General features: G+C 41.3%; 7 protein-coding genes and 2 pseudogenes across 9 annotated transcripts; 6 read left to right on the top strand and 3 right to left on the bottom strand.

Annotated features, from left to right (window-relative positions):
• The first annotated feature begins 27,606 nt into the window (after positions 1–27,606).
• Positions 27,607–30,460, top strand: LOC127775910 (microtubule organizer protein 1). Of its 2 annotated transcripts, XM_052302223.1 has the most exons (9): positions 27,607–27,825; positions 27,915–28,084; positions 28,179–28,241; positions 28,393–28,412; positions 28,521–28,565; positions 29,034–29,101; positions 29,182–29,321; positions 29,553–29,641; positions 29,754–30,460. In XM_052302223.1, the coding sequence occupies exons 1-9, from the start codon at positions 27,729–27,731 to the stop codon at positions 29,875–29,877; spliced, it is 816 nt and encodes a 271-aa protein (XP_052158183.1). In that variant the 5' UTR covers positions 27,607–27,728; the 3' UTR covers positions 29,878–30,460. The 2 variants fall into 2 exon arrangements, with proteins under 2 accessions (XP_052158183.1, XP_052158182.1); XM_052302222.1 differs by having other exon boundaries at positions 29,553–30,459.
• A 615-nt stretch (positions 30,461–31,075) lies between these two features.
• Positions 31,076–39,791, bottom strand: LOC127777132 (uncharacterized). Of its 2 annotated transcripts, none has more exons than XM_052303659.1 (9): positions 39,195–39,791; positions 38,957–39,094; positions 37,941–38,020; positions 37,092–37,501; positions 34,841–35,025; positions 34,301–34,395; positions 33,895–34,028; positions 31,879–32,178; positions 31,076–31,670 (listed from the first exon to the last, which is right to left on the bottom strand). In XM_052303659.1, the coding sequence occupies exons 1-9, from the start codon at positions 39,699–39,701 to the stop codon at positions 31,483–31,485; spliced, it is 2,037 nt and encodes a 678-aa protein (XP_052159619.1). In that variant the 5' UTR covers positions 39,702–39,791; the 3' UTR covers positions 31,076–31,482. The 2 variants fall into 2 exon arrangements, with proteins under 2 accessions (XP_052159619.1, XP_052159620.1); XM_052303660.1 differs by having other exon boundaries at positions 31,083–31,670; positions 34,310–34,395.
• A 5,620-nt stretch (positions 39,792–45,411) lies between these two features.
• Positions 45,412–47,361, top strand: LOC127776017 (anthranilate O-methyltransferase 2-like). Its single transcript, XM_052302340.1, has 4 exons — positions 45,412–45,560; positions 45,707–46,123; positions 46,469–46,738; positions 46,847–47,361. The coding sequence occupies exons 1-4, from the start codon at positions 45,486–45,488 to the stop codon at positions 47,207–47,209; spliced, it is 1,125 nt and encodes a 374-aa protein (XP_052158300.1). The 5' UTR covers positions 45,412–45,485; the 3' UTR covers positions 47,210–47,361.
• A 4,640-nt stretch (positions 47,362–52,001) lies between these two features.
• LOC127776363 (anthranilate O-methyltransferase 3-like) lies at positions 52,002–54,056 on the top strand (annotated as a pseudogene).
• Positions 54,057–59,821: 5,765 nt separating this feature from the next.
• Positions 59,822–79,341, bottom strand: LOC127776362 (anthranilate O-methyltransferase 3-like; annotated as a pseudogene).
• A 17,245-nt stretch (positions 79,342–96,586) lies between these two features.
• LOC127776358 (benzoate O-methyltransferase-like) lies at positions 96,587–100,004 on the top strand. The gene is made up of 4 exons (XM_052302721.1): positions 96,587–96,639; positions 97,486–97,729; positions 99,223–99,489; positions 99,624–100,004. The coding sequence occupies exons 1-4, from the start codon at positions 96,587–96,589 to the stop codon at positions 100,002–100,004; spliced, it is 945 nt and encodes a 314-aa protein (XP_052158681.1).
• Positions 100,005–104,309: 4,305 nt separating this feature from the next.
• On the top strand, positions 104,310–110,902 carry LOC127775542 (anthranilate O-methyltransferase 2-like). Its single transcript, XM_052301798.1, has 4 exons — positions 104,310–104,461; positions 108,649–109,062; positions 109,463–109,729; positions 110,248–110,902. The coding sequence occupies exons 1-4, from the start codon at positions 104,393–104,395 to the stop codon at positions 110,620–110,622; spliced, it is 1,125 nt and encodes a 374-aa protein (XP_052157758.1). The 5' UTR covers positions 104,310–104,392; the 3' UTR covers positions 110,623–110,902.
• A 10,612-nt stretch (positions 110,903–121,514) lies between these two features.
• Positions 121,515–123,992, top strand: LOC127775761 (benzoate O-methyltransferase-like). The gene is made up of 4 exons (XM_052302050.1): positions 121,515–121,693; positions 122,167–122,577; positions 123,108–123,380; positions 123,466–123,992. Exons 1-4 carry the CDS (start codon positions 121,616–121,618, stop codon positions 123,823–123,825), a joined length of 1,122 nt encoding a protein of 373 aa, XP_052158010.1. The 5' UTR covers positions 121,515–121,615; the 3' UTR covers positions 123,826–123,992.
• Positions 123,993–125,887: 1,895 nt separating this feature from the next.
• LOC127776357 (cystathionine gamma-synthase 1, chloroplastic-like) lies at positions 125,888–129,379 on the bottom strand. Its single transcript, XM_052302720.1, has 5 exons — positions 129,359–129,379; positions 128,335–128,394; positions 127,953–128,243; positions 126,513–126,817; positions 125,888–126,099 (listed from the first exon to the last, which is right to left on the bottom strand). The coding sequence occupies exons 1-5, from the start codon at positions 129,377–129,379 to the stop codon at positions 125,976–125,978; spliced, it is 801 nt and encodes a 266-aa protein (XP_052158680.1). The 3' UTR covers positions 125,888–125,975.
• Positions 129,380–144,179: the final 14,800 nt, after the last annotated feature.

Raw genomic sequence — 144,179 nt, 5'->3', positions numbered from 1 at the left:
TAATTGTAGTTATTGAGCATATTGCATATTTTGAGTGAGAAAAACTACACTTAGAGAAAATAACATAGCTGCTTTAATCCCTTTAATCTGAAAGTGTGTTGCCAATTAAACTGCCAGATAATACAGTTTGTATGATGATAACAATGAGTGACAACTTCCCCAAGAAGAAAAAGGATCCAATAGAACAATATTAATCCCACTTTTCAGCATTATTGTGTCTCATAATGACTCATCAGTACAATAATTTTTCATCCAATAACTAGTCAACAAACTGTGGCAACTTAGTTATGAGAGGAAAAAAAATGTTGGCAACACAAAAAGAAATATTGTGACAAAAACTAACAGAATTAAAGAAAATCACCGCCCAGTGGATGAATATCTATCTTAAGAACCTCATCTCCATGCATTGCTGATGTAATGCATGGTGCATCGAGATCCAGGAGCATGTGACTCTAAAATTCCTTGTTAGCTTTATCCACAACCCTAGTAGTAGTAAACCTTGTCTCCAAGCTGTTGCCTGCTTCTGAATTCTTGGTAGTCCATTCCATGTTAAATGAACTATTGTCATGTGATGAGCTTTAATTTTCCTTTCAGACATAAAAAAAATTAAGTCCAGACAGTTATCTGACATGACCAATGGGAGCTCTGTAATTCTAATCCATGTTAGGGCTAATACAAAACTCCAAAATCTCAAATCACTTAAAACAATTCCATTCCAAACGAACTACTGTCAGTTCGGTCATTCAGCCATCTCCATGAGAGATTAAACATGGGATGGATGCATGGTTAGTAGGAGTACATGTGTATTTGACAGATGTGCACATGTAATCCCATGTGACAGTTCTTTATTTTGTTTGTTTATTACTGATGGCGTGTGAAGGATTAATTTGTTGGTAATTGCTTCCACAAGAAAAAAAGAAAAATGAACTGCTCCAACGAAGCACTGAGAACCTACGTGGCTGACACAATGGTTTACATCAGCAGTCTTCTCTTGGTTTTGCAGACAGGGGAATTTTTTTAATTTGGCATGATTATAGTTATTTAAAAATGATATTGCTGTATAGGAGTAATATATATATGGTGTGCTGTCAGTATTCAGGCACAGTGCAATACCAGCTCTCATCATATTTTTTGTTCAATTGAGACATGATCAAAGTGTACACCTGTCAAGGTCTGGATGAACTGGTGAGAAGACATGGTCTCTTTCTCTCTTTTCGTTTGTTAATCATTTTTTCTTTTATTTTGGGCTCAAGAGCCTCATCGTTTGTATGCTAAAATTTAAATTTTAAAACTTAAATTAGAGAAGATTATATTTTTAACTAGTTTTTTAATTAGCTTTTAAGTCACTAAACCCATATACTCCCTCCATCCCAAAAAAGACAAACTCTAGATTTCCGTGTCCAACATTTGACTGTCCGTCTTATATGAATTTTTTTTATAATTAATATTTTCATTGTTGTTAGATGATAAAATATGATTAATACTTTATGCGTGACTTATCTTTTTATTTTTTTTCATAATTTTTTTAAATAAGACGGACGGTCAAACGTTGGACACGGAAATCCAGGGTTTATCTTTTTTTGACGGAGGGAGTACATTAAAAGTTTTAACCACACATTTTTTTTATCTTTTAAACCATTTAGCATATAATCTAACTCTTTGGCCATTTGATGGGGCTGCAAGATCAAGCTCGGTACTTGTATTACTTCTCTGTTTTTTTTTTCTAGTCATCGAATTGGCCAGCTAATAAATACCTGCCTGCACCTGCATGTCGGCAATTCTGTTTTGTGGTGTGGTTCATGCAAAGTTAAGTCACTATTCAAGATATATACTGGAGTACTCGTTATTGTATCATCAGTATAGTTTGTTGAATGCTGTTGAGTGGCAGTTTGTTGTACACTGCAAGGAGTTGCCATTACATGCTTCTCAGTTCTCACTACTCCTTGAATGTTGTACAAATAGTTGAGGAAACTTACAACACTGGTACAATATGCATATATCATATGACGAATTCGATCGTAAGTCCGAAATTAAATCAATCTATATAACAAAGAAAATAAAGTTGATGTGAATATAACTTTTTTTATTCTAGACGTGTATCCATTTTGGACATTGTTCACAGTACTTCAATTATCCCTTTTTCAGATTTTTAATTAAGTATTTGATTAACATTTCATGAATGGAAAATGCTCTTTATTAAGGGGTAAATAGATTTTCTCATATTTGAACCCATACCAACTTTTAGCTAACAAAATAAGAAATATATATATGACACAGCGCACATGACTCTAAAATCTATATAAATAGCTATAGCTAGCAATTTAGAAAGTACAGTAGATGACAGATTAGCTAGCTAGACTAGTGATTGAGAGGAAGGCATGTTAAACTATCACTCATACTAATTAATCAAATAATCATATGAGTTCGAGCAAGAGACTTCACGATGTAGGAGTATTTACTATCGCATAAATCCAGTTTGGGAGAAAACCAAGAAAAAAAGATATGGAAAAAATGCCAACTACTTTGTAGCTAGAGCATCCCTACCAAATAATGATTGATCTAGACATCGCAACACGAGTAGTTTCAATACATTTATCATAATATTCTTTGATGGATGAATTGGTTCACGTCATTGGCACACTAGGGTTAATTACCAATGACACTTTGCTGGTGATGATATTAGCATCCTATAATACCATGAAAAATCAACTAGGTAGCTAGCTTGCTTGATGCCTCGCCATTTTTTCCCCTCCCATGTGTGACCAATAAGAATGGAGGAACCCAGTAGTAATTTGCAAGAAATTTTTTACTTACGGTGTATCATGGCATCAATTATTTATAACACCTTTTAATACCTCGACACTAAGATATATACGTAAGCATACCTCAAATTAACATCCGAATTCAAAAATGTAGGGAGTGTTTGGTTGCCAATTAGTCTTCCACATTTAAATTGAGACAAGCTTGCCAATTAGCCAACTTTGGTTATAGCTACAGTTGTGCAAGATTTCATTCTAATAAATTTGATCCCACCCGTCAGTAACTCAAAAAAGTGTGATAAAATTTTCTTAGCCTTGTTAAGATGTGGCAAAGATTTTCATCACCTAATTTTAGATAAGTATTGCAATTTTTATTGATAAAAAGTGGTAAACTATGGTTGACAGCTAAATTGGCCCGTAGTATAAATCAGACCTTAGCCCAAACTTTTATAACTTAAGTGTGGAATATATTTTTGAAGTAGAACACGTGAATAAGAATAACAGGCAGAGTATTCTGAACTCTTCACATTCTCTTCAGCGAGGATATATAGATGGCCTTTCAATTTGTGGGGAAGGGACAATTGCGTTATGAATGAAGAAATGAAGATGGAACGGAGTCAACCAGAAAATTGGTGCAATATAAACTTCAGAGAGAACGATTCAGCACCTCATCACCTTCTAAACGAAGCCAGGATATATCAACCGTGACAAGCTATGCTTTGTCCACTCTGATTGAGTCCAGTCTTTCCTGAAGTATAGCTATCCGGCCTGGGCTCTTGTTTTCGTAAACATGACATCGTAAAAACGCCAAACCAAATTGCTTCACCACGTTCTCTCACAACGTGATTGCAGGAAAAAGGTTGACTACACTTGGTAGTAACGAACAAGATTGGTGAGGACCTAGAGGCCATGAAAGTAATTTTGATATGCTAGCCATCTCAACTAGCTAGTTGTTCTGATTAGCCTCAACAATTAATAATCAAATACGTATGCATGTAATCCCAAAACCTTAGGTTCCATTCTTCTCACCTAACATTGTTATCGCGGCATGCTTATCAATATCCTAAACAACAATTATTCTTTAAAAAATATTTATTACTCATATCTTTTTTATCAGCTTTTCAATACTTAATTTATTGAGTGTATCTCAACTGGTTAGATTGTTAGTGGTGGAACATTTCCAACCAGGTTTAAGTTCTAAATTTAACATGTGTACTCGTATTTACAATTAATTATTTTTTCAGTGGTGGGGATCTATCTATTGATAGGGCCAATCTTTTGGAGATGTTCATCAATGTATGAGGTGCGTTTATAGAAATGAGTGTGCGCATGTTTATATGAGGTCCTCATACGGATATAGGCTGTATTTGCAATCCCTTGTTACCAACCCCTTTCTTTCATTTTCCGCACGCACGCTTTTCAAACTACTAAACGGTGTGTTTTTTACAAAAAGTTTCTATACGAAAGTTGCTTAAAAAAATCAAATTAATCTATTTTTTTTAAAAAAATTAGCTAATACTTAATAAATCACGCGCTAATGAATCGCTCTGTTTTACGTGCGGTGGGAAAAAGTTTCCATCTGGAGCATGCGAACACAGCCATAGTGTACGTCAATAGGGATGAGTGCATACATGTTTATACGAGTGCCTTCATCTGTACCGTGTTTTTTAAAAAATATTTGATATATTAATTTGTGCATGTAAATAATTGTTATGAACTCAGTTTCGTTTCATTTCTAATCCCTTGAGGTTAGAAAGAACAGGCAGTCCTCGCGAAAGGAAGAAAGAAAGATAGGAAGAACAGCCAGGCCTCAGCCCTGATGCAAAAGCAAAACATGGACGGAGGGACGTTAACCAGTACTGTATAGAGCAACGGTACTGCACGGTAAAGTTTTAAAAAGAAATTCTCCGCTCCAAAGTGCACCGAGCTGTTCACCAACCATCACGCGCCCCCTCAGCCGGCCACCCGCCGTCAACCCCCCATGTGCGCCTGCGCGCTACGCGATCCACACTAAAAACCAGCCAGCTACTACTACTACTACACTATACGGCCCGGAAACGCCCAAAAAACGCCACCCTTTTAGAGCAAGGCTAATAATAAAGCCGATTTATTATCTATAATGTTCTTTATATTCTTCTCTCAGCCTACCCATATAATAATTAGCTCTTTACAATTAATATAGGGCCCACTTGTCTCTCTCACAGAGTTTCTTGGTTTCTGTGTCCAAGCCGGTTGTAATTTTACGGCCCGCTTCTTCTCTCTCTCCTCCACCTCAGCATTTAGCCGGCTTAGAGCAGGTACAATAGCAGGCTATAGGCCAGCTATAAACATATTTTAAAGAGATAAAGAGAGAGAAGAGCAACGAGCTACAGATTTGTAGCCAGCTGCAGCACGGACTCCGAGACGTAATGTAAGTATGACAGGTGGGACCAGATATTAATAGTATAGTAAGCAACTATTGTATGAATTAGCTATTACGTTGGCTATAGATGATTTAGAGCTAATAATGGGCTACACTATTAAGCTTGCTCTTATAGGCTACTATTATACTTGCTCTTACCCCTTCTCCCGCCGCCCCGGGCGGCCCTACGGCCAGCCACGACGTGCCAAATGCCAACCCCTCTCACCGCCGCCCGCGACGCCACATCGCCGCGGCCTCCGTCCGCTTCACGTGATTAAAAAACGCGAAACCAATCAGCTCCCCCCGCCCCCGCCGCCTCCGGTTTTCTACAGACGGGTGCCCGAGTGCCGAGTTTGCCGAGACGTACGTACGCGCAGCCGCCCCGCACCCGCATGATCTCGTCCAAACCCCACACGCGCGCGCGGGGAGCCGGTTGCCCCGGCGCGGCGCGGCGCGGGGCAGAGGTGCGCAGTGTACGCGTGATGTGTGCAGAATCGCGGGGGGATTCGCGTCCCGGTGTAGTACAAGGCTAGTAGTTGTAGTAGAAGTGGTCAAGCGACTGCACATGCACGGGTGTACGTGTACGAGTACTATTACGAGGCTAGTACATTTTTGTTGACGTTTTGTGGAGGGTAGGTGCGCGTAAGAGCAAGTATAATAGTGAGATATAAGCCTACTATAAGCTATATAAGCTTATGTGGAGGAGAGATGTGATAAAAAGTTAAGGGTGTTGGCTCTCATGCAAGAGCTAATTTAACACAAACTCCTAGACAAATACAATTAATGTATAAGTGAGAGATAGAGAGAGGATAAGAAAATTGTAACCAACCTTATAGCTAATCTATTATATATGTTGGTTTTAAGATTGGCTAATAGTAGAAAGTCCGCTCTATTATTATCCTTGCTCTAAGATTAGGACTAGTTCCGGGATGTACTGTACTGACATTTTTGTGCATTACCGGTGCTGCCTGAAACATGACCGGACTACCGGACCGGACGGCCGGACGGGTAACAAAGCCCGTGCTTTGCTTGGCGGAATATTGTTTTTTTTTTAAAAAAAACATGGTGCATACGCATCAACTCATATACACAAACGCACACTCATTCTATAAACGTATCCATGCACATTCTATTCTTATTATAATTAGCACATCCGACTAATATATTTTAAGATTAATAAAGTTATCACAGGTATCTTGGTGTTGATGGGTATATCGTCTGCTATCGAAAGTATAATTAGTCATAAATAAAAATATAATTTTATGAATAAATTTACATTATTTTAAGTCACTGTCTTAATAACAATACAAATAGAGTTCTGCTGTGAAAGTAGCGGAGAAAAGAAAAACCTCGAATCAATTTTAGAATCAAATTATAAAAAAAATCAAAATTAGCTACAGTCGATTAAAAAATAATCAAGGTGAGAAAATTCTCCCGTCTTCCGACGAAAATTAACCGAAAAGGTTTCTCCAAGAACCCAACAAAATCTCTGTACATGTACAATTGCTTAGCACCAGAGAACGTGGCGACAAACTCCAGAGGATCAATCCCCGTACAAGATACTACACACAACAATCTGGAGCTGTGGAATCGACCAACCTACCCTGGCCTGAAAGGGCACGATCATCAGAAGCGACAGATCACCTTTCGGGGGCAGTGAAAAAAAAAAAAGCCGGCGTTCTCGCGGTGCATCCGTGCATTGCAGCTGGACATGACCGATCGATCATGATCACGATGCCTCCCGGCCAGCCAGCCAAGGCCAAGGCCAAGCAAGAAGAAAAGCCTTCTCTGCCGGGTCAGACGCCGGCTGCAGCTGCTGCCCAGATGGCGTACGTGCACGCACCAGTCGCTAACGCCAACCTTGGCGTGCAGATGCAGCGCATGCACGCCTTTTGTCACAGCCTCACAGGCCATGAAAGCATAACACATTGCGCCGTACTGCGTGCGTGCCCATGGCGAGGCTTGACGCTTTTGGTACTACTGGTAGGAGTGTATTGGAGTAGGGGATTTTGGTGGACCTCTCCGTTAATTTATTTGTAAAATTGCTATATGTTGCATGAGGCTTAGGAATTTTTTTTAAAAAAAAACATGATACAAACACGTACACGTACTCTCTGTTCTTAAAATAACTCAAACTCTAAAAATGAGTCAGAGTTATTTTAAAACAGAGGAAGTACATACCACAATCTTACGAGTTTCTTGAAAGAGACTGAGCCAACATTTGAAATTTACGAAGCTATTATATGTGCTTCACTGTTGATAAGTACATCATCAATCATTAAAAAACTAATTAGTTGATCAAGTTCTAGTTGAATGATGGATTTCCAATCCATACTCTAATTATGGTCTAAGCTGTTATTAAGGCCACTTTATTTCAGGACTGTTTTACAGTAGAGTAAAATACACCGGCGGTCCTTAAACTTGTTGAGAGGTTTCACTTAGGTCCACGAACTTGCAAAGCGCACATCGAGGTCCCTAAACTTGGTTTATTATATCATCCCGATCCAAAGCCGCGTTTGACCATGGTCTTGCCTACGTGACACGCCACGTGAACGATGACATGGGATTTTTTTAGTTTTTCTCCCTTCTTCCTTCTTTTTTTCACCACTGCGACAGCCCCTCCCCTCGTGCTGCCTCTCACCACCGAGAAAAAAGAAGGAAGAAAGAGAAAAAAGAAGGAAGAAGTGAGAAAAAAATATAAAAAATTCCATGTCATTGTCCACGTGACGTGCCACGTAGGTAAGACCATAGTCAAACGCGGCTTTGGACCGAGATGATACAATAAACCAAGTTTAGGGATTTCAATGGGTACTTTGCAAATTCGTAGACCAAAGTGAAATCTCTTGACAAGTTTAAGAACCGTTGGTGTATTTTACTCTTTACAGTATATGACTACCTTGTACTACTGATTGGGGACGTCCTAGTTGTGGATGAAATCTGACCATTCCAAGCATATATCAGTATGGCTTATGGGCTAATCAACTTATCAACACTGTCATCTACATATATTAACAATTCTCAGTACTCCATTATTTGACACTGGCAGCTTTTGTTAAAGACCCTGCACTTTATATGGGTAATAAAGCTGAAAAAGGGGTTGGAACAGCTATCGTACCTTCAAGTACCGGATGTTCTCAAGACCAAAGACAATTAGCAAAAGCAGATATCACATGAAAAAGAAAAGAAAATAAAAGAAAAGGTACGGGCTGATGCATGTCCTCTCTCGTGTGTCAGCTCACGCCGGCTATTTATATATCTCACGTTTTATTTTGATTGAGGGCATCCAATATCCGTTCATGTTTGACACAGTTCTTCTTTATTAAAAAAGAAACAACATAGTTTTTCTTCACGAGCTCTGCATGTACTATCAGAATAAGATTGGTTTTGGAGTTGAAGAATCCCAAGAACTTCAGCATCGTTGCTTGCTGACCAAACGACAGTATGATCGCATCTAACACAATCGACCGTGTAACGTACGAGTTGACCATAATAAGTTGAACAATATCTCGTCAACCGTACCAACATGCTTCCGTGATCAAATCATGGGTGCAGCGACCAGCTGACCAGGGAAAATGAATAATAGTATAATACGTACGTCCATGTTCGTCAGCATCCAGCTAGCAAACTGGAGTACTATCACTAAGAGCATCTCTAACAGTCTCTCTATATCTAACTCTCCAAATATTTATTTGGCTAACTCTTCATTTAATTAGCAAGTCAAATTTGTTATTTACTCCAACAGCCTCTTCATTCATCCTCTCTATTCTGAGTGTACGGCAGTGGAACCCGCGTGCCAGCCTCAACTATTTGTTCTTCCAAATTTTCTCCCCCTTTTCCTGAGCAGCTACACGAGCATGGGTGAGAGCATGGTGGTGAGGCGGTCCCCCGTGGCGGCGGCGGTCCCCCAACTCTGCCTCCCCTTCCCCTCTCTTCCTTTCCCCCCTCCGCCCCGGCCCAGATTCCTCCGCCACCACCGCCACCGCCATGGATGACCTCGAGCAGGCCATCCTGCTCGCCTCGGATTCCCACGCCTCCCGCCCGTGCGCGCCGAGGCGCTCGCCTACTGCGCCCACGCCCGCGACGAGACCCCGCCGTCGTCGCTCCTCCACCTCTGCCTCCGCGGCCTCCCCTCCCTTCCTCCGCAACAAGCTCGCCTAGCTCGTCGCCCTCCTAGTGCGCTTCGAGTACCCCCATGTCTACCCTTCCTACTTCCTCAATCTCATCCCACCCTCGCCGCCACAGCCGGGCCCCACTGACATGTTTGCCTGCGTCCTCGTCTCCCTCGACAACGACCTGCTCTCCCAGGACCACCCGCGCAACGCCAAGGAGGCCTCCGATGCCGGGAGGGTCAAGGACGCCATGCGCGCGCAGTGCGTGCCCCAGATCGCCCGCCACTGGCACGAGGCCGCCATGTCCCTCCGCACCGCCGACCCCACCGTCGCTGCTGTCAGCTCGTGGCTGGTAGAGAGAGAGAGGAATGATGGGGCTGGGAGTGGTGGTGGGACCCACCTTTAGCCAGTGGAGGAGGCTGGCTACATTTGGCCAGCCGGTGGAGCAATTTGGCCATCCGGATGGCTTGGCCATCCAGGTGGGGAGTCTGTAGGAGCTCGTTTTTTCTCTGTGTTAGCCAAATTTTAACTTGGAGAGATTCTATTGGAGATGCTCTGATACGCCAATTTATGTCCTCTCATTTCCCTTACTTCGTCCTTTTTCTTTTGGTAAAGTTCACAAAACTGTAGTTGTTTCATCATCAAAACCATGGATTTACAGTAATTGTAGCTGGATATTTGATCTAAATAATAAGCTACAACAATAATACACAGTTTTGTACAAAATAAGCAAGTTTTCCTCAATGTCTATCTAAAAAATGTGGGTCTAGCTTGTAATAAAGTGAGTATTATACGCATATATGAAAGATGGGCCCAACCTACAAAATAGGGCACGCATCATTCTTTTCAGATTATGCACCGAATTATATATTGAAATATATTATTCAATCCATGCTAATACATTTTGTAATTTTTTTCTATTGTATTGTTTAAGAACCACTTATTTTAAGTTATTCGTTAAAGTTTATTTATCAAAATATTTAATTTGTTTATACAATCACGTGGATAATCCGCACAACAGTAGATAATTTGTTTTTATTGTTTTAACAAATTCTCACGGTATTACCACAATATTATAAAATGTCCAGCTAAATTGCATAAAACCGACAATATGGTCAAAATAGTTGCAATTATTGTGATCCCTATTATTTTCTTTGGAATAGGACGATGTCTTTTGGTTTAGGTCTTTTTAGGGCGTATTGTTTCGGAACCTTAAATTGCCATCTTCTGCACATCGATCTATCTGCGTGCACTCAACTCACAATAAAAACGGAAAAAAATGTATGCACACAACCTATGAATCATGTGTCTATGACCTGCCTCAGAACCAATTCAGCTGCATACTTAAGTGTTTTTAGATAGTCTGCTATGGTGCTTGCATCCGTTGATTGGATGCAATCCAACGATCTATATATAGCAGAAGGTATGTGCGGGTGGTTACTTGAAAATGTGGGCCAGGTATTACCTTAAAAGATCAGGTGCAAGGTTAAATAGGTAATTTTGTGTCAAAGATTACAATAGTTTGAAAAACACAAATTAATTACTAACAGATTTATTGTTCTTCCAAACAAGTCGGATTTGGTGCGTATTATTCCTGCGCCTAAGCAACAGATCGATGGCAGCTGACGTTTGACGCCTCAATTAAATTGGTTTCACGTACGGTACTTTATGAGTTAACCAACTATATATCAATACGAATCTAAAACAAAGTAATTTACTTCCACATAGTTACCGATGATGGTGAATGAAAGTTGCATCTTGGATTAAATAAAAAATCTTTGCCTCTCGTGCGTGTAGATTATAAACAGAGAATCATTATGATTTATGAAGAATCAAATTTTAACTAGATGGAAAAAGTAGTTTTAATTAGACTAAGATTTATATATGTATAGACGGTACAACAAATAACATGCATGGATAACGTGAGCCCGTAATTACTGATTAGATCGACGAGCGCAAGAGATTAGAATTACGCGGATTAGTTCGAGGGTAGTTATAAAAAATGGTACACGAGATAAGTTAGAGATGGTGTGGCTATAAAAAATACTAAACTATTCATGCTTATATTAATTTTCTTCTAAATTATCACTAAGAAATGAACGGTGGATCCGTGGATGTGCAATACGTTGGGAGGTACCTGGCATACCTCCCAAGCACTCTGTAAAAGATCTCTTTATTATGATATACTTAATTCCTTCGTTCTCGTTGGTTCTAAAAGATACTCCCTCCGTTTTAAAATTAAAATATTTGACACCATTGATTTTTTAGCACATGTTTGACTGTTCGTCTTATTAAAAAAATTTTGTGAAATATGTAAAACTATATATGTACATGAAAGTATATTTAACAATGAATCAAATGATATGAAAAGAATAAATAATTACTTAAACTTTTTGAATAAGACAAATAGTCAAACACGCACTAAAAAATCAACGGTGTCAAACATTTTGAAACGGAGGAAGTATATAGTAGCTAGCCTAGTACAGAAATAGGTAAAAAAAATCTATCACCACTAGAACTCCCGGATCTCTTAGGAACATTTTTCAGTAGTATTGGCTCAGAAAATTGCTACCTATCGGCTCGGCGACTGTGTGGTGTCTCATGTACTCCTACCTATCATTGCAACTAGAGAATAGAAACACACCCGTTTATGTGCATATTCGGTGACACACCACATGAACCAAATGATTGAGTTGGCCATGCAATATGCATAACCATAAGCGACAATATACATACATGTTAGAGAGGGCTAGTATTCAGCTAGCAACCATCCATGCATTGTTCTATTATTTCACATGATAATCATACACAGTAGTACTAATTAACCCTGTTGATGATGGCCACAGGCTGTGACAGCCTATGTGTAACATGTAGACCCTACAATATATTGACCATCGTCAGATTCTTGGCAGGTGATACATGTAGTCCAGTGTAGCGTAGTAACTCAATTATATATCGACGTATCTTTGCTCTGGGAAATGGAACATATGCATGTGGGTATAGGACCCAAGTCGTTAATTCGGTTGGGAAACAGAGGAGGCAGAGATTGAAACCCAAGCTGTGCTAGGTGCATGTGATGCAACTCACATGGATTTCTATGAGTATGTTCTTGCCCCAATCAAGTGCTCTAGAGTCTAGATTAATTTCTTTAATGTGTGGTACTGAAGCATGATAAGATAAGATGGAGACACGTACATGCATGCATGGAGATGTGTGTGAAAAAAAGAGTACCCAAAAAATGATGATTTCTACCGGTGGTATTATTGGTAGACCCCTTGATGATGGCATCCTCCACTATTATCCGTTGGTAAAGACGTAAAAGTCGGGTGATGACCGTGTGAGCATGTGAATAATCCTACCTTACTTAGCTTCGGAGAAGGAAGCCACCTTAAAAGGGAGAGCCACCTTCTCTTATTGGACTAGTCTTTTAGGGAGATTGGGCCTTTCCCCAAGTAGGTGTGCCTAAGAACTGTTAGGGGGTCCGGGCAACCTTAATTTGTTGGGCCTCGACCAACCCCACCTGGACCAGATTGTTAACATTTGGTATCAGAGCTGGGCCCTTATTAAGGGGGTGGGAATGATGAAGACGCAAAAGTCGGGCGGCGACCGTATGAGCCTCTGAATAGCTTTGTTGGTGTCCTTTAGTTGGGGTCCTTTAGTTGTTACCACAGAAAATTGGGAATGATGAAGACGCAAAAGTCGGGCGGCGACCATGTGAGCCTCTGAATAATCTCAACTTGCTTAGCTTTGTTGGGGTCCTTTTAAGATATGTAACATGGCATTACTCGTCGCTTCATATAAAAATGTTGATTTCTTCGCCTCAAAATATAACAACTTATAGCTATATTTTAAAACGGAGGTAGTAAAAGTTTTTTTTGATGAATCTTCTTTTGCTTGTAAGTTATTTACTATACCATTGTGAACAATAAATGTGCTTGAAATGTTAAGAGTATACGAGAATATATAGTACTCCCTCCGTTTCACGATGTAAGTCATTCTAACATTTCTCACATTCATATTTTTTTGACTGAAATTCTCACATTCATATTGATGGTAATGAATTCATTAAGATCAATATGAATATGGGAAATGCTAGAATGACTTACATTGTGAAACGGAGGAAGTACGTCTTATTTCATTACTCCCTCAATAATTTAAGGAGTAAATTGCACTTACGATGTAACAACTTGGCAGGTGGGTGTAATTTGGTGCAATAACTTGAAAAATGAACGTTCTAGTGCAACAACTTGGTAGGAAGGTGCAATTTAGTATAAGAACTTTATAAGTGATCGTATAAATGCAACAACTTGTAAGGTAGGTAGGATTTTGATACAATAAATTAAGAAGTTATGTGACAACTTAGTTATTTAGAGCATTTTTTATATAAATTCAAATTTTTAAGTACTTATTTTGACAATATACTAGCATGGATCTATATAAATATATTTTTATTTTTATCCTAATAACTAATAACTGAAAGTCAATTAAACTGGATTAAAAATTATTATATTTCAGTTGATAATTGAGAAGGTGAAGAAAACAAAAAATTCTTAAAGGTAATTGGATGTAAATTGTATGTGCAACATAATTCTTAAAGATTAAATTCATATATAAGGTAATATCCGTATAATCAGTGTGTATTGGCATACTGACATCGTGAAAAATCTCATCTAGCATATGCTTAGCTAAATTGATTCAATAAAATACTAAATTATTAAGTTCTTATACTAGAACGCACCCACTTGTCAAGTTATTGCACTCGGACGTTCAATTCTAAAGTTCTTGCACTATATTGCACCCACCTGCTAAGTTGTTGTATCGTGGGTGCAATTTACTCATAATTTAAGCTTTTGGGTAAACTGGTCGCCGTACACCGGCACACGGTAAGAAGAAATTGAGACAATATATACACAAAATTTGACAATTTGACCCTTTGCAAAAACTATTTTTACAAATAAACCGTTGCCAAAAATTATTTCAAATCTGACCCTTTTGCTCAACGCCAAATCATGTGGCGCTGAACTTAGACACCTCAGCGCTAAATAGCATGGCGCTGAATGTACATTGGCACGCTGACTTAGTCTCCCATCCGCCGTGGCACGGCATTCAGCGCCAGCTGACGTGGCGCTGAGGTGTCTAAGTTCAGCGCCACATGATTTGGCGTTGAGCAAAAGGGACAGATTTGAAATAAGTTTTGGCAGCGGTTCATTTGTAAAAATAGTTTTTGCAAAGGGTGTGACAATTTGTGCAATATATATGTAGATCAAGTTATCCAGTTGAGATCTAAGCCATCTGCATTTAATTTCCAAACTAAATTGTACAATTTACAAACCGGTAAAAATAAAGAAAAACGACGGGCCGGCCAGAAGGAAGCTAGCATGCGTCCAAACAAACGAGTCTATGGATGGATAGGCTCGTCCATATATATATGCCCCTGTATCGATCTAACCATATGTACTGGATCCAGTCGTCCAGGTCCTGCAGGTGCCGCATGTGCCGCTGCCTTCTTTCTTTGCCATATGCCACTGCCAGTATGCGACGACGTGACCACCTCGCAATACATGCGTGCATGTGACCGGAATTCCTCTTCCCCTTGGCCGTCTACGCAGCGTACAAAAGCCATCACTTCAGTTTCATCTCCATCTTCGTCGTTGCAAAATCCATGGGCTTATAAGCCTTATATGGATGTTTGTTCTACGGCTTGGATGCAATCCCTTACTTTCTCTGTCTCAGAATGTAAGTATTTTAAAAATAGACACGGGTATTAAAAAATATGATGAAGATAGTTGAAAGAGGGAGGGTAAATTAGTGGAGAAAAGAAAATAGGTAAAGAGAATGGTAGTGATTGTTTGAGAGGAGAGAGTAGGTGGAGAAATCATATCATTTTGGGACAAGTTATTGTGCTAAAAATAACTATATATAGGAACATAGGTAGTATCTTTTAGTCTTCCTTTTTACTATAATTTCTACCCAATCTCATTTTGTTCCATGAAAAAAAAAATAGTGTTCGACCGTTTCAATGAACGCAAAACTGAACTATTGAATCGGATTATTTGCTCCACGCTTTAAAATAATAATTTCTCTAATATATTGAATAGATAATCCGTACCAATAATCCACCAATAGGAACTTATTTTAAACTATTTATCAAGTTTATTTCTTAAGTATTTAAATCACCAATATAATCGAATAGATAATCCGTACCAATAATCCACTCGGTAATCTAAATCAAACAGGCGGGAATGAATGGATTTCAAATAAACTATGATGGGATTAAAATTAATTATGTGAAAATTCTGTAAAGTTCATGCATTCCAGAACATCCCTTACTCCCTATAGGACACATTATTCTTTTATCATTTGATGTTCTAGGGGATTTTACAATTACCAGACGTCATAAAGTGACTCGACCGTTGAAAGAATGATCTAGATTTCCCATATTAAATCACTTGTATCACTAGAGAAGTTTTTTTCAAGCGATGAAATAGTGAAATACAGAGATTTTTACAACCCAAAGTTTTAAGGTGGATCAAAAGGAGCATATATATGGGCCACGTACTTGTAATTGGTAAATGACTGTTCAGGAATAGGTAGGAGGGATCACTGCACATTGAATTGCATGGGATCCACAAAGCTTTCTTGAGTGGGTGAACCGTGTATATGTGGGTAACCAGCCAGGCATGCTAAACTGACGCCTCTTTCTTACATGTTGGTATCAGAAGGGACATCCTTCAGTGTAACAAGGAAAGTGCAATGAATTCATGCCTGCCAGACTGCCAGTCAGCATGGACCATGAAAATTGAACAGTGCCTGGCCTGTGAATGAGAGCGGGTACAATAGGAGTTTTAAGCTGGCGGTAGAATGGCCACGCTAGCAAAAGCAATAAGTGGGCAAAAAGAAAGAAGGAAAGAGAGTGTGAACGAGCGATTATATTACCGCCGGCTGTACGTGAGTTTCGAGACAAGGTAAGCAACTGCTATTGGTCTATACTTACATGTGAATTGTGATAGGTCAGTGAGGTCTACAAACAAACCATAGTAATTGGCCTGTCTAAACTACTGACAAATAACCGAACCATATACTGCAGCCTTCTATTATATAAAGTGTTTTTTTAACTAAGCTTTAGGTAACACGGCCAATTTTACCATGGTCAGCGGACGGTACTATTGGACCTGCTCTGAGGGGAGACACACAAACGAATCTGGAGTCTGGACCTATCATTTGGACTTCTTCTTTCTCCATGTTCTACCTGAACCTGGAGTTCTGGGCTACGTGAGCAAAAACATGATGTGTATCAATTGGACATTTATTGTAGATGTACTACAACACATTGCATTGGACCAAATGGGTAGCTAGTGAGTAGGAGAATGATGGTACATACAAATTTAGTTTTTCAGTTCTGCATCACCTATTCGGTCCAACGTATTATACATAAAAAAATAAATGGCTAATTGATAGTTTCCGACTTTGCGTACAACCTATTATCAAGATATATAGAACTTGAAGTCCTTGTACCTATATATATCTATCAATTGGGAAAAAAATTTCCACAATGTGCTCTTATAGACTATATATACCTGAAACATCAAAACCATTTTTGTAAAAATAGAGCTTGATTTTAAGATACCAAATCTATATTTTCGTCCCATGCATAATGTTCAGCCATGTACAATCCGATATAATAATTAATAAATTACACTCTCTTTATCATGTTTATTGGTTAATCAATCACAACCAAAGTCTAAATTTTAAAACATAATTTTTAGATATGTTTTGGGGTCTTTTCATTAAAGTCTATTTCGTAGCATTGGTTTTTAAACCGATAAAAGTAAAAATATAAAAGTATTACTGATAATTATAAATTATTTTGAGTTGTTGCGCTTATTTTTTTATGGCTTATCATCGGTAGCTTAGACTTGTAATCTTGAATTGCTAGTGGATCGATAAAGTTCGCCATAAACTTCATCTCCAACTTTTACTCGACTTATCTCAAATGCTCATCACCTAGCTTTACACCTTTAGCCCTGATGAAGGATACTTCTTCCGTCCAGAAAAAACAAACTTAGTAAAAATATAATATCTTTGTTTAGACTCGTTGTTCTAGGTGATGTCCTATCCTTATTAAGATTATTTTTTTTAAAGGAGGGAGTAAGGTACTGAGTCTTACCTTACAGGGTTTGCAAAACCGCCGGTAACCGTACGGTTACCGTGGTTACCTGGCTTACCGCGGGGTACGGTAAAAGGAAAACCACGACAACCTCCTTAAATTCAAATAAATTTAAAAAATAATTTAAAATTTGATAAATTTTACATGGTTTTGTACGGGTTGCCACGGTTACCACGTGCTTACTGCAGGAGCACGGTAACCTCGGCCGTGACAGTTTGGGAAACCCTGTTACCTTCCAAAGTTACTGTATTTTCTGTAGCGGATGAATCATCTACCCATAATATCAGTGCCAAAGTTTGGCCAACCAATTAAAGTGGTACTAGCTAGCAGGAGGTGATGGAGAGGTGAGAAAGAAAAGAATCGTCCCACAGGAGCAGTTCTGCTCCAATACACAACAGTAGCTAATCAAAGCAGATCGAGATTCCTGACTTGTGTCATTCTCCCTCATTCTTTCTTTGCAAATACTCCTAACTCCCATCAAGTCCTAAGCGTTCATTTTCACAAGTCCTTTTCCATGGAAATGGGCGTGGCACAATTTAACCCGAGAAAGAGTGAAGATTAAGCCCACGTGATAGAGTTAGACACGTCGGCATACATGTTTCCGATCTGACATGACTGCGTGGTTTAACGACGACGTGGACAACACTGAAGATGATGCCCTGTATCAGGACTGACCGCCGACCATACATACCATCAGCCACCATTCCCCAACCTGTGATAGACACCATTTTCCAATACGAGGTAGCGTTCTTTATACTCCCCTCCATGATTAATTGTTATGTGTATTATTTGGTCAACTTATGTAAAATACAATGTTTTTGCTTGTATTGTTTACATCACTTGTTCTAAACTGCTTTTTGGCTGTGTTTAGTTCACACTGAAGTTTGGAAGTTTGGTTGAAATTGGTGCTATGTGATAAAAAAGTTATGTATGTATGAAATGTTTGATGTGATGTAAAGTTGAAAGTTTGGAAAAAAAAACTTTTGAACTAAACAGGGCCTTTTTCAAGCTGTCTAGTTTTCAGTCACTTGAAAATATTCATAAATTTCAATCGCTTTTGGACGGCTCAATTTGTACTAAGATTCGTGTAGGACATGGACCTTATCCTCCCACCCTTTCCCCCCTCTCTCCCCTCCACGAGTCCATGACGTCAAACCAAATCAGTGTTTGCGTTGCCCCTCCCTGTCCTAGCCTTACCAGCCCTGCCTCCCTTCTCCCATCCCTACCCATTTTATTGTCCACGGTCATTTCTTAATTTAGTGCGCCTTCACTATCATTGTCCCTGGCATCATATATAGAAGACGTCACTGCCAACGAGAACACTATCACAGTGCACTGAGCTGGGGCGTTACCTAGTTGCGCCAGCTCAGATTTTCACCGACGTGGAGCAAGCGCCCGCGCCTTAGCTAGGTTTGTCGTCCCCTACCTGAGCGACGCAAAGCCTCGCCAAAACGAGGGCGCACAGCGAGGAGAAAAGGCGGGTCATGCGCGCTATGGGCGGCGCAGCCTCGTGCTCGCGTGGCCTAGCGCCCAAAATACCCTCACACGGCAGCAAAATTCCTGATTCGCCCTCCCAAAATCCCCTCCCGCCACAACATTCTTTCTCCCACCACAGATCGGATTGATAGAGAAGCAATAAAATCTTGAAGATTGGAAGAGAAGAACAGATCGGATTCAACAAGATGAAAAAGAAAAAGAAAGCAAAATCATCACAGGATTCGCTGCATCGGCGCGTCGGCTCCCACCGTCTTGACGGCGGCAGCGTCGCCGCTGGCGGTGGCATTGAGGACGGCGAACTCGTCGAGGCTGATGAAGCCGTCACCGTCGGTGGCTGTGTGGCCGAGGCTCTCGAGCCGCGAGATCCGGCCGTCGCCGTTGGCGTCGAACTAGACGAGGCTAGCCGCTGCCGACGGAGTCCGCCCCGCTCCGAACTGCCGCCACCTTCTCCATCTCCACCTCCTTCTCGGCCGCGGCCCTTCACTGCCGCCTCGAATCGCTCGCCGCTCCAGGGCCTCACGCGGACAACTGCCGAGGCCGCCAGATCCGCCGCCTTGGCCGGAGAGACGCCGAGCTCCGCCGCCAACACCGCCACGGATAAGTTGCGGCGGCGGTGGATGGAGACGGACGTGGGAGGGGGCCTCAACCGCCGCTGCTCGCGGTCGCCACGGTGGAGGAAGCGTGGCAAGGCGCGAGTGAGGCGGTGCGGTCGACGGGGAGGAGGCGGTGAGGTCAACGGGGAGGAGGCGGCGCGGTCGAGGAAAAGGAGGCGCGGCGCGTGGGAGGGAGAAAAAGAAGGGGCGGTGCGGCTGAGAGAAAGAGAAGGGTCGCGAGAAAGGAAGGGCAGGTGAGGAATTAATTTCCTTTGCCTGCCAGTGCCCCATGTGCTAGGGTACGTCCACTGTGGACTTTGTATCCTTCAACAGTAGCTTCATCTCATTAGGTCACTCAAAAAAAATAACTGCACTGTGGGCTTGAGTGTCTTTGGGTAACTTTTTTGGGCTAAGCCCCAGGCCTTACCATCGTGCAAGTGAGTTGCCACCTATAGAGTCTTCGTCCTACTCCTTCCGTCCTAAAAAAATGAATCTAAGACTGTATGTGACACATTCTAATATAACGAATCTGGACAGAGATATATCCAGATTCGTAGTACTAGGATGTATCATATCCAGTACTAGATTGATTTTTTATGGGACGGGGAGTATGCTTGAAGACAATGCCATGGCCATTTGATCACTAGGCAAGTGACTGATTTTCTTTTTAATTTCAATCACATGAAACCTAGCAATCTCTTTATATAATACTCTCTCCTCAAAAAATGATGTAATATCACCTATTTTGTTGTGACTTATTAACTTTAGTAATAAAAGGGTACCTTAACCATGTCTTCTATTTTTTTATATTTGTATTAAATTTTTAAATAAGATGAATACTCCGATAGTCAAAACCCACCACATCAAGTATCTGTTACTGAAGAAAATTTTTATAGACAACGATGATCAGAGAAAACAGTACATATTCAATTTATCTCTATATCCAACTCGATTGTCCATCGGTTTTTCATCTGCATATATCATCACTTCAAAATGGTACGAACGTGTAGCTGTTTGCACAAACGGATAGGTGTTTAATTTGTAATGGCAACTGCAAGCGTTCGTGCGTGCCATGTGGGCTGCCGCTAGCTACCTGATCCAGCTCGGACGATGGATCAGGCGGCGCCATTTCTGATGCCGTCTTGTAGGGGAGCCATCTTGAGCGAAGCATTTAGATTAGATTACGACACTGTACGCACTACCCCTCCGTTCTAAAATATAATAACTTTTAGCCTGTAGAATTTATCTTAAATATAACTTCTCTACCAACATTTCTTTTTCAACTATTCACCATTTAATTTTTCCACCTATCTTCACTTCTCCAATCACAACACTCACTCATTTAATTTTATCAATTTTCATAATAATCGTGTTTAACTTAAAAAAATATTTATATTCTGGGACGAAGGGAGTAATTAATCTCCAATTCGATCAAGAGACTAATTAAATTAAATTATACATGGAGATCACATGGGCAGCACTGCAATCATGCATACGTTTGCCTCGATCCCATCCACACTCCACAGCATGTGCTGTAGCTGGGCTTTTCTACTACTACTCTCCCCAGTGATGACCATGTCGATGTACATCACTCTCCTCCAGGCAATGCCTTAGGGTTGCAATTAATTAGTTAACCCTAATCATAACACACCGTGTAGCGAGATTGGAGTACAATTGATCATTAGCTAGCCATGAATTGCTGCTCTTGTAATTGCACATGCATGTCCAAGTCGGCCATCTAATAATAATTAAGGAATTTTGAGCTGAACTGGATTGATTTTCATTATTGAACAAGAGAATCCAATGCAAGAAAAAGGACTAGCTAATTAATCTAGACATTATCCACCTTCTTATCCGCGAGATGTATATATGCACTGATCAGTGATCACCAATCCCTTCATATCAGGATTCAGGAGGGCATGTGAGGATGACACCTGAAGTGAAGGGAGCCAAAAAGGATTAACTGCTAATCTGGATGATGGCCCTTGAATAATTATTGCCTTGTCCATGCTGCCATGAATTTTGGTACTAGATAGTTGATGGACCAGTGGTCGTAAGTAGTAGTGACCTTTTTTGGAAGCATGCAATGATTAATTAGTGGCGGTTATGACACTGTAGCGCTGCCCTTAAGTTTTTACTGTAGCCGATGCATGAAGAAGGATTACTGTAGCCAATGATTAATCAGTGATATTAAGACGCTTAAATTAGTTCTTTAATGCTCAATTGGAACACATGATTGCAAAATTAAAAAGAAAACATAGGAATAGAGTATCATATCCATTAAAATCCTTCCATTAAAAAATCCATTAAAATCATATAGGAATTGAAAATACAGAAAAGTTCTAAAATCATATAGGCCGGCTACGTTCTTTCGGGGAGATAGGGAGATTGCTGCTCGTTTTCCGCGCGCACGCTTTTCAAAATACTAAACGGTGTGTTTTTTGCAAAAATTTTCTATAGGAAAGTTGCTTAAAAAAATCATATTAATCCATTCTGAAGTTTAAAATAATTAATACTTAATTAATCATACGCTAATAGCTCACCTCGTTTTACGTATCTTTTCAATCTTCTCTATCTCCTTCTCCTCAAACATAGCCTGTTTTACGATCAGCTCTTTTAGTTGAAGTTATCACTTTTTTGAGACACAATTACAACTTCATTGTTTTGTTCTACAGATTGTCAGTCGTGCTTATATTAAAATTTTGAAATTTTAATTTCATGGTTGGTTTTACTTTTTTCATCATACTCTGTATTTCAGCATTAATTTTTAAGTCTTTCTTAAACATATATGAAAAGCTTTACCTAAAACTTTTTTTAGTTATTAAGTGCTATGGCTTATAATGAACTGTAGGTGAAACAATTTAGACATTTTAATTAATTTAGCTTGTGATGAGTTGATGTGGCAGGGTAAAGATACTGTCAACCTCTGCAGTCAAGAAAGTTTCTTGTACACGCATGCACAAACAGTGTCCATGCCTTTGCTTCAAGTGTACCAGTTGCTGGTCAGACGTACTGATTTTCCGTTCAGTCTTTGTTCGACAGTGTCAATTAACTGTCAACGAGATGTACTAGATTAGTACTACTAATTAATCAGGAGATGATGGGACTGCAATAGGAGGTTAGGTGCATGACTCATATCTAATACATGTACGGCTGAAAAAACACCCGCAAACAAACTTCAAGTACTGTCAGATCAGGCTCCAAAATCTATCTTCTTATTAAGAAAATCTATTATGTTTACTCCTGGTACTATATATATATCATATATCATCATGTAAATGTTTTCTTTCCTACGTATGTACCCTCCATCTAAAAAAAACTACTTTTCGAACAGACTTGAACAGATGTTTATTCAGATTCAGGCCGAGTTTAGTTCCAAAATTTTTCTTCAAACTTCCAACTTTTCTATTACATCAAAACTTTTCTACACACAAACTTTCAACTTTTCTATCACATCGTTTCAATTTCAACCAAACTTTCAATTTTAGCATGAACTAAACACACCCTCATTTATAAGAGTTAGTTTTTTTTTTCTTTTGGAATGGAGAGTAAATGCCAAGCATCTCCTTAAGCCGACCCCGGTTGGGTTCAAATTAGGACAATTAGTCCTAGCTTAGCATTCATTCATGCACGCTCTATTTCTTCGTATTTGGGATAGCTAGCTAGAATGCTCAAATTTATGGATCCAGAAACAAGAAACCTTGCTTTCCATCCATATCCCCTTCGAAAGCGAAAACGGGAGGCGCAAATTGTAAGGCAGCACAATTCTGAGACGCGCGCTAGAAGAGGAGAGGAAATCGATGTATGCATGTAATGTAGTGTAACCTGCAGGCTAAGCAAGACAACGATAGATCATCGGCTCCTACTACTACAGTACTACTTACATGAGCATAATTATACGTACATTGCCAAATACATCGACACATAGTTGTTTAGATTTATAGCTAAAAATACTTATATTTTGAGACGGATGTAGTAACTCGCCGTACGTGCCGGTGCCTGCGAATGGATTGAAGTAATGAATTGAACGACGACTCGGCGCAAGCAACGGAATTAAGCAGCACGAACCGATCGAGATATGCATCATCGCATCACAACACATCGCTCGTACTAGCAATCAACCAAACGCGCGCACGCGATGGATGCAATGCCAATAATCAAATCGGCGCGCGCTTGCGCTTGTGATCTTGTGATGAAAGCGCGATGACGACCACCACCACCTGACAAGGCCGGCAAAGGCAGGGCGTCCATGCATTGAAGATGATTTTTTTTTTTTTTTGCAACTCAAGTGTAATATATGTACATATATGAGAAAATATATATGTAGTGTAAACCTGGAAATTACCGTTTCTTTTAAAAATAGATGTCTAAGATTCGTCCACGTATATCATCATGAGTAAAAATTTTACTTACTCAAGAATAAATCTGCAAGTAAAATGTTTACTCGTGATAATGTGGACTAATCTCATACGTTTATTTTTGATAGGTTTTAAGTTTCCATTACATATGTCGTTTTCACAATATATTTTCCCTATATACTAGGACTAGTATATATATGTTCTAAGCCAATTAATGTTTTATTATTGAAATTCATTCTGGATTTGAAAGAAAAGTAAAACATCATGATTAATTGAGATCTGTGATCGACGTACGCACGAACCTCAAAGCAAATCCAATCGCGCTGTAAATTGACTTTTCTATGAGCTTCGCCGTCGTTCGGGCGACAGAGATTGGGGGAAGTTGCTCGCCGCGCTAGCTAACGCCGGACTGTCCTGTCCTATGCTCCCTGGCTGATTTGCTCTCCATCAGTCTTCATACATTCGGAATGCAGCCATTCTTTGCTGCTAATGTTAGGCTGTGTTTAGTTCAACGTAAAGTTTGGATTTTGGTTGAAATTAGAGATGATGTGACTGAAAAGTTATGTGTATACAGGTTGATGTGATGAAAAAGGACTGAAGTTTGGATCCAAACTTTGGATCTAAACACATCCTTAGAGCAAGTTTAATAATATAGCCAACTACTGACTCTAATTCATCTACAGCTAATCTAATAGCCCATTCATACAATAGTTATATAGTACACTATCAATACTTGGTCCCACTTATCATAAACATACTGCGTCTTGGAGTCCCTGCTACAGCTGGCTATAAATCTGTAGCCCGCTGCTCTTCTCTTTCCTCATTTATTTTCTTAAAATATATTTACAGCTGGCTTATAGCCTGCTATTACCTGCTCTTAGTACATGGCTGACCGATCGGCGACGGCACGAACAGTGTAGATCATCATCATGTGACCCCGTCCTGAATCATCCTACGGACGTAGTAAGCTACATTCAAATGGTAGTACGCTTTCTCTCATATAATTGAGATGTAAATTGTGAGTGTCCTAAGTTTTCCAAAATATATTAACATAATAGAAACTGTTATATTTTGGAACGAAGAAAACATTAAGTTTTTAGAAGCTTATGCTGGTGTTTTTACATTCGGAAGTTTTGACAAATTAACTTTTTTACTAAACTTATTCTAAAAATAAACCGTACCCGACACGTTGTTTCTAACTAGTACCGGTTTGGCAAACATTGTAAATACACTAAAATTACATATGTAATTTAGGGACTTATAATGTAAATATATACCTACTATTTTTTTATGAAAAATATGGCGCCATAAATATAACTACACCCTTATTATCAAAAAAAAAAAATCGGGTGGTTCTTGTCCTGGGCATATATGTATGGCTAGCTCGCTAAATCCAAGGTAGTAGGAGATCATCTGAACAAGGAGGTGACTGATATGTAGAAACAAAAAGGGGAAGATACTGAACACCTTCTTATTGATCATTTCATTTGCCTGCGGTTGCATGTGTCGGCCAACTAACGAAGGCGTGTGTTTGTGTGTGATTAGCGGGTGAGACGTGATTTGATAGGTAAGCAATTGCTTTCTAGTTGTAATCAAGCTCGATCGAGAAGCTGCTGCTGCTGCTGCTGCTGCTGGTGCTGCAGGTTTGGGTCCTGTACTTGCGTTTAGATATATAGTTCTGTTCGGCCCGTGTGAGACCCGCACCGAATTTATATAATTTTCGTGTCTCATATAGACGTGTTGAGGCTAATCATTCCAAGGAAAAATTAAGTAGCTGGTCCCTCGTTTCGATCAAGCCCATATTTTAGGAAAAATTTGGAGCATAAGGCGAAGAGGGATATGTTGATTTGCTTTTGGTCCCGAGGGATGTAGGTTAAAGGCTATGATTGGATAGATTATGAAGAAAAAATTGCTAACATGGATGAATTTGAAAAAGTTATCGAATAAGCAATGCTGATGTAGATATTTTTTTCGAGAAATCACACTTCTGAAAGCATGGCACATATAATCCATACCTCCATTGGAGATTGTTTAGAATGCGCCCTCAATCATGAGACCAAACTTGGCTGGTTCCTTTTCTTTAGCTCTAAACATCTCATCTGCTCAATTGCTCAAATGACCGATTTTCTGACCATCTACTTCAAATGCTGCATAGTCAACAAAATACATGACAAAATGAATTTAAATTCTGGGCCTAATGCTGTTGACCCTATGGCCCAAAAAATGATGGATGCAAGAGACTTGAAAATGAGATGAAGAAAAAGTCCATTTGGCCTCTCTCAACCATAGATTGAGTCTTATTCTCGTCGTTCATCTACAAAGCCGGATATAGAGCTCCCTTCAACTATAACAACCAGGTCAATTTACCCTCCTAAGTGTTTTGGATGACGGTTTTATTCTACGTGGAATGTTAATCCAATCAACAAAATACACTTGCTTATGTGCCAACATGGTAAGAAAAAAAGAAAAGAAAAGAACCCCAACGGGACCATATGTGTTTCCTCCTCTAAACAGAACCTACATGTCATTCTCCTCCCATTGTTTCTCTCTCCTCTCTTTTATCAATCTCACGGCATCAATCGCACCCTACGAGAAAGTTTACTAGCTCCAAATCATCTATAGTCAATTTATACAATAGTTACCTATACACATATACTACACTATTAATACCTGATCCCACCTGTCATATAAACATTGCGTCTTGGAGTTCGTGCTACAGCTGGCTATATTTGTAGCCCACCGCTCTTCTCTCTCCTCTTTTATCTTCTTAAAATATGGTTGTAGCTTGCATATAGTCTGTTATTATACCTGCTCTAATGATTGCAACTATCGAGCTTGAGCTCCTCTATCTGCTCACCCCAGCATGCGTTAGGTTATCATCTTTGCCTTCTGCCGCCATAGCAGTCGCCGCCTCAATTCCCCAAAGCTGCTGCATCATTGACACGAGCTTGCTGTTAATTTGAGCCCCTCTCGGGCTGTTCTACTCCCTTTCGATGGCATCGTGGCTTCTCGCATTCCCTCTTGTGGAGCTGGCACCATAGGTTGTTAGGAAATCCAGCCGCATCACTCCTTCCCTATGCTCCAGTGAGCGGCGATGGGGATGGTCCCCGAGGCAAGGGCTATTACGGAAAGTCGTCGAGGCCTCCGTGGGAAGCCGCTTCCCCCACCGCCTCAAGTGCCACCAACTTCCCATTGCCCAAACCTGAGTCGCGGGATTACCTAGATCTGAGCTTGACCTCCAACACCTTGAGAGGGACATCCCGTACCACCCGGCCTCCCCGACACCACCTCCGTAATCATTTGTCACGACGGACGTGCAGTGACATCACATGGGCACGGAGAAATGGAAGTGAGTAAAGAGGGGAAGAGGTGGAGGAAGAAGTTATAGATTGGGACTTGTCGTTTTTTTTCTAAATATGATGACGCGTCGGATAAATACTGGGTCAACGTGCCACTAGACACCATGTATAACGAAACCACTTTCCAAACCACTCGAGAAGGTAAATTAATCTAGTTTTTATAATTGAGGGGGCTTCTCCAGGTTTACGGTTAAGGGATGAGTTAGATTCGGCCTATAGTTGAGGAGGCTAATTGGACATTTTCTTTAAACCTACTTAGGCTTCTTTTGGTGGGCTGATTTGGCTCATACATGCAGGGCCCCCAACATATATATTTGGGCCCACAGGGCTACGTCAAGCGGGCTGTTCGGCCTCTCACGCAAAAGCACAACGAGCCCCACTCTCTTCCGCTCATCTCGAGGCGGGAATAGGCTCCACCGAACCTTCTAGAAGCTTCGGGAAGGACGTCCCTGCCGCGTCGCTCTCCTCCTCTCCACCCTCTCCCGATGGCTGCGTCGTCGGCGGCGGCCGGGGCGGGCGGCGAGCCCCAGAAGCAGCTCCTCTCCATCATCCGCGACTTCGCCGCCGAGAAGTCCCACGGCGGTAAGCGAAGTCCTTCCACCTCTCGCCGCCGGCTGTCGCCGCCGCAGGGTTTTCGCGTGATCCGCTCGCGGCATCCGGGTTGCTTGCAGAGCGGAGGGTGACGGACCTGAAGCGGCGGCTCGACGACGTGCGCGCCGCCTCCGACGCGGCCGCGGCGGAGCTCGAGGCCGCCAAGCGCGCGCGGGAGGGCGCGGAGCAGGAGCTGCGCGGGGGCCAGGTGCAGGTCGCCATCGCCGCCGCGTCCATCCAGGCGCTCGAGGTCCCCCCCCCCCCCCTCCTCCCCATCGCTCGGTCGGAATTGGTGAAGTGATGCCTGATTCGATTTGGGGTTTATTTTGTTTTGGTGGGTTTAGGCGACGATCTCGCATCTCCAAGAGGAAATTTCGAAGGCGGGATCTGATCTGGACGCGCTTAAGGTCAGTAGTTTCGAATTTCATCTGCATTTTGATTTTCGCTGTTTGAGCTTGTTAGTGTAATGTGTTGCGCTGATTTGTTTGTGTTGGTTTGTATCATTGCAATCGGGAAATGGCGATGCGCTCTTGGTGTTTGATGTAATGTCTCCAAAAGGGCAAGGGAGACATTGAGAGGTGAGTAGTGGGGAGCTTTGTTGATTGCCCTTTTGCTGGTCTATTCATCGCCATTTCGGTGGATACTTTTGTTGCAAGCACCTAAGACATGCAACTTGCTCCTTGCAGGGATGAGTTCATCAGCCAGATGGATCAGTTAAACAAAAAGATAAGGTAACTAATGTTTGTTCTACCTGCATGTTGTTTAGCGACACATTGGACTTGCGACAACAGATATTGCATCTCTTGCTTCTTTGCTTGGAGCCATGCTTGATAATCTAAAAACCTATATGCTGGGTGCACTACTAGTCTGTATTAGGATCTTAGTTTAGGGCTTGGATAAGAGTATCAGTGGATGTCTTGTGGATCTCAAAATTCCTGAATGCACTAACTAAGGAGCATTGGAGAATGAATGCTTTAGGTTTTTATTACTGTGACTCATGTGGTAATAGCACCTACTTTTCAGATGTTTCAAGTGTTTTTTGCGGCGTGGTTGGTTTGGTGCTTCCAAACAATTCAGCGATGAACAGCACTGATTTTACGCTTGTTTATGATCATTTTGATTTGCTTGCTAGCTGAAATTTATCTTGTAAGAACTTCTTATTGGTTATCAAAAGATAAAACAATATTTGTCTTGTGCAGGCAGTTTCAACAAACAGTTTCTGTAGAGTTTAAAAGACAGAAGTGCTCTGAGCTGCCCTCAGGAGAAGGTAACTAGGCGCTCCCAATGTTCCTGAATTTTGTTTGAAGGTGTTTATAAGTATTGTTACTGAGATATTCACCATGGTAGGTCAACATGTCAGAGACATGAGCGAAATCGAGGAGTCAGAAGGTATTTTGAAAGATTTGATTGATAAGGTGAACAATGCTGATGCCGAGTTGCATGTCTTAGAAGAAGAGTATAAAAAAGATCTGCTCCATCATGATGAGGTTTATCTCTATTTCCCCCAAAATACTGCGTCCTATCCAAAGAACTGTCTTACACATGCAAATGACGATGGTGGTGTTAAACATGAAGCTAAATACTTTATTACTTTGTGGTACATGCGTCTGCTGATAAATTCTAACATGGGTTCGGAACATAATAGTAATAGTCCCTTTTTTCAAGTTTACCGTTCAATGATTTTATCAACCAGGACAGCTCCCTGTCATCACTTGCAGGTTCGTCGGGAGTTGGCTGATACCCAAGCGAAGAGAGCTCTTATGGAGGCTGTGATGGGAGAGACAAAGCAGCTGCAGGAGCTTGGAGAATATCCTTTTCTTGGGTTCGTTCAGAAGTTTTCGAACCCACTACATCTAGTGCTATTCCCTGTGCAAATTCACCAAGCGTTTTGCAAAAGGCGTTTCTTTAACGGGAAGCAAGCGGGCAGCCGAAATGGAGAAAGCGCACGCTTCGCTTGCGGAGGAGTTGCAGAGGCGGTACGCGTGCCCAGGCTGTGGAGTCAACAACATGGTTGGGTTGGAGGAGGCGGCGGCGGCCAGCTGAAGATGGCGCTCGCTGGTTGGTTGCTGTACATAGACAAAGCTTGACACAGATGACAGATGGGTGTGGAAGGTTTTGCTGTTGAATGGGTGTAGTAATTTGCACTAGTTCAGCTGAGTATAGCTGTTGGCATTTGTCTTCCCGGTATGATATATGGGATTTATGGGTAGAAGGATGAAATAGGTTAGTGGTTGGTCAGCCATTTTTTGGAGTCAATTACCCCACCAAAGTTTGGGGTTTTCTTTTGTAGCTGCAATGATTCGTCGATAGCTGATGGCCAGTAGATGGGATTATGATAGTTCGCAAACTCAACAGAATGCGCAAGAATCAGGCTTGCTGAGAAGAACCACTCCCAAGTTCAGTTTGCAAATTGCAAATCGCATGCATGGGCATTAGCACGCAATAATTTCTACTATTATAAAAATTAAAGATGTTTTTTACCGGAATTTTGGTACGTTATCCGTGTATGAGTTGGTTTTTAAGTTTATTTTCTTTTCGGAAATACATATCCGTATTTGAGTCGGTTTTTAATATCGTTCACTTTTGATAATACGGAAGGAATCATATAAGAAATCTATTTTAAAAAAACTCGCATGCTAACTTGAAACGATCGGACTCCTAACTGTAGCTTATGATTTTCTATATATATATATATATATATATATATATATATATATATATATATATATATATATATATGAAAATGATTATATACTCCCAGGAGTACGTACTCCTGCTCTCATCCACCGTCCATCAGTAACCAGCCGATCGAGCCCGCTAGCGGTTCCAGATTCCTAACCCGTTTTGAGTTTTTTTGGTAAATTTGTTTTCTCGTAATACTTAATCAAGCCGCACTAATCGGATCCATCCCGAACTGCTCGTCGCTTTCCCAGACGGTGGTGCTTACAAGCAAATCAGTAGATCGGGGAGGCGACGGCGACGCGATCCATCAGAGACTCAGGAGGCTGCAGAGTTCACCAGTGGCGGCGATGGCATGCCTGTCCAGGCGATGGGCCAAGCGTGACCGCGGCGTCTGCCGGAGGACGACAACAGCGATCCATCGGTAATCCTGTGAGCGCGGCCGGCGGCCGTGCGTCAACGGTGTCGAGATGTCTGCCCGTGTCGCCGTTCGGTGATATTTTCGCAGGTGAGGTGTTCATCAATCGATCGTATATATCCAAGCGAACTCCCACAGTGAATTTTATTTTAACTAAACCATATAACAATCATAAGATTAAAATATACTTTACCCGTTGCAACATATGGGCATTTTTTCTAGTGTAGTATAAAACATGCTGTCAATACCAATGTCCAAGCATAGCTCTGATTCTTTATTTACTACTCTCCAATAGAGAAGCAATAAAAATAAAATATATTTAAGTTCAATATTCTTTTCCTTGTTCCTCACCACATCCATAACAAATGGCTGACCACCGCCAGTACTAATCCCCTACACTATACTTGATACATCACTTCTCGTCCTACAAAAATTAGCCTCATTTTGAGAGGCACCGGTACAAAACTGTGCCAGAACTATACTTACAACAACATCCATTAACTACGGCATACAATGGCAATAGAGGAAAAAAAAAGGGTATACAAACTGAATCATGAAGTTAGCCCCTCCAACGTTTGTAATAGTCTTACAGAGTTCTGCATATTTCTAGATAAGAATGCAATCTCGTCATCAGCTTTTTGCCCGGAAAGATAACTCTCAACGGCTTCGACGTACTCGAACTCGGGTCCAAACAAGTGACAGGCACAAGCAGCCTTGGAAGCGAGGAGTTTGCAATCACCTGTAAGTAACACAGGGAACACTTTTATCTGTGATCATGATCGCATCGGATGTCTTTAACGAAAATGGGGATTGCAAGCAAACCAAGAGTACATATAAATTCCAGTATCCGATAGCAGAGCCTGATGGCATTTTACCGCGTTACCCAATTGATCACAATGGAAGAAATGGAGTACCATGTCATTTCATATCAAGGAGTAAACATGTACCTGTTAGGGTTTCCGATGTACAAATACTTTGGCTGAAATGGCGGTTCATCCACCATGTGCACCGGACCTTCCATGTTTCTCTTGTATTTTGCTCAAAAAAGACGCAGGAAAATTTACTAGAAGCAGTGAAGGTTGCATCTCCTTGCACGTTACATGACATGCAATCCCCGTAATCAGTAGTCCACTCAGAAAAGAGCCGAAGGAAGCATGATACAAGCTCCTCCCAGACGCAAGGTTTCCCATTGACAGAATCTAGATGTAAAGCTATTGCCTCAAGTAGTTCGATTGTATTATAATAGCCTGTAGGGACCGACAAAAGGTAATGAAATTGTCAACCATTGCCAACAGGTCTGGAAAATAAAATGGACACTGAAAATCAAACGATCAAATTGGTAATATATATTTCTTAAAATTCGCATAGAAGTAAGACAAACAATGCAACAAACTTGTATAATAAATTAATAACTGCTTGTATTAACAAAATATTTTCTCTACAATCCAAAATATCCACAAGAAAAGCTCACTCACATTGCGTATTCAGGACTACCGAAATGTTGTTTCATAAAATATTACGTTGGTTAATATAATCTGCGAAAATGCTATGTATATAAAAGCAACAAAAAAAATAATAGGAAACATAAATTAGGGATAAGGGTCAGTGGGTCAGCCTGGTCAGACCCACGTAAACCCTATGTTTATAAGGACTGTCATTCCCCACTGATTACTCTTTCCATTTGAAAATCTATGTAGCTTGCAGATGAAGTCTACATTTGAAATAGCTATTGCCTAGACTACACCAATTATTGTTGCTAAGTACCATAACATTCAATGGATGCATGAAAAGAATACATAACTGGAGCTGGATATTTATTGAGGGTGAAGAAGGAATAAGTACTAACACACTAATATTGCATTGGCATTTTAAAATACACCCTAAAAAATTGTGAACAACACCATTCAATGCAAATATTGCAGAGAGTGAGTACTATAAGGCCTAGTTAAAATTAGTAAAACTATATATGAGCCAGTTAGGATTAGGCAAAATAACTTAAGATGCAGTTAGCAACAAGGTCCATGTTCATTGAAAAATTCAGATTAAATTTCAGTTCGGGCCACATTCTATTGCCAAAGTTTCGCTTTGGACCACCCTCTTAACCAATGTTTTCACTTGACTAGGTGATTTTACTTGTTACATTTTAAACCACCCTGATTCGCTTTTCAAGTACATCAACGACCTTGATTACACCAGCTCTTGCATGCTGATGAACTCCTAGAGCTTGTATGCAGACCATACCTTTGACATAGGATAGACTAGGTGTGGATGGATAAAAGAGGTTGGGTGGTCCAATGTGATACAAAAGGTAAAATTACCAAGTCGAAAGTGTTGGTTAGGCAAAGGGTGGTCTAAACTGAAATTTTGGTAATAAAAGGTGGCCTGAACTGCAATTCACTCAAAATTTAAATATGGCAACCTAGGACTGGATGGGACCCAACCTAATACTATGAATGAATCTGGACAGAGACCAGATGAGATGAGTACTATGAACTGGACAAGGGTCTAACCAGATCCATAGTACTAGGTTAAGTCCCAGCCGGTCCTATGTTTCTATATTTTGGGATGAAGGGAGTACATGATAATGGACAACCAGATATCCCAGTCCAGAGTTCATTTTCTTCGTTCATATTTTATTAAGCATGTAACAGTATTAATGTCCTCACTGTTCCACAGTACGTGCAAAATTTATTTGGTTCATGTCACAATATTTTTGATCATGGAAATCACGATTGTAACTGGAGTATTTCAATATTTCCACTCTCATGCCAACAACAATTACAAAAGACAACTAATGGCCACGGTATGTCATTTAATAGTCATTCCGAACTCCTTTGATGTCCTGCTTCGTTGGTCCATCCACTTGCACGGTGGTTTTGATAAAATCACGAGAACAAGGGAACAGCAATCCAACTACTCAACTGGTAAATGCAATCAATCGAGAATATATACTCAGAAAAAACCTTTTCTATGCAGTCTGGTTAGCCTCTCCATTGAGTAGGTACATGTAGGATCTCTTCTCAAAGCTTCAGCATAGCAAGAAGAAATAATTGATACTTGGTTTTGGTCAAAATACTCCAGCAATCTACCTCTCAATCTGCAGAAAGAAACAATTGAACTTCAGGTACTTAGTCTACAAAAACTGCATGCTAACCAGGACAAACACTCCCCTCCCCTCCCCTCCCATCCCTTCCCCTCCCTACAAAAAAGAAATAAAAAGTACATCTGCAAAAACTGTGTCTAATCAGGACAAAAATACAGGAACTAGTATTGCACAAAGATATACTGTAAAGCAGTAAACATTGAAAGAAGAATGGGGTTCATAAAAAATAACTTGTTTTACAACATTAACCAATAATAGTATGGAACCTTAAAAACCTGAAAGGAAGCGCTGTAGTTGAACTGTGGCAGATCTTCTCAAGCTCAGCAAGTGCATCTTTCAATTTATCACCAAGCAAGAGAATCTGTCCGAAAACAAACGATCAAAACAATATCTATAAAAGCTAACACAGAGAACTGTATCTATGCAAGATTTCAGTAATCTCAAACATAAGGCCTCTGTTGAAACATAAGGATTTATTAGTTCGAAACAGTGCCTTGTTTTGCAAAACACACGTTACAGAGTCCCTCTGATGAGACAGAGATGATGATAGCCATTATTAATTAAACCACTAACACCATGGTAATACAAGGTGCAAATAGTTATAGATATGATGGGTTGCTAAAGTATAAAAAATGCAGCCACCAACAATGAAAAGGCACGGTTCAGATAAAAAAACATATCTTCATATAGCAACTTTATGTCTTTAGGCTAGATCAGCTAGTAGGGTTATTTGGTTCGGCTCAAATGAACTTTATACGGAAACATAATGCTTAATATGCATCAGAACAAGATAGATTGACAAACACCTGTATTAATGGCAGTAAGGCTGCCATTATTGGTGGTGTTGAATAAAGAGCCACCCTTAGACATTTCTCTGCGTCTTCATAGAAAGCATTAGGTGTTGACTTGTACTTCCAATATGAATCAAAGCAATCATTTGGAGTCCCATCAGAATGCTTTAGCCGTAATGGCAACAAGCTTTTTTCCAATCCTTCAATGAGTTTGAAAGAGATTAAGAAACTAATAGAAGGTAATAGAATCGACAGAGTCAGCTTAACAAGGTTAGTCTAAAATTTAATCTGACAAGTGACAACGGGCAGACATGGCTACACAATGCAAGGACACTTCTGGCGCGATCTATACTAAAAAGGATGTTTCAGAATCCAGAATTCCAGATATCTAGATCCTAGTGAACAGCATCATATTGCTGAGGTAACGGATTCTAAATAATCCAGAAATATATATCCTAATGAACAGCATCAGAGGATAAATGGTTCTGAACATAAAAAGGATTGTTGTGTTGTGTGCAGCACTACATGACCCAAGAACAATATGTGTACTAGTACCCTCAACACCCAAGAAAATTTTAGATAACTGTGACATTACACCCTAGCATCGGTCTTTGTGAACAGTGATAGCTCTATCGGGTTCCAGTAGTGTGTTCAAGCTATGTATAATTTGTGGGAGATTTCTAATTAGTACTCCCTCCATCTACTTTTGATAGTCATATTTCCAAATCTGAAAAAAATATTTTTGATAGACATATTTCAATTCAACATCCTATCCTCTTAATGATTTTCTTGGATTTAATGCATGACTATCCATTCTTCCATATAAGATTGGCTACATGGGCATCAAAAAATGTAAATATTAATGAATCGCTTGTTTACGAGGAATGACTAGTAGCATGTTTAAATGGATGATAAGTAGAATTACTTATCCTTGGTCTGTGTGCCAAGATGAAATATGACTATCAAAAGTAGATGGAGGGAGTAATTAGTAATTTCCTGTGTCCACACCAATGGTGGTCCCTATCAATGTATGCATCGTGGCAAAACCACCGATGCATGCATTTTATTTCTTTTTCATTCTTGCAATTATCTCTGTTTTTGATACTTTCAACTGATAGCTTTTTTAATCTAAAAATTGCACTCAACAACAGAACTTTTCATTAAAAACTTACTATGATAAACTTTCCCATTGAAAACTTTCTGATTAGAGACTTCATTAAAAATTTGTGATAAGAAAGAGAGTGATCGGCAGCGCTTGCTGCTGCAGCCGCTGCGGCTGCAAGAGCTAAAAACAGCTGTAGCGCAGCAGCTGAAAAAGGGCCGCAGCCATAGTGGCTGCAGCAGCTAGCAGTTCCGATCAGCCCCAAAACTTAGTCAAGCAGTAATTTTTTACTTCTAACTTTCCAAGCATAGAAACAACTGTGTTTTTAATGGCACTACCCCAAGCACGGCTGATGTCCTTCAAGCCATTGCTAGTGAGGGAGCCCTTTGGTGCCTAGCAGGAGCTTCTAAGCTCTGTGACCTTTTTTGTCTAGGGCTATAGTGCTAGTGCTCTAGGTTTGTTTTGTTCCTCTTGGGTGTGCGGTGTTGCTGTTGTACTTTCTGGTGGGTGGGTGTCGGAGTTTATCTCTAACGCCATCCAACTTTTTCCCTCTATCTTAATGAAATGATATGCAGATCTCCTGCATGTTCTAAAAAAAACAGTAATCTTTTTTTTTATAATTTCTTTCAAAATTTTCAACTGAAACAACATAGTTTGCACTCAATTATAAAAACTTTCTACTGAAAACTTACGAGTTCCTCTATTTGCATCCAAAACATTATCTTGAAAGAATAAAAACCTCATACTAAAATACGAAAAGGCTTGAACTAATTCTTTTACCAAGAAAATTGCTAATCAACTTAATTACAAACTGAAAAACTTTATTAAAGAATTGTGAAACTTGCTGAATTAGCTTGGCTGTGGTGCCCACGACTCGAAAGTCCAGTCTTATAGCTGTGGGTCCCGAAGCTACCTGGCATAGCCTCATATGAGAATAATTAGGAAACGAAATCATGGAGCCAGCCTTGCTTGCACCTAACCACAACATGAAACACCAAAAAACGTTCGCGTGGATGAGGTCACAGTGCACGTTGGTGTGTTATCAAATTCATAACTTGTATATTTGACACTGTACAACAGTACAAGACTGTGGCTACCATAATACTCAACAAAACCAAAAGCTAGATGAAAGTATGAACAAAAACAGGCATTGATGGAACTTACCACAAGTAGGACTGTTGGCGGTATTGAAAAACACGCTTCGAAAATCTGTATCAACCATTTTCTCGTCCACCTGTGATCCAACTGAATCATCTTCCCGTGCAGAATGAACAAAACCAGGTTTCTCAGGAAACTTTCTTTGCTTGTCTATGTTCCAATTATTGATTGAACTTTTTGAAGAGCAACCAGGAGAACTGGAATCAGCATCAATGCTGCAATTATCATCTGAAGTATCCTGCTGACCATTTTCATCACAGTGATGTGTTGCCATTGAAACTGTGCGTGATTCACGGTAAGCATCAAACTCCTCAAGTTGCATATCTTCAGGGAGGCCAGAATACCAATTATCATATGATATCAGACCATGTATAAGATTTACAATTGGTGTCTTTAGTCCATCCTTAGCAATAAGACTGAAAAGAAAAACAAGAAATGCAATAAAGTACTAACATTATTATCAATAGTGAAAAACCAAAATAGAAGTAAAGCTAAGAGGTCACCAATTATCCTAAAGCATTGGCACTTAAGAAGTATTTCAGTCACAACACCTTATGCACAAGCCTTTTGAAGTGATGTATATGTAAATTTGAAGAATTTATAATTCATTAATTCTTGACAGTATGCTGGCACTTAAAAAAATGAGAGTAAGACAGATTTGACAAGTATGCCTGATAATCTGTGCAAATCACAATTCCCTAACAAGCTAAACACATACTTGGGTCCCTATAATGAATTAAGAAAAGCAAATGAAGTAGGTTATTAACAAAACGCATTGAAATACCAGAACTACAATGCAACAGACCAATGAGTAAAAAATAAACAAAAAGTAGAAAGAGCAAACATTTTACATACGTTTTTGTTGTGTTGTATGCGCTGTCGATACAACCTTGTGAAAGATAAAAAAGAGCTAGCTCGAGTTTAACCATGTATTTCTGCCAAACAAATTAACAGGGTTAGGGAATAGCAAAGCATTAATGATGGTCTTCCATGCATTGATATTTGATAAAACATTAAAACAAAGTCAGCATGGAACATTATTATGATCCAATATTTCAGCATTCATGTGTGTTTCATAAAAAAGTAGTCAGCTGATGCCATAATCTTACTAATCAGGTAATGTAGAGCCAGTTAACATCATGTTTCAAACTTTTTTGTTCCCTGAGTTTCAATTTTGTCATGATAAAGGTGTACAGCTAACTGTTTACATAAAGGCCAATCTAACAATACAAAAACACAAGGAAATAAATAAAACTATGACAGTACTATCACTCTTTTCCCCAAAATCTACAAAACACAACCAAAAACACAAGAGAAACATAGGAATGAAAGTGTAACTCTACACCCTAGTACCCTACAGGATTGTGAAATGCAGAAATGTAGAAAATGATGCTGGGATGTGAATATGTGATACGAAAAACATGAAGAAGTCAAAAATGAAATTTTGTGTAAAAATCCTCTTCAGAAATTGCTATTCCAGAGTACACTATCAGGGTTGGAGGATGTAAAGACATGATTTAAAGGAATATAATGCCTTTGGCTTTTGACGAATCTATATGGAAACACAGATCAGTTCGCTTTTAGTATTCACCTACATTTTTTTCGCACCATTCATAAAAAGAACAGGTTAGTAAGCAAAAGCAACGGTGAGGCCTGTGACATAAGGTCGGTGCCGTGGGCAGTTAGACCTCACAGGGACAGGGTGTGATCTAGGATTTTTTTTGATGGGCTACCGGAGAAAAAATGAGGGGCGGCAACAAGTTCATAGTCAATCATAATTTCCAAATTAAACCACGGTAGCATCAGACAATTAATTAGCTATGAGAAAAACAGCATTTCACTCGGTACATTAGACACAATTTGAAACTTACTCTTTCACAAGTGGGTAACCACATTAGCCTCCGCATCCAAACATCGTACAACTTTTGCGTCCTGAGGTAGTAGCGACTCCTGGTGTTCTGTTGGATGCCGCTGTTCTCAGCGAGCCGCCTATGGATCTCCATCCCGACCTTTCATCGAGCATTTCGCCCGCATCAGAGAACACAAAATCGACCAAAACCAAAATTGCAGCCACATGAAATTTTCATCAGGCATCCCCCCTATGCTTACCGCGAACACGCTGCGCATCTCATCGAAGGATTCGGGGTGCCGGGTGCCGGAGACGAGCGCGGAGATGACGCCGGCCGCGTCGCCCCAGCGGTGCGAGCGGACGAGCTCGTGGAGGAGGCGGTCGAGGCGGCGGCGGTTGGCCAAGAGGGTGGGGAGCTCCGCCAGCGCGGTTTTCCGGGGCTGGAGGTTGCCCTCCGCCACGCTGACCGCCTTCCCGCGGGCGTCCCGGTCGCCGTCGCCATCGCCGTCACCGTCGGCGCCGAGTTCGCGCTTCACGGAGGTGGGCACGGACGCCGGAGCCAGCCCGCTCCGCTCCCCCGCGAAGGAGTCGCGCGTCGAGCTCATGGCCTGCGGCGTGAGGAGGAGGGGCTGGGTCGGGGTGGCCGGGAGGCGGCGCCTCTTCCGCAGCGGTGGGCGGGGCGTGTAGGCATCCGAGACCGCGGCGGTGGCTCCGTCGGGCTCTCGCTTGACGGGGACGACCGGTGAGGGAGACGGCGGCCGCGCCATGGGCGTGCGGCGGCGGCGGCGGCGCACCGCCTGGCCGCGAGGGTTTTAGGAGGGGCAGATTTTTTTTTTTTTTTTGTTTTTGTTTTTTGCGCCCTGGAATTCTGAGGGATGGGGAGCTTGGGAAGCGAAAAACGGCGAGATTGGTCGAGCAATGTGGTCGGCCCGGCCCGGCCCGTGAGCCCGACCGAAGGCTCAGCTAGAGGGCTGGCATAATATGGCCTGCTTAACTTGATGGGCCCAAATGGGGCCGTTGCATGTCATGTCGCTGCCCGTTTGGTTTGGTCCGCCTGTCCGTGTCCGCTGATGCGTTGGGAACTGTAATTCTGAATACTTATTCCGTTTCAAAATGCTGTTATTCCTTGATGGTATTTTTTCTTTGTCCAATGAATCTATACATGAAGCAATGAGTTCAGATCTGTCGGACTAGAAAATATCCTGTCCAGAGCTAGGTAGCAATATTTCAAAACGGAGGATGTATAGTAGTAAAAAATAAAAATTATCATTATTCTCTACTTCCTCCGTTTCACAATGTAAGTCATTCTAACATTTTCCATATTCATATTGATATCTATCTAGATTCATTAACATCAATATAAATATGGGAAATACTAAAATGACTTACATTGTGAAACGGAGGGAGTACTACTTAAGGGGAAGATTAACGTAAAAAAAAAAGCTGTAATGCCTCTTATTATTACACGGTTAAGAGTGTGAGCGTGGTTTGGAGCAGGGGCGGTGCTAGGTGCCCAGGAACCCGGTTCAAAAATAATTTCACCTATAGTTTATCTATTTTCATCATATATACACCCCGTCAGTTTAAACTTAGCCACTCGTATCAAACTAAATTTGATTTAAATCAGAGTAAAGCAAGCGAGTGAAACCCCCTTCATTTTGTTCTAGCTCCGCCCCTGGTTTGGAGCATATTTCAAAAAACCGGAGCAAGGATTGACCCACTATATCTGTCCGTTCACTAGTCGAACCGCCGATTTTTTATTTATTAATATTATTTGATTTGCATTATTTTTAATATAAAACCATCACAAAATGCTGAAAATATCCCTAAATAAACCACTACATCTATTATTATATGGCCACAGCATAAAAATAAATAAATGTAGTATGGTAACATATTAAAATTTATAATGCCATACTACCATAGGATAAATCAAAAACTGGTTCAATTGTAAAAAACTGCTTCCGGTCCAAGGAAAAACCGCCCGGTTCACGGTTTTTTACCAGTTCAATTGTAGGAACGATCTTTGAGTAGAACCGAGCTGTCAAGGTGGCTGGTTCCAGTTTTCTCTGGTTTGGCCACCAACCCGGTCCTTTTTTTTAACTATGGTTTCAAGTAGGATGTGGAGAAATTTAAATATGATTTAATAGATGGGACAAGTAAAACTCTAAAATGATAATCTTTGGGAGACAAAATTCTAATGTTGAAGTGACTTTTTTTACAGAGGTCATATCTAAAATCGCCTAGCGTTGTCGTCTCCGCCTCTCCGTGTAAAATTTCTTCCTAATTGTGATTCTTCCCATTACAGGTTGCTTAAATTTCTAGTCCTTTTCTTACTTTCCCCTTGCGTGCCCTTCTTCCCCCTTTCCTCACAGTCTAGTTGTTGTGCCATTCGGGTGGTGCGGAGCCGCACTCACGCTCTAGGCAGGGGCGGATCTAGCATGGGGATGGCAGGGTCTTGAGACTCCACAACTGGCGCGTGGACCATGGGAGCCCCCACAAAGCCCCACTAAAATTTTTTTGCTATAAGTAGATAGGAAGGGATTGTAACTTTGTCTAGTTTCTTAACTCTCTTGTTCTTTCTTCCTAGATCCGCCACTGCCGCCAGGTCCCTGCGGGTGTGGGGTTGGGAAAGGTTTTTTACGTGGTTGACAATACGGGGGCGGGGGGTGGGGGCATTCTTGTTCAACCCGTCCCCGTCCCACCCTGCTGCCACCCCTATTAAGGAGGGCGGTAGGCGGTCCTCTTATTTGTTTATATGAATTCAATTTCAAAGTTTTAAAAGCTTATAAATCTTACATTAAACATAATATATTTATGATCAGGCTACTTATGAAAATGTCATGTTCTATGAGAGAGTTCAAGGTGCTTTCTGATAAAAATGTACTACAACTTTATTACAAACTAATTGAACCACATTGGGTTTATTTCAGAAAATTGACCTTTTTCATCCACATTGTATTCCTGGTGTATAGAACATGGGGGCCACGTGCACGTGGGCAAATATTTGCCCAAATCGTAGGAGAATTGATATGTAGCCCTACCGTGGAAATGTCCGTACGATTATACTCTATCTGTTTATAGCATATCTTTAGGAGTGATCTGGTTGTTTATATATAGTAGTATATCTTTCCATATGAATATAAAATATTATACTGTCGGATTCTACCAAATAATATTATATATAGTAATATATTGTGTTTCAAATAAACACTTCTCCAAAGTAAAATGCTAGACAACTCCGCACTTACCGTCAAGATCTTGGAGGACTGATGATGTGGTAGCCCATGGTTTTTTTTTTCACCATGGCACCTCTTTCTATTTACATGTTGGGCTTGGGCCTCAAACTCCTTCCTTATCTGCTTCCCCATTTCTCCATATTACAAATTTAGCAAATACTTTGCGAATAATATTAAAAGTTTACAAAACTGCAACTATTTAATGAAAACTACCATTTTCCTACAACTTAAGCCAAACATTTCACAAAACTGTTATCGGAGGGTGAATTAACAAAGGGGGCCTCACAGTCCCCGCTTGAGGAGTTCACCTCCGACAGCACTGTCGGTGATATGGGCCCGAGGGTATCAAGACCAGAGGGAGGAGGCTACCCCCAGTACCCACGTGGCACTCCCCCGAGGGGTCGGGCCCGGGGTAGGGCGGCGGCCGCCCCCTCCATGCATGGATGGGGATCGGGCTGCCCCGACCCCCATCGCAGACGCCACGTGTGCGAGGTTAGGTGGGTGGTCCCAACGCCCACCTGACCACATTTAAGGCGGCCTGAGCGGGTGCGCCACGCCGCATTTAATGCAACGTGCTGCGCACCCGACCGGTTTGTGACTGGTCGAATGACTGATGGGACTGAGGTAGTACGCTCTGCGCACCGATCATGCGTCAGGCGGCATACAGCTTGCCATGCCCCGTCACGTCATGATAATGAGGGGCTTTTAGCCTCTTGTTCCGAGCGGAGTCGGTTCATCTGCTCTGGTCAAAGCAGGATTCCCGTTTCCCGGTACAAACGGGAACTCATAAGTCTTCACCCATTAAATGTTGAATGACGCGGGTGTCCCCAGTGTCAGCCGCTTCGATTTGATGGGCCCCATGCTGCGGCGCCCGTGTGTGTGGCTTCCAAGACAAGGCATAAGACATGCGTTTAATGTAAAGAATGTTCTCCTTTCTCCCTAGGTAGACTTCTGGGCCCATGTAGCAGCACCTTGAGATATAAAAGGAGGTCCAGGCCTAGTGAGAAGGAGAGATCGGTTCCTTGGCTAACTCACGCTTGGGTCTCAAAGATTCAAGCTATTGTATTCCATACTCGATTTACCAAGCACAGGAGTAGGGTGTTACGTTTCTCAGCGGCCTGAATCTGTATAAACCCCTTTTATCTCATCGTGCCCGACCCCCTCTATATCACATCTTCCACCGAGTCCTCGATTCTCACCCACTGCCCCCGGCCGAACTAACAAAGGGGGCCTCACAGTCCCCCGCTTAAGGAGTTCACCCTCCGACAACTGTGATAATAACAACAATTTTAATAGAAAATCGTAACACGTGGCCCCAAATTACAACAATATGAATGTTGCATGTGTGGAATGTGGTTGCAGAGCTGCCACATGAACAAAAATGTAGTTTTTGGATAAAGTTATCAACTACTACTCTATGGTTTTATGTAACGCCTTACTAAAAATGCAGCAAACTGATAATTTAACAAAAAGCTATAACTTTCTGAAATTTACTCTAATGTTAATGCTGTTTTCAATGGAAAAACTGTTATGAAAAGATACTACTACATATATACAATCCATTTTTATTGGAAGCAAACACATGGACATTTATAACTAATATAAAATGAAATAATCGCTGTACAGCTGAATATATTGCTTACCTTCCATTATCTTGATGAAATCTTGAAATACTTCATCTGTTATCCATGCATTCTCTGTATCGGACAGTCCAGTGTAAAATGGAACATATGGTTGTGGGAATATATTTGCTTATCTTCCTCGCTGGATCTTGATTTATCTTTCCATGAATTCTATAAACCGAAATGGCAGCTAGCAAAGCAAAATCTCTCTTCTGCTCTACATATAGAACAAGGACACTGAACGCAGATGCACACTGGTTCCAAGTAAGCAAACCCGAAAATCATTTGCACCAAGAGTTTCTCAAGACTATTTGTTAGTCACGAAGATGGAGCGTGACTTCCACATGGCAATAGCTGAAGCAGAGGCAAACTATGCCAACAACTCTAGGTTTCAGGTTTGTCCTTGATCCCAAGTCTCAACCACACGTCGACACTGATCATGATGTATCTTCAATAGCACCTACAATTGCAACTCTCTGCCAAATGTTTGCATGTACTCCACAGCTGACAAGGAACTCATTTGCATTTTTTGTACTAGTGAAAGGCTAACATGAAGACCAAGCCGGTACTTGACAAGGTTGTGAGACAGGTGTACACGGCTCTCCTACCTCCAATTGGCTGTGTTACTTCGTTTTTCACATGCACACTTTTCAAATTGCTAAACGATACGTGTTTTTGTAACAAAAAAAATTCTATAGGAAATTTGCTTTAAAAAAATCATATTAATCTAATTTTAAGCTTTTTATAGATAATACTTATTTAATCATGTGTTTGTGTGCGGAGGGGAGGGGCTCCTAATCCCTCAAAAAAAAAAACACAGCCTAATATGGTGGTTGCTGACTTAGACTGCTCTGTCGGCATCACACTCTCCTCTTCGTCTCCATGGTGATCAGCACAGTAGCTGATGCTCAGCATCACAATGAGCTCGGGTGTCATTCCATGGAGTTCCAGCTGAATGATCTTCCTAGAAATGACTTCAACCGGTTGTTCTAGTCGCTTCAACGGTTTACGAAGTCAATTTCGGTAGGTTGTCCCAAGCGAGTACCGTTACCTCCACTCTATCTCTGGGCTGCCAGGCTCCTACTACAATAAGCTTTTCCTTGCCAAAGTGTTATTTGAGAAGGTGAAGAAAACAAAAATTTCTTAAAGGTAACTGAATGTAAATTGTATGTGTAATATAATTCTTAAAGATTAAATTCAATATTATAAGGTAATATCCGTAGGATTACTGTGTATTGGCATGTTGACATCGTGAAAAACCTCACCTAGCATATGTTTAGCTAAATTGATTCATTGTCAAGTTCTTGTACTAGAACGCATCCACTTGTCAAGTTGTTGCACTCGGACGTTCAATTCTCAAGTTCTTGCACTATATCACACCTACCTGCCAAGTTGTTGTACCGTGGATACAATTTACTCTAAAAAAACTATAATTCTGGATGGAGCTGAATATATTTGTGTATCCTCCTAGCTAGATCTTGGTTATTTCCTACTTCAGATATAGTTCCAATTACCCTTGCATCCCCTAAAACGCAAATCCAACTGAAAGGGACAGGTAGCAAAACAAACCACTCTTTTATACTCTATATATAGAACAAAGAGTACTAGATGAAGATGCGCAGTGGTTCCAAGTAAGCAAATCAGCAAACTGATTGCAGCGAGAGTTTCTGAAGTGCTCTTGTTATTAGCCATGAAGATGGAGCATGACTTCCATATGGCAACAGGGGAAGCAGAGGATAACTATGCAAACAACTCTAGGCTTCAGGTGTGTATTCTCAAGCCCAAGCCGCAACCACACTGATCATGATGTACCTTCAATAACCAATTAACCATCTCTATGCAACTCCACCACACGTTTCATGGATGTATTCCACAGCTGACAAGGCATATACTTGTATTTTTTTGCACTAGCGAAAGGCTTTGCTCAAGACCAAGCCGGTGCTTGACAAGGCTGTGAGACAGGTGTGCATGGCTCTCCATCCTCGAGCTATGATAGTTGCTGACCTAGGCTGTTCTGTCGGTGCAAACACTCTCCTCTTCGTCTCCGATGTGATCAACACGGTAGCTGATGCTCAGCACCATGATGAGCTCAGGTGCCATCCCATGGAACTCCAGTTCTTCCTGAATGATCTGTCTGGCAATGATTTCAATCAGGTGTTCAAGTCAGTTAAACAGTTTACTAAGTCGATCGCAGCATCTCATCCCAAGGGAGTAGCACTGCCTCCATTCTATATCTCTGGGCTACCAGGCTCCTACTACACCAGGCTTTTCCCTTGCCAAAGTGTTCACCTTTTCCATTCCTCGTACTGCCTCCATTGGCGTTCTCAGGTACACATCTCAATATGGTGCCGTCAATGGTATGCACTGATTCAAAAATAGACGTATTGGTTAGCACATTGGGAATCAGTGTCTATATTAAGGAAACCACCAACTTGCAAGTAGCATTATAATGATTCAATTGGTAAAAGAAAATCAAGATGGCACAAACAGAGCTATGTAAAGAGTTCAGTTTCAAATTGTTAACTGATACTAGCAGTCAGTGTGTCCTTGTCAACGGTTTTCAAGATCCATGTGTTTTCAATTAGTGCTTCCATAAGTAGGTCTGTACCTTAAAAGATCCTTCCGATAGACTACCGAATTTGGGATAATATTTAATTGTTTCTTACTACTCAGATGATCAAGGACATGGATGAAAAGATGTCAGACATAAATGGAGGGAACATTTACATTGCCAAGAGCACGCCACCATCGGTGGTGAAAATGTTCCAAGATCAGTTTCAGAAGGACATGTCCCTTTTCCTCAAGCTGCGACATCAGGAACTAGTGCCTGGTGGGCAGATGCTGCTCACATTCCTTGGAAGGAAGAAAGAGGGCGTCTTGGATGGAGATTTGAGCCATCTATGTGCATTGCTTGCAGAAGCTTTACAAGCCCTTGTTACTGAGGTCTAAAGCTTTACTCTTTTCATGCAGAATCAATGCCCTGCTGCTAAATGATATATGTGCATTGCTTGCAGAAGCTTTTAAATTGTGCTTTGTGATTTTGTGCATCAGGGCCTTGTGGAGAGGGAAAAGCTGGAGTCATTCAACCTACCACTGTATGGGCCATCCATTGATGAAGTAAAAGCAGTGATCGCATTGAACAAGCTCTTTGGCATTGACCATATCCAGCTCTTTGAGTCAAACTGGGATCCGTATGATGACATGGAAAATGATGGCATGTGCAGCAGCCCTCAGCATGGGGTGAATGTTGCCAAGAGCATCAGAGCAGTGTTCGAGCCCTTGCTGGCAAGCCATTTCGGAGAATGTATACTCGACGAGCTCTTTCAGAGGTATGCACGGAATGTAGAGAGGCACCTTGCGGAGGACAATACAAAGTACTCGGTCATAGTCTTGTTGTTGAACCGAAAAGTATAGATCAGACACAGGACACTTGGGGAATCTACATAGAAACACTACAATATATATTTTTAATTACCCCTGTATGCTGCTAGTTTACAATAAGATTTCCATCAACTGGTTCTTAAGCTTTTAACGCAGAAAATTCGTCTACGGCTGGTGAATTTCAATTTGTGTGTTTATTTAATCCACTATAGTATTTATGCAATTATGCAGCCCTCAGCCCCTCACTGCTTCACTCATCCGCACACTGACACAGAAAGAAATTCTGATAGAAACAAGCTCTGGATGGTTATTGTTGGTGAAAATAAACATTATAGCAGAAAACTCTCGACAATCTAGATAATCGTATTATTATTGGTTGAGAAAGAAAACTAAGTCTTTATATTCAGGTATCTGTTCAGGTTTCAGAACTTCAGGTATAGCTGAAGCTACCAAATTTAGCCACAGTGCCATCATTCAATTAGCTAATATTCCAGAGGGAAATGCACCTAAGATAAAATATTTTGAGCCGTTTTCCGTGTAAAATTCAGACTTTCTTTTTGATGCTGCGATCACATAAAAATGGTGGTAATAACTGTCTAGTTTCATCTCAATAAACTCGATAGCACAATTTGAAATTTGCTTGTGGATAACTAAAGGAACCTTCACACCTGAGCATCTTCCAAATTCTGCGTCCTGAGGTGGTACGTTACGTCTCCTGCTGTTATGCTGCACGCCGATGTCCTCGATGAGTAAACCGATCTCCATGGCGACATTTCATCGAGCACCTAGCATGTATCGGAGAAATGAAACCAAACTCACCCAAACCAGAAGATCAAAACGCTGCTACATAGAATTTCATTACACACGCTCAGCTTACCACGATGATGGAGCTCGCAGGGGTCTCCTCGAAGGGTTCAGGACACCGGCTGCCGCCGCCGGCGAGAAGCGTGGGGATGACGCCGGCCGCGTCACGCGCCGCGGGTGCGCGCAGTTGTGTTCTTGAAGGAGGCGACCGTGATAGGGGCGGCGGCGGCGGCGGCCCTCTGTTGGCGAAGAGGCGGGAACGAGAGGTGAGGGAGACGGCGGCATGGTTGGCCGCGAAGGTTTCCGGAACGGGAAAAGTTCGGTCGAGATTTGTCGTTGTCGTCGTCGAGTTTGAAAATCATCGTAAAGTCGGATACAAACGCATCCTTAATTTTTAAAATTAGTACAAACAAGATCCCTCGATAATATTACCCTAATTTTAACTGATATAACGATATATAAAGTTGACGTGATAATATTAGAAGCAAAATTTGAAACTATATAAAATTAAAACAAAATATACAGACGCATATGCCAGTCGAACAAAATAATAAGGGTTAATCGAATACATTCCATTATAAATTTAACGGATTTAAAATATGCCATTACAATTCGTGTATTTGTACCAATGCTATTACAATTTTTATATAATTTGAAACATGCCACTAGTATACATATTTTATCCATATTGGACAGAAATGCCCCCATCTTCAACCTCTCGTCATTCATCGTCACGTCAAGCAGCTAGCAACATGTTGTCATGGTCTTCGCCTCACCATCGCTGCCCCGACAGGTTGTCGCCGTCGCTAACCTCCGCGCCCCCATCCTCATTGCATGGCCCCTCCTCCGGACCACAGCCATCGACTGGAGGGATGAGCTCCCACTCGCCGCCTTTCGAGGCTGGGCCACCTCTACTTGCAGGGGACTGCCTCGCTAGCTTCAGGCTTCCCTGCTTCGGTGCTGCCACCACATCCGGAAGGACCTGCTCCACGTGGTTGCGTCCACTATCGGCGGTTCACCGTCAACACTGCCCCTGCCTCTCCCTCCGATTTTGGGGCCCCAGAGCGGCCGCACCGCTCGCCCCTCTCAGGGCCGGCCTGCTTCCTAGATCCGCCACCGCCGCCAGGTTCCCTACGGGTGTGGGGTTGAGAGAGGTTTTCAACCCGGTCGACAATATGGGGGCGGGGGCAGGGGCGGAATGTGAGGAGCGGGGGCGAGGGCGTTCCTGTTCAACCCGCCCCCGCCCCGCCCTGCTACCACCCCTATTAAGGAGGGTGGCACATAGTCCTCTTATTTAATTATATGAAATTGATGTCAAAGTTTTAAAAGCTTACAAATCTTACATTAAACATCAAATATTTATGATCAGGCTACTTATGAAAATGTCATGTTCTATACTAGTTCTATGAGAGAGTTCAAGGTGTTTTCTGATAAAAATGTGCTTCAACTTTATTACAAACTAAGAGAACCACATTGGGTTTATTTCAGAAAATTGACCTTTTTCATCCACATTGTTTTCCTCTTGTATAGAACATGGGGGCCACGTGCACGTAGGCAAATATTCGCCCAAATCGTAGGAGAACTGGTATGCAGCCCTACCGTGGAAATGTCCGTACGATTATACTCTATCTGTTTATAGCATATCTTTAGGAGTGATCTGTTTGTTTATAGGGTTATAGTAGTATATCTTTCCATATGAAATATAAAATATTATACAATCGGATTCTATCTCAGCCAAATTAACATGACCGGCAGATCTAGTTAGCTAGAAGTATTCTATCTCAATGAGATCAAACGGTGCAAACAATTTCAAGTTAGTAGTGCCAAACATGTAATTCCTCCGTTTCACAGTATGCTAGCATTGCCCATATTCATATACATGCAAATGAATCTATACATATATATAGCTATATGAATGTGGACAATGCTAGAAAGTTTTAATTTACATTGTGAAATGGAGGGAGTAAATTGTATGTTACTCCTCATTTTACTTCTTTCGTCCTAACATAAACTAACCTTAATGAGCATGTGACACAATGTAGTGTAATGAATTTAAACAATTATTTATTGTACTAGGTTGTGTCACGTTTTTTTTATTAAAATTGGTTTATTTTGGAACGGAGGAAGTACACGTTGAAGATAAAAAAAATTTGGAAGCATCGTGAATATCTTAAGGAAGATTCATTGAACCTGAGTGTAATTAATAGGTTTTTACCTTTTGAATCTGTACGAAGATATTCTTCTTAAAAAAAAAATAGACAGCACAATATGCCCTCCCTAAAAAAAAAAAAGAAGAAGCACAATATATATGGCCTCGTTATTGTCCAATGACTACTCGAAAAAACCAGATCATCAGATGGCCAGTGATTTTCCTGTCGAGGACGTCTGCACCACTTGCAGGAATTATATCGAATTCATGTGGGTATTAAGTCACCGACAGGGAATTCTGAATTTTTCTCAAGGTGCATAATTCGCCTCTTGCTTTCTCAAACCTCACCAACATACTCCAACAATGTTTCATATATTTTTCAGTGGTAATTTTAGATATTATTATATATAGTAATGTAGGTTTAGAGGCTATAAGCCTACTATAAGCTTAGGTGGAGGAGAGAGGTAATGAAAAATTAAGGGTGTTGGCTCTCATGCAGGAGCTAACTTATCACAAGCTCCAAGACAAATACATTAAATGTATAAGTGAGAGATAGAGAGAGGAGAAGAAAATTGTAGCCAACCTTATAGCTAATCTATTATATATGTTGGCTTTAAGATGGGCTAATAATAGGAAGATGGCTATATTATTATCCTTGCTTTTAGTGGTCCTTGAGCCATCCATGTGGATGTGGTAAGTGTCTGATCCGTTTGCGTCTACTTTAGAAATATTAAATGTGTGTTGCACCTAGGCAATCCGAAATGATTTTTACGGATGGTTGGTCTGCCTTTAGCGACAGGTGGTGTGTCCTGCTGGAAAAAAAACCATTTTTAACCGTCTACAAAAATCCATCTCATTCTTGTGTTTTTCAAATAAACACTCATCCAAAGTAAACTGCTAGACAACTCCTCACTTACTGTCAACACCTTGGAGGACTGGATGTGGTAGCGTACAGTATTTTTTTTTCACCATGGCACCTCTTTCCATTTACATGTTGGGCTTGGGCCTCAAACTCCTTTCCTATCTGCTTCCCCATTTCTCCATAATACAAATTTAGCAAATACTCTGTGAATAATATTAAAAGTTTACAAAACTGCAACTATTTAATGAAGACTACCATTTTACTATAACTTAAGCCAAACATTTCACAAAGCTGTGACAATAACAACAATGTTAATAGAAAATTATAACACATGGCCCCAAATTACAACAATACGAGTGTTGCGAGTGTGGATAAAGTTGTATCAGAGCTGTTGTATAAGAGCTGTCACATGAACAAAATTGTAGTTTTTGGATAAAGTCACCAAGTACTGCTGTAGTTTTATGTAACGCCTTACTAAAAATGCAGCAAACTGATAGTTTAACAAAAAGCTGCAACTTTTTGAAATTTATTCTAATATTAATGCTGTTTTCAATGGAAAAACTGTTCTCAAAAGATACATATATACAATCCATTTTTATTGGAAGCAAACACATGGACATGTATTATAACTAATATAAAATGAAATAATGACTGTACGGCTGAATATATTGCTTACCTTCCATTATCTTGATGAAATCTTGAAATACTTCGTCTGTTATCCATGCATTCTCTGTATCGGACAGTCCAGTGTAATATAAAATGGAACATATGGTTGTGGGAATATATTTGCTTATCTTCCTCGCTGGATCTTGATAATTCCTGGTAACATCAGATCTAATGCCCATGCATTCTATAAACCAAAATTGCAATTGACAGGGACAGCTAGCAAAGCAAAATCTCTCCTCTGCTCTACATATAGAACAAGGACACTGAATGCAGATGCACACACAGGTTCCAAGTAAGCAAACCGAAAATCATTTACACCAAGAGTTTCTCAAGACAATTTGTTAGTCATGAAGATGGAGCTTGACTTCCATATGGCAATAGGTGAAGCAGAGGCAAACTATGCCAACAACTCTAGGCTTCAGGTTTGTCCTTGATCCCAAGTCTCAACCACACTGATCATGATGTGTCATCAAAGCACCTGCAATTGCAACTCTCTGCCAAATGTTCGCACGTACTCCATAGCTGACAAGGCACTCACTTGCATTTTTGCACTAGCGAAAGGCTTTGATTAAGACCAAGCCGGTACTTGAGAAGGTTATGAGACAGGTGTACATGGCTCTCCTACCTCCAACTATGGTGGTTGCTGACCTAGGCTGCTCTGTCGGCATCAATACTCTCCTCTTCGTCTCCAAGGTGACCAGCACAGTAGCTGATGCTCAGTGTCACAATGAGCTTGGGTGTCATATCATGGAGCTCCAGTTCTTCCTGAATGATCTTCCTAGAAATGACTTCAACCAGGTGTTCCAGTCGCTTCAACAGTTTACGAAGTCGATTGCAGCAGGTCATCCCAAGGGAGTTGCGTTACCTCCATTCTATATCTCTGGGCTGCCAGGCTCCTACTACAATAGGCTTTTCCCTTGCCAAAGTGTTCACCTTTTCCACTCTTCCTACTGCCTCCATTGGCAGTCTCAGGTACGCATCTCTATGGAGCCATTGATGGCATGCACTGTTAATGCACTGGGGACCTTTGTATCTATTAAGTAATCTAGCATCTCACAACATTACAAAGATTCCCCCCAAAAAATGAAAATCAAACAAATAGAAAAGGAGAGAGATTCACCACATGTCCCTAAATTTTCTAGTTGGTTCACTTAGGTCCGCAAGTTTAGGTACCGATGGTGTAAGGGCACGTATAACGGTGTTTAATAATGGACTGTCTTCGTTATAATGCAAGTAAATTTGGTGACGTGAAAGAGAGAGACGAGAGGAAAGGGAAACATGGTTGTTACGCATGACAACGACTCAGAGTCGACTCTTTGCATTTATTAAGGGAAATTTTATTGCATGGGGTCAATAAAAGGAAAGAATGGTTAAGAGTTATTGTTGTCCTTACTATTGTAGGAATCTCTAAGCAATATGTATTAACTAAGAACTCACACCGGGCTCTATCTTCATACATGCCCTAAAGAATTCAATTACAAATTTTTGGTTGATACTAAAAACAAGAAAAGAGAAGCAATCACGGTGTCCTTGTTAACGGTTCTCAAGATCTGTGTGTTTTCAATCAGTTTGTTCCATAAGATATCCATGCCCGACAAGATCCTTCTATCTGATCTCCCAATTTGGAATAACATTCAGTTGTTCATTGTTACTCAGCTGATCAAGGACATGAACAAAAAGATGGCATACCTGAATGGAGAGAACATTTACATTGCAAAGAGCACGCCACAATCGATGGTGGAGTTGTACCAGGATCAGTTCTAGAAGGACATGTCCCTCTTCCTCAAGCTGCGACATCAGGAACTCGTGCCCGGTGGGAAGATGCTGCTAACATTCCTCGGAAGGAAGAAAGACGACGTCTTGGATGGAGATCTGAGCCATCTCTTTGGATTGCTTGCACAAGCTTTACAATCTCTTTTTACTGAGGTCTAAAGCTCAGTACTTTTTTCACGTAGAATGAATGCCCTGCTGCTACACTATAGATGGCTGTTGGCTGATGATAAGGAATTTTTTTGCTTTGTGACTTCGTATATCAGGGGATAGTGGAGAAGGGAAAGCTGGAGTCATTCAATTTACCAATATATGGGCCCTCCATTGATGAAGTGAAGACAGTAATCACACGGAACAAGCTCTTTTGTATTGACCATATCGAGCTGTTTGAGTCCAATTGGGATCCCTACGATGACTTGGAACATGATGGCATGCACATTAGCCCTCACCGTGGGATGAACGTCGCCAAGTGCATCAGAGCAGTGTCTGAGCCCTTGCTGGCAAGCCATTTTGGCGAATATATACTTGACAAACTCTTTCAGAGGTTTGCGCAGATTGTGGAGAGGCACCTCGCGAAGGAGAATGCGAAGTACTCGGTCATAGTCTTGTCATTGAACCGAAGAGATTAGAGAAGACACATGGCACTTGAGATGATTTTGTCTTTTCAAGAGTCTAAAGGGAAATCATGTTTTTGTTTTTTGAGGAATCTAAATAGAAAAGGCTATCACTCAGGATGGCTATGGAGTTTCGATGCGTGTTTAATTCTTTTCTTCAATCCAAACAACAAATAAATACCACTGACTCCTGTAGGATTTTGATTTACGAATATTACGCAAATTATGCATCCCCTCCCTGCCCCACTCATCCACACACAGAAAGAAACTTCGATACAAACAAGCTCTAAATGGTTAATATTGATGAAAATACACATTATAGCAGAATACAACGTATTTGATTGATGTTCATATTCATATCTATATGTATCCGCTTAGACCGGAGAACACTAGATTTAGTTGATTCCCCTCCCCCCCCCCAAAAAAAAAAAAAATTAACCATATAGTACCATTGTTCAACCAGCTAATGGTGGCAATAACCGTCTAATCGCACTAAATTCGACAGCACAATTTGATATTTACAAGTGTGTAGCGAAAGGAACCTTCACATCGATCCGAGCATCTTCCAAATCCTGCATCCTGAGGTGGTAAGTTGCGGCTCCTGCTGCTATGCTGCACGCCGATGTCCTCAGCTAGTGACCGATCTCCATGGCGACATTTCATCGAGCACCTAGCCAGCCTGTATCAGGGAACACAAACCCAGTAAGACAAACCAAATCACTGCTACATACACCATAGTAGTGGATTTTCATTAGTCCCACTCAGCATCCTATGATGTTCACTAACTTCTGAAGCTCAACATGTAAGTGTGTCACATTATCACTCACTAGTAATTTTTATCTAGAGTATTTTAAATCACATACAAGTGTGCCACATCATCATTCACTAGCAATTATTATCTATAATATTTTAAATATCATGCATACATGACTTTAAAACTCAATATGCAACCAATATCAGGACAGATGCCATTATAAATTCTCTAATTTAGAAATGTATCATTACAATATGTCCATTTGTAACCGTACCATTATAATTTTAGATATATCACTACTTACCCCTTCAGAACATTCATAAAAAATTTCCACCACTTTGCCCTCGTATTCTTCCTCCCTTTCTTCCTTCCCCCTCCCTCTCGCATGTCTAATGAAGACCGAGCCTCCACCGGAGCTCCTAGTCCTTCAACTTATACCCTGCCTCACTAGCTCCTTCACCCGCTTGCCTACTGTGGAGAAAGAGCAGACAACCTGAGCACCATCACGAGCACGCTCTAAGGAGGATGGGTACATGCTCCGAGGAAGACAAGCGGGCGCCCGCCCACCAGAGTAGGCCACCATGCTGCTATGCCTGAGCTCCTTCACGAGCCACCGGAGCAGCTAATCCCGAGCCTTCCTGTGCGGATCCGTTGAGGCCATCCGGCTGGAGCTCTCTCACCTGCTCAAGCTCTAGCATCTGGAGCTCCACCTCTAGATCCTAGCTCTAGTAGTGGCACCATGTTCGGGTGTCGCCCTCACACCATCGGCGTCCGCCAACATCCTAGTCGCCAACATTGTTCGATCGTCCTCATCTTGTTGCCAACATCCGCCAACATCCTTCTCGCGTCACATGTGCCGTCCTGCTTGTCGTCCTCGCACCGCCGGCATCTGCACGTTCTCCTCGTGCCACCAGCACCTGCCTGTTCTCCTCGTGTAACCAACGTCCGCACTCCATCCTTGCACCGTCATTGTCTAGTCATCCTCCTCATGTTATGTCCTCTGCTCGTCCTCTTTGGGGAGCGGGCGAGCAATGAAGGAGCGCCTGATGGCAGGGTAAAGGCTAGAGGAGTAGCTCTAGTGGAGGCCCAGGCTTCACCAGACATGAGAGAGAGAGAGAGAGAGAGAGAGAGAGAGAGGGGGGGGGGGGGGGGGGGGGAGGGGGAGGGGAAGGAAGGAGGGGAAGGAGGAAGAAGACAAGGGTAAAATGGTTGAAAACTTTTTATGAATGCGCTGGTAAGCAATGACATATCCCAAAGTGCTATAAAATTGTAATTTACAAATGGAGAAATTGTAATGACATATTTCTAAACCTGAGAATCTATAATGGTATGGATCCAATCAACCCATTTAATTTAGGGGTATAGTTATGTTCTTTTTTTTAAAAAAAAACAAGAAATCACATGTAGGGCTAAAAATTTAGGAAAAATTTGTTACAGGACACTAAAAGTTTCTTGCCTTTGGTGTAGGATACCCGATGAACATGTATTAATTTGTTGGAGGTGTAATAGCCCAAATTTTAGCTATAGTCTTAATCATGCTAATGACTTGGTCACACTGTTTGAAAGCAGTGTTGATCGAGCCACTGTGCTGTCTAGGACCAGCCTATTAATATATTGAATTGTACAAAGTACATGAAGATATTGAATGAGAGGTGATTGATAATATGATTGATTTAGATGAGATGTGATGTAGCTGAATTTCGATATTGATTAAGTTTCTATATTACTATATATGAGTGTATTATACTTTTTTTCATAAATGAAAAGGAATACTCATTCACTCCCAAAATATGTAGCTATCTAGAAATAGCTGTATGTTAGGATGGAGGTAGGATATGTTTAATGTGTCCATCCAAGTGAGCACATGGGTTTAGGGTTTAGGGGGTTGTCGCCGGAACCCCCAGGTCGCTTCCACTTCCCCTTCTCCTTGCCAGCGCAAGAGAGGAGCAGATTGTCACCGCCCTCCATCTCGCTGGGATTCGGACGAAGAGAGAAGTTATGAGAAACAAGAGAGAGAGAGAGAGAGAGAGGGGGGGAGCGAGCGAGAGAGTCGAGCGGGGGGCTTCCTTCTTTATAGTAGTAATCTCCTTTCACTAATCGTCGCGTTTATTCCGCGCTAGGCACGAGGCGTCGCGAGGCGAGGGCAGTTAATTGGGGGACAATTAATTGGGGTTGGGGTTCGGAGAGGTGAGTCTTGCGAGGATCTCTTCGTGCCCTTTTTCTTTTTGTTGAGCAAGGGTGCGAGCTAGTGCAGACGCGAATGGGTTACGCGTACACCATTTACGCTCTAAAGGTTCACGTAAAAAATCCCCCATTTACGGTCAAAAGGTGTACGCATACAGGTGAATGGGTTATGCACCACCAATTACTCCTACGTCGGGAAAACACATCCATCCTACGCTGCAGGGTTGTTGCACGCGAGACGCGATGTACGCGCCTAAGGCTCGAAAACACATCCATTAGGTGCCCTACATGGTACACGCCCATGTGTGGATCTTGGGTGTAAACACATCCATGCTACGCTCGAAAGGTTAATTTACGTGTACGAATGATGAGTTTACGTCCACGATCCACGTGCAGGCGTAAACCATATGTAGGCAACTCGCAATCCCCGCGCGCGTACGTATATGTATGTAACTACTCCGTAGGAAAGAAACCTGCGCAAATGCATGGGAAATTGTTTTATTGTTTATAAAAAGAATACTAAATGAAGTGATTTCTCACCTATTCACCGTAAGAACCATATAGTCGTAACAGATTGAGCCTACTCATATGGATCATTGGGTCTTTTGGATGTTAACGTATCGATTTGTCTACTGCGGAACGATTTTTGTAAACGTATCAAATGACTGGAACACTGACGTAAAGGATCCTCCGCTCGCATCATATGATGATGACGATGATGACAACGAAGACGAGGACGAGGACGACAGTTCATCTGGAGACCTGCCACCGAGGAAGAAGCAGAGAAAATGCAAGTACATTGTAGTAGTTTATATAGTTGAACTAGTAGTTATATTTCTGGTGTTAATTACTTTGGATGTTGGATGTATCGATCGTCCCCGTGCCCCTCCCCCAGTCCAGCCAGCCGGCACCCATCAGCCCATTAGGCCTAGCGTGCAAGCCAGGCCCAGGAGGCAGGAAAAGAGGCCACGAGGACGGCGCAGTCGCGCACATACGTACGGTACAACTAAGGGCCGATGCGTCGATTCGATGTAAGCCGTGCGCGGTTTACGCGTACGTGGGCATCGCGAGGTGCTCTACATGGTACACGCCCACGTGTGGATCTCGGGCGTAAACACATCCATGCTACGCTTGAAAGTTTAATGTACGCGCACGAAGAATGAGTTTACGTCCACGATCCATGGACATGCATGAACTATATGTAGGCAACTCGCGATCACCACACGCGTACGCGTAAACCTTCACGCACGTCTCGCCCATACAACAGCACTGTGCCCGAGGTGTGTGCATTATGCCTACGTAAAAACGTACATAGAGAGTACCGCCTACAACACAGTTTACGCGTACGTGATGGCTGATATGCTATTTCGCGAGTCGTGCACGCCCTACGCGTACGCAGAGATCGCTAGGTGCCTACAAGGTTCACCCCTGCCCGTGCCTACAAGGCTTTAACGCAACTCGCAAACCACTGTATGCTAGGTGTTCACGGCGTATGTGGATGGTTTATGCACACGATGGGATTGCGCACATAAACATGCATGTCGAACGTATGAACAGAATCGATGTGTTTACGTCCGCAATCCGAGGACGGTGGTGGCCCGAGGACAATACCTTGACAAAATTATAAATTATATATATCACATTTTCAATATTTTGGATAATAATAAGGGGCTAACAATAAATTAAAACCGATGCTGTGTTTGGCTCATAATAGTGGAAATATAAAGGACTATTATATAAAATAGTTACTGCTAAAATGGGCTTCATAATGGATTGACAGTGGGATTTACTCTTATTGTTATTCAGTACACAGTTGAGAGGATTACCTGCTAAGTTTAGGTGGGCCTGGCCCATCATAAATTTTTTCTTTCTCACAGCATATACCAGAGGAGTGATATCGATCTTATGTGGTTATGTACTTTGTATTTTCTATTTGTAGACCAACGTAAACTAGATGTAACCACAATCGCTTGGTTTTAGCTAGGATCTTCCACATCAGATCATTTGTACCACTATTTACGTGTGCCGATGCAATAGCTTTCTCTAAACGCGATCTACAATAGTAGCGCGATATAGAGCGTAAACCATAAAAACTAGCACGTAACTGAACTTTCCACTCGCCTCTTAGCTTTCCGGGGATTCCTTTCTCCTCTCCGGCGAACTCTAACACTGCGTACGTTCTTCCGGTGTGGAATCACGACTAGAGTATACTAACGATTAGAGTTTATGTTGGTGTCCAAATGACCATAATACCCCTCGGGTAAATTAACCCCATTATTTACTCAGCTAATAGGTGGCGCTTCCTCATTGGTCGCGCCTACCTTTATGCAGCTTTATGCTGACCGCACTTAAAAAAAAGCTCCAATACTTATGGAGTTTTTGACAGATATCAAGGAGAAGGAGCTGAAATTAAATAAGTGATGGTTGTATTTGTTGAGATGAGGAACTATATGGAGAAAATAGAAATTAAATGAGAAATCATTGTGATTGTTTGATATGAGAGTCTATGGAGAAGTAGCTATATGTTGAGACAAAATATATATAAACACGAAGTAGCAATATTTTAAGACAAATGGAGTATCTATGAACACAACAGGAAACCTAATGTTACTATTTATAAAATGTCTTACATATTTTTAAAGTAAATGAAAAAGAAATACTCCCACACTCCCTAAATAGAGCTATTTCTATCATTGCATCAGTACATAGCTAGAGTACATGTTTAAATTGTTCGCCCATGTGAACTACACATGGGTAGGTATGACTTGTAGTGTGACATAATCAAATCAGCATGGGAATATAAACGTAAATGAGATAATACCACATGGATGGAGTAAAGCAGAACACCGAGCTAGCCAGCTAGGCCTCCGCTGTATTATCATCTTGCATTTTGCTCAGTGACAGCAAAATGACAGTGTGCTTCCTTTTCTTTTTCTCAATGTATTCGGTGACATTGCTTGCGAACCTTGAGAAGAGCAATGGCATTATAGACTCCCCGAAATGAGTAGCAAACAACCTCTCCATAACTGCTCTTATGGACTTGGCGACGTTCACCCCAGACTCAACAGGGTCTAGCACAGTATGTCCTTCGAATTCGTCATCTTGTGGATCCCAGCTTGACTCGAGTATTTTGATGTGGTTGATGGAGAAAAGCTTTTGTTGCATGATGGCTGTTCTAACTTCATTGACCGATGGTCCATACAATGGAATGTTAAAGGAGTCAAGCATCTCCTTCTCCACGAGGCCCTGTTGTGGAAAAGTAAGTTACTTTCTTGTTTTATATCAAAGTCTTATATGTTTCTACTCCCTCCATTTCATATTATAAGACGTTTGAACTTTTTTATTAGTTAAGCTTTTTAATGTTTGGCTAAATTTTTAGAACATAACAACATTTTTAGCACCAAACAAACATACTATTGAAATATATTCAACGTTAGTTTTAATGAAACTAAAATACTGTTATAATATTTTTATATTATTATATAAATTTAGCAAAACCTATAAAAGTATTAAAAAATCAAAATGACTTGTAATATGAAAACTAGAGAGTAGATAAAATCTAAAAACTTTGAAACAATGATGTTGTTTCAAACCTCAATGACAAATGATTGTAATGCTTGTGAAATTAATTCATAAAGAATATTTTTATCTTCATCAAATATGTTGTCATTCTTCCGTCCAGGAAAAGTTAGCACCATTTGACCACCAGATATGAGTTCCTCCGAACGCAACTCAAGAAAGTTCAAGAATTCCTTTTCAAATTGCTCCTAGTATAGCTTTATCACTTCTTCAGGTGTAGTCACCACAATGTAAACGTTTCCTTCATTTTGGGGTTCCTTTTCACACCTCTCCTTAAACATCTGCAAGCAGAATCATTGTGATCTCAAGAAATCACTGGCTTTACAAATAGAAAAAGTTAGGGCATGTACAAAGGTAGAGTCAGATATGAGCTCTACGTTATCTAGAGACTAGCATCCTACAACAGTTAGAGATAATGTGGTCTCTAATCATTAATGTATCAAAATACTTTTTATTACTCTCCTTTCCTTTTTTTCACCACCATGCAATAAAATTTGCTCTAATAAATGCTAAGAGTCGACTCTGAGCCGTTGTCATGCATAACAACCATACCCCTTTCTCTTTCTTCCATGTCATCAAATTTACTTGCATGACAATAGAGAGAGACCACTAATAAAAACCGTTGCTGACTTATATATAGAGACAACAACTCAAAACATCAATTTACTCGATTTTCATTATCACATTTCTCAAACTTCTAAATGATGTGTGTCATGTGCAAATATTTTCTATATAAAATCATTAAAAACATAAAAAAAAACTATTTTTAAACTTTTAATGGTTAATACTTAATTAATCATGTGTTATAATGATTAGTTCTGTTTTATGAGCAGTAACCCGCACTGGTGGAGAAACCATCTTTCGTCGGTCGGCCGAATTCCACAATAGTCCCGGATGCAATAAAAACCGGGGCTAAAGATGATCTTTAGTCCGGGACTAAAGATCATCTTTAGTCCCGGTTCAAATGATGTCAGGGCCTATCAGGCCCCCCCGGATCTTTAGTCCCGGTTGGTGTCGTAACTTTAGTCCCGGTTGGTACTAAAGAGCTCGGGGATCTGTAGCCCCGGTTGGTAACACCAACCGGGACTAAAGTCCCACCCCTATATATATGTCTTCTTCCTCCTCCAGCTGACCGAGCAAGCTTCAAAATTTCTTAAAAAAAGTGGGGAGGTCATGCCAAAATTTCTAGTGAATTTATTTTGGTGATTACATACAAATCGGAGGTGCCTAAAAGGTTTGCAACTTCATCCTCCAATGTTTTTTTTGTCATATTACATTTGCAGCTATGTTTTGCACACTTTTTTGTCTCCAAAATTTAGTTGTAAGTTGATGAGAGAGAAAATTTGTGTGGGGAAGAAAGAATATATAGAAATTTAGTTGATTTGCTAAAGAAGGTTTTATAAAATAGTTGAGAAAGAAAATATAGTGAAAGTTAATCTTAAATAATAGAAAACAAACTAAAATGAAAATTAAAAGAAGTAAAACACATTAAAATTAGTTTAAAACTTTAGAAATAGTAAATAAGAATTATTTGGTGTAATATTTTATGATTTTTGTATGAATAAAGATATGTCATTATTGTATGACTGTTGAAAGAGTTTGTAATTATCTTATAATTATTGTATGACTGTTATTATTGTAAAAATAATTATTTGTGTACGATTTTTTTTCGAGTCATGTAGATGGATCGGCAACGGATGTACGCTGACCGGCGGTCCAAAGAGTTTATTGACAGCGTGCACTATATTTTGAGAGTGGCCGAAGCTAACAGGCAAAGAGGTTTTATTTGTTGTCCATGAAGTGTAAGAATCAGAAGGAGTATTCTGCATCCAGGACTATTCATTTCCACTTGTTTGAGTCGGGGTTCATGCCAAGCTATAATTGTTGGACATCCTATGGAGAGCAAGGTGTTGAAATGGAAGAAGATGAAGTGGAAGACGACAATATTCCGGACTTTGCTCAGTACGTTGGATTTGAAGGAAATCAAACGGGCGAGGAGGAAAGGGATGCTGATGGTAATGACATTGCGGATGATCTTGATCAGATGTTGCAGGACGCCAAGGAGGACTGCGAAAGTGAAAAGGGGGCCCATAAATTGGACAAGATGTTAGAGGACCACAGAACGTCGTTGTACCGAGGTTGCGAGCAGGGGCACAAAAAGTTGGATACGACTCTGGAGTTCTTGCAATGGAAGGCAAAAAATGGGGTTAGTGACAAGGCATTTGGCGATTTATTGAAACTCGTCAAGAATATTCTTTCGGAGGGAAACGTATTGCCCGAGACAACATACGAGGCTAAAAAGATAGTCTGCCCGCTAGGACTGGAAGTTCAGAAGATTCACGCATGTCCGAATGATTGTATCCTATATCGCGGTGAGGAGTACGAGAACCTAGAAGCATGCCCTGTTTGCAAAGCACTACGATACAAGATTAGACGAGACGATCCAGGAGAAGTTGACGGGCAGCTAACAAAGAAGAGAATTCCAGCTAAGGTGATGTGGTATTTCCCTATAATACCACGGCTACGGCGTTTGTTCAGGAACAAGGGGAATGCTAGAATGATGCGATGGCACGCTGAAGAGCGTCAATAGGACGGGATGCGGAGACACCCCGCCGATAGTTCGCAGTGGCGAAACATCGACAGAAAATTTAAAGACTTTGGAAAGGACGCACGAAACATACGGTTTGGTTTGAGTATGGATGGCATGAATCCTTTTGGAGAGATGAGCAGCAGCCATAGCACTTGGCCCGTTACGATGTGTATATACAACCTCCCCCCTTGGCTATGCATGAAGAGGAAGTACATAATGATGCCGATTATTATTCAAGGCCCCAAGCAACCCGGTAACGACATCGATGTGTACCTAAGACCACTGGTCGAAGATCTTAAACTGTTGTGGAAGAAGGAAGGTGTCCCCGTGTGGGACGAGGACAAACATGAGGAGTTTAACCTATGAGCGCTGCTGTTCGTAACCATCAACGATTGGCCTACACTTAGCAACCTATCCGGACAGTCCAACAAGGGATACAAGGCTTGCACTCACTGTATGGATGAAACAGAAAGTACGTATCTTAAGCACTGCAGGAAGGTTGTATACATGGGTCATCGTCGATTCCTTGCAGCAAACCACCCGGTACGGAAGAAAGGCAAGCACTTCGAACATAAGGCTGACCACTGTACGAAGCCTAAACATCGCAGCGGGAAAACAGTGTTTGCTATGGTTAAAGATCTTAAAGTAGTGTTCGGAAAGGGACCTGGAAGCCAGCCTATAGAGAGCGAAGATGGTCACACGGCAATGTGGAAAAAGAACTCTATATTTTGGGAGTTACCCTAGTATGAGTTCTTGGACGTCCGCCACGCAATCAACGTGATGCACCTCACTAAGAACCTTTGCGTAAACCTTCTTGGCTTCCTAGGTGTATACGGAAAGTCGAAAGATATACTGGAAGCACGTAATGATCTGAAGCATATGGAATAATGCGGCGACCTTCACCCGGAACCAAAGGAGAAAGGAAGCCATTACTTGAGTCCAGCCAGCTACACTCTTAGCAAGGCAGAGAAGGAAAGTATGTTTGAATGCTTGGAGAGCATAAAGGTATCGTCTGGATACTCCATGAATAATAAGCACGAAGGAGAAGAAGTTCACAAACCTAAAGTCTCATGACTGTCACGTGTTGATGACACAACTGCTACCAGTTGTAATAAGGGTATCCTTCCAGACAATGTCCGGGCAACAATAACAAAGCTATGTGCATTCATGAACGCAATTTCGCAGAAGGTCATCGATCCGGATAGATTAGAAGCCCTTCAGAATGATGTGGTGCAATGTCTCGTCAGTTTTGAGTTGATATTTCCACCTTCATTTGTCAATATAATGACGCATCTGCTTTGTCACCTTGTCAAAGAGATCAGTATTCTCGGGCCTGTGTACCTACACAACATGTTTCCTTTCGAGAGGTACATGGGCGTTCTGAAGAAGTATGTTCGTAACCGTGCTCGTCCAGAGGCAAGCATCACCAAGGGTTATGGAACAGAGGAGGTCATCGAATTTTGCGTAGAATTTATCGAAGACCTTCGCCCAATCGGGGTACCTGAATCACGCCATGAAGGGAGACTACGGGGAAAGGGAACTCTCGGAAGGAAAGCAATAATGACAGTAGACAACAATTTATTTCGTAAAGCCCATTTCACGGTTCTGCAACAATCTTCATTGGTAGCTCCTTACATCGAGGAGCACTTGGCTCTAGTTCGCGCCAGGAACATCGGTAAGTTCGATGCATGGATTACACGGCATCACATTGATACTTTCTCCGTGTGGCTACGACAACATCTTATGGGTAACGAGTCGATCAACCAACAACTTGCCTTCCTGGCCAGGGGACCGTCTGGGTCGATCGCGACATTCCAGGGATATGAGATCAATGGGTACACATTCTACACGAGAGCCCAAGACATGAAGAGCACGAACCAAAACATCGCTGTTCGTGTCGATGCCATGGGACACGATGGAACAACTGGCACGTATTACGGTGCCATCGAGGACATATGGGAACTTGACTATGGTCCTCTCAAGGTCCCTCTGTTCTGGTGCCAATGGGTTAGGTTGAGTGGTGGAGGCGTAATGATTGATGATAGTGGGATGACAACGGTTGACCTTAACAAGGTTGGATACTCGGACGAACCTTTTGTCCTTGCCAATGATGTAACGCATGTCTTTTACATGAAGGATATGTCTAGCAAAGGAAAGAAGGGCAGAGGGCCTGACGAGCCTAAGCGTCACGTGGTTCTCCCAGGCAAAAGAAAAATCGTCGGAGTTGAGGACAAGACTGACGAGGATTACGATCAGTTGGATGGGCAACCCCTTTTACGGTGACGATTGACCCTAGCATCCTCCTATCAAATGAAGACACCCCTTACTCACGTAGCGATCACAAGGAGGGAACAATAGTGAGGAGAAAGTACATGCGGTCAACCGTCACCGCCGATGTATTGCCGTAATTATTGTGTACATGATGTAAACTATTTTGGATGTATTGATTATCCATATAAATCAATTGATGTATGGCATATGTTAATTAGTGTTTTTAACAATTAATTTACTATCATTCATATGCTAATTATATATGACTATTCGAATTTTTAAAATTTTTACATCATGCATGTGGCATTTACATATGTTAATTAGAGTTTTTAACAATTAATTTAATATCATTCATATGCTAAGTATATATGATTATTACAATTTTTATTAATTTTAAATCATGCTGTATGTATATACATATGTTAATTAGAGTTTTTACCAATTTAATATCATTCATATGCTAAGTATATATGATTATTAGAATTTTTATTAATTTTAAATCATATATTTGCTTATTACATTTTATCCACTTAATTTATTACAGACAACAATAATTTTTCGAAGTAATTGTCATTAATCTTTGTACTTTAAATAATTTTAATGCATTATTTTCTATTTTAGAAGCACATATGTAATGGAAAATAATATTCAGTGCGCTTATCAGTAGTCCCGGTTCTTAACCCTAACCGGGTTTAAAAAGAATTTGGAAATAGCGAGAAAATATCTTTACTCCCGGTTGATGAGAACAACCGGGAGTAAAGATATCTTTACTCAACAATCAGGACTAAAGATCTTATCTTTAGTCCCGGTTGTTCTCAACAACCGGGAGTAAAGATATCTTTACTCCCGGTTGTTCTCATCAACTAGGAGTAAAGATCCAGTGGTATATATATTCCCGATGCGCGCCCTCGTCTTCTCCACCAACACTTAGAAGTTTTTGCCTGATCGAGCTCTCTCGGCTTCTCCTTCGTCGCCACTGCCTAGAGCATCCCCGTGCCGACGCCGCCGCCGTATCTCGCCGTCGTCTCGCGCTCGTCGTCGTTGCCACCGCCTCCGCCTCCTCCGTCGCCGCCGCATCTCTGGTGTGAGAGCCGCCGCCGCCTCCCTCTCATCAGCTATCTCTCTCCGATCTCGATCTCTCTCTCTCCCTCTCGGTTGCCGCCGGCCGCCTCGTTGCCGACGTCGACGCTGACGTCGTCACGACACGACGCCGCGCCACGACGCCGCGGCGGCACGACACGAGACGAGACGCCACGACGCCGCCGCGGCACGGCACCGGCGCCGCGCCGCCACGCCGCACCCGCGCCGCGCGCTGCCACGCCGCCGCCCCGCCGCCACCGCGCCGCAGGCCTCACGCCGCCGCCGCGCCACGCCGATGCCGCGCGCGGCACCACACCGCCGCCGCGCCGCCCCGCCGCTACGAACGAACGTGAACGAGCGAACGAATGTGAACAAGAACATGAATGAGCGAACGAACGTGAACGAGAACGAGCGAACGAACGTGAATGAGAACGTGAACGAGCGAACGAACGTGAACGAGAATTGAACGCGAAAGAACGAACGAACGTGAACGAACGAGCGTGAACGTGAACGAACGTGAACTAACGAACGTGAACGTGAACGAACGTGAACGTGAAATGCAATATAGGCAGGTGAATGAACGTGAACGAACGAACGTAGGTGAATGAAACGTGACCTCAACGAGAACGCGAACGTGAACGATCGTGAACAAAACGTGAACGTCAAATGCAATATATGTTACTTCGCGTTTATCCTAATACATCTTTTTGTATCTTGCAGAAAAGACGTTGTCGGAGTGGTCCCTCAAGCGGGAGTGGTAGCTAGCCCTCGAAGGAATTCGCGCAGGCAAGTGACGTAATTATATATATGATTGTTATATTTGTAATGCAATTAAGACTATTAGATTTAATATACGACACTTAGACTTAGCATATATAACTATTTGAGTTTTAGTATAAGATTATTAGATTTGTAATTAGACTTAGCATATAAGATTATGTAGGGTTCTAATATACGACAGTTACACTTAGCATACATGACTATTTGAGTTTTAGTCTAAGATTATTTGAGTTTTAATATAAGATTATTATATTTGTAATTAGACTTAGTATATAATTATTGACTAGCTAGGGTCCTATAATATACGTCACCTAGACTTAGCATTTATCACTATTTGAGTTTTAGTATAAGATTATTAGATTTGTAATTAGACTTAGCATATAAGATTATGTAGGGTTCTAATATACGACAGTTACACTTAGCATACATGACTATTTGAGTTTTAGTCTAAGATTATTTGAGTTTTAATATAAGATTATTAGATTTGTAATTAGACTTAGTATATAATTATTGACTAGCTAGGGTCCTATAATATACGTCACCTAGACTTAGCATTTATCACTATTTGAGTTTTAGTATAAGATTATTTGAGTTTTAATATAAGATTATTAGATTTGTAATTAGACTTACTATATAATTTATTGACTAGCTAGGGTCCTATAATATATGTCATCTAGACTTAGCATATGATTGTTAGCATATAAGATTGTTAAAACATAAATGTACGTAGACTTAGCAGATGTTTCCTGTATGAACAGATGGCTGATCGCGATGAGGAACAGATATTGTACGATACAATCGCGGAGGGAAGCAGCCAGTATTGGAACGAAGAAGAGGGGAACGAGGATCCAAACCAGTGTCGCGACCGAGAAAATTTGCATTTTCCCGAACGCTAGTGTATTAATCCCCGTCCCAGGAAAAGCCGGGGTACACCAAACAAACATGATACAAAAGGCACATCTTTATTATATCGATAATATTTACATTATTACAAAGGCATTTCAGGCCTGACAAACAGAAATAAACAACAGCGGACTAGCGGGCCTACGGCTCCATCTTCACAGGCGCTCAACTGGGGTATAAGTCAGGACTCCACCTAAGACTTCTTCTCCAAAGCTTCTCTTACTAAGGGGGGGGGGGGGGAAGATAGAGCAAGAATGAGTACAACCACAGTACTCAGCAAGCCACACCGGCAGATGCATGATTAATGCAAGGGGGTACAAGGGGTAATAATATAGGGGTTAAGTTTTGCAGTAAACAGCTTTTAAAAGTCACTTAGTTGCCCAAAGCTATTTTATAAAGATGATCCTAGAGCTACACAGTGTTATTAATCAAGGTCGTGAACCCTCACGAACCTGCCTTAACCCAAGGCCTACGATGATTCAGACCGAACTAGCAACCCGACCCTGGGTCCCAGCTCGTCCCAAGCCAACCCAGGCCAACCATTCCACATTTTAGTTGTTAAGTAGGTTTTAAGAATTAAAACACTAACTTGGGTACATTGCTAGGCTTGCCCATAACCGAGGGCGCGGCTATTCGAATAGATTATACTCTGATCAGAGGTGTACATCTTTACCCACAAGACACATCTTCCTCACGTGTAACCACGTGCCACATACCACCACGGCATACGGACGGAAGATGTGACATAGTTCCCAACCCATCCTAACCATAAACAAGAGTACCGACCCAGCCCCGCCTACGGCCAGAACCTCCGGGACAGGCAGGCAGGATTGAGCCCCTAGCAGCAGGACACCAGCCCTGTGCCATGACATCTCGACTACCGGGCCGCAGCTCGTGTAGCCTTCATTTGTCCTAGAGATGTCCATCGACCCCCGACTTCGTCCATCTCCATCCGTGTACTTTTGTTTATAACCAGACTGAGCCACAAACTAAGCCTTACCCACTAGACATGTGGAAGTACGGTAGTGCTTTGCAACAGAGGCCCGAGCTTAATCCTTATAGTACCCGAGGTACGACTAACAAAACCCAACCACGCACCTCGAGCCCAGCCTAAAACCATTTTGGGGGTTTTGAATAGAGGGGGAGGTGTGTGTCCAATTCCAACATAAGCCAGCCATTCGATAGTGTCCAAATGATATGAGAATTCCCAAAGTCTAAAGTTATAAAACCACCTAATGTTGCCTAATTAACCAGCGAAGCATCTACCTAAGTTCATACTAGTGGAACCATAAATAGAGTACCCACTAGTTGGGGTTTTATTTTCCTAGGGTGAACAAGGTAATAATAACAATAGCAATAATAATAAGGTCATAACAAAGGTAAATAGGCATGGCTAAATAAAACAGTGATAACGCGGGAATTTAAATAAAGCGATAATGCATTAATTTAAATCAAAATAATTTTATAAACTGGGATTCAATATGCTCAAGGATGATGTGACTTGCCTTGCTCAGAGATAACGGCCTTCCGAACCTTCGGCGACGACCGCGAACCACACTTCGGGAACCTCAGGAACGACAGAAGCTACACGAAGCACACAAGCAAAGCTACAAGCCTATAAAGAAGCAATAACAATACATAAAAAGAAAGTACATGGTTCTTTAGGTTATAACAAACATTAAGAGACTTGAACGGGTCGATTCGGAGCTCGTATGACCAAGACATGGTCATCCGAAGTTTAATGCTGTTATATGGAGATTTGCGGATTATTGTAATTAGGTTTTACAACTATAAAACATGTGTAAGCGCTAGCCTGGAAAAGACAGGAAGGCTGCGCTGTTGACATGCGGACTCCACATGTCAACCTAAGGTACCACGGTGGACCGGGTACACAGAGACGGTCCATGGGTCGACAGAAGCGGGCCCCGTGTGTCAACCGAGGCGAGTGGCCGACAAACAGACTCCACTAGACACCACGCGGGCTGCACACGTGGAAACCACGTGGCTACCGAGCGGACACACTAACAGGTCACCACACGCACACATGAACGACTGCCGACACTGATACACGGGTACCGGGGACGACAACCGCACAACGGGCACGGGCGACACCGAAAAGACAAGGACGGGGCAGCGAGGGAGAGCAATCCTTACCACCACGCGACGAGACGAGGGAACGACAACGACGAACGGGCGCGGCGGAGACGGCTCGGAGACGACGGAGGCAAACGGCGAGGGAGCGACTTCGGCGGCGATCTTTGGACGAAGGCGAGACGCGGCCGGCACGAGGCTTGACGACGCGGAGGCAAGGACGAAGACGATGACAGGGCTCTTTTTAGACCACGGAGAATTTAACAAAAATTCTTCGGGCCACATTCGAAATTTTCTTGTACGCATTTTAATGTTTGCCAATTTCTTTTCGAATTTTAATTAATTCTATTATTCCTTTTAGGGAATGATTTTTATTTAGGGATGAATTATCAGGACGTGACAACCAGTATTTGAACGAGGAAGGGAACGTGGAGAGGGATGCGGAGGGGAACCAGGAGGGGCACGTGGAAAGGGATGTGGAGGGGAACCAGGAGGAGGGTAGTGGAAGTCAACCCTCCATTGGAAAGAAGAGGGCACGCGGCAACGAGGTGCCGCGAAGAAGCTTGAGGGTCGGCACATCATAACGGAAGTGGACGAAGACGGCCGACCTAGTGCCCCGGCAGAAGCCGCCAAGAACTATGTACGTCACAGCGGTTGGGTTGTGCGGGATAACGTGCCTGTCAGTACGGTGTACTGGCGCAGAACAAGGGCACGCGGAGATCATGAGAGCTTTGTCGCAGATTCGGAGAAAGAGATGCTGTGGACCACAATGCTCGAGGCATTCACCCTTCCCGCGGGTACAGAGGACAAAGTGAAAAGGTGGACTCTGAAGAAAATGGCAGAACAGTTTCAGAGCTTGAAGGGAGATTTGTACCAGAAATATATCCTGAAGGGGCAGACACCGAACTTCGACACATTCCCAAAACTAAGGGATCACTGGGACGAGTTCGTTGCATATAAGACAGGTGAACAAGGGCAGGCGATGATGGAAAGAAACAAAGAAAATGCCGCCAAGAAGAAGTACCATCACCACTTGGGGTCAGGCGGCTATAGCGTCGCGATGCCGAAGTGGGAGGAGATGGAGGCTAGCTTGCTTGAGAGGGGTATCGAACCGGCCACCGCTAATTGGCCGGAACGATTGAAGTTCTGGTACTATGCTCACGGTGGAACGCTCAACCCAGCTGATGGCTCCCTGGTCTACAGCGATCAGATACACGAGGCTGCGCGTCGACTAACAGACGCAGTGGAAGCCTCTTCTCAGGGCACGTTCCGACCGGACAGAGAGAAGGATGAGTTGTCACTCGCCCTACAGACTCCAGAGCATCCAGGACGAACACGAGGGAAAGGGGTGATTCCTTAGAAGATTGGGTTCAAGGAGGACATCCACACGTACAGGAGTCGGATGAGGAGCAAGAGAAATACCGAGGCGAAGATTGCAGATCTAGAGTTCAGGGTATCGAGCTACGAGCTCAGCATGCAAGAGGAGGTGGCAAGGAAGGTTGATGAACGCATGGCCGCACATCGGTCCCATGATCCCCAGCCGACCATTCCTCCTGCAATGGTGAGCCCGTCAGGAAACCGTAGCAGCTGCGCCTCAACGGGGCAGGTAGGATCACAGAGCATGGACGCCATGCAAACCCAAGACGAATCCACCTGCCCCGTTGATGACATCACTCAGCGGACACCATGTGAGCTGCATATTCCTTTCAAGAACTTATCAATAAAGGTAAGCTCGTAGTTTATAGATTTTAGATTTGGCCATTCCGCTAGTTGCTGCTTATATATGTTGATTACTAATAAATAACCTCTCACCACATGAAGGTGGCATCGGGCATGGCCATCCCAACGGACCCTTCAGGTACTTACCACTGCAGGTCGATTCCAGCAGGATACTCCAAGGTCGAAGTTGAGTTGGTCGAAGGTGCGTACGAGGACCTCGAGCTGGATTACCCTGGAGGAGATGGTGAGATGCATCTACGAGGCACAAGCCACGCCATTATTCTATGGTGCAAGCGGTACATCATCCTCCCTAGGCGACAAGCGGCGTCTCGTGCACCATCTCCTCCGACTCCGCCATCTCCTCCTCAGGCTCCTCCACCGTCTCCTCCTCATGCTCCAGCACCGTCTCCTCCTCATGCTCCAGTACCGTCTCCACCTCAGGCTCCTGCACCGACTCCTCCTCAGGCTCCTACACCGACTCCTTCGCAAGCTCCTCTTCCGGCACCTTCCAAGTCAAAGGCCCCCTAAGCTCCACCGCCTGCCCCCACAAGGGCAACGAAGAAGGCGAAAGTTGACGCCGCCAAGAACAAGGACCCGGGGTACGATTGCACGCAAGAGGAGCTTGAAGCTTACGTGGCATCAGAAGTGCTGAGACAATTCAAGCTTCGAAGTCCAGAAAAGACGATTCCTATAGACCCGAGTGTCAGGAACTTCTTCAGGGGTATGTCTGCACCTGCCAAGGAGGCCATAAAGCTATCGGACTATGAGCGAACGCTCAAGAAAACATCTTCTAGAAAGTCCAAACCAGTCCCTCAGCTTGGAAAGCAACCAAACCAGGAGATCGAGCCGTTGGTGACCGGTGAAGATTTTGGAATACAAGAATTTAGTAATGACACCGGGCTAACTACGGATCAATTGCTAGGAGACGCACCAATCGAAAAGGCGGAAGTGAAATACATGTACGAACTCGGTAAACCGCTTGTCAAGCCTGAGCTGCTGCAGTCCCTACCCATACAAATGTACAAGTTCCATCAGCTGTACATGGAGATGAGCGCCACCGGTAGAGAGATGATCGGAGCGAGGATCAGGGACACGGACTTCTTGCAAGGAGATGACATTCTCTGGATCAATTTCAAGGGAATCTACGAACTATACCAGCTGGACGCCCTCGACGTCTCTATTATGAGTTGCTGGATTTTGTAAGTATATCGTTCAGTTAGATTTCTTACTACGTCTCCTTTAAGTAATTAGGTCCTTGTATATAAGTAGACTATATATAATATATACTCCCTTTTATCGTTGTAGAATGAAGATTCAAAGGGCCCGACGGTGAGGGGTTTTTGATACTGGATTCATCGACCCTCGGAGAGTAAACGTCACAATGCTTGACCAATATCCGCAAGCCACAGAGGACAATCTCATCCATCTCCTGAAGGCGCAGCATTACAAGACGTTCATACTGTTGCCGTACAACACAAAGTTAGTTTAATTTTACTGTCTTCCTATACCAAATTTCATTCCCATACGAACTTGCTAAGTGTTTCATATGTAATGCATCCCACGCACATTGCAGATTCCACTGGGTGCTTTTACTCTTCGACCTGGAGGCCTGCATCATCAACGTATATGACTCAATGGATAAAAAAGAGTCTACGTTTGACAAGGTTTTCGAACTTATAGACAGGTACTGTCATAAGTTCCTATGTTAATTAAGAATCTTGTTATAGTTAATTGCTACTACGAATCATAGCTTTAAACTCCATGTAGGGCTTGGTATCAGTTCCGTCATTTGGTCCGTGGCAAATGGAGAGAAAGACTTAGGCGGAAATTCAAATTTCCTGTGAGTACACATGCTCTACATTTATATTTCTCCGATTCAAATATATACAAGTGTATATTAATTAGATCTCTCGTCGTTTGTCATTTATTTATAGTGCGCAAAGCAAAAGCAGGGAACTAACTTGTGCGGCTACTACGTGTGCGAGTATTGCCACTGCCTTGCAGACCAAATCATCACCACAAGAGAGCTCGATGTACGTACAAATAAATTCAAAATTTCATTATGTATCGATTTGTTGTTTAATTATTAGTCAATTTCATACATTCATATAGTTTATTCGCATGAGGGATAACCTGATCACACACAAGGAATTTATCGCGGCGGTTCAAGAAAAACTCATGGGATTCATCAGCGAACAAATCCTTGATTCCAAGGGTGAATTCTACTACGACGGAAACACAATTCATAGGTCCTTAGCTTCTGAGCTAGCGACTACTACTACATCGAAATCGTAGCTAGCTAGGACATATAATGGATTGCAATTAATACGTGACTATGTTTCTATATGCATGTGTACACATTTTCTATAATGTAAATATATATTTTGGTCATATATATATATATATATATAGACACACACACATATGCATTTGCATAACATATATATGTATAAATACATATATATTATGCATGTACATATGTATTGAAACATATATAAATATAATATAATATATATATATATATATATATATATGCATATATATAAACCATGCAGCAACAGGGCCATGAAAAAAAAAGGTCAGCTCGATCTTTAGTCCCGGTTGGTAACACCAACCGGGAGTAAAGATCGATCTTTAGTCCGGTTATTTCACTCGGGACTAAAGATAGCGATCTTTAGTCCCGGAGTGGTAGTCCCGGTTTGGAAACCGGGACTAATGGGGGGTTACGAACCGGGACTACAAATGCTTTCTCCACCAGTGCCGCTCCAGCTTAAATGTGGTTTCGAACTCAACCTAAGTCTACTTTGCATCCTCTAACTACGTTATGGTTGGCATTTCAAATCTTCCAATCACCAAAGAAAAAAAAATGTTAGAGAGCGGCTTTATTATATGCATGCCTGCGAGTCCATCCATGAAAGTGACAGGATCTGGCAAATGACCTGCACTGACGGATCCACTCTCGATCGTCTTCCCCCTACACTTCATCCGGAGCTTCCCAGCGGAACATACGGAGTGCGTGGTCGTGTTATTCTGGCTCTTTAATTTTGTATGATTTGGCTCCCAGATTTAATTTTGTGTTCTTTAATTGGATTTTCCATGACACGCTATCACGATCGGTGCATCCTCGCTTTCATAAATGTGTCATGGAAAATCCATTAAAATAACACAAAATTAAATTATACGTTAAGCATGGGGATAGCGGATAGCTAGCATCTTTCTTCAAATTTTTGAAAGGAAATGTGTAAAATGTATTAAAAATATACATTATACCATGGACTAGTTTAGTCATCCTTATGGGCTACAACATAGTGCAATGACAAAATTATCATGTTCAGTCAAAAAAGAGAAAAAAAATACTCATATTTGTCAAAGGCGAAGCGTGTTGAGGGCACTGTCCTAGAAAACCTATCCACGGTCTCTGTACCACCAACGTTGATCAACAGAGATACTATTGAAGCTTGGCTGCTTAGCAGGGCCGCGACAACCCTCATAGATAAGTGGCACAAACTCAGGGCTAAGGTAAACAAAGCCCAAGGCTTTAACCGCACCGGGGGCCAACTCCAGCACCTTGCAATCATCCCCCCCAGCCTTCCCCCAACACACACGCACACACCGTCACTAACGCTTTGGTTCTTGCACCGACCACGCCTTGTCCTAGACAACATTGCCCATAGCCACGGCGATCGGATCTCGGAGCCTTCTCCTCTCCCTTCACCTCCATGACCTCTTCGGGTGCTTTGTCCTCTGCCACCCTCATCCTATTGTTGGCCTCATTGTCGCTCTCACCATCCTCTTCTTCATCCTCTAATGAGGGTCCTCGTCAGAGTCCTTTGGGAGGGACCCGTTCTACTAGTGATCGAGGTAGTTGTCCACTTCATCGTCAGGTATTTCATATAGCATTGGAGGGAGCGATGACGACAAGGTGTCCCCGCCATTCTTCACCTCTCTCTCGCTAGTGGTGATATACTGCAGCTGCTGCAGTGAGTCCACTATGACCGGAGAGAGATAGACAGGAGGTGGGGAGGCGAGGTGACTGGAGTGAGTGGGAGACGAGGTGAGAGGCGAGAAAACACCCATTGCCCCCTACTTATTGGAACAAAGATAAGGCATGGGAGGTGAGGAGGCGTGCCGTGGTAACGGAGCACATGACCAGCGATCAGCTGATTGGTCTTCTGAGGAGGAAGCGAACGATGTTCTCGTGTATGGTAGTGGATGTAGTTGAAGACTTAAAGTATTAAAGTAGTTGCACGAAGAATATGAATGGACAACAAACAGGTGTGCTTTTCAAAGTGCACTGCCAGGAAAATGTCATTAACATGGGCGGCCGTTTGTCCTGCATTGCATGTGTACATAAACCTACTTTTGTAGGCGGTGTCTTACGATAGCCGCCTACGAAAATCGTGTTACTATGACACCCTCAAAAGTAGAATTGGTTTTTACGGGTAGCTATATTCAGTGGCAACTCGTGGTATTATATTTACACGGGAAGCTCTTGACTCCCTTTATTCGGTAATCTAAGCATGCATTTTGCAGTTTTGTCCGTCTACAAAATTAAGGTGAGTGGTATATGAAAATCATTTTTCTACTAGTGGTTAAGCTTTATTTAGCATGCAATCAGGAATCAACTTATCAATATAATGGTAATAAAATAGATAATTAGAGCATGAATAGGAGTATATCAAAAGTTGATCACATATCAATTAATTTGTACAAGCATGTAATCATAGGGTCAAAATGAATTATAATCCAGTGCTTAGTTCCGCACACTACCTCAATTAGACCATCAACAACATGAATGAGAAGTACCACTTGTATCAATATATAATATGCAAAGACTCCTAATAATAGCAACGGCAATGGTATAGCACTTTGCACAAATAAGAAAAATGAGTAAATATTCAGTAAAAAAAAGAAAAATGAGTAAATAGGGTACCTCACAAGTCAAAGGCAAAGCGCACGTTGAGGGCACTTTCCTAGAAAACCTATCCACGGTGAATGTAGTCTATATACCAATGATACACCAATGTTGATTAGGGGGTGTTTAGATTCAGGGGTGTAAAGTTTTGGCGTGTTACATCGGGTATTATATAAGGTGTCGTATGGGATGTTCGGGCACTAATAAAAAAAATCTAATTACAGAATCTATCAGTAAACCGCGAGACGAATTTATTAAGCTTAATTAATCCATCATTAGTAAATGTTTACTGTAGCACCACATTGTCAAATCATGGAGCAATTAGGCTTAAAATATTCGTCTCGCAAATTAGTCGCAATCTGTTTAATTAGTTATTTTTTTAGCTTATATTTAATACTTCAAGGAGGTGTTCAAATGTTCGATGTGACAGGGTGTAAAATTTTTGTGTGGAAACTAAATAGGGCCTAACAAATATATATTGAAGCCGCATCAATAACCCACATAGATAAGTGGCACAAACACTGTGTCAAGGTGGACAAAGATAAAAAACCAGGTGGTATTATACTTAGGGTTCACTTATTTTGTTTGTTTTTGATATTTGAGGGGTGTAAAATTTTCGATTTCATAGTTGAGGGGTATTTCTTGATAAACCTAATAGTTGATGAGAGGAGTACTGTATTACTCCTCACAATTAATGCAACATATATATGGAGTTATCTCTACTATACATTATGTAATGCCGGGTGCAAAACAGATGTGATTCCTTTATACTTGAAAAAGAAATATTGTGTTTATCCTAAAATACAAAATGTGCATATTTTTATACATAAAACCCAAGACTTGTAGCTTTTGACTAATAATTATACTAACAAAATATATGTTTAGTTGCACACGAGTTGTATTATCAAATATTTGTATTGGAATATACTTCCGTAGTATGTTGATTTCATAATTAATAATAAAATATATTTCATTTCAAAGGTCAATTGTAGAACCCAAGCTAGAGGAGAGGAATGATTTGATTCACAAACTAGTTGAGTAACGTTAAATCTACCATTAAAGATCAAAGTCTTTACGTGGTTCCATCATATAAATTGAATGCTAACAAAAAAAAACTTGTCCGAGAGGAATTGGAGGGCAACAAGCAATGCTATTTTTAATTAAAAAAATCCAAATTATTCCCTGAATTTTTTAGTCCACCAAATTACCCCCTGAACACAATAGTTCATGGTAACTCGGACATTTTCCCTTTTTAAGTATGCATGAAACTATTGATCATATTTTCTTTGACTGTCAGTCTGCCACGTTGCTTGTAATTTCAAAGTTAGTTTTGGAAATTGGCTATAGGGAGTGCCTAGGTCCATAAAAAAGTTGGCTGGTTGAGTATATTATGTTGGTCGTTTTGACATTGCCATAATGATAAGGTTTTCAACAATTAAAAGTTGTCTAGTATAATGTTGATTATCTTCACATGTACCACAGTTGACTCCACTCTTTCTCCTTGATGGTATCACGGCAAGAATATGATACTATGCGCAGTGACACTATACTTGAGGAATCGTTAGCCAATTCTTTTATTTCACTTTTAGATGACGTAGTACCAACCAAATGTCGTGCTTAAATGTATGTGATTTTGGATTTTTTTTTTCAGTTGAAACTTTTCTAGAGGGAGTTAAGGGGTTTCTCCCATCACCTTATGTCTCTATTTTAGGTATCAGAACTCAATGGTTGTGTCTAATGGCTGTGGCCGGAAATGTAAACAATTTTCATTATCTAAAATAATGAATAAACATAATGAGAAAAAGATCAATGTACAATAGTGAAGATTGTATGGGAGTTAATACGCTTATACTATGGGATGAAGAGTTAGCAAGATCTAATTTCTCATGGTTTATAAGCTTTAAGTCAAAACATTCTAGTGGATTGGTGATCTATTAGATCCAAGAGTTGTACATACAGAAACGGAGTAACGCACTATGTTGTATCATTAATGCTCTCAGCATGGATATTCAGTACAAATCTTTAAGGGTTATTAACCAGTTTGCACACTTTCACGTCAAAATTACATAACTGAATTAAGCACTCGATGAGATAATCGTGTTGATGTAATTACCGGGGAAAGCCAATGTAGGGAATACGATGAATGGAAGAGGTGAACACTCTTGTCAGGGAGCACCCTTGTATAGTAGGATCTTGGCAATCCAACAATATAGTACTGCGGCAGTGTATCTGCTTCTTGGTCTTGATCTTTGGTGACCAAATTATCAAGTTGTTCTAATGATTTAAATAGGTAATTAAAGTCATTACCAGGCAGATCATTCAGGAAGAACTGAAGGTCAACTGGGTGGTGACCTATGCTTGTACAATATTTGCTGATCACTTTTATCACCTCAGAGATGAAGACTAGTGTATTCGGTCCTGAAGGAGTACCCATGTCGGCAACAAGTATCGTCTTAGGGAGGAGTGCAGTATATACTTCTTGTATTGCTTCCTCAATCATTGGCTTAGTTGCAAGCAAAGCTTTTGCCTAGTAACATCCATGTGCACATTGAATAAAGTTAATTGGATTGGAATTATAACAGCTGGATTTTGTATATCCTTTGACGTATGTTTATAATGTACAAAACATCAAACTTTGTAAAGGAATAAGTAATAATTAATTAAACTACAAGTACATTTACCGTATTAAATTTATATCAATCAATTCATCTTTCAAAGTTCATTAAAGATAATTACTTAAAAGCTATTTCAAATACATTGAATGATAAATCGACAGTCAACAGTTGAACTATTTCACCGAAGCATAAACTTTTTGACTCATTTTACACCTCAAACTATTAAAAAGGTTCACTTTCGCTCCCCTTATCAAGTTTTTTACCCTCTATATCAGTCATACTTTACACTGAAAATTTGGTAAAATATAGATGCATTCACAATTTACATCTCAATATTATTTTGAAATTTTCTCACTGTTTATGTAGGTTGGAAGCCCTTAAGACTGTTTTGAACATCAAAATTTTAAAGGTCAAGCAAACAGCGATGAACAAGTTTGATTTTTTTTCAACTTTGATAATGGTACCATCTATGGCTCTAACAAATTTAGGCTTAAAATAAAACTTGTGAAAAGAATAGGAAAAAATAGAAATATTATTAGGGAGTAAAGTGAATCACTTTCAATATAGTTTAGGCGTAAAATAAGCAAAGAAAAATAGTTAATGGGGTTAAGTGATTCATTTATTTAGTTCCAGGGAGTAAAATAGACTGTATTTCAAGTTTAAATATGCCCTATGAAATCAAAGAAGATAGTATTACACAAGCTAGAATGTCGAACAAAACAGAGTAAATTTATGTTCGAACAAAACAGAGCAATTTTTTAAAGAAATTTTATATGAAAAGTTCTTTTAAAAACACACCATTTAATAGTTTAAAAAACATCTTAACAAAAAATAGGTAAGTTATAATTTAGAGTAAAAGAAGACCAAGAAAAAAAGACTAAGACCTTATTAGGCATACTTGTTTGATGCGCTTAAACAGGAAGTCAGTTTCCATGCACATGGATATGCATACACAAACGGAAGCACTCACGAGATTATATTCCCCAGAAAGTACAAATAGTGATATATAATCCCATGCATTAAGGAAAAGATTAACTCGTGTGTACGAAAATTTTTTAGAAAATAAAGAAGCATAGTGTGTACGAACCTGTATCTTCGAGTTCTTCGCATAGCTGTTTTCTCCGTCCCCTCCAGTCATGCCTAAGTAAGTTTCCATTGAAAAAGTGGATACTTATCCTCCAGGGATTTACCTAATTTCTTATTGGAAGGAGCAGTATATGCAATGGGAAACTTGACATACAAGGAGAAACCACTGTATATTAATTTGACGTGACTCCACAGATAGTGGTAGCTAGTTTGTCTAAACCAGCTACCACTTCATCTACGAGAGATATTATCCACATATACTTTAAATACAATTTTCTCTTAAACTACTAATCATATCTATGATCCAATTGCACCGTTGTGTTTGTAGCAATTAAATCTTTATAACAAGATCTCACATGATTATATTTTGATGAAAAATTATAAATTACTTTTATAATATATCTAAATTACTTTTAGATTTCACTAAATTACTTCTTACACATGTAAAAGTAAATTCAATGAAGCCTAAAAGTAATTTACAGTAACTTATAACAAAAAGAATGTAACTTTAATGAATGTCTTTTTTAATTGGATGTGACTACACAGTTAGTGGTAGCTAGTTTGTACTCCATCTAGTATATCCTTTCAACTTAAAAAATACAATAGTATCTTCTTTTCTCATTCTACATGAAAAACAAAAATGAAAGGAAAAAAACAATCGATGATTAAACAGATTTATAGATAGTTACTTTTGAACCATGCAAAAGTTACTTCCAATTAACATTGAAGTTACTTTTAAAAATTGTTAAACTTATGTGTGTTGATCTGTGTTGATTAAATTTAATTTCTAGATAAAGTCATATTTTTATCCCTACAACGAATTTACTTCTAATGTTGTGACAAAATTACTTCCATTTTATTTTAAGTTACTTTTATAATATTTATAATATATGTAAATTACTTTTAGACTCTATGAAATTTACTTTTATATGTCTAAGAAGTAATTTAGTCAACACTAAAAGTAACTTATATATATGATAAAAGTAACTTACATATATAATAAAAGTAATTTACAAATATAAATATTTTTTCATCGTAATATAATCATGTAAGATCTTGTTGTGAAGATTTAATTGTAACGAAAACAGTGGTGTAATCGGATTATAGATCGGATAAGTAATTTGAGAGAAAACTTTGTTAGAAGAGGAAAAGGACGTACATGTATAGTAAAAAAAAAAGCATGCATGTAGTACCATGTAGTAGCTGGACTTCTCCATGTTTATCCGTGTTTAGATGTCGCTAGTTAAGGCAAAATCGAGAGGCCTCTCCAAACAGATTTTTTGATATTAATTTATAGTGCCAAATGGTGGTTGTTTCTTGGGAGAACACATCAACACAACCACCATATGGAACAGCCATGTCACTGTTATTTTCCTGAGGAAGACAACCACCATTTGACTTTATAATTCTCAGTTTTATTTTTTTCTCAAAATTCATGATTTACTTTTTGTTTTCACATTTTTGCATGTTAAACCTAAATAAACTGGACCAATTGAAAAATAAATGTATTCCAAGCAAAATCCAATATTTCAAAAATAATAAAGCAATTTCCTATGGACTAGTTTTTGCTTTATATGTTGCTCACAAAAATATTATATGTTGTACATACAGTATATATTAATTAATATCTACTTTTAAGATTTTATAAATTTATATCACTAGTACAGATCCTTCTATCTGTGACGGGCTCTAACATGCCTGGAAATAGCGGGCCGTCACAAGAAAGTCATCTTAATCGGGCTAAAAAAGTGTCCGATTGAGATATGGTCGCACAGACATATTAGATGGACATAAAACTTAAGCCCGTCACGGATGACACTTATCAGTGATGGGCCGTAGTTTAGGCCTGATTGAGATAACACTCCATATCTCAAACGGGCTTGAAGTTAGGGCCTGTCACAGATGACCATCATCCGTGACGGGCACCAACTTTAGGCCCGATTGAGATAACATTCCATATCTCAAACGGGCCTTAAGTTGGGGCCCGTCACAGATGACCATCCTCCGTGACGTGCACCAACTTAAGGCCCGTCACAGATGACTCATCAGTGACGGGCTATATACTAATCCCCGGTTGATACGACTTAATCACTTAATCTCTATCGAACATTAATTAAAGCCCGTCACCAATGATTATTTTTCCGTTTTTCATATAAAATGTTTATATTTGTAAGTTGAACTATAGCAAAATAATTAACTTGCAGTATAATAATTCATTTTACGAGTCAAAATAATTTTACGGGTAGTAAATAATATCAAATGGAAAAGTCATCAACAACAAAGTTGTATAACTCATCAAGATCTATAACTTTTATTTGGTCATTTTTCTATATAATATTTTTTGAACAGTTTGAATTTGAATTTGAAAATATGACAACTTCAAACAACATTTTCAAATATTAAATGATTTCAACTAAAAAAGTTATCAACAACAAAGTTGAATAACTCATCAAGATCTATAACTTTTATTTTGGTCATTTTTCTATATAACTTTTTTTTGAACCATTTGAATTTGAATTTAAAAATATGATAACTTCAAACAACATTTTCAAATACTAAATGATTTCAACTGAAAAAGTTATCAATAACAAAGTTGAATAACTCATCAAGATCTATAACTTTTATTTTGGTCATTTCTTCATCTGATAAAATGTTAGTAACATTGTTCATAAATTTTACATATATGTGTATAGTTTATAAACCAAGATAAGAGATATGTCAATTTTGTGAACAATGTTACTATCACTTTATTAGATGAATAAATGACCAAAATAAAAGTTATAGATCTTGATGAGTTATTCAACTTTGTTGTTGATAACTTTTTCAGTTGAAATCATTTAGTATTTGAAAATGTTGTTTGAAGTTGTCATATTTTCAAATTCAAATTCAAACGGTTAAAAAAATGTTATATAGAAAAGTGACCAAAATAAAAGTTATAGGTCTTGATGAGTTATTCAACTTTGTTGTTGATGACTTTTTCAGTTGAAGTCGTTCACTAACAAAAAATTCTATTTGAATTTCTCAAACTTTAAATTTCAAATTTCAAATTGTTTAAATAGAGTCAGATGGAGAAATGACCAAAATAAACATTTTGCACCTCGATGAGCTCTACAACTTTGGTTTCAGTGACTTTTCTATTTGAAATCATTTATTAACCCTAATTTTTCTTCGAAGTTGTCAAATTTTGAAAATTCAAAATTTGAATTGTTCAAATAAACTTATTTGTACAAAGGACCGATAGAATAGTTGTAGATCTCGATGAGTTATACAATTTTGTTGTTTATAATTTTTGATGGTTGTGTATGTGAATGAATGTATATGAATGGGTAATGTTGGGGTGTGACATATCCCGGCCTAGGGCTTAATAGGATTAATAGAATGCTCATACCAATAAGCTACAGCTACTCTTTCGGAAGCCGATCTCCAAATAACTTTGATATTAAGTGTGCTTGGCCTGGAACAATGGGTGACCGATCGGGAAGTGAACTTCGTGCACACGAGTAAGGACAAAAAAAAATGATTGGCCTGAGAGGGGTGGGGATGGCATGGCAAGGCTAGCCAAAAATAAAATTTATTTTTTTTAGGATTATACTCATCAGTGACGAGCATTAACTTAGGCCCGATTGAGATGACTCATCTGTGACGGGCTATAGTTAATGCTCATCAATGACGGGCTATAGTTTAGGCCCGATTGAGATAGGTCATCCGTGACGGGTTATAGTTTGACATATCGTCTGGGTCAAAGCTATCAGTGACGGGCTTTAATTAGGGCCCGATTAAGATAGGTTCATCCGGGACGGCATGGCAAGGCTAGCCAAAAATAAAATTTATTTTTTTAGGATTATACTCATTAGTGACGAGCATTAACTTAGGCCCGATTAAGATGACTCATCTGTGACGGGCTATAGTTAATGCCCGTCACAGATAAGGGTCATTTGTGACGGGCTATAGTTTAGGCCCGATTGAGATAGGTCATCCGTGACGGGCTATAGTTTGACATGTCGTCTGGGTCAAAGCTATGAGTGACGGGTTTTAATTAGGGCCCGATTAAGATAGGTTCATCCGTGACGGCCGTTTGCCCGATTGAGATAACTTTTCACATCAGTGACTTCTAGCCTGTGACGGACGCCGTGCCCGATTGAGATGGAGGTTGCCGCCCGATTGAGCTGATGGTATCCGTTCAAGTGTGTACTGATTTTCGAAAGTACAAATAATTTTATGCCTTTAAACACAGCACAACGTCACCCAAAACCACTACAAATCTAGTGAAAATATAAAAGGTGAATGGTATGGAACGTTCAATATAATGATGAGTATTGTGCAGTTTTGAAGTTTAGGAAAGGCTGCTAACAACGGAATATCATAGACGGCTCAAAAGATGAGCTTAAAATGGACTCCTGACAACAAACTAAAGATGCGGTAACAAAAATAGCATTCATGCCCACAAAAATACGCAACCAATAACTTCTAACCCATGTGTCCACAGGTAATTAATTAAATTGTCTGGCTATAGTATTCAAAATTCAGCTGCACATTCGAAAGAAATACTATATGCTTAGGATAGGAGGAACAGTTTATGACAGATATTTTACTGTTCCATATCCCTATATAAGAAAAAAAACAATCGACATAAGATATTGCAAGGAAATGTCTTATGTTGTCTTTTTTTTTAAAGTATCTATGTTTTAAAATATAAGACACATTTTGTTTTGTTAGGGCAAGCTTTGAGCAACACATTTATGTGATCCAAAAGCGTAATCATATATAAGTAAGTATTTTTGAATATGAATTTAATAAATTTAATTTTGACCTAATATAGTAATTGCTAGCCAAAGCCTTATCCTAATGAAACAAAATATGGCTTATATTTTGAGATGGAGGGGTAAAAAGCATGGCTACATATGTACATACAACTTTTCAAACTAAAAAGTAATCTGTGCTCACATAGTCACATAAATGAATAAGAAAGTTGTGTTAAATAACATATGAAAGAAAGAGAGGTATTTTTCGTCAAATCATAGACAAAAATGTCATCTTTGAAGCTTTTGCACAAAGAAAAGTCTGAAAGCTAGGCTCTGAGCTGACCAACAACACGAATGTGCGATAAAACACGTGATGTTCCTTGCAAATGGTCCAGACATCCCAACAAATATGGTCTCCATCAACCAATCATCGTCGTACTAATTAAAGTAATAGAGAGAGGAATTTTGTAGCATATGCTTTTGCCTAATAGCTAGTGAGTAGAAACATTAATTCAGAGGATATGTGTTGCATTTGTATAAATAGTAGAAACAGTGAGAGGACTATTTGTAGCGTTCGCATAAAAAGTAGAAACAGTGAGAGGAATCTTTGAATCATTCAAAAAGTAGAAACAGTGAGAAGGATCTTTGCATCATTCGTATAAAAAGTAGAAGCCGAAAGATCATCCACAAAACCAAGTAATTAAGGTAGGACCTAAATATATTGTTCTTTACTCAGTTAGACCAGACAATCTCATAGTAGAAATTTTGTGTTGATGGAAAACATACACCACCACTAGGGTAGATTCAACACATATTTTTGTGCATAGTCAACTTTTATATTAGTTGAGCTCCCAGCAACCAAAAAGCCACATAGAAAAAGAAAATAGTCCCAGCAGGACGAGGCGTGCAAGCTGGGAGTGGCGGCGGTGGATACACAGGTGATTGGTGCTGCAGTGGTTGCGGACGACAACCTTGATGAGTGTGCATGGATCACCAATCTGTGTTCCTTGTCAAATGACCAATGTGAGTCTCCAAAATGAGCTTCTGGTGTTTAAAGAGGGGACTAATGCACATTTGCATGGGTACAAATCCCCTAAGTTGGCCCCAATTTGTATAGGACCGAGTTTTCTTTACAGGACCGGTCTGACTGATGATGTGGGGCCAGTCTGATCACGGTTTGTTGGCCTGTCAGACCGGAGTCCTAGTCCAAGTCGAATTTCGTCGGTTCTCAGGTTTTCTTGCTTGGGGAGGAATTTTTCGAGTTTTAATTGGTCTCTATCCCGAGTTAGTCATGGAGGAGGTGTTGTAGGAGGCAAGACCAATCCCTTTATAAGGGCCAAGGCCGGTTAAATTGAGCATGTTAACCCAAAACTCAAGAAGCTTGTTGGCATGTTTTAGCTTCAGATTCGGCACCATGCGCTACCTCCCACTTGGTTTTCCCTATGCTCGTCCACCTCTAGCAGTACCATCATGTTGCCTCTTAGAAATCGGAATAGTCTGATGAGGATATGATCATGGCTACTTTATGTATTCATCAATTAAAGGTGCATATTTTCTCTGTGAGATTTATGTGTTATATATTTGAACAAGCGTTACTACACAATGAGTTTTGTGTCTTCTCATTTACAGAGGTTCTTGGTTGGGTGAAGGGAAAGAGACCAAATACAAGCAATGCATGGATTATCAAATAAGTTGATTAGGTACTGTTGACGCAAAAAACACACACTGGCCTGGGAGATCTGCTTAGCTCCAGTGAAGGACCAAAGGTTGATGAGATGCGGGCGTGCCAGCCAGTTTAATCCTACAACTGACAAGATATACAAATAGCAGATCAATGAGTCGATCGGCTGACAAACTGATTGAGTAATTCCGGCCGATGCCGATGTCAGCTGATAGCGATAGGGTTTTGAGCAATCGGCTATATATTCAATGTAGATTCTGACACTTGATGTAAATAACAATATAAAGGTGATCGGCCGATGATAATATAATATAGCAATAATGTAGTCCAATAGAAACCATTCGGCTAATAATAATATGATAAATAAGCATCGATCCGAAGGTTAAAGCATACATCGGCTGGAGGTTCGATGTCATTAAATCCTCAAGATTAGATAAACAGTAAAATCTTTGTTATGATCGACTAAATCTAATATGTATGCAATCCTTGTAAGCCGATGCAACATATCTAGATAACTCATCGGCTGAAACCCCGATGAAACCCTTATTGGCAGTCAAAAAGTAGGCTAAGGATTATGGTTCTAAACACGACTTGTTAGATTAAACTTAACTGATGCTGCACTAAGTATGAAAAGAAACATAATATCTAGACAATCAAGCCCTTGACTGATTTTTAGGGTGGTAGATGCATTAGCTAATCTAATCTAGTAAAACAATTTATCCGGTACCGGCAGGAACCCTAAAGCGAGAAACAACCGATAGAACTAAATTGAGATATTAAGACTAGATTAACTAAAACATATGATAAATAGACAGACAAATATATCATCCAAACCGGAACAGTCTAAGAGGTCGAATATACTGATGCAGCCTTGAACGACGCTGACATAGACAAGACAATTGCCTGAGCCAGCGGAACGTAGGACTTACCCCTTCACCGGAGATCGAAAGTCGATGCAGCCCCGCATCAGGTGCCAAGTTCCACCGGATAGTAAGTAAAAACCTCGGTAAAGAGGGTGACGATGAGCCGAGAGTAGTTGTATTGATCGAGAGATAGTTTACAATGACCCCGGGTATACATATTTATACCCATGGGGAGATACTAGTCCTTGTAGGACAAGAAAGAAACTTTCCTAAAAGATAAAAGGAAAATATAAAGTGCTTATGGGACACTAAACACACTTTCCTAAAGATAAAAGGAAACTAACAAACTATTTCTAATTAATAGATAACTTGCCATGCCGCATCCTCCTTAAACTCGGTTACTTCTGGATAAGCTTCCTTTAATAGATTAATTTCCTTAACCGTATATAGCAGGAATCCGACTATTGGTGACGTGATAATTCTCTTAGGGGCTTACCAAATTTCACTGTTAACAGGTACCAAACCAATACATTTTCCAAGTCTATTCCAACATTAGCATATTACTTTTGGTCCATAGAATGCAAGAGGTTTTATACGTTTTGGATTCGGATTTGGCTTCCTAACAACATCAACTTCAAACGGACCTTACCGCCAATCTAGACAAAATAGTACCTATTGCAAAGCTTATGGAGTCTACATTCAGATGATTTTGATCCCACATCAAAGTTCTGAATAAGTTGTCAGGAATCTGCAAAACAAGCCACATAACTCATCCAATCCGAGTCTGATTTGGGCCTTCGGTCTTATAATTGTATCGTGGCTAAGCTCAAGGGATGGAAATCCTAGGCTAACCCTATGATAACCCTAGTCATATATATTCAGTTGTTGTCATAGTTTCGAGTTGGTTGTGCTTAGATTATTTCTGTTATTACAGTTTCGCCGTTACTTTGGTTTGTGGAACTCCAACAAATGCAATAGTGTTGCAATTATTCTTGCTTGTGTTCTTTGATTTGCATGTGGAGATTAGCCTTCTCGGCGAGATCAATTGGGCAGTGCACAGTTGATAACCATAGGAGACATGGTGTTGCAATTGTAGGGTTTGGATCATGTTGATCGGAAGTCGGACCATGTGTGCCAAGCTTCCGCTGAATCGAGTGTTATCAATACCTATCGGATGATTGGGACCTAGTTTCTCATCACGGTACAGTTTTGGAGTTAGATAACCTGATGAGGACATCACTGGCACGGATATAACCATGCTTATTTTACACATCAACAAGTTAATGGTACATATGTGCTCTATTAGATTTACTTAATTAATATATGTTTGAACAAACGTTACTGTACCATAAGTTTTTGTATATTCTTATTTGCAGAAATATTTGCGTGGATGAAGGAAAGAAGTACGGGCTCATGAAGTACTTTAAAGATCAAAGAATTTGACTAGGGACATAACCAAGACCTTCTCCAAGTCTATTCCTAAATCACCACTTTACTTTCGGTCCATAGAAGGCAAGAGATGAAGTTTTACACCTTCTAAATTCGGATCCCGTCCTCCTGACAACATCAACTTGAGAAGGACCTAGCCACTAATCTAGAAGCAATCTCGGAGCCTATAAGTACTTGTTGGAAAATTATGGAGTCTACTTTCAGATGGTTTTAATCTTACGTCAAAATTCATACGGAGCTATCGGTAATCTGCGAAACAAGTCACATACCTGATCCAGTCCAAGACTAATTTAAGCCTTGTAATTGTGTCGTGGGCTAAGCTCAAGAGGTTGGCGCCCTAGGGCAACCCTAGCATGGCCTAATGATATTTATTTAGTTGCCATCATAATTTAGACGAGGTTTTGATTAGATTATTCTACCAATTGCAGTTTCGCTGCAAAGTTCGGTTTGTAGAACTCCAAATTCGAGTGATTCATCATTCATATGCAATTGAGTTACAATCTACCTTGTTCTTGCTTATGCTCTTCGATTCGCATGCAGGGATTAACGTTCTTGGTGAGGCCAGCCAGGTTGTGCACAGTTGATACCCAGAGGAAATGTGGTGCTTCAATTGCAGGGTTCGGATCGTGTTGATCGGAAGCCATATCGTGTGTGTGTCAAGTTTCCGCCAAATCGAGAGTTATCAATACCTATCGAAAGATTAGGACCTAGTTCTCATCAATTAGTATCAGAGCACCAGATTGCCCGTTAGGTATACCTTGTCTCTTCTAATCACTGGTTGCTTCTCTCCACTTGTAAACACTCAAAAGTAGTATTATCTAATTTGAAGCTTCCGGTCTCAAGGCCGGAAGTGCTCTTTCAACGTTTTCCTAGATCGCATAGTGCGCAAAGTATATGTATACAGTACCGGTTGAAAGACAAAAAAAAAAAAAGATTATCTTAGTATCCTATAAAACACACACTACGGCTGCTCTTGGTGATAAAAACCAAAGTACATCTCATTAATAACAACATATTATTATTGAAATGGTAGGAACTTATCGATTTTCTGAACCTAGAGTAGCTAAGAAGGTACTCCCTCCGTCAAAAAAAAAACTAACCCTAGATTTGACTATGTCCAGATTGAAACTCAAGATTGTTTTTTTTTTTGGGGGGGGGGGGGTGTGGGGGGGGGGGGGGAGGGAGAGTAGAACTGTACTCCTTACTCTTTACCAAAGTTAGATGGCTGAAATCAAGCCTTCTCGGGAGAAAAAAAATGTGGATGTGTATAAGTTTTGGTAACAATTTTGTGAAAAATAATCTATGTAGCTTTCTGGCTAGAACTATATCAGCAACGTTGTACGATGGAGAATGACATATAGAATGGATGTTTTCAGCCGGTAACGATCAAGATAAAGTATATAGCTACAGGTTCCTGGATTTAGCTAGCGCTGATTGCAAGTGATTTGTAGGGTCCAGGCTAGTTCAGTCATGGGTTTTATGTCGATCGTCAGACTTATCTTCATAGTTCGACACGACTTTTCTTTGGCTGCAGTGCAATGTCCTAGCTAGCTTCCAAAATACACATTTCGATTGAGAAGCAGAGATCCATCTGCAACTAGCACCACACTTAATTTGTACTTTTGTATATCCTCAATTTATATAAAAAAGTTAATAAGTTGAAAGGGCCGTGGTTTAGAGACGTAGATTTGTATGCTAATCCAAAAATATCTAACTTTCATATGGTAGCGTAATTTCATCAACACACAACCATAAACCACGGAATTAAGCATCTATTATTAGGCTAAGGGTATTTACCATGGAGAAATTCCTCTCTTTTTGATTATCATTTACGAGTACATTTATTCATCGATAGGTACCCCTTCTCATTCAATAGCCTAAACATTTGAATTAGACACATATATATAGGCATAGTAAGTTGCGCAGTGCGAGTATATTAACCTTTTAGGATTTTTTGTCTTGTTTATTTTGTTGCTTCTTATAGGTTTGCACATCATAGAGAGGCTATATAATTAAATGCAGATCAATATATACCAGATAAACAGATGGTCCACAATTAGGGATATATATCTATATGGACATGAGAGTGGACAACAGTGGGCAGCAAGCAGCGATAGCTTGGTTCCATGATTGCATCAAACCAACAGTTTTGCTGCTCCAAGTAAATTCAGATAAGGTTAGGGCTGAGTATTGAGTGGACAGGATCAAACCAAACTGTGCAATATATATATTGATGGTGATCCTATCAAAGGAGTTGCGGTTTGTGCCTTAATTATCTCTAATTGAATTACTATATATGCTAACATAGCTCAGATATATTCTGCTCGTGATCTCAGTACAAGCATAAAAAGGATTACTACAACTTTATTCTGAAAGTTGTGAAGTACTGCATTGAACTTGTTAACCTAAATATGTAACTTCTAGGTACACATTTCAGTAAAGTGAGGTCAGAATAGGTGTAAGCTCATATAGCTAACTTCACGCTAGGTTTAGCCATGGTTTAATATATCGATTGGGCAATTTCTATTGGGGGAACCTATACGACTGAAATTTAGGATATTTTGGTCCAAAAAAATTTGAACAAAATGGGTCAAATTTGAGTTTTTTCTAAATTCATGAAAATTTGAAAAAAAAAGATCTAAAAATTTCGGGCAAAATAGTTTCCTATCCCGGGGACCGATAAAATGAAAATTTCCAACACTGAAATTTTGTTCTGGAATTTTGAACCCAAGTTTACGCCTTGAGCAAGTTCTAGGCTGCATACCTACAAAACTAGAAAATACATTAAATATTTATTTCTTCAGAAATGACTTGCTTCAAATTGAGACACATGAGAAAACGACATACGCTTCAAATTTAGTGGTACTAGGTTTCCTCGTAGCTTGTGTTTTGAAGCTCCCATTGCATGCACTCTACTAGTGCATGCTAAAACAAACATTATAAATAAGGGCTATTAGGCAATTCCTTTTGATAAATTAGGGCCGGCCTCCACATCTTGCTATGGAGCCTGACTTCTGCATTACCGAAGGATATGGAGAAGCTAGCTATATGAAGAACTCAAAGCTACAAGTTTGTATACTACCCAACTTGTTCTCTATGTAACATTACCATAGTGCTATTTTAGTAGATACATCTACGTATTTCATGCTAAATAAGGTTGTTTTCTTTCATTATAGAAATAGAACTACATCACCGACCTGTTTGTACTTTCCTTTTCATCTTTAGGGTGAAATCATGTGTTCATGCAAATTAGCCATCTCTTTAAATGTCAGAACCTATTTAAACATCAGATCAGCGTTACCATGGATGAAAAACATCTTTCTATTTATTATATACTAAAAGTCCATTAAACTTTCTACAAATGCTCTCATGCCGCCATATGAGACTCCTACAAACGCTCCCAAGCCGCCACGTATTAATCTAATAATCTGGTGGACCCAATATTATATGGAATTAGATCTATTTTTGGAAAAAAGAATCCACATCCCATCCAGCTTGGTCTGTGCGTACGGGAGATGTACGTACGCCCTCCCATGTTTCCCCTTTAATTATCTCCTATTTCCTTGCTACATGATCTCTTCTATTTCCATACTATGTTAGTTCCTATTTTTATGATATATTAGTCAGATGTAAATCATAATTTATAATAATAGTTTTCAAAAAAATAACTAAATCACCGTCATATATATACACATATATATGTACAAACGTACGTACTCCCTCCCTCCTGTTCCACAGGAATTAGATAAGAAGTGCATTTTATTTTTATCCGTTCGTGAGTATGAGACCATCACAAATGATTTATCATGGATGGCTTCACTTAAGCGTGTCTTAAATTGAATGTGTAGATCGGCTAAAAAAGTAATTATTTATTTATGTCACCAAGATCATTCATATATAAATTAAAGTTCATAGATCCAATAATTTTTATACTAATAAATGATGGTGCATAACCTTAATAAAAAATAAAAAAGAAAGAGAAGACTGAGGGGGAGGGGAGCAGATGTGGTGGTACGTGCGTATTATACGTACCTGTGGGTCCAAGAGAAAAGGGTGATCGGATCGGTGGATTTAATCTAATGGTTAGTATTATCGGGTTCATCGTTTTAAATAAAAATAAACGGTTAGATATCTTTCTTTTTTCTTAGAATTTATTAGAGTGCCACGTGGCGGCTTATGAGCGTTTGTAGGAATCCCACGTGACGGTTTGAGAGCGTTTGTAGGAAGTTTAATGGACTTTTAGTATTTTTAATTTATTTGAACAGTAATTTTATTTGTAATTAATTATACTATATAAAAGTCAATAAAACTTCATACAAACACTCTCAAGCCGCTATATGGACATCCTACAAACGCTCTTAAGTCGTCATCGTCATATGGCATTTTAGTAAATTAAAAAATATCACACTACTCCAGCCGTATGTACGTATGTTTTCCTCCCTCTCCCTACTCTTCTTTAAATTAATTTTTTAATGAAAAAACAATTAATAATTTAATATCCATATCACCCATATTTTACTATAAAAAACTAAAATACATTATTTGAACAGATTGCAACCAAACAACATCCAATTTTTAATTTATTTGTAATTAATTATTAATCTATCTATTATATACTAAAAGTCCATTAAACTTCCTACAAACGTTCTTAAGCCGCCATATGGCACTCCTATAAATCCTCCTAAGTCGCCACATGGCACTATCTAATCTCACCGTTGATTTTATTTAAATTGATGGACCCATTAGTTTACACTATTAGATTAGATTTATTATTAAAAAATAATAATTTTCTCATGTTTATAACGTACAGGCGGTACTACTGTCCGTACTTATGAGTTTGTACGATACAAATGCTACTGCTGTTCTTTCCATACGTACAAACGTACATGATCTTTCCTAATTTTGCTGAAAAAAAACATACACATGTACAGAAAAAGACAGAAAAAACATACATCCATAAAAATCAGCGGTCCTTGAAATATAATTTTTGATAAAATATACTACTTCACAAATATAAATATATTTAGTTAAACAAAGATCTATAATAAATATCCAATCAATATTCTTTAAACCATCTTCTGAATCTATCTATTATATATTAAAAGTACATTAAACTTCTACAAACGCTTTTACACCGCTACGTGGCTCTCAAATAAATTAGCGAAATCCTAGAAATCTATTATATATAATAAGTCTATTAAACTTCCAGCAAACGCTCCTACATCGTCACGTGGCGCTTTAATTTAGATTAATCCTAGAAATTTAGAGTAAAAAAAAAGAGAAAAGCATCCAATCTTCAATTGTCACTTAAATTAGTGACACATTATTTTAAACATTGGATTAGAGCTCTTAAAATTCCCACGCTGCTAATCTCTATCCTAGAAAAAAACATAGTGTGCTTAAAAACTTAAATACCTACGCCAAAAAAACATAGTGTGCTTACGATCGTCTCCCTACCAAAAAAAACAAAACTTAAATACCTACGCCATATACGATCGAAAAAAATAAAGCTAAAAAATAAAAAAGAAAACATGCACACGTACATAGAACAATTGGAAAGAAATACTAATCAGGAAAAATCATCAGTGCGAGCACATATTTGTTGTCAACGGCCTTTAATCTACAATTTTAAGATCTTCCTCCCCACTCTGTTATTTATAGTCCTGGTGTAGATAGAACTTCCTTTATGGTTTAATTCCGAGCGGTAGTAAATACCAGGACTTAGCAATATTTAATTGATCACAACTCATTATATTCCATTTATTATAAATCTTCCAAAGTAATTCATTATAGGAATGCTTTCAAGAAATGGTTTGCTTTTGCACATCGAAACAAAAAATTAATCGCGCGGATATGTATAATTCAAAAGAATAGATGAGTGATTCATACACAGAAATCGGGATTTTTATTTAAATCTAAGAGGCATTCTTATCATATTAGTAGTATATTAAAATCTCGCATGTATTTTAGGATAATCTAAATTCACTTACAATATATATATAGTGATGTATTATTCCTTTTTTAATAACAAATAAGATGCTCGTACATCTGTACGAAATTCCTTTCCGATTTATATTCCGGAAATGTTCTCTAGTTTATATTCTGTCATTATAGTGTTTGAAACACAAAATATAATACATGCCCGCGCGAATGCGCGGGCTACGTTCCTAGTTAAATAAATAAAGATAAAAGGTTACTGTGTACAGTCTACAGATTATTTCATTCTATTCAATCGAGCCTCTACTTATTCTTGTTGATTTGTGTTCTCCTGAATTGTCATACTTTTTCCACTTGTACCCTTTGCCTTAGCAGAAGATTTTCTTCTGATCTGTTGCTTCATATATATATATATATATATATATCCATCTCCTATTAGCCCAACCAGTCACATGCATGGGCTTCTTGAATACTCCTTGTTCATCTGATCCAAGCCCGGTTTTTTACTCCTTTGTCTCTATTTGTACCTAATTGATCAGCTCTCCTCTTTATAGCTCATAGAGCTTTGCTCTCATCCCACTTGATCCCTCTATTTGATTGCTCAAGCTTCCCGTTGACCACGATGGGTTGTCGATGTTAAGCCCCCGATGGTGTACCTTTGGGCACTAGGTTTGTCGAAAGTATATGTATGTAGTTGCAAAAATGCTACCTTAAATCGTTCTAATGATTATTATTCAAGTGAGTTCCAATGGAGCAAAAGGATTGTGTTCTTTATTCTAGTTGGTTTCTTGTATTTGGTTTGCATTTAATTAGTTGGTTGTCTTTATGCTAGTTGGTTTCTTGTATGTTGGTTTTCCTTTAATTTGTAGTAATATTGCTTAATGAAAGGGATAGGTATAACTCCATGAGGATGATGGGCGACCCTACTTGGGGATGAGAGAAGTAAAATAAATATGTGTAACAACTTTACATTATGATATAATTCTATGCCCAACACGATTTTATTAGACCACCTTCCAGTTATATAAACTAGTGATCTCTTAGAACTAGCAAGGTGAGACTAAATAAATCATTTTACTATGTGTGCACATGCAACCATGTTGTATAAGCTATCAGCATAGGCCTAGTACCAAGCAGTGACATTATGAGTGAGAGACATGCTATAAACATGAAAAAGTGGCAATCTATATGAATATGAATGAGAGACATGCTATAAAGATAGGGAAAAAATGCAATTTTACTAGTTATATAGGCTATGTTGTTGTAATATATGTTAATGTCAACGGTACAAATTTTGTTGACAGTAATGGGGTGCCCGATCTTCCATCAAGTAGAGATTATCGATTTGGCAGAAACTTGGTACACACAATCTGGTTTTCAATCAACACATATAGGTTCTAGCTAGGTCGATCAAGGACCTCTAGAAGCATCATTATTGGACTTCAATACGATACATGGCCCATCGGCCCAAAAGATGGTGATGCAGCACTCAGATAGATTCTGGACGCCACTTCTTTCAGAAGAAATTTTGACGTGAGACCGGACCCATTGGAAAGGTGGTCTCGTTAGCTTTCCATATGTGAGTCTGAATGCGGCTGCGTGATGTTTTTAGCGCAGACTACTCCTAGAGCCTAAGGTAGACTCAAACTTGATATGAGTTGGCCCTCCATCTTGACTTCAACGCCTGACATCATCCTTCTAGCCTCTCTTTTTGGTCTTCTCCATACTTTCTAATTATAATTAAATCATTGGTTAGTATTTTATCAAAATCACATGAAGAAATACTTAGGAATGAGCTCACCTGTTATTGCAATTTATGAATGCGAGCTCTAGTGATTGGACCTTCCATGACAACTTAGAGAGTTTTGTGTGTATCTAAAGCAATCATATGTTCTCATCACTAGTTTAACTCAAAGTGAAATTATCTTCAGATTAAATTAATTACATGTACCATTCATATATTTTTCTAGCTTGCAGTACTGGTTTCCCACAGTTAGTCACAATGCCATGTATTTATGTTTGCTTTGAATGTTAGGGAAAGGCTCTGCTTCAGACAAAACCGATGATTGAAAAGGCCATTAAAAAAGTACACACTGCTCTTCAACCAATGATGATACTTGTAGCTGACCTAGGATGCTCCTCGGGGCCAAATACCCTAATGTTTGTCTCTACCGTGATTAGAGCGATCGCTGAATATTATAACAGGATCGGTCAGTGCCCCGTGGATGTTCAGTTTTTCCTGAATGATCTACCTAGCAATGATTTTAATCACCTGTTTAAATCTTTAGAACAGATTGATAATTTTGTTGCTAAAGATCAAAACAGACAAGCAACTACACTGCCTCAATACTATGTTGCTGGATTGGCAAGCTCATACTATAGAAGGCTCTTCCCCAAAAATAGTGTTCATCTGTTCCACTCCTCGTATGCTCTGCACTGGCGATCTAAGGTAATCAGACAAGCTTATCACAGTTAATTGCAGATGTCCAGGTGAAGCATACTTTTAGAGTAGTGCATTTAGACATCAATCTCATTTGTATTTAGCCTTTTGAGATATATGCTTTACTAAAATTGTAGTATTTGTTTTGAATTTATATATGAATATATACACCTTGGCCATCGATATAGATCATGCAAGAGTATTGATGAATAATTTACCTGCTATCGCCAGATCTTGTCAAAGGAGCATTTTTTTGGGATATATTCTAAATGTTATTTTTATTTGGTTTTACCATAAATTTTGATCATAGTACTAGCATTCAATTATTGAGATAACTAGGTGAAACCCCGCGCATTGCTGCGGGAATTTAGTATTATAACAATAAAAAAATAACGTGTAAGATAGCTATGATAGCTAGATAACAGCAGATTAAGTAAATTAATGTGGTTTATGTTAATTTAAATTTAAATAGTATGTAGAACGGTGATTCAAACGTAAAAAGTAAGATGGTATGATTTTATACAAGAAGAAAAATAGGGAGATAGTTTGGGTGTGTGGACCGTAGATTAATCATCTAAAGGCTAAAAATAATTGATGGGATATGACTTAATTAGAGGAAAAAAGGAGAAAGATAATCTGGACCATAGATTAATCATTTAAGCACTAACTAAGTGAGGATGAACTATATAAGTATATAGGATATCATAAAACATAATAAAGATGTATATTGAAACATTATGTGAATTATGTTGGATGATAATTTAACATGTTTGTATTTGAAAAGCTCTTAAATTATAAAAACTATAAAAACATAGCATGTTTGCATGATGTTTAAATATGATGATTGTTAGTGGATGATGATGTGGCATCTTGTTAATTAGTGGATTAGTGGATGATGATGTGGCATCTTGTTAGTGGATGATGATGTGGCATCTTTGCATGTTAAGCTTAAGTAGTTAGTGGGGGATAACTTTATAGTAAGATAGAATAAGTTGGGACTTGTTATCATACATTTTCTTTCACCTATGATATAAAAAGAGTAAATTTCACTTTGGCCTACATTTGTGACCGATGTTTCACTTAATTTGGATCACCCTTCAATTAATGCTTTCACTTTGGACTGAGTAATTTTACCTTTGTGTTACTTTGGACTAACCTGACTCTTTTTCGAGCATATATATGAATGATCTCAAGTACATCGGCTCCTACTCGTCAATAAACTCTCACAGTTATACACAATACCATTTCTTTGGCATATGATAAGTTGGTTGTAGATAGATAAAAGAGTTAAGGGTGGTTGAAAGTGCCTCAAAGGTAAAAATACCTGATACAAAGGGATAACATAGTTTAAAGGGTGGTCCAAATCATAAACAAAAACTGATGTAGTAAATGCGTATATCTTGTATATGCAGGCATGAGATATAGATAACTGTTATTATTGAGGGATCAAAATTGCTGTTAGCAGTATAGCAAAATATCAAGATTTTGTTCTTCATATCCAGATGTTCGAAATGAAAAATATAAAGGAGCCCCTGAACGAAGGCAATATTTACATCTCCAAGACTACACCCATATCAACAGTCAAGTTATATCAGGAGTTATTTGAGAAGGATTTCTCAAATTTCCTCGAGTTGCGCTCAAACAAACTTATATCTGGTGGTCAGATGCTACTCACTTTCCTTGGAAGGAAGAACGAAGATGTATCTGATGGAGATCAATGTACTCTTCATGTATTAATTTCACGAGCAATACAATCTCTTGTTATGGAGGTCTACACAATCCATATTACTCATGATATATTAATTACTATACATTGTCATATATATATATATATATATATATATATATCTAGCTAGATTCTTCAATGAATTAATGTGCTTAATTTCCACTTTCAACACATTAGGGTCTTATGGAGAAGAAAAAGCTTAACAACTTCAACATGCCGGTCTACATGCCGTCAACGCATGAAGTGAAAACAATCATCATGCGGAGCAAGCTGTTCATCATCAACCAGATCCAACTCTCTGAATCAAATTGGGATCCTTACGACGATGACTTAGAAGGAGAGGTTGTGCTCTACCCGGCACAAAGTGGGTTGAATGTCGCGAGGTCTTTGAGGCCAGTGTTGGGGCGGTTGTTCACTACCTATTTTGGGGAATCGGTTCAAGATGTTCTCTTCTCAAGGATTGCCAGTAATGTAAGCAAATACCTTGACAAAAGGAAGGGAAAGCACAATGTCATTGCACTGTCATTGGCAAGAACATATGGAGATGGAGTGCCATAGATGATGATGATCTGGCTGTTACATCTTACTTCCTATGTTTCATATTATAAGTTCTTTTCTAATCAAGTTTGGTTAAGTTTGACTAAGTTTGTAGAAAAAATTAGCAACATCTAATATATTAAACTAGTTTCATTATATCTAACATTGAATATATTTTGATAATATGTTTGTTTTGTGTTGAAAATACTACTATATTTTTCTCTAAACTTGATCAAAGTTAAAAGAAGTTTAACTAGGGAAAAAGTTAAATGACTCATAATATAAAACGGGTGAAGTAACTATGTTAGTGGCCAGAATGACGATTTTTGGCTGGTTTGTCGTTTGTGCCAATCTGGGCAGAGGTGGGGACCCCACAGTTTCAAAATTTGCATTGTATTTACTGGAGTTTGAACAAAATCTGAAAAAAACTAAAGTATTGGCTATTTTGATCTGTTTCCGCCGCTGATTCTGGCTATTTTGATCCATACATATTCCATTTTGTTTTCCTTTTTAGTGATTATTGCAAGGCTCACATGCACAAATTTATGTGACATCAAATTTGATCATAAAAAGTATAGGTTCTACGATGAATTTGGTTTATTCATGGATGATACAAGTTCCATGACAAAATTTGCTGATTCGTCGTGACTAAACGAATGTCACGCTCCGTTTTTTACGAACACGTACGAATACGTCACAGAAATTTTCTTATGACGAATTCGTCATCGACCATGACATTAAAGTTTTATCATAGATATGCACATTTCTACTAGCGACTACAAGCTGCCACCAGCCCACCACCACACCTCTGAAACATACGTCGAGCACCTTGTGTGCGTGCCCAAAGCACTACCAGTTCAATGTACATATATGACGGCTAGATTCCTGATCAATTATTTCCGATCATACCATATCGCCGTGAAGACCCTTCTTTCCTCCCACGCATGGCCGCCATGCACCGGCGAAACTAGGAGTTTGCCGTCGCGCCAACCCATTTGCAAAAGGAAAAATTAAAACCATACCATTATAATTTTATAAAATTTATAAATTTAAGATATGGCATACTGAGCCACATATCATTAACTCATGTGGGTCCTACATATCATTGAGATACCGATGGCATATCTCAAACTTTAATATAATTACAACGGTATGGTTCCAATTTACCCTTTGCAAAATCAAACCAACTCTCACAGGCGCAATATGCTCGTGCGCTAGGTTGAAATTAGGCTGTTTGGTTGGCTCTCAAAGGTTGCCATATCAAACGTTAAGCATACCATAATTTGTTAGTATAGTGTTTGATTAGTTGCCACACCTAAATCATGCCTCACTTTATAAATTATTGGGCCTGCACGCCATATACTTAAATTCTTGCCAAACTTAACTATACTTATGGCCAACAAATGGCATAACACACTTGTGACAGAGTGAGGTGTGGCAAACTTAGTCATCAACCAAGCAACCCGTTAAAACCTATGATCCGAGTCAGCTCTGCGCATGTCGTGTCGCCGTCGCTACAGTGCCTTGCGAGGGCCATATGCCATCACTGTCCTGTCCGGTTTGTCGTGGTCGCCTCGTCGACATGCCATTGCGCGTGCAGACGGCGCCATGCCGTGCCTGTGCCGCTCGTCATGCACAACATGTGCGAGAGAGTGCGAGATGGAGAAGAAACAGATGGAATGGGAGAAGTTGGCATGACCCCACTTTTGTCGGCCTCCCCTGGTTTTTTTCCTCTGAGAGATAAATATCATGTGGAACCACCTGTCAGTGGTGGCAATATTTTGATCTTAGAAAAATAAATCAAGAAATCTATATACCTAATAAAAAATAAGGTAAGGTAAGGTTCCTAATAAAAGTTTTTGTCCGGCGTCCATCGCAAGCGGAATCACCTTCAGTAATCGGTTTATTTTTGCAATAATCAATATTTTTGGTAATCACATCCGTTTCCTAATCTGCAAATCTGCAAAGCCATGCCCACCATCAAACCCAAATAAATACGGTAATCAGTTTTTTTTAGTAATAACATTTGTTCATGATAGCATCAAGTTTTTGCAACCGTCGACTTGTTTGGTTTTAGGGTTTATTGTTTGGTTCACGTTCAATTTAAGATTGTTTTTTAATTCATGTTTATTTCTTGTCAATTGAGGTATAATTTCCCTGGTAATTATGTTATACTTAAGTTTCATGTACTTAATTTCCCCCCTTTTATTTTCAAGTTCTGATCTAGCGTAATTAAGGCTCAATATCTATGTAAGTTGCATCTTGCCTTTCAAATTCATGGCTTGAGTAGCACTTAGAAGTAGGGGATCACGAATGGGATTGAAATCAAGCAAATTTCCAATATTCCCCAAATTCAAAACCCAAAACTTTAGTTTTCCTCAAATCCAAAATCCTAATTTCATTTCCCCCAATATCAAGAACTCTAACCTCCTAAATTAGTCAATCCCGAACCCAAAAAAACCCCAAATTGATCAAATCTTGAAACAATTAGGGCCTTTGCTAACCGAATTAGGACTTACGGATCGTCCAAGATAACTACACGAGGCATGAGCTGTGTCATCATGCGCATCTCCGATATCCTCCTCCGTTATCATGCGAGTGATGCGCTACTTCAGCTGCGCCGTGTACCGGCCATATTTCGCCGCTAGACAATCCCGCGCATGCCTGACTTGGCCGTGTGACAATGAGGCTCGCCTCGGCTACAGCCTCAACCACACCAAGGAGGAGAACCATGGTTGGGGAGCGGACCATTGACCTCAGGCCATCGTGCGCCATCGCCGCCGTCATCATCACCTTGACATCGCTGTCCTTTGTGCATATGGGCACCCTGCTCGGGTAGACTTAGCGATGTCGACTCACGGCGCACTATCGGTTTGACCGTCGCATCCGTGCATGGCCTAAGCCCACCACACATAGGCACGCCGTTGCGAATCATCGCCACCGTCGCCTAGCTCCCTTGCTCACACCGGAGAAATCGGGGAAAATGGGAGAAATGGCCTAAGATTAAGGTTTTTCAGAAAACCCTGCTTCCATGATCAGTTTGAAGCACCCTGCAGGACTGATTTATTAAAGTTTAACCATACAAACAGAAAACTAAGCGCACAACTGTCATGTAAACTTTTGAAATATTTTGTAACGTAGTTTATGCTGCCATCGAAGGATACTATGGAATTTCACCCTAAAATATGACCTGTGTACAAGGAGATTTTTTTTAGATAATGTGTACAAGGAGATATCGGCTAAAAGAGAAATATGCTCATAATCTGGAGTGATTTGTAGCTTTTCCTTTCTTTTATTTTTGGGGGAGTAAAATATGTCAAAAATAGTTTAGGGGCCGGTCAATTGTAAATAAAGTAAATAGATTGAGGTAGTTTTTTTTTTTCTGGCGACCTAACCCATTATAAAAAAAAATCAGCGACTTGACGTAAAATGTATAAATTAAGCGCGCTGCTATTTAACGGCGACTGATGGCGGAAACATGAATTAGAGTTTTTTTTTTAGATAATGGAACTTTTTATTGAACTTAGACTAGATCGCCATCCATATTCCTAGGTAAAAAACAAAGACTAAATTGCCACTCATGAATAACTCATTGGCCATTTCCTCTAAAAGCACAGAGTTTTAAGGGCCACCAATTCTAAAACTAGATCGCCATCCATATTTCTGGGTAAAAAACTTCTTAACCATCTTCTCCAAATATTGACATGCCACAACTATCATATCCTGCGAACCAGGCAACCAGACTTCTGTAGGATAGCCCATGTATAAAGCCAATGGATAAGAGAATATATAACCTTCAAAGGGATGTGAGGATACTAATTAAAAGTCATGGAGGAAGCCTAAACACTGTATGGCCTAATCAGTTTGATGATTATATGTGAGAAAAAAAATGCTGGATCGGAGGGCCCAAGCTACTGATCGTTCCACCCTGCAGTCTCCGCCACTATGGAATGTACCTCGTTGCTGTCTAGCTACATGAAGCATGTGGATCACACGCCACAAAGTTTATATGTGGATGAAATTTTTTTCAGGATTATAATCTTGGGAGTGTTGCAAATTAATGTCATATATATATGGACCATATGTGATAGCCCTTAATTTTCGCACTTTTCGGTGGTAGAGATTGATTGTCCTGAATGCGGACAAACACAGCAGCAATAGATACGTGGGGAAACAACAATTAATCACCATCCCACTTTGTAAATATATATTTGTATATATATCATTAATTGTTGTAGGCGTGATAAACGTGTACAATCACCATTTGCATCTATAAATATAATGGCACCATGATTTCTATATCTATATATGCTACTTGTGTGTTGAACCTCCCAGTTGTATACACTCCTAAAAAGAAGTTATTAGGTCTCCTCCTGTATCACATTATCCACACTCTTAGTCTTAGCTATATGGAAATTGACTTTGGCATGGTTGAAGGGGACGGAGAAAATAGCTATGCGAAGAACTCGAAGCTTCAAGTTAGTACACACTACACACTAACTCTGTTTCTTTGAGAAATTGCAGATTCATTTCAGTAGATATATATTATATATATTTATAGGGAAATTTACTTTTAATTCGGTATATTATGTTGATTTGATTTGTCTAAATTGGGCTACACATATTTGTATTTTCTTGGATCGAGTTGTTTCGTGAGGGCTTCTGTCTAAATTATAGTAAAATTTTACAGTCCTTCCGAAAGTCTCAAGGTACATCACTAGAAAGTACCTCTGGTATCAAATATTGGATGGTAAAATTGCTCAAATTTTATACTAAAAATTTTGGTATCTCGATACACCTATTACCTGATACTACAAAGTATGGTACATCCCTTAAGGATGGTAAAATCACTTTTATATGCATGCAAATCCAATGTAAAATCAAACATCATGGTTCTGGGTGAAAAAAAAACTAAAAATAGAAAACATGCATAAGCTAGGTTTTGTTTAGATAAGGGATTTTCATTAATCCGGCCACTATGTCCATGAGGGGTATACACATCCAAAAGGATACAAGAGTATTTAAACTCACACCTCAATATAGAGGAGAACACAAACCCAAAAAATGAAAAACCTACAACCTCTGCATATCCCTGCATCCCGACATCCTCTACTGAACAAAATTGACGAGTGGAAGTTGTCTACTCATCACCGCCCCTAATGCGTTCTCGCTGCTAATCTCCACTGGTGCCATCTTCATCCACTTCAAGTGAACCGGTGCCACACGCCACCGGGTAGCCCACCTTCATCCATCGTCGTCCAGTCAGAACTAGCCGACCAAATGCGAGATGAAAGGATATGCTTCTGCTTTGCCAGATTCCTAAGCCTTTGCAGCCGATAGGACCGTTGCCAACGTTGGAATCCTCCACTACCTCTCGGACTCTCAGCCTGCCGCCACCTCTACCGGCGTCCTCTGCTGTGGTGATCGAGCATATCATCTTTTGTCCGGACTCCCAAGCCTCCACCACCCCTAGGGCTGCCATCACCGACGAGATCCACCTTCGCCTGTACCACCTTGCACCAGTCCTTACGCCGCCGCCGCCCCTAAGGCCGTAGCTGCCGCAACTAAGGAGATCGCTGCTCGGACTCGCAGGCCGTCGCGGCCTCTAGGGTCGCAGCTGCCTACGAAATCACCTTCATCGGAACGGCCTTCTCCTTGCTGAGGACTGAGCACCGAAGCTTAGGCCCCCTGCTGTCCTCCGCTGCACCCGCTGTCCTCCGCTACACCCGCCGCCGCAGAGACATCGCAGCCGACCCGCTGTGACACCGCCTCCCGACCCCTCCGCTGCTGCATGCCAATCTCGGGTTCAGCCACTACTGCTGTCCAACGCTTGCGCCTCCGTCCCTCCCAACAACCTCCGCTGGCACGCGCAGCCTTGACCACCGCTGCCCACGGCCCCTCCGCCTCCCACGTCGCTAGATTTGGGGGCTGGAACCCGCAGACCCGACACTCCCCTCCGCCGCACCGAGGTCTCCTCTGGAAAACCCCGCCACCGCTTTCCTCACAGCTGCACTGCTCAGGTGGTGGCAAGGCCATGGGAAGAAATGAGATACCAGATATAGGGAAAAAGCCGAATCAGGCCAGTAGTATGACCATATAAAAAGGGTTAATTGGATGGATGTCATTGCAACTTTACTATTTTGAAAAAAATGTTACTACTAGTCGAGTGAAATCTATTAGTATGTGCTACTCCCTCCGTATTGTAATGTTGACACCGTTAACTTTTTGACCAACGTTTGACCATTCGTTTTATTTAAATTTTTTACGCAAATACGAAAATATTTATATCATGCTTCAAAGAACATTTGATGATGAATCAAGTCACAATAAAATAAATGATAATTACATAAAATTTTTAAATAAGACAAATGATCAAACGTTGGATAAACCACTCTTCTCAAAGACATGCTAATCTCCCCCCAAAGCATGTAATGAGAATAAAACATGCAAAAGAAATTGAAAAATCATTTCAGTAGATCAGAATGTGCCAAAAAAAAAGTGAAGCCTTTATCTCAGTAAAGCCGGGCGTGAAGCCTTTGATCAAAAAAAAATGTGCAAAAAAAAAAAAACAGATCTGGTGTGGTTTCTTTCTTTCCTCCAGCAAAATGTAGGGAAAAACAACCATGGACAAAATCGCTCGCCGTTTGCTGAAGAATTGAAAGCCCTGGAGTTCTTCCGTGGCGGCGGCGACGAAAGAATGCGTGCTTGTGCGGCAGGGGAAGAAATTGATTGTTTTTGCTGACCTTAACGTATTGTTGCCTCGGTTCAGCTCGTGTCGTCTTGCCGGCGTCCGCTCACAGCACGGATGAAGAACTGCACATCAAGAAGCTCAAGAATGACAAATGGGGCGGTATAACTTGATTGCTGGCCCGCGATAGCTCGCCGGCGTCTATGCCCGGAGGCAACTCTTGCCACAGGAAGCTTCGCGCAGCCGCCGCAGGCAGCAGGGCCTCCACGTGCGGCGATGGAAGCTCGTCGGAGTCCAGGACAATGACTCAAGGAGTGTGATGTGGAAGAGGGGACGGGGGATGAGGGCAGAAGGGGGTTGGGGAAGAGGGGATTCCTAGAGCATACCTGATGGAAGTCCTCGGCCGGAGACTCGGCGAGACTAGATGGAGTGCCGCTTCCGCCAAAGGAAGATGCAACGGGGATGCGGCCAGCTGGCGGCGAACGGCCGCGGCGGCGGCGGGTGGCGATTCGGTCCCGATGACTTTGAGGATGTGGACAAGAATAGGAGGTGTTGTACACACGTATTGGTCCCCCCTAACAACCCACATACGAATCTTCAGGTGGGCCAGCTCTATATTTCGAGCGTGCGCTCAAAATAAAGAAAATACGATCCTAAATTCCTAACATCTCCGTATACTATTTGACGCACGAATCTTTAAACCATCGTGTGGTTTCTAGCCTAGGTGCCGCAGCACCTAAGTGCTAAAAAGACTTTCCGAACTATCTCCTCCTCCCGCACGGCCGCAAGTCTCCAGTAGATCGTCGCCATCGGCTTCTCACAGGCACAGCTCGCCTCGTCGCGGAGCTGCAGGGAGACACCTGCCACGCCACCAATGGTTGCCGCACGCATGGGGTGGCGACCCGCCGCCGCCGCCCGAGCCGTTCTTCTTCGCGAAGCTCGCCACCTGCGCCCAGGCCCAGCACACTACGTACGACGTGGCTCGCGCGCCGGCGTGAAGCTGTAGCTAGCCATCACTAGACTAGAAGGCACGACGACATGTACTCTACCCAACGGCACGAACAGCTAGCACCAGCATGACGTACGCGCTCCTTGTAGACGCCGAGAAGTTGGTGCTGCCGCACGCCAGCACACTCACCATGCCGATCGAACGTCGACTAATCAAAATTGACCAAGAAACCATCCACAAATTCAACAAATAAGTGGTAGAAATTGAAGCAGTTCTTGCGTGCGATCGAGAGGGGTGTTCGACCAGTGCATACGAGAAGCTAGAGAAGCGCCGGCAGGGGGAGCTAGCTTGCCGCATCCACACCACGTTCCCGCGCGCAGTACGCCGCTGGCCACCAGCTGCCCGCGCCTGCTCTCGCCCTTCTTGCCGGAACCAAGAAGCAGCCACCAGCGGCACGAACAGAGCTTCTCCATGATATCACCTAATTTCCTCCTGCTTGTACGGGTCCTGTACATACATTTGTATTCTTTCTTTATTCCTTCTCTATTAATATACGAGGCAAAGCTTTTGCCCTTCTTTTAAAAAAAAACAGAGCTTCTCCATGGAATTGGGGGAAGGGGATAGAAATTGTGACGGCAGTGACGTAAGGTAGTGGTATGTTTTCAAATTTAGAAAATTTTGATGGCATGTAGTAGGTTTTTGTTAGTAGTGATGGTATTTTTTTTTCAGAAAATATATAAGAAAAAGGAAAAGGTATCACTAAGTTTATAGGAAAAATAGCAACATCTATGACACCAAAATAGTTTTATTAAATTTAATATTAAATATATTTTGATGCAATTTTTGTTTTGTACTAAAAATATTACTATATTTTTCTACAAACTTGGTCAAACGTAAAGAAATTTAAGTAATAAAAAAGTCGAACGACTTATAATATGAAGCAGATGGAGTAGTTTGCTTAGTAGTATGCAACTGTTAATTCCAAACAATTTAATTTGATTTAATATAGGGTGCACATGAAATTTTAGGAGAAGACTTTAGTTGCTACTAAGCCCATGATTCAGAAGGCCATTCAAGAACTATACTCTGCAGTTCTTCCTAAGACGATGCTTGTCGCTGACATGGGCTGTTCTTCGGGGCCAAATACACTAAACTTTATCTTCGAGGTGATAAAAGCGACCAGCGAATATTGTCAAAGGATAGGTCACCGCCCTGTTGACCTTCAGTTCTTTATGAATGATCTACCTGGCAATGACTTTAACTACCTATTTAAATCTTTAGAACAACTAGATAACTGGGTCGCCAAAGATCAAAACAGAGAAGCAGCAATACTGCCTAAGTACTATGTTGTAGGCTTGCCAAGATCCTACTATACAAGAGTTTTCCCTGACAAGAGTGTTCACCTCTTCCATTCATCGTATTCACTACATTGGAGATCTCAAGTAAGTCTGTCTCTGAAAGCCTATCCCAGTTTTGTGGTAACTCATTAAATAGGTCATGCATTTTTTTACTGGTCGAAAGAGTACAAATTAACTGTTTATTAGTTGCTAAAGATTTCTACTGAAACAACAAATAAAGTAGTTATTTCTATATGTGCATTTTGTAAGTTCCCATCGATTATATATATACTCCCATAATTGGCCCTTTTTTCATAAAATAATTTGTCTCTTTTCATTCATACCACGTACAAAACAGTGAAATGGAAGTACTAAAGTGAATGCATTTTTTGCTGCAATGCATGAGATATCCAAAAAGAGAGACCGCATTTTCTGTACCAGCATTAGGAGTTCATAGCACCAATAATTAATATGTGTTTATATCTTCCACTGCTTTTGTGCACAGATGTTTCAGGAGAGCAACAATGGGGAATTCCTAAATGAAGGGAACATTTACATCGCCAAGACTACCCCTAAATCGGTGATAAAGCTATACCAAGAGCTATTTTACGATGATTTCTCAAAGTTTCTTGAGTTGCGCTACCAGGAACTTGTGTCAGGTGGTCAGATGGTGCTTAGTTTTCTTGCAAGGAAGAAAGATGACCTATATGATGGAAACCTAAGTGTTCTTTACGGATTAATCTCACAAGCATTGCAATCTCTAGTTATGGAGGTACACTAAACCACTAACCCTACTAATTACGAACTAGCATTATACACTCCCATTTTCCTATAGCTTAACTAATTTCTATATTGGTGGATATGGAAGCCATGAAATTTAGAGGTCCGTGTATATATGAACATACACACATTTTCCAATTCAAAAAAAAACTTTGGGCTTTCCTCAGGACATATTCTGTAAAAAGAAGATTTTCAAACCAATTTGATTAATTGAAATGACAATTTACTCAGGACAATGCAGATTTGTTTCAATCTAAAATGAGCCACTTAGCACTTACTACTCTTTATTTAAAAAATGGATTAAAATCCGGTCTCTATATCCAAACATTATTACACCTTATTTTCTACGCTGATACTTCACATTTCCAGTCTTATGTACAGGATGATTGGTTGATAGCAAGAAGAGTGTTATAAAATGAACAATACATATTATTTTCCTCGCCTGATCAGTATTATTATAAACAGAGTCTCTAAAATGAAAGAACTTGCTTTCTGCTTTCAACATGGCAGGGTCTCGTGGAGAAGGAAAAGCTTGACTCCTTCAACATTCCAAATTACGAGCCATCTATCCATGAAGTCAAAACAGTGGTGATAAGCAGCAAGCTTTTCACCATCAACAAAATTCACGTCTTTGAGTCGAACTGGGATCCTTACGACGACTCATCAGATCAAGGACAAGCAATTAATATTAATCCTATCAAGAGTGGCTTGAACGTCGCCAAGTGCATTAGAGCTGTGCTGGAGCCCTTGATCGCTAGCCATTTTGGGGAGTCTATACTAGACGTACTCTTCTCAAGGTTCGCACGTAATGTCACCAAGCACCTTGAGAAAAGGAAGGGAAAGCACAGCGTCATTGTGCTGTCGCTCAGCAAAAGAAAGAATTAATCACAAGAGCGGATGGAGCATGAGAATTTAGCCGTTAATTTCCTCTTATTTTGATTTGTAATGGTGGTAATGGCCTGGTCATTGTGTAGTTTGTGCTTGTTCAAGCCTTTTGTGTGTTCTGGACTGCACCATAGTATTTTGTAGTTTAATAATTCTTAAATTTAGAATTAATAGGTATTGAGCTGTATCTGTGTTGGAATTTGCTTGTATTATATTGTACAAGGAAATATCATTTCTCTAAAATTAATGATTATCCGGTTGTACCTAACATGAACTGCTATTTTTTTTATCTCAATCATATTCATCTAATATTTTTTTCTTTCTTTTTTTTTTGAATTTCCGTTAGTTTGTACGTAGTAAACTTAATTACTTTCCATGGCTATTTAATTAGTCTGTATATAATCTTTTTGTCAGACTTTTAGAGGAGAAATCTGAATAGGAATGCTAGCAAAAACGTCATGTGTATTATCATATCAGACATATAGAAGTTTTTCTGTGACTTCTACGTTGGTAAAAAATCAGATTACGCCTCTATCAAGCCCACATTTAAGGAAACGAAATGTCGTACCGATATCCGACCTAGTCAGTAACATTGATTTTAGCGTTTCTCTTAATCCGTTAATCGAATTTGAATGAAACAAGCCACATTACAACGACGAGGACAGTGCCTAAAATTTCTGTTTAGACTACATAACCCAATTTCAAAACATTTTTTCAGCATACTGGTTGATAAATTAAAATCTGAACGTTTGACTATCGAATCAATTTCTATTCATTTTTTATACGTACAGGGATGAAAAGTGTAAGATCAATGTGTGTTTTGATTCTTATTCTGTGATGAACAATTGACATCTGTGATTATTGGTTTTGATATTTGCAGATTATCGTCGAAGTGGTTTTGGAGATAATCAATTTTCAGGTGATGAACATGGTTTACTGTTTTGTTGGGACCGGTCAGACCAGCCGGAGGTTGCCGGTCAGACCGGCTCATGTGTAGCGGTCAGACCGGCCAGGCCCGCGGTCTGACCGGGCGACGCTTGTCGGTTTCGGTTTCGGGTTGTTTCTTCGTATATCCGTGATTGTTTCATGGTTATGGCTTCTAGATGGATACTATACGTATGTAATACTGTTGTTTGCTAATAATGAGTCAAGTGGGGGATAGCTTGGTCTCGAAATATGGTTTCTTTGTTTGTTTCATGTGTAGGTGACTTGATGCCTTTGGAGAGTATTTGTGGTGATGGACCGGGAGCCGGCTTGGTGGTAAGATGATGTCCGTGGTGGTCAGATATCATGCGGGATACTAAGGCTAGAGTTGATGCACGTGGTTGGTGAAGATTCCAAATGGCATACGATGGAGGTATTGTGTGCGTATGGGATGCGGAGTCGAATTTGGAAGGAGTCTAAATTTGGTATGATTGGTTATGTAAAGTTTGTGTCTTGTACTAGAGGGTTTCCTAAGGTATTTAAGACTCTTAGTATGAGTTTGGTTCGTGGCTTTAGGCTGCCTACCTCATGTATAAATAGAGGGGGAGCGTGAGGCTTCCCAGTATCGCTTTTGAGAGCAATTGAGTTACTAGTTTAGTTAGGGTTTCGAGTTTAGTCGAGATTTTTATAAGGAGTGCTGTTGGTGCACTTTATAAACACAGAGAGAAGCAATAAAGTTGTCATTTACTTTAAGAGTTCTTCGATTTGTGTTTCATCGGGTTCGGCGGTCTAACCGGCGACATACCGGCGGTTAGTCCAGCGGCAGGCGGCGGTCAGACCGACGGAGGAGAGGCGGTCAGACCGGCGGTGACTTCACACGCGGCAAGCAATCTTTAGGCGGTTGGACCGGTGGATCAACACCGGTCAGACCGGTGGCATGAGCTCGGTCAGACCGGCGGATCAACCTCGCTCAGACCGATCTATATCGAATTTGAGGGTAACTTTTATTTCCCCTAAAAGTTTGGGTTTTTGGGTATATCAACCATTCACCCCCTCTGGTTGGCTTAGTTCTTGTGATTTGATCCTTACAAGAGGAGCTACCCATTGCAAATTAAGGACAAACTGCATATTTGAGGTTGAGGCAAACCCGCTAAATCTCTGCAGAAAATACCCGAAATCCTTCAGTTCTCGTCTCGATCTGTTTCCCAGACGAAAGCCTCTGGCTGTTGCAGCAGCTAGCAGCAAGGATTTACGGTAGCAGCAGCAAGCATGCATCAAGCATCAATGGCAGCAGCAACTCAGCGGGTAAGGAACTGAGTCTAAACCAAGTCTAGGCGATTGATTAGTAGTTCGATTTTCATTAGTCTTTATCTTTTTAACTAACAGAAAAAAAATAAAAAAAATGGAAAATGAGAGATCGATAGCGCTGCTGTGCGCTTGTGCCGCTTGCTGTCCTCTGCTCAGTTCCTTACCTGCTGAGTTGCTGCTGCCAAACCAAGTCTAGGCTCAGAGTTATTAATTTCGAGGCTTTCTATTTGAAGTGGCAAAATATCCGTATATTGCAACGGGTGAAGATAATTTTAATACATTGAATAAGATGGTGCCTAAAAATAACAAAGTAGGAATCATGCAGCTGGTTCCATGTTGTTTTTGTGTCGCATGGGAACATAAGCTTATACGGGTCGACCGTACGCTCTATTTCACGGTATTAGCATATAGTACTTCGTGATCTAATTTTGTTAAAAAAAGAGAAGAGGGGAAAAAATCTACATTTATAGTATCATAAATCGATTATGCATGTAATAAACAAACACATTAATCCTTTTATTATTTTTTTCGTGTTCAATACATCAATTAGTCACAAGCAATTAAAACAAACACTATTCAAATCATGTCTACCTTTTGGATCCCCTCCAGACAAAGGTCACACATAGATTTTTTTCTCCTATAAATACTAATTAGCCAAAAAAAACTGATAAATGGTGTCGATGATCGGTAATTTTTGAAGTCACCACAGATGTCTTGGTGTCAACGGATAAGTCACTTACAAATGAAAGAATAATTAACCGTAAATTTGAGCACCAATGTCAAATTTAGTATTTAAACACGGGTGGACTGATTCAACCACAAGGAACCTAACCAGTTGAACTACGCTTACTTTGCAATGCTACCAGTTTATTTCTAGTGGAATATATTTTGACACTATATGATATCAGTGATTACATGCAACACAATTTGCCATGACAAAAGAATTATTTTTGATAGACCCACAAATAGGTAATAAGAATAAAACAATACAAAGAACCGTAAAAACTTTTCTAATTTTAACCTAGAAACTCTAAGGACTTAGTCTTGTTTTAATATGGTTCCAGTCCTTTTGCCTATCAACTAACATTATTCATTTTGTATTTTTTACATGGACTTCATTTTTTCAAATAAATAGTTTCTGCCCGTGCACCCCAAGGGCCCACCTTGGGAGAGACAGCCCAGTAGCCCACGGCGTGGCTTTCAAGCAGCAGCACCAGACCGAGGCCCAAGCGACCTAACATATGTTGCCGACTTCTATATGGACGGGTAGACGTCCAAGTCCAAAAAAAAAAAATCCGTATTAGAAGCGGCTTGACGGACGAAAAGTCGAAAAAAGATGTGTAAACGAGGTGATGAGTTTTTAAAATGTACTGGCAAAAATGCCCGTACGTTGCAACCGAAAGAAAAAACAAAAAAGATGAATTGAAACATATTAAATTCTAATTAAATGAAATACAAACTTTCTAGAATATTTAGGTATTTTTAAGCAGGTAGGTATATAATTAAATTAATTTACAAGTAAAGTAAGTGTGAGAAATAAAATAATATGGTAGGATTTAATTTTTATTAAATTCTCCATATTAATTACACTTTTTGAAATTTTCTTCAAATTTATAGAGATTAATTGCTAATTTTGATAATGCAAATATCATTTTAGCATTTATTTAAATAAAAATCTAAATAAATAACCTTCTTCTCTGTGGACCATTGTCAGCCCATTTTCTTCCTCAGTCAGCAAGCGACCAAAGTCTAATTAATATCCTCATATTCCTCCTTTCACTTGCCATGCGGGCCGTAACCGGAAATGTGGTGTGGTCCGGTGATGTAGGCCAGCCCAACACGATCGATCGATCTGAGCTGTTCGTTTTGATGGACGGCTTAGATTGGTTCCAAATCAATTAAAACCATAATACTAACCCTCCCCCTCCCTCGACCGGCTCTCCGGTCCCCCATCCCCCCTCCCACCATCAGCCGCCTCCCCGCCCGACGCCGAGAAAGCTAATTGGCAAATAGTCACGCGCCCGCCACCCCGCGCGGTGCGCACGCAGAGAGGCCAGGCGCTGACACGTGTGTGATTTTTTCTCTTTTCTGGTTTTTTTCTTTCCCCTTTTTTGTGGTTTTCTGTTCCAGTTTTTTCTTTCTGTTTTTTTATGTTTTTTTGCACTTCTGGTTTTTAACATATACGTATACAAACTATGTATACACACAAATACAAACTTTATATACGCATATGCAAACTTATTTTTACATGCGTATACAAACTTTGTATATATGTATTTTTGGGTTTTTATGCGTACGTATACCAATTTTGTATACACGTATACAAAGTTTGTATGCACGTATACAAAATTTGTATACACGTATTTTTTAGATTTTTTATATGTTCGTAAACAAACTTTATATACATGTGTATATTTTTTATACATAAAAAGTGTATACATACAAAAAAAATTATATACACACGCATGTATATACTATATATACATACGTATAAACTTTGTATACACGTATACAAAGTTTATACGTATGTATATATAGCATATACTATACTACATATAGTAGTATGTATAGTAGTATAGACTAGAGGGGGGGCAGCTGATCGCACGGTGCACCGCTCGCGACCAGTCGCATATCAGCGCCCCTCGCCCGACGTCGCCTCTCTCCTCTCCTCTCTCCCCTCCAGCGGTGCCGCTCCCTCTCCCCTCCCTCTACCCTCCGGCGGCGCTGCTCAGTCTCCACCTCTCCCTCCTATCTCGCCGGCACAGCGCGGCGACAGTGGGGTGCGGCAGAGATGGTGGCGACGGCCGTCCCTCCCCCTCTACCTCTCCACGTCGGCCTCGACGGCCGTCCCTCCATCTCGGTGATGGTGCCCTCTCCACCCTCAAGATCCGGCAGCGCCCTCCCAACGGCAGCGTCGGCGGCGACGACGGCGTCAGCGGCGTCAGCAGGTAGATCCGTCGGTGGTGGCGATCCGGCAGCGGCGGCTCTCTCCGCTGCCTCTATTCTCCCTCCAGCGGCGCCCCGTGGTCGGATCCGATGGTGACAACAGCGTTGGTGGCTTCCCGGTGATGTTTTAGTTTTCTTCCCGTTCTTTTTCTCAGTCGCTTGATTGTCCGATTGGATTTTGTTTTTTTTTTTTGGCTTTATTTGCCTTATCAAGTACTCATACGGACGAAAAATCACGGGGACTGACTAAACGGACGGTGACGAAATGAAAATTACAAATATTTTAATTAGTTAAGATTAAGATTTTGGACGGCGTTTTTTTCTCTTTGGCTTTTTTTTCGCTTTTTTTTTCCGCCGCTTTTCTTGCTGACGGCGTTCGGGCCATTTTTTTTTCTGTTTTTTCCTTCCTTTTCCGGATTGTTTACGGATTCCATATTTTAGACGGTTTTTTTCGGCGTTTTGTATTTTTACTTTTTTGGGCGCTTTTTTAAAAAATGCCTTTTTAGACGGATTTTTTTTCTCGCCGGTGTTTTTTAAATCGGAACGGTTTTTCTCTCTCTCTTTCTTTTCGGACGATGGAAACATTTTGCACTTTTTAAACAGTAGAATAGATAGATAGTAGAGAAATAGACTAACAAAATACCGGTGCGTTGCATTCTAATCTCTTTTGTTTTTCATTACTTTACTCTGTGGAATTGGGCTAGGAACCTATGATGTGTTCTTCAATGCAATTCCGTTTCAACACACAGGCATATTTGCTAGCCATATGAAAGTAATTCCAAACATAAATCTAAAAATGCAACATGCATGACAAAATATTACTAGTTAAGCTATTAACTTTAAAGTTGGTATATGTTGATTTTTTAAGAAAATTGTGGCTGCCTTGTAATAATTTAGGATAGAGATAGTAGTAAATTAGCGCGGAGAAATGAATTAATCACGTGGCTTCATCACTCCGCCAATAATTTTGAACAAGGGAAATAATAGCAGCAACTTTGTCTTTTTCCTTGTTTGTTAGGCGGAGAAGGACTGGGAGAGACCGACCGGTGACAACGAGATGTAGCTAGCGACGAGCAGAGGAATTCCCATGGCAGCGTCCATGGAGGCAAAGAGGGATGGAGAGGGGAGGTTAAGGGGAAGCCCTTAGCTCTTAGCATTCCCTTGACATGCTAGAGGCATGCCTAGAAGGTCGGAGATGGCACACAGTGGTGAATTGACTGCGCGGGCGTGGTGGCTTGGAGAAATTGGCGGAAGCGGATTGATATGATGTTGCTCATCTTTTAATAAGTACTCCCTACGTCTTATAATATAGCAATCTAAAATCAGATGTGACACTGTATAGTACGACGAATCTGAACATGAGGCATGTTCATGTTAGATACATTGTAATATGTAGTGTCCCATTCGTATCTCTCAATTTGTTACACTATATAGTGTTACATTGGATCCTAGGATGCAATATTATAGGATGGAGGGAGTAGGTAAAATATATAAAGTTTTTTTTCGAAACAACGTAAGATATAGACGGTTTCAAAGTCCTATTGTATTGTTTTGTAGTATGATATTGCGTTTAGGTGAAGCCTATAACAGCCCTTTCTCCAGAACTGTGTAGCCAACCCATCCGACGGACGGGCCCACTTACACATACCACTCCGCTTATACTTTTGTCCTCGCTTCGTGTAAAAGGGTTAACCCGAGAGTGACATGGTTGGAGGGAAGCGGCCTTATAAGTTAGTCCTCGCTTTGTGTAAAAGGGTTAACCGGGGGTAATATGGTTGGAGGGAGGAGTCCTTGTAAGTTGGAACATGGTTGTAAGGAAGAGGCCTTATAAGTTGCTTCTTGCTTCGTGTGTAGAAGGGTAAACCCAGGAGTCACATGATTGAAGGGAAGAGACATTATAATTGTTCCAACCTTGCTAAACTAGCAAGCTGTAGGCCGTGCCGTAAAAATCAAGGGCCCTGTGCAAAATCACTAAATTGAGTTTTAAACTAAATCGATGAATAATAATAATAATAATAATAATAATAATAATAATAATAATCGATGGATCTTCTTTTTAATATATTTGCATAGCTCCTTTCTTCTATTGTTTTTTTTCTTCTTACGCTTTTCACGACCGAAGTTATATTTTGTAATCTGATTTGTAGACGATGTGGCTTGAAAATTAAAATACTAGATAAACTTATACACGTATAGATACAACATGCAAAGAAAAAAAATAATTTAGTCCACATAGTAGATAAACCAAATAACCTATGCACGAAAATTGAGAAACATTATCATCAAATAACATATGCAACCAGGAGGCCAGAAGCAGCGACGTAACACGTCGACTCCACCGGTAAGGCAGAAAGACGGACGAGCGATCAAGGAGACGAAGAGGCAACAAAAATATTGGAAAACGAAACGACAGACGGATGAGCAGTCGATTTAATTTTTTATTGAGCTGCCTACACGCATGTAATTGGGGTATTGGGCCTTTGTGGCCCCTCGAAGATGGGGCGGGACGGGCCTGGCAAGGTAAATTTAAATATGCACACATAGCTCTTATGGATCACACAAGTTAAATCCTAGTTGGACCAGGATGTCGCAAAGACAAATCTATTGTGCTATAGAAATGACCGAGATGGACCACCGACAGAAAAAGTTCGTATTTTCGAAGTAGTAGAGAAACGGTTTCAAAGTTAATTTTTTTTACATATTTCTTTTAAATATTTTTAACTTGAATTTATTTTTTTCAGAAACATTTATTTGATATTGCACCTAAGTCAAATATTTCGTGTGCTCAGCTTGTTCAGTTTGATATGATAAGACAAGTGGAGAGAGGGGAAGGCAGAGAGGGCGACATGACAGGTACAGCGGAGTGTTTAGATGGGGCTAAAAATTTTTAGTGCATGTCACATCGAATGTTTGGACGTTAATTTAGAGTATTAAATATAGACTAATAAAAAAACTAATTTCATAAATGAGAGCTAATCTGCGAGACGAATTTTTTAAGCCTAATTAATCCATAATTATGAAAAGTTTACTATAGCATCACATTGTCAAATCATGGCGTAATTAGACTCAAAAGATTCGTCTTGCGAATAAGTCTAAGGTTATAGAATGGGTTTTGTAATTAATGTATGTTTAATACTCTAAATTAATGTCCAAACATCCGATATGATAGAGATTTAAAATAAGTCCCTGTATGCCAAATAGGCCCTTATTATGCCAGTTGACATTAATTGATGGCATGGCAAGCTGATTGCAACATGGAACAAACGAGTGGCCATGGCCATGTCCACGTAGCCGCCCAAGTCCTTTTTGTAATTAGCTTTCTCAACTCGTATTCTTTGTTTTCACACGCATGCATCTGAAACTACTAAAACAGTATGTTTTTATAAAAAAAATTCTATAAAAATATTTTAAAAAATCATATTGATCCATTTTCAAAAACACGTAGCTAATACTTAATTGATATTGCATCTAAGTCAAATATTTCATGTGCTCAGCGTGCTCAGTATGATATGATAAGACGAGTAGAGAGAGGGGAAGGCAAAGAGGGTGACATGACAGGCACGGCGGTACTTATTATGCCAGTTGATATTAATTGATGGCGAACAAACGAGTGGTCATGGCCAAGTCCACATAGCCGCCCCAAGTCCTTTTTTACTGACATTGATTGTTTTTCACGTGCACCTTTCTGAAACTACTAAATGGTATGTTTTTTAAAAAAATTATAAAAAATTGTTTTAGAAAATTATATTGATCTATTTTCAAAAATAAAAACATAGCTAATACTTAATTAATCACACGTTAATGGACTGTTCTTTTTTCATATTTAAACGGAGAGTTCCCAACTCTAACAAAAGAACATAGCCTTTTCCATACTTTCCCAACTCATCTTCCTCGTTTTTCGTGCGCGGACTTCCCAGACTACTAAACAGTGTGTCTTTTAAAAAAATTTTATATGGAAAAGTTGCTTTAAAAATCATATTAATTTATTTTAAATTAATACTTAATTAATTATATTGTAATGAGTTATTCGTTATACGTGCCGAAGAGGAGGGTTACCAACTCTTCTCTGAATCCAGCCTAGTCCCTCCCTTTCCTCACCTACATCCCTCCAGCTTCTCTATCTTGTTGTAGTACTGTTTGTGACGGAGATGGTGACGGGGCTATGTTCGGTACTTGGGGGTTGGAAATCCATCTCCCCGCACGAAAAATAGAGCTGTTCATTAGCACGTGATCATTGATTGAGTATTAGCTATTTTTTAATAAATGGATTAATTTGATTTTTTAAAGCAACTTTTGTATATAAACTTTTTATAATAAATACACCGTTTAGCAGTTTGAAAAACGTGTGCGTGAAAAATGAGGGAGAGGGGTTGGGAACAAGAAGTTCCGAACACACCCTGGGACTGCGATAGTGATGGCTTGGTGCTTTGATGAAGCCTAGTCTTGTGCTAATTCTAGATCCAACGCTGATAGGCTGATCACTAGAGGTAGATCGGCCGCCACAAGGCTTGGGAGTGACGGATTCGCCGCCGGCGAGCTTAGGAGAGGCAGATCATTGCCAGCATGTTGGGGAGCTAGTGGCCTCTACTGGCATGGTGGGTCCTCGCATTCCATCCGTCCAAAAAACTGACTCTGCCTCATCCTCGCCTTCACGTTGGCTATCGTATACTTCCTCCGTCCCAAAATATAAATATTTTTTGGACTCTGATACAATTTTCGAGATGCTACTTTTACCAACAATGTATAAAAGTAAGATGTTTTAAATAAAAATAGTTACACATTATGATAGTTTGTTTAATGATAAATCTAGTAACATCAATTTTACATGATTGATCTGTCGAAACTAGATTTCGGCAATATAAACGGGATAGCGCATGAGACCTACAAGTGGATGGATGCGGAGACAAGAATTTAGACAGGTTTAGGCCCTCTTAACGAGAGTTAATACCCTACTACTATTTGGGGATTTGAATCCGTCGGGTGTAATATTGATCTGGCGATCTAGTTGTGAATCCTCTACCCTAGAGGATCTCCTATCCGCCTTATATAGGATGAGGGGTAGGATTATTACGAGATAGAAACCTTAACCAATACAGTATCGATTTTCTAAACCTACTTCACAATATTATCAAACCAGGACTTTAACTTTAGAATGTTCCGTAATATACAAGAAATGTAATACCCAAGTCATGATCCGTACATATTCCATAGATATAAGTTATCCCCTATAACTAGTCGGATAACTATGCCCTGTGGATATAGGGTACCCATAATCTCCACGTGATCTTTTTTATTTTTGTTGCTTTTAATAGTTAAAGTTGAAAATGTTTGATATGTCACTGTGCTAAAAATTCTTATGTTTTGAAACGGAGGGATTACCTCGCTCTCTCCTTCGGACTAGCTTCGAAGAAGCTGAAGACCCCAATCCACATCTTGATTTGTGCTGCGTGTTTCCCGTCTGTGAAGATCGATGTTTCTTAGGCCTTTGGTTCCGTGCGGTCTGTTTACTTGTCTATGAAAATTCGTTTTCACCGCCAGCGAAACTAATTTAGTACTACTCCAGTAGTTACACCTGCTTTCTGTACGACTGTACCAGTGTTAGCTTGTGGGTTGGCACAGATTTCTCTCGCACAATTTTAGATATTCTGGCTTCTAGCTAGCTGGCATATGTATAGTACTGCTGGTACATGTCTTGGTGATGGTCTATATATGATGGCACCTCGCAATGGAGAGAGTACCCACACTTGAGTTGCATTAATATTGTGCTTGTTGTTGCTACTCAAAGACCCACATATCTAATAATCCAAGACAAGCCATGGTCAATATCGAAGGCGATTTACACATGACCAGTGGGGAAGGAGAAGGTAGCTATGCCAAGTACTCCAGGCGTCAGGTGATTATATTGCTCTTCGTTTTATTTTATTTTTTGGCTGTCAGGTTACATATATGTGTACAAATAACAACATCATGACGTGTTTGGTTTACCTTGGTAAATTATGTTTATTGTGATTTATCAAATATATATAACAATTAGCTTTTCCTCGTATAATAATTATTTTCTCTGCAGTTATTATCCAGCGTCTTCTTTTCTGCTGAAAAGCACGAATCTCTGTCGTCTCTTAATTAATTATCCTCACAGAAAATATATATGTGCTGCAATTAACAATTAGCCATAACTATTCGTAGTACTGGAGAAATTTGTTTAGAAGAATGGATATATCTGTCAGTTATTGATAATATTAACCTAGCATCTACATACTATACAAGATATACATGCATTAGACATAGGTCGACATTGTATAACACCATATAACGTGTCTATATCATGATTAAGAGCTCAAAATTTTCTTTTCTGCTCATTGCTAGACAATTGTTATAGATGAAACTAAGCCAGTCATCGAGAAAGCCATAATAGAAGTGTACAAGGCTATTCTCCCCAAAACTATGGTCATTGCAGACTTAGGTTGCTCTGCAGGACCAAATACGATGTTCTTCATGTCTAATGTCATCAACATCATAGCAGACCACTGTAGTAAGTTGGATGAACATGATCCTATCGAACTTCAGTTCTTCCTAAATGACTTACCAGGTAATGATTTCAACCAACTCTTTCGATCACTCGAAAAGATCAAGACCTCAACTACGATGTATCACAAGGGAGATTCCCTTCCATCATACTACATATCCGGTTTGCCAAAATCCTATTACTCTAGACTTTTCCCTCGTCAGAGTGTTCATCTCTTCCACTCCTCGTATTGTCTTCATTGGCGCTCCCAGGTACGATTATTGATATAAAAATGTTGTTGGGAACATATCCTATACACACAAGTTTCCCGTACATACTCCATACACAGCAACTAACAAATATCACAGAAAATTATATGAAAAATTCGACACATACTTTCAATAGTATTGCACCTATATGTGAAATCTTATCTTCAAATTTATTATATTTTAGCCGTAAAAAAATAGAGAAAATTCTAACAGATTTGTACTCTGAAAATTGTTAGATTTTTCACTTTTTTGTTATAGCTAAAATATAATGAATTTGAATATGAGACTTTGTCACTTTGCATATATGTGTCATCCTATTAGGAGTACATGTCTATTTTTTCGACATTTGCTAGTTGGTGTATATGGGAAACTTGTGTGCATAGGATATGTTCCCCAAAGTTGTTTATGCATTATTGCATATATCTGACGTATATACATGATGTGTACCAATCTTGCATACATGTGATATTGCTTTTAATTTGTAGCTAACTTGAGCTGTGAAATTTTCTAAATTAAGTGATGTGTACATATAGGTGCCAGTGGGACTAGAGGCTGGTGGAAAATCTCTCTCAAATAAGGACAACATATACATCAGCTCCACCACAACACCATTAGTAGTGAAATTATTCCAAGAACAGTTTCGAAAGGACTTTTCCCTTTTCCTCAAGCTCCGCCATGAAGAACTAGTAAACGATGGACACATGGTGCTAATATTTTTTGGACGGAAGGATGAGGATGTATATAATGGAAGTCTCAGCCATATTTTGGGATGTGTCGCAAAGTCACTAGAATCACTTGTTTGCAAGGTAAGAGTAGAGATATCGCTAATTTCTAATTAACATTCTAAGAAGAGATGTGCTAGTCAGAATTAACCATTGATTGATCATATAGGGCCTTGTGAACAAGGAAAAGTTGGAATCCTTCAACCTACCTGTCTATGGGCCATCAGATGACGAAGTAATGGAAATAGTTATGGAAAGCCATATGTTTGACTTGGTTCACATGAAACTCTTTGAGGCAAACTGGGATCCTTATGATGATTCAGTAGATGACGTTGTTCATGACATTGCCAACAGTAGCCAAAATATCACTATGGGCATTAGATCTGTGCTGGAGTCTTTGATAGCAAGTCATTTTGGAGAAAGCATACTTGACGTGTTGTTTCAAGAGTTTAGACCCCTTGTGGCCCAACACCTTGAGAGGGAGAAGACAAAGTATGCCGTCATCGTCATGTCCTTGAAGAAAATATAGTAGCACGTGTGGTCTATGAATGTCCTCTCTCTTACGAGATGCTTTTAAAGAGATCAAACACAATATGGTGACATATATCGTAATAAGAACACTTGTGTGGTTTTGTTTGTCTCCTTTCAACCATTTGCAATATTGCATAATGCTCATATTCTGTAAAACTCTAGCTACATGGATTGTTTCTCCATTGTTTAGCTATATATGGTGTTTGGTTACTTGGCTATATTGATTTGCCTCGGCAAGTATCTATAGGTTAATTTGCAAAATGAACTTCAACATATATATACAAATAATTATACCGTGTAAGACCATCATATCAATTTTACCAGTTATACATGCAATCGTGAATGAGCCTCTATGCATAATTGCCATTGCCAAACTAATCAGCTACAATTTGTTCAAGAGTGGTTTTCCCACTGAAAATTTGGTAACATGCAACGTTAACTAGCGGATCCAGGAAAAATGGTCCCTGGGATCATAGACTAGTCAATAGCATTAATAATAAGTTGAACAATCTAAGAACAACATATGACGACAATATATAATACAATTGTATATAGATCCCTAATATATGATCTCCTCTCTAGCTACATCTTCGCAGGTGAATTATCACACATCATCATTTGGAATTGCAGGTAGAAAACATCGCAAATGAAGCATATACAATAAAAATCATTCATAAATTTATCATATATATATATATATATATATATATATATATATATATATATATATATATATATATATATATATATATATATATATATATATATATATACAGCTCCATAACTTTATCTTCATTTTTTTACTAGGAAACAGTGGAGAAACCCCACGGTAATTTTCATTAATTAAAAAGAATTGTACAAAGGAATGATGAACGCCACGATGCATCGAAGAATAATGATATGGCCTAGCCCTATGGGTGGCTATTTCCTCATTAGGGTCGGTCCTCGTCCCCAACGGGAGAGGGGGCGGGTGGGAATTCCTACCAGCGCGTGAGCGGGGACAGGGGAGAGAATGGACCCGCTGGTCTTCCGGCAGGCCCCCGAAGCTATGAGAAACCACTATGAAGACAATCCATTTAAAGACCCGGTTGATCTATTTTGGTGGTGAAATTGATAGAACCATGTAAAAGCTGAACCCTAATCAACCAACCCTAACTCCCTATATCCTTCACTATTCCCCTTCCATCGCTGCCAAGCGTGCTCTCCCCATCCACCACCAATCCGTGCCCTCGCCGCCCCCAACCATCCTCACCACTCCTAGATGTCGTCGCATTGTCTACGCCAACCGACCACAACTATTGCGAGAGGGAACGACTGATGTGGTTGTCCGACCGAGGGTCGTTGTAACGTAACTTTGATACGCTGTAATTATGTTGGATTGGGGAGGAGCGTCCATAATCAATGTCCTAGGAATGTAGGTTTCAGCTGGACATCGTTACCAGATATCGTGCCTGTGTGTGTTCATTAGTTTGAATTTTCTATGGTGTTATTTCACGTTCGGTTTTCAAGATATATATCTGGGTCGGGTCTTATAACAAGCTGTATTAGAGCTTGAGGGAGATCCTAGGTAGAGATACGAGGGAGGTGCCCCACACTGCGCCAGGTTATATACGTGTCTGAGATAGGACATGGCACAAGGTGGAACACGGTGATGATCAACGAAGTTTAATTGGTGGGTCTTCAGGTGGCGGTCTATACCATTCAATGGGCTACAATCAATACAGGTGAGGACATGTGGTGTTCGGATTGATAGCAGTGGGAGCGATTGGCACTACTCCGGTGGTGTCAGAAACTTTGGTTGTGTGGCTCGAACTTTCAGGTGAGCTACGATCAACTTAATTATCATATATTTTTTATATGGGAAAACCTGTAAATATGATGATGAAGAACTTATCGCAGTTAATTGTCAACTGGTCGGATTCATATTTATGAAGTGTCTTAGTGCCACACCAACATTTTGTATATAAAAAGAGGAGCTTGTAAAATCCTTGGAATAAATAAAATCTGAGTTTCCATATCATTCATTGTTTCTGTCCATACTCATCTTGTATGCGATTGTATACTGGAGCGTCTACTTTTTATTGTCCAAACATAGATAAATTTAGTGATCGAAAAGACGAAACAAGATGCAACGCCTAGCCCTAATAATTAAATCTTCTCTAGGGCTTGGAGTATGTCGTCCTTGAGGTCCTCAAACTTTTCGATCCCAAAACTAAACCTCACAAGGTTATCCTTGATCCCATTCTCGGCCTTCTCCGCGTCACTCTTGCCCCTAGTAAAATTAAGCACGAACTAATTATGCCAACATTAATTAACACATGTTACGTGCGTGCACCAGATTAAATCCGTTAAATGTATGAAATTGAGCGAGCAGTTAATTACTCCATCCTTCTCAAAATAATCATCATATATATTTATGCACCAAAACTAAGAAAATCACATCAGTCAAGACACCATGCACACATTCTCCCACAATGCATGTGTCGATTAAAACATCATCCAATTATACCTTAGCATATACACATTCTCCCATGCTGCATTACTTGTATTATGATAAAATCTATGACCATGCGGTTATATGATGATCAATTTAAAAAATTTTGATTTCTATTATATGATGATGAATTTGGAAAGGGGAGTAATATTTACTGTTGTTATCTGAAGAACACAAACATGGGTGCATACCAGTAGGACATGATGGCCGGCTGCTGCACTAGGCTCTCGCACCCGCCGAGCGAAGTCGCGATGAAGGGCAACTCCAGCGCGTCGACGAACCTCATCGCCCCGCGCATGTCCGACGCCACCTCGAAACTGATCACGCCACCGGCGCCGGTCATCTGCCTCCTCGCGACGCCGTGCCACGGGTAGTTGACACGCTCGACCTTGGGGTGCCTCTCCAGCAGCCGTGCCATCCGCAGCGCCGTCCGGTTCTGCGCCTCCACCCGCAGCGCCATCGTCTTTAGACCGCGAATGATCATGTACGCTGTATTCTGGAAAAAAATATATGTTTGTTGTTGTAACAGTATAAGTGAACTGTATCAAAACGGTTAGGTATTGCTCCCTCCGTTTCAAGTTGTAAGGCGTTTTGACTTTATTTAAAGTTAAACTACTCTAAGTTTGACTAATTCGGTAGAAAAAAGTAGTAATATTTACATCACCAGTATAGTTTCATTAAATATAATTGAATAAATTTTCATAATATATTTGTCTTGGATTAAAAATATTACTATTTTTCTTGTCCACATGAGCGCCCACAGCAAAAAAAAACCGGCACCTTTATAAAGAATAGGTGTCAGTTTTAGAGAAAAACCGACAATTTATTATATGTGCCAATTATTTAAAAAAATCAATAGCTATAATATATTATAGGTACCGACACCTCTAAAAGCTGGGCCAAGCCGAGCTGGGTCACTCACGAGTGCATAAGGAGAGGGAGGGGCAGAGTAGGCGCGTCCTTATCCACTCCACTCGCCTCCTCTCTCTCCAGCGTTGGCGGCTGCACTGCCCCACTGTGAGCGGCGGCAGCAGCACCCTCCCCCATCGTGAGCGGCTGCGGCGCACTCCTCACCCTCAAGATCCGGCGGCGACGGCGGTGTCCATAGCCTTCTGCGGGCAGACCTGGTGGTGACAATGGTGTCAGTGACTTCCCAGTGTTTTGTGAATTAAATTTTGTGATTTTTGCGGTCAATGTTGTTGGTTGATGGATCAATATTGATGAATCATGAGAATTTTTATGATTTGTGTGGGTGATGTTATTGAATGTGGGCTGCTTTGCGAGTAATGTGGAACTGCTCGATGCATTGGCTTGAATTGAGATGGATTTTTTTTTTTGCATTATGGAACCTTAAGGTGCCAATTCCTAAACCGACACCTTTGAGGAGGACTCAAACATACGTGATGCCTACCGGGTGCCAGTTAAGAAATCCAACACCCATACCGGTTGTAAAATCCGGCACCCATGGGGTTTTCCAACTAGCACCAATCACCTTTTGCATAGTAGTGAATACACTTTTTAAGTTTTAGTTAATTCTTAATTAACGATGTAATAATCAACCGCTCCGTTACATGTACCAAGGGGGAAGGTTCCCAATCCTCTTAAAACAAGAAAGCTAGCCAAAGGGTTACTGGACTGATGGCGCCGCCAAGGTCGTGGTGCCACACGCGTATGCGCGAGATGAGCTCCTCCGAGCCGCTGACGCAGCCGGCGATCACGTCGTGGTGGCCTGCGATGTACTTGGTGATGGAGTGGAGGACGACGTCGGCGCCGAGGGTGAGCGGCTTCTGGTTGATGGGCGACGCCAGCGTGCTGTCGATGCACACCAGAGCGCCCCGCTGGTGGCACAGCTCCGCGACGCGCCGCACGTCCACGCACTTGAGGTGAGGGTTCGTCAGCGAGTCCGCGTAGAACATCGTTACCTGCACACATGTACATTCTCGATCGTTAGAACATTTTATCCATGTGTGTGTGTTTGTGCATCGGAATATCGGGGGTTCGTATGTCACGTACATTGCCCTGATCAAGAACGGATTGCAACGCCTCCATGTCGTCCAGATCGACGAACGTCGTCTGCAAATTAATGAAACAATCGACATCATTCAATCTGCAAATTAATGTCATAGTAGGAGCTATATATTGCAATGGGGGACCACCTATCCATTTGTCGATAAATTTTCTACTAAAAATTTGACAGATGTAATTATAGTACAATCATAGTGTAATTACACTATAACTTGTATGTAATTACACTGTAACTTGCATGTAACTACAGTGTAATTTGTATGTAAGTGTCGACGGGCGATACCCGTAGACCGGATATAGAGGGTATTGGGGTACGTTGGTACAAGAATCTACGTAATACGACGTCAAGCAGACAAAAGACGAGGATTATACTGGTTCAGGCCTCTTGGTAGGTAATAGCCCTAATCCAGTTGATGTGGGATTATATGGTGGAAAACACAGGTTACAAAGGGAACAATGGAACTTGAGGGATCCGACGAGATCGTGATCGGGTTGGTTCGACTAGATCCTCGGCGATTTGGCTCCTTGCAGGCTCCGACTTTGTAGGCTGTAAGGGTTGTGTTGGCTCCGAGATTCGATGCCCCAGGTCCTCCCCGGGGGGTCCCTTTTATATCGCAGGTCAGGCGGTTTCCAAGTAGAACTCGGAGATAACAGACCCTATACGATACATTGACGACCCAGTCTTGTCCGAGTAGGGCTCTTTCCATCCGTAGACTTCGTGAAGGATTTCCTTAGTGTACGCAGAAAGTATCCGTATGCGCGTGGGTATACCCTACCAATATGTAACGTATATCGAACGGTAAAGGGTATGCCTAACCCGTAACCCTGACAGTAGCCCTTGACTTCTGCTTAAATGAACTCGTGTAACCATTTGCGACTTCTTGTGTTGAGACTGTTATCGCTCTCGGTGTGAGGACCATAGAGACAGGACGTAGTCGAGAACACCGTGTGAAGCCCAACGGTCACGAGTGAATTTAAACTGAAGTACAAAAAACTGCAGTGCGTAACGGACCCAGAAATCTCCAGCGGGCATCTCTCCCCTTTCCATGGAATTCGCACCGTCGGAAGTGCGTCTATTTAAGGGAATTTTGGGAATCCATTTTGAAATCCGCCTAGTGTGAAGAAGACATCCCGCCTGTAAGCGCTCTTCGTCTTCTCCGCTGTCACAAGAAACCCTAGTTCATCGACCTGAGCCCTCTCTTCGGCGATCTCCGATCAGCGATGGATCTCGGCAAGTCATCCTCCACCAGTGCGTCGCTGAAGAAGCTTCAGGAAGACGGCGCCCTTCCCGGCGGAATCATGGAAAGGGAAGCAGGAGGTACTAATCCCCAGCCCGTCTTAGGTCGCATGGTTGCGATCGAAAACTATATTCTCTAAGGTTTTCTCCCTCCGCCTTCCGAGTTTCTTCTCTTGGTTTTGAACTTCTACGGTCTTTCTCTTCTCCATCTGAACCCCAATTCTATCACCTTTCTTAGCATCTTTTCTCATCTTTGTGAGGCCTACATTGGGGTAGAGCCCTTTCTTGATCTCTTTCACTTCTACTACGAGCTGCGTTGGATGGAGTCCAACAGGGTGTCTAGTTGCGTCGGGTTCCGACTTCAGGATGGCCTGAAGTCGCGTTATATCCCCTTCCAGTGCCCTTCTTCTCGCAGCAAATGGCGGACGAGGTGGTTCTACCTTTAGATCAAAGATTCGAACCCTGTCTTCATTGTTCCCGAGGAACAACCAGACAAGATTTCGTCTTGGACCGCAAAGCCCCCTTTGACCCCCTCTCTCCAGTTGTTTATCGACATTATCGACGACCTCCGAGTACGGGGCTTGTCGGGGTATGAAGTCGCTGTAGACTTCGTTGGTAGGCGGATCCAGCCGCTCCAGGCTCGAGCCCATCCAGCCTTTGACTATTCCGGACTGGAGGACGTGACCCGGGTTTCTCCTCGGGGTATCTTTCTCGCATTTATCCTGACATGCTCATGTTCGCGTTCCTCTTGATTTATCGAAATTTGGTTCTCGATTCTCAGGTCTGAACAGCGAAGCCGTGGAACGTCGTGTTGGTCAGGTGATGATCAGTGGTCCGACAACGGCGAGTGCCATCTCCGTTCCCCTTTGTGAGAAAGGGACGGCCGAACGTGATGCTGCCATCAATGTAAGTGTGCTCGATAGGCATTCTACGTTTTCCTTCCGAGATCACATTGTGACTTGATTAAGCATAGGCTCTTCCTCTGACTGACATTATCGGGCCGTTCGCGGACCATCAGGTGGCAGCGTCTTTGAAAGAGAAGGTCGCCAAGGAGGCGTCTGATGCTGCTGCTGCTACTACAAGTGGTAGCAATGTTCCGACAAAGGGGAGGAAGTTCTCCTCTGTAAGCGGACATCGTAGCAAGGCATCGACCCCCTCGGTAAGCTATCCTGTCGTCAGAACGTACAACCAGAAGAATTTCGCCTTACTTCGCACCGACCATTTTTCAGGCCTCGGACGCGTCTCCCCCGCCTCCACGACGACAACGCCTTGTGATGGTTGGCGAGAAGTGATGCGGACATCACTAACTCGGATACACACAACAATCCTCCAACGGTCATTCAAGGACCGATAACAAGAGCTCGTGCGCGACAATTAAATTTAGAGGTGAGCTCGTTCCTATGTTCTTCTTTGTATGAATTCGAGAATAGATTGCTACCTAATGATTATATTGTGATTAGGAACAATGGAGAGGACAAGGAGACACTTGGAGAAGGACTTAGAGCCATGGAGGATCATCGGGGACGTCCAAGTCAGGGTGGAGGCCCAAACCAAGTCGACGTCGGGTGCAATTCGGAGTCCAGGACCAGTCTGCACTAAAACGGGCGCCCAGGTCGCATACGTGCTCGGATTGGGGCGTTCTTTATATGGATGGAAAACTAAGAAGATAACCTTTCCAATGGTTTTGGTCCCACATTCAAATTCTTTCCGAGTCAATGGGAATTGACCGAACAAGTTGACGTCCAGAATCTGTCCCGGTGCTGCGTCACCGTATTTGGGTCTTTGGCCCGTGTATCGTGTTGGAACCCATTAGGGTTGCATCGAGAGGGGTTGGTACGACCCTAAACTCTATATATCAGTACTCGCCGCCATCTTTAGGTTTTTGGGTTTTGCTTAGATTAATCTGTTGAGAACAGTTTCGCCGCTAAATTTGGTTTGTATGAGTGGTTAGTAATGCCTTTTGGTTTGACTAATGCACCTAGTACTTTCATGCGCTTAATGAATGAGGTTTTAAGGCCTTTTATCGAACGATTTGTGGTAGTGTACTTTGATGACATATTGATTTACAGCAAGTCTTTCGATGAACACATGGATCATTTACGTGCTGTTTTTAATGCTCTACGCGATGCACGTTTGTTTGCTAACCTTGAAAAGTGCATCTTTTGCACGGAACGAGTCTCTTTTCTTGGATATGTTGTTACTCCACAGGGAATTGAGGTGGATGAGTCGAAAATTGAAGCCATAAAGAGTTGGCCGGTTCCCCAAACCATCACATAGGTGAGGAGTTTTCTTGGTCTTGCAGGATTCTATTGCCGTTTCGTCAAAGATTTCAGTACCTTTGCTGCACCATTGAACGAGTTGACGAAGAAAGGGGTGGTCTTCCATTGGGGAAAGACACAGGAGAAGTTGTTTGACACTTTGAAGGACAAGCTTACACACGCACCATTGCTACAACTTCCAAACTTTGGTAAGACTTTTGAGTTAGAATGTGATGCTAGTGGAGTAGGCATTGGAGGTGTGTTGATGCAAGATGGTAAGCCTGTTGCATACTTTAGCGAGAAGTTGCATGGTCCTGTTTTGAATTACTCCACGTATGATAAGGAATTGTATGCTCTTATACGTTCCTTAGAGACGTGGCGTCATTATTTGTGGCCTAAAGAATTTGTAATTCACTCCAATCATGAATTGCTTAAATATCTTCGCTCTCAAAATAATTTGAATCGTAGACATGCAAAATGGGTTGAATTTATTGAATCTTTTCCTTATGTTATCAAACACATGAAAGGCAAAGATAATGTGATTGCAGATGCTTTGTCTAGCCGCTATACTTTCTTGTCCCAACTTGATTGTCGGATTTTTGGACTTGAATCAATTAAAGAACAATATGCGCTTGATCCTGATTTTAATGAAGTGATGATAAATTGCAAAGAGGGACGTACTTGGAACAAATTTGTGATCAATGGTGGATTTGTTTATAGAGCTAACCGTCTATGTATTCCAGTTGGTTCTGTTCGTCTTTTTTTGATACAGGAAGCGCATGGAGGAGGGTTGATGGGACATTTTGAAGCTAAGAAGACGGAAGATGTTTTGGCCATGCATTTCTTTTGGCCAAGGATGAGAAAGGATGTTGAGAGGTTCGTGGAACGTTGCACCACTTGTCAGAAAGCTAAGTCTCGTTTGAATCCACATGGTTTGTATATGCCTCTTCCTGTGCCTTCTATTCCTTGGGCAGATATTTTTATTGATTTTGTTTTGGGATTGCCTAGAACTAAGAGGGGGAGGGATAGCATTTTTGTGGTGGTGGATCGTTTTTCTAAGATGGCACATTTCATACCATGTCATAAAAGTGATGATACTGTTCATATTGCTGATATGTTTTTCCATGAGATTGTTCGCTTGCATGGTATGCCTTCTGCTATTGTTTCAGATCGTGATGCAAAATTCTTAAGTCATTTCTGGCGCACGCTATGGAACAAGTTGGGTACAAAGCTATTGTTTTCTACAACATGTTACCCACAAACATATGGACAAACAGAGGTAGTCAACCGCACTTTGGGTACCATGTTGAGGGCTATTTTGAAGAAAAATTTGAAGATGTGGGAAGAATGTTTGCCTCATGTGGAGTTTGCATACAATCGGGCAACTCATTCTACTAACAAGGTAAGTCCTTTTCAGGTAGTGTATGGTTTCAACCCTCGTGCTCCAATTGATATTTTGCCTTTACCTACTAGTGAGAGGGTTCATCATGATGCTAAGGCACGCACTGAATTTATTTTGAAAATGCATGAGTCAACCAAGCTCAACATTGAAAAGATGACTAAAAAGTATAGAATTGCTAGTAGTAAAGGAAGGCAAGAGGTTAAGCTTGAACCGGGTGATTTAGTTTGATTGCACTTGCGAAAGGATAGATTTCCGGAATTGAGAAAGTCTAAGTTGATGCTTCGTGCTGATGGTCCTTTTAAAATTGTTCAGAAGATTAATGATAATGCATATAAACTTGAGTTGCCTCCTGAGTTTGCGGTTAGTCCCACATTTAACATTTTAGATTTGAAGCCATACTTCGGAGAAAAGGATGAGCTTGAGTCGAGGACGATTTCAATTCAATAGAGGGAGAAGTGATGCGGACATCACTACCTCGGATACACACAACAATCCTCCAATGGTCATTCAAGGACCGATAACAAGAGCTCGTGCGCGACAATTAAATTTAGAGGTGAGCTCGTTCCTATGTTCTTCTTTGTATGAATTCGAGAATAGATTGCTACCTAATGATTATATTGTGATTAGGAACAATGGAGGGGACAAGGAGATACTTGGAGAAGGACTTAGAGCCATGGAGGATCATCGGAGACGTCCAAGTCAAGGTGGAGGCCTAAACCAAGTCGACGTCGGGTGCAATTCGGAGTCCAGGACCAGTCTGCACTAAAACGGGCGCCCTGGTCGCATACGTGCTCGGATTGGGGCGTTCTTTATATGGATGGAAAGCTAAGAAGATAACCTTTCCAATGATTTTGGTCTCACATCCAAATTCTTTCCGAGTCAATGGGAATTGACCGAACAAGTTGACGTCCAGAATCTGTCCCGGTGCTGCGTCACCGTATTTGGGCCTTTGGCCCGTGTATCGTGTTGGAACCCATTAGGGTTGCGTCGAGAGGGGTTTGCACGACCCTAAACTCTATATATCAGTACCTGCCGCCATCTTTAGGTTTTTGGGTTTTGCTTAGATTAATCTGTCGAGAACAGTTTCGCCGCTAGATCGGTTTGTAAGACCCCAACTCGTGAGCTTAATCATTCATCTGCAATTTTGGTTGTTTTCTATCTTGTTATTGTTTGTGTTCTTCAATTGGCAAATAGGGATTAACCTTCTCGGCGAGGTCATCCGCGTTTCAGCACAGGTGATAACCAGAGGAGACGTGGTGCTGCGATTGCGGGGCTCAAGAGCGTACGCGTTCAAGAAGCCGGATCGATTTGTGTCGCGACCGCCCAAATCATTGTTTATCGGAACCTTTCGGAAGATCGGGAACCCTAGTGCACAACAAGAAGTAAGTAGACGAACTTAAGTTTCCGTGATTTTATTCGAGTATTGTCTGAACCATGGCCGTCTCACAGGGCGGCGTAGGTGAAGGCTGCGCAAGACGAGTCCGGAGGGACCTCCGGCGCGTCGCCCGCTGCGGCCTCGACGGATGTCGTGCTCGCACCCGGGAGCCGCGAGGTGTCACGCCTGGAATTTCTATCCAAAATTCCAAACGCTTACATGTGTGTGAACCCTCGTCCAGGAATCAGCCGAGGCACACAATAACAAATTGATAATAGAGTACAATTATTACTCTAATTAGTAAGCGAATAAAATGTCATTACAGAGGTAGATAGTTCCTCTCAATCAATAAAGATCTAAGCAGCGGAAAATAAAATAAGATAAACGGCGCAGACGACTCCACCCCACAAGCAGCTTGACCAGGGCTACACCTAATCCTCCACACCATCAGCATCACTGTAGAGCTCCTCCTCTGATGAATGATTGCAAGGTGAGTATATGACATACTCAGCAAGCCACGCAGCAAATATGCAAATGCACAGGATAACAAAGGATGGCGTAGTAGGGTTTCATTTGCATAAACAACATTTAATAAATATTTCAGAATTTAATAAAATAGTTAAGTAATAATTAAACAATATTAATCCAACGCTATACAACATACCCTGTTGCATAGGCCCAACCATTCTGAACAACCAGTCCCGGCTGCACAGTTCTATCTCCAAACCAGGAATATACCATTCCAAACCAGGAGCTAATCAAATTATTATCAGTTATAGCATCTTTCATTATGATGAGAGGTGTGAGACTAATCACGAAAGACATTCTTAGACCCGCCCATAACCGCGGGCACGGCTATTCGAATAGTTTTACTCTGATCAGAGGTGTACCACTGTACCCACAAGACACAGCCCCACGACATGTCACTATGTGCCTCGATACCACCACGGTATCTCGGAAAGGAGCTGTGACAGTACCCCTCGCACAACACAATCCACCACAGCGCACCGTTCCTGGATCATAATCACCCCCTTATAAACAAGGCATGGACTCCCCAGCGACCCCCGTGGGCTTATCTCCGCCACTTCTCAGTCTGGTGCCCCGCAATGAACCATGCTATACAAAAGGTAAAGCCGTTGCCCACGCTGGCTTGTGGTTGGCACGGTTAATGTTTCACAACCGAAACTCGTGAACCGGTCCTTAATTGTCATGAGCACGACCATCAAAACCATGTGCTCACAACCCACCATTATCAGGTTTTAGTTGGCAAATTAATTAATTAACCTATTATGATTAACCATCATGAGCTATCATTAAGCCATCATTAAATAATAGTGAATCATAAGTTATCCCAATAGTGTGCTAAAGTTTCTAAGCATGGCTAAGCAATCACATCTAATATCTAGCTGAACCAATATATAAAGCTCAACTAGTCAATTTATAATAACCCAAGGTATCAAGGAATAAAGTAATCAAGAACAAAAGGGCTATAGCAAACAATAGATTAATTCCACCCAATGACATTCGAAAATAAATGCAATAGTTGAATAGAAACAATAGCTTTAAACGGGATCAACATGTTCAAAGGGTTGTTTGGGATCTGTGTGACTTGCCTTGCTGGCCTTGGAACTCCTCAAATTCTTCTCCTGCGAAAACGAACTCTCCAGAAACGTCGGAATCTAAAGAGAAAAGAGCAAAAACACCAAAACAGCACATAAACAAGCATGAACAGTACATGTGGATATTTTTAACATGTAGATCTCAATTTTAGAAAAATTTAGAGACTTGAACCAACTAAATCCGAGCTAAGATGAATTAGTTATGAATTTTTAAGGATTAAATCGGATTAAAACACTTATATGGATTTTAATTGAATTATGACGCAATAATGAATTATTTTTGAAAAGGAAAAGAGGATTTATTGCGTCAGCGGCTAGGGTTTGCGGTGGACCGGGTGCACGGCGGCGGTTCACGAGATTGGACGGCCGAGATCGATCCATCCAAAACGAACGGCCGAGATCGACCGGTCCACGGCCGGACCACGGCGGACGGCATCGATGACGTCGGCGATGACGTCACCACCGGCGGCGACCGAACCGCGCGAGCTCGCCGGCGAACCACGGCACGACAGCGCGAACGGAAAGCCTCTACGGGTTGCGGGCGGCACGGCGAACTCACCGGCGACCAAAGCGACGGCGGACGATGACCGGACGACGTCGGCGACGAGGAAGAAGCGGCGGCAACCTTCGGCGTGACGACGGCGACGGAGTTCCGGCGGTCGACAGCAACGGCGGAGGGGCGGACGAGGACGGCGACGTGACGGCGACCACGACGGCGGCCTTCCCGAGCGACGGCGACGACCGGAGCGACGGCGGCGCACGGCTGGAGCGACAGCGGCGACGGCGGCGCTAGACTGCACGGGGCTAGGGCGCTACGGGCGGCGAGGGACGAAGGCGAGGGTGGTGGCAGGTAGCGGCGGGCTTGGGGGTGCTTTTAAAGCGGCTAGGAGGCGGCGACGGAGGCCCACGGCGACCGGCGGCGGGATGGAAAGTCTAGGGTTCGGAGGAGAGAGACCGATCCGATTCGACCTCGAATCCACGAATTTCCAAACGATTTTAGCCGATGATTCCAAAAGAGAAAAGATAGAGGAGATCGAGAAGATCATTTCCCCTCTATCGATTTCATCGGAAACGGAAAGGATCGGCCGGATTGGAATGGCGGCGGCGGCGCGGCGCGGCTAGGGTTTCGGGCGGCGGCGGCGGCGCGAGGAAGACGAAGACTGACAGGTGGGCCCCACCTGTCAGCGGGCGGACGCGCGAGCGGGCGGCGGCTGGGCTGCGGACTGGGCCGACTTGGGCCGAGGAGGAGAGAGAGAGGGTTTTGGGCCGACTTTCGGCCCAAAGCCAAAAGAGACTTTTAAAACCCTTTTTCAATTTAAATTATTCATGAAATGCAATTCCATTTATTAAAAATACTTCCTTAGCTCAAATAAATCCCAGAAAAATCTAGGAATTATAGAATCAAGCAAAGTATTTAATGAAATTTTATCTGGCCCTATTTTATATTGGAATTTATTATTTAAAATTAGATCTTCTTTTCAAGGCTTTTAAAATCAATTCTAATAATTCCAATTAAACAACAATTTATATTTTTAGGATTTTTAGGATGTGACACGAGGCGACACCAAGCGGCCCAGTCAGCGATCTCGCGGCTGGCCGTGGTCCACCGGCTACCGTCCTCACCTGGGAGGAGCTCCAGGTCGAGATGGGGCGCCTCCTCGAGGCTGGTGCTCGCGGCATCAGTCGCGAGATTGCGGAGGCGAGGTTGGCGGCGGCGTCGGCAAACAAGCGGGTTGACCGGCTGGCACACGAGTTGTCGGAGGCTCGTGAGGACCTCAAGAAGATGAGGGAGTTGGTAGCCGGCAACGAGCGACAACGGCAGGGGCTCGAGCACCGCATGTCGGAGCTCGAGAACAATCTGTCAGAAATCCGTGGCTCGTTGTGGTATACTGGTTTGCACCAGCTCGCCGGGGAGTGCGGTATTAAGTCTACTATCCCGGCGAATCCCGACGAGTTCTCGCTGGCATCTTCTCTTACGGAGCTGGCGGCGGCGATGGAGGAAATCCCCTCCAAGCATGCGGCCAGGATCGGGGACGAGACATCGAACGGGATCTACACCGGGGCGTGCCACGTCCTTGCGTGTGTAAAGCTGGCGCATCCTGAACTCGATGTGCGCGAGATCTTGGACCAGGGGGCGGCTAGCAACACGCGTAAGGAGGTGATGGAGGAAGTTGGTGATCTGGGGGAATCTGTTCTCCCCCTTTTTGAAGAGTAGGGCGTCTTGTACTCGCTAGATATGCTGTATAAAACTGGATCTGAACCGCCTTTGTGTGAGCAGTTATTGTTCCAACTTACTCTTGCATGTTGATCTTGAAAGCTTTTTTGTCCCTTGTAGAGATGTTGATGATGAGGATGTCCAGCAGCGTGGGCAACCCGAGTCACCGGCGATTATTCCGGCTCTCACGTTTGAACCACATGCGTCGCCCGACAATGTAGACCAGACCCTTGCTACGGGGACGGGGGGGCGACCACTTCCTTAGGTTAGCGGTCCATTCATCCCTTTTGCTCCTCCGATTAGATCACCTATGTTCTTGGAAGAGGCGTGTAGCCTGACTTAGTCGTTCCCACACTGAGCAGATCTCGAGAGTGCTCTCGCTGGCCAAGATCGTCGTATCCAATATTGGAAGACAAAATTTGAAGTAGTGGAACTCGAGAGGTCTATGCTTGCAGTGAAGAAAGAGCAGGCTGTGGAAACGCTCCGAGGTCGTGAGGTGTGGTTCAACTCGTACTTGAAGAGTTGCTGCACATCCATGGCCAAGGTTTGGAGAGAGCTCCGAGTACCTCGTGGGGATCCCGAGGAGTCCGCGGCCAGGTATATCTCGTGGCTGAATGGGGCCTGTGCTCAACTCGATGGCGTCGGCAAACGTATCGACGAGGCCTTGAAGCAGGAGTGTCGTCGATCGAGCCGATATGCCGGGGGGCACGTGTTGGCTTGCCTACGAGATCATCGCCCGTGCCTGGACCTCGATTTTCTCCGTGAGGGTTTTGCTCGGTCTCGGAGGACTCCGGCGGAGATAGACCACCTGGTGAGGTTGATGGCGCCGTTGGCGGAGAAGATCTTCCAGTCTATGGATTAGCGTTGGCCTTCTTGGTAGTCTTCGTATCCTGTGATAGATATCTCAGGAAAAAGGTGTAATATAGCTTTGGATTTGTGTAAAAACTATAAGAAGTATTTTGTGAAATAAAAAAGAAATCTATCTTTAACAAATCTTTCTTACTCCGGATGTCGTGTGTAAGAGTGTGTTCTCAGTTCGTGACTTTGGTTAGTCGTTTGAGTCGTACACTCTCCCTAGCCCCCAGTCTTGTCATCGGAGGAATTTTCTCGGAGGATAAGGCTCTTGGACCTTTGACCTACCTTGGTTGAATAAGCTCTGATCCTAGCCCCCAGCCGTGAAGTTGGAAAGTTAATTTCCGATTTCGCAGCTTGGTTAATACGCACGGCGAGAACTCTTACACGACGAGGTCTTACATGGTCTTTCGTCTCTATAGGATCTGACAAGGCCTTATCGGCTCTGGGCGTCCCCAGCCGAAGATCCCTTAGGTTCCTCGGAGGCCTTGTCAAGACGGCGTAAAGGGACATGAGGATAGGTTTCAACGCTAGGTGTTATCAGGGTAAGGGATCATCGGGCGGAAACACTTTGATTGTAATATGGGCCTAAGAATAGGTTTTATTGATACTGTAAGGTGCCTTACAGGTACGGATGGTATTGACTCATACATAGAATTTACGTAGTTGGTCAATGTTCCAAGAATTTGCTAACTCGCGACCCTCGCCGTCTGCAATTTTGAATGCGCTTGCCCGCAAGACTTGTGTGATCATGTACGGTCCTTCCCATTTGGGTGAGAGCTTGTTTCGCCCTGCTTGGCTTTGAACCCGTCGGAGGACGTAGTCGCCGATCGAAAGTATGCGTGCTCGGATGCGCTTCTCGTGGTAACGGCGGAGGGCCTGTTGATAGCTGGTTGCTTGGACGGCAACTCGTTCACGATGTTCCTTGAGTAGATTTACATCGATGTCTCGCTGCTCCACCTGGTCCTCGTCGGAGTGCTTCTGTACTCGTGTACTCTGATGTCGTAGCTCGCTGGGGAGCATGGCCTCGGAGCCGTACACGAGAAAGAAGGGTGTTTCCTTATTAGACGTTGTCAGTGTGGTGCGTACGGCCCATAGTACTGATGGGAGTTCTTCGACCCATTTTTTGTCATGTGACATGAGCCTGTCGTAGATGCGGGTTTTGATCCCTTGTAGTACTATGCCATTCGCCCTTTCGACTTGTCCGTTGCTTTGAGGATGAGAGACCGAGGCGAAGCATATCTTGACTCCCAGCCCGATGCAGTAATCCTGGAAATTGGTGCTGATGAACTGGGAGCTGTTGTCGGTTATGATGCGGTGCGGTAGTCCGTATCTGCAGAATATCCACTTGATGAATTTGATGGCGTTGTCGGTCTTGATTTCCCCCGTGGGTACTGCTTCAATCCACTTAGTGAATTTGTCGATCGCCACGAATAGGAACCTGTAGCCGCCCTGTCCTCGTGGGAATGGCCCGAGTATGTCTAGCCCCCAGCACGAGAAAGGCCGAGTAAGAGGGATAGTCTGAAGCGCTTGCGTGGGTAGCTTTATGTGTTTACTATAGAATTGACAGGCTTCACATCGCTGGACCATGTCGCATGCATCTTTGAGGGTGGTTGGCCAGAAAAACCCTTGTCAAAAAGCTTTTCCGACCAATGTCCGACCGGCGACGTGTGACCCACAAATGCCTTCATGTATATCAAGGAGGAAGTGTCTGTCGTCGTCGGACGAGACGCATTTGAGAAGTACCCCGTTTGGCGCTTTCTTGTATAGATCGTTGCCGACCATACAGTAGATTTTTGCTTTACGGGTTATTTTCTCAGCCTCTGTATCATCCTCGGGCAACTCCTTTTGCGCTAGTCGTCTGTGGTCTCGATATCGGCAACGGCGCGTTCTGCCTTTGTGGCCTCTGAGCTAATGTCGGGGGCGTTCGGGCTAACTTCGCCGCTAACCTCTTTTACTGATGGCTTCGTCAGGATGTCCAGAAAAGTGTCGGGCTCGAGCGGTTCTCGTCTGGACGCACGTCGTGCTAGGTCATCTGGCTCGATGTTGTCTATGCGGTAGACATGTTGGACCTCGATCCCATCGAACCTTTTCTCTAGCTTCCTGACTTCTGCGAGATACTTGGATAACTCGGGGTGAGAACATTTGTAATCTTTGTGCACCTGGTTTGCAACTAGCTCGGAGTCCCCTTTCATGATTAGTCGCTTGACCCCAAGTGCGGCTGCAGCTCTTATCCCGGCGAGTAGTCCCTCGTATTCGGTTGTGTTATTGGTCGCCCTGAAGTTGAGGTGGATTGCGTGCTTGAATTGATCTCCGGAGGGAGACGTCAAGATAAATCCTGCCCCTGCTCCTTGGCTGTTGAGTGCGCCATCGAATGCCATTGTCCATGTTTCGTTGTCGACTTGGTTGTCTGATTTGTTATCAGGCATAGTCCAATTAGCTACGAAATCGGCGAGTACCTGGTACTTGATGGCTGTTCGTGGCACAAAGTGGACATCAAACTGGCTCAGCTCGAGTACCCATTTTGCAATGCGGCCGACAACATCTTTGTTTCTCACAACTTCACCGAGAGGAAAAGAGGAGACAACTGTGACTCTGTGGGCTTGAAAGTAGTGGCGTAGCTTCCTTGATGTCATGATGACTGCGTAAAGCAGCTTTTGGATCTGTGGATATCTTGTCTTTGCGTCGTGGAGAGCTTCGCTGACGTAATAGACTGGTCGTTGTACTTTCTCCCTCTCGACAACAATGACGGTGCTAACGGAATATGGTGTGGCGGCGATATAGAGGAATAATTCTTCATTAGGTTGGGAGCAACAAGTACAGGGGGGTTTGATAGGTGGCGCTTGAGTGCAACGAATGCCTCTTCGGCTTCCTGTGTCCATACAAATTTGTCTTGTTTCTTCAGCAGAGCGAAGAAAGGTTGTCCTCGTTCTCCCATCCTAGCGACGAACCTACTCAGTGCTGCCATGCATCCTGTTAGCCTTTGTACTTCCTTGAGTCTTGTGGGCGACTTCATGTTTTCGATTGCCTTGATCTTCTCGGGATTTGCTTCTATTCCTCTGCCAGAGATGAGGAAACCAAGCAGCTTGCCCGACGGTACTCCGAACGTGCACTTCTCTGGATTGAGCATGAGGCAGTATCGTCGGAGGTTGTCGAACGTTTCCTGCAGATCGTCGATCAATGAGTTGCCTGCCTTGGTCTTGACAACGATGTCGTCAATGTATGCCTTGACATTGTTGCCGAGCTGGTTGCTAAGTGCGCCCTGGACCGTGCGCTGGAAGGTATTCCCTGCGGTTATCAGTCTGAACGGCATCTTAACGTAGCAAAATACCCCAAACGGCGTGATGAATGCTGTCTTCTCTTCGTCCTCTTTTGCCATGCAGATTTGGTGGTAGCCAGAGTAAGCTTCGAGAAAACTCAACAGCTCACAGCCGGCTGTTGAGTCCACCAGTTGATCTATTCGAGGAAGAGGGAAGTGATCTTTGGGGCAAGCCTTGTTGAGGTCGGTGAAGTCGACGCACATTCTCTATTTTCTGTTGGCCTTCCGCACCATGTCTGGATTGGCTAGCCACTCTGGATGAAGTACTTCTCTGATGAAGCCAGCTTTGAGAAGTTTGTCGAGCTCTTCTCGTATGGCTTGTTTTCGGTCTGGTGCAAATCTCCGCAGTCTTTGCTTTATTGGCTTGGCATCGGGTCGCACCATGAGTTTGTACTCAATCACCTCCCTGGGGACCCCCGACATGTCGGACGACTGCCAAGCGAACACGTCAGCATTGTCGTGGAGGAAGGTGATGAGCGCAAGTTCATATTTCTCGCTTAGTGTCACCCCAATGTTGACAGTCTTGTCGGGGTTGGCACTGGAGAGTGGAACGATCTTGATTGCGCCGTCCGGTTTCGGCGTCTTGTTCGTCTTGCTCACTTTCTTGGGTGGCTCAGTCGTTGCGGGTGGGCTGGGTGTTTGCTCGACCATGTCAAGGCTCCGTTTGTCGCACTGCACCGCCAACTTTGCGTTCCCTTGAGTAGTAATTGTGCCCTTCGGTCCCGGCATCTTGAGCACTTGATACGCGTAGTGAGACGCGGCCATAAACTTCGCAAGTGCAGTTCTCCTAATGATGGCGTTGTAAGCTGTATCGAATTCAGCAACATCAAAGGTGATCTGCTCCGTTCGGAAGTTGTTGGCATGGCCGAAAGTCACAGGCAACGTAATCTTGCCCAATGGTCTGGATGAGGATTGGGGAGTAATTCCATGAAAGGGTTGATCGGTTGGTGTCAACTCGCTTAGCGGAATTCCCATCGCGTCCAGGGTGCTGGCGAAAAGAAGGTTGATTGAGCTGCCACCGTCTATGAGGACCCGTGCAACCTTGATGTTCCGAATAGTGGGTTCAACCACGATCGGATATCGTCCTGGGATGACGGCGGTCTTGGGGTGGTCTTCTTCCGAGAACTCTATCTTCTGTTCAGACCACTTCATCTTGGATGCAGCCCCCTGCCATGTCAAACAGACTTCGTGTTCCACTTTCTTGTACTCTCATTTCGAGGAGTATGTTGTGGAACCTCCGAAGATGTGTGAAACGTGGAGGTCAGAGTCTGGATATGCTGAGTCCAATTCCTGGGGAGTCGCCTCCGCGTCCTTTTTGACCACGCGTACTCGTTTGCCTTTTTTTGATGCGATGTGCTTCTCGAGCGATTTTTTGAAAACAAGGCAATCTTCCAAGGAATGTCTGTCCGTCTTGTGTATGGGGCACCATGCTTTCTTTGTGTCGCTACTTTGTGGGTCTGGGCGCTTGGGAGGATTCGCGTATTCTGCTGCGAGGATTTCCGCTTGAGCTTTCCTTTTCCCATTTTTGCGATTTTTCTTCTTGCTTGACTCAGGTC

The sequence above is a fragment of the Oryza glaberrima genome, chromosome 6 (assembly GCF_000147395.1).
Source record: "Oryza glaberrima chromosome 6, OglaRS2, whole genome shotgun sequence".
In the NCBI taxonomy this organism is placed as follows: domain Eukaryota; kingdom Viridiplantae; phylum Streptophyta; class Magnoliopsida; order Poales; family Poaceae; genus Oryza; species Oryza glaberrima.
Note: the sequence above shows the minus strand (reverse complement) of the source record. Positions and strands in the feature narration are given on the sequence as shown.

Bases quoted from the DNA above. Each gene is read 5' to 3' on its own strand.
- LOC127775910 (XM_052302222.1), top strand. From the start codon at position 27,729: ATGGCTGCGTCGTCGGCGGCGGCCGGGGCGGGCGGCGAGCCCCAGAAG. The intron at 28,242-28,392 runs GTCAGTAGTTTC...TGTCTCCAAAAG, and splicing joins CTGATCTGGACGCGCTTAAG to GGCAAGGGAGACATTGAGAG. The intron at 28,566-29,033 runs GTAACTAATGTT...TGTCTTGTGCAG, and splicing joins CAGTTAAACAAAAAGATAAG to GCAGTTTCAACAAACAGTTT.
- LOC127777132 (XM_052303659.1), bottom strand. From the start codon at position 39,701: ATGGCGCGGCCGCCGTCTCCCTCACCGGTCGTCCCCGTCAAGCGAGAG. The intron at 39,095-39,194 runs GTAAGCATAGGG...GCTCGATGAAAG, and splicing joins AGATGCGCAGCGTGTTCGCG to GTCGGGATGGAGATCCATAG. The intron at 34,396-34,840 runs GTGTTTGTCAAT...GTTTTCGGACAG, and splicing joins CCTTACTGCCATTAATACAG to ATTCTCTTGCTTGGTGATAA.
- LOC127776017 (XM_052302340.1), top strand. From the start codon at position 45,486: ATGAAGATGGAGCATGACTTCCATATGGCAACAGGGGAAGCAGAGGAT. The intron at 45,561-45,706 runs GTGTGTATTCTC...TTTTTGCACTAG, and splicing joins CAAACAACTCTAGGCTTCAG to CGAAAGGCTTTGCTCAAGAC. The intron at 46,739-46,846 runs GTCTAAAGCTTT...TTTGTGCATCAG, and splicing joins TACAAGCCCTTGTTACTGAG to GGCCTTGTGGAGAGGGAAAA.
- LOC127776358 (XM_052302721.1), top strand. From the start codon at position 96,587: ATGGGGTGCCCGATCTTCCATCAAGTAGAGATTATCGATTTGGCAGAA. The intron at 96,640-97,485 runs GTACACACAATC...ATATTATAACAG, and splicing joins ATCGATTTGGCAGAAACTTG to GATCGGTCAGTGCCCCGTGG. The intron at 99,490-99,623 runs GTCTACACAATC...TCAACACATTAG, and splicing joins TACAATCTCTTGTTATGGAG to GGTCTTATGGAGAAGAAAAA.
- LOC127775542 (XM_052301798.1), top strand. From the start codon at position 104,393: ATGGAAATTGACTTTGGCATGGTTGAAGGGGACGGAGAAAATAGCTAT. The intron at 104,462-108,648 runs GTTAGTACACAC...ATGAAATTTTAG, and splicing joins CGAAGAACTCGAAGCTTCAA to GAGAAGACTTTAGTTGCTAC. The intron at 109,730-110,247 runs GTACACTAAACC...TCAACATGGCAG, and splicing joins TGCAATCTCTAGTTATGGAG to GGTCTCGTGGAGAAGGAAAA.
- LOC127775761 (XM_052302050.1), top strand. From the start codon at position 121,616: ATGGTCAATATCGAAGGCGATTTACACATGACCAGTGGGGAAGGAGAA. The intron at 122,578-123,107 runs GTACGATTATTG...GTGTACATATAG, and splicing joins GTCTTCATTGGCGCTCCCAG to GTGCCAGTGGGACTAGAGGC. The intron at 123,381-123,465 runs GTAAGAGTAGAG...TTGATCATATAG, and splicing joins TAGAATCACTTGTTTGCAAG to GGCCTTGTGAACAAGGAAAA.
- LOC127776357 (XM_052302720.1), bottom strand. From the start codon at position 129,379: ATGCCCGCTGGAGATTTCTGG. The intron at 128,244-128,334 runs GTACGTGACATA...ACATGTGTGCAG, and splicing joins CCGTTCTTGATCAGGGCAAT to GTAACGATGTTCTACGCGGA. The intron at 126,818-127,952 runs GTAACCCTTTGG...ATTTTTTTCCAG, and splicing joins TTGGCGGCGCCATCAGTCCA to AATACAGCGTACATGATCAT.